Source organism: Jaculus jaculus, chromosome 14 (genome assembly GCF_020740685.1).
Source record: "Jaculus jaculus isolate mJacJac1 chromosome 14, mJacJac1.mat.Y.cur, whole genome shotgun sequence".
Classification (NCBI taxonomy): domain Eukaryota; kingdom Metazoa; phylum Chordata; class Mammalia; order Rodentia; family Dipodidae; genus Jaculus; species Jaculus jaculus.
In genome coordinates, this window is record NC_059115.1 from 20,689,477 (window position 1) to 20,805,836 (window position 116,360).

The following is a 116,360-nucleotide window of genomic DNA, read 5'->3' on the forward strand; positions in this document are numbered from 1 at the left end:
TCCTCACGAGGTATTTCTCCATTGGTCCCTGCCATCCTCCCTTAACATTTTTGCGAGGAGCTCGGGTGTGAGTGGAGAAGCCCCTCACCTGGTTCTTCCTGCGGCCCAGGCCATGCTTTGCGGCTGTGGCCACATGAACCTGGTTCTGCTGCTGCTGGAGCCACTTCTGCCTGGTTCTGTGGGCTCTAGATGCCCTGGATCTCTCCTACTTCTCTGCTGCAGTTGATAATTTCTTTTTTTTTTTTAATTTTTTTTTGATAATTTCTTATACACCTCACTTTTTAGTAGAAGAGTGTATTATGCTGGTTTTTTTAGGGGGAGGGGCTTTGTCTTCCCTACTCTGCTTTGGTGTGGTTCCTATGCCACCATCTTAACCAGAAGTCCTCCCTTTATTTTTTCAAAAAATATTTTAGGGCTGGGAAGAGATGGCTTAATGGTTAAGCCAAAGGACCCCAGTTTGAGGCTCGATTCCCCAGGACCCTCATTAGCCAGATGCACAAGGGGGCGCATGCGTCTGGAGTTCATTTGCAGTAGCTGAAGGCCCTGGTGTACCCATTCTCTTTCTCTCTCTCTCTCTCTCTCTCTCTCTCTCTGCCTTTCTCTCTGTCTGTCATTCTCAAATAAGTAAGTAAAAATAAACAAAAAATTTGAAAAACTATTTTATTTTTTCCGGGCATGATGGGCTGATGTAGGAGTATTGCTATGGGTTCAGGGCCAGCCTGAGACTACATAGTAAATTTCAGGTCAGCCTAGGCTACAGCCTCAAAAAAAAAAAAAAAAAAAGGAAGGGAAAGAAAAGAAAGAAAAATATTTTGTTTTATTTATTTACTTAGAGATAGAGAAAGAAAGAGAGAGAGAGGAAGGAAGGAAGGAAGGAAGGGAGGGAGGGAGGGAGGGAGGGAGGGAGGGAGGGAGGGAGGGAGGGAGGGAGGGAGGGAGGAAGGAAGGAAGGAAGGAAGGAAGGAAGGAAGGAAGGAAGGAACAGAGAAAGAGAGGGCAAAGGTGCACCTGGGCCTCTAGCCCTGTAAACGAACTCCAGACGCATGCACCACCTTGTACAGCTGACTTACATGCATCCTAGGAACTTGAACCTGGGTCCTTTGGCTATGCAGGCAAGTACCTTAACCACTAAGCCATCTCTCCATCCTTTTTTTTTTTTTTTTTTTTTGGTTTTTCAAGATAGAGTCTCACTGTAGCCCAGACTGACCTGGAATTCACTTGGAAGTCTCAGGGTGCCCTTAAATTCATGGCAATCTTCCTACCTCTGCCTCCCAAGAGGTGGGATCAACAGTGTGCACCACCATGCCCCGCTCCCCCTTTTCTCTCCACCCCTCTCCTGTCTCTCAGATAAATACATTCTTTTTAAAGCTAGGCATTGTGGCTCAAGACAAGGTAGGAGGATTGCCATGAGTTTGAGGCCAGCCTAGGCTACAGAATAAATTCTAGATCAGTTTCCAATAGAGTGAGACCTTACTTCCAAAATAAAATGAGGAAGCCAGGCATGGTGGCACATGCCTTTAGTCCCAGCACTTGGGAGGTAGAGGTAGGAGGATCGCTGTGAGTTCAAGGCCACGCTGAGAATACATAGTGAATTCCAGGTCACCCTGAGCTAGAGTGGGACCCTACTTCAAAAAAGCAAAAACAGCCAGGTGTGGTGGCGCACGCCTTTAATCTCAGCACTCAGGAGGCAGAGGTAGGATCGCTGTGAGTTCGAGGCCACCCTGAGACTACATAGTGAATTCCAGGTCAGCCTGAGCTAAAATAAGACCCTACCTCCCTACCTCAAAAAAAAAAAAAAAAAAAAAAAAAGCTAAAACAGGAAAAGAAAACAAGAGCTGGAGAGATGGTTTAGCAGTTAAGGCACTTGCCTGCAAAGCCTTAGGACCCAGGTTTGATTCTCTACATAAAGCCAGATGCACAGGTTGGTGCATGCATCTGGAGTCAACACTTTGGGAGGAAAGGTTGGAGGATAGCTTTGGGTTTGAGGCCAGCCCAGGGCTACAGAGTGAGACCCTTTCTTGAAAACAAAAAAAGTAAAAGGCAGGGGAAAGGAGATCACATAGAAACTAGACATTGTAGTTCATGTTTTTAATCCTAGCAATTAATAGGCTGAGGTAGGAGGATCACCATGAGTTCAAGGCCAGCCTGGGCTACAATGAGACCCTTCCTCAAAAAAATACACACACACACACACACACACACACACACAAACAGGGGGCCGGGCATGGTGGCACATGCCTTTAATCCCAGCACTTGAGAAGTGGCGGTCAGAGAACCGCTGTGAGTTCGAGGCCAGCCTGAGACTACATAGTGAATTCCAGGTCAGCCAGGACCAGACAGCCTACCTCAAAAAAAAAAAAAAAAAAGGAAAAAAGATCACATGGAATGTGTGATGTGTAGCAATCATGCCATGAGAAGCAAACAATAGAAAGACAGCATGTCAGTGGTGAGGGAGACAGTCCCCGAGCCAGACGTCCTCCTGTGCAGTGCATCCCAGGATGACCAGAGCCCTGCCTACAGAGCAGAAGACAACATGGATTATGGCCCAATGGTGACTCTCTGTTCTCGGACACAGTCCAAAGGTCACGAACAGACAGGTACCACCACAGTCCTATCACTCACCCATGTCCAAGAACCTCAGACAGAAGCTTCCTTCATCTCCAAATGTCACTTCTCATTCTCATTGTCCAAGCCCTCAAGGGCTTGTTTTGTTTTTTCCAAGGTAGAGTCTCACTCCAGCCCAGACTTACCCAGAATTCTCTTTGTACCTCCAGGCTGGCCTGGAACTCATGATAATCCTCTACCTCAGCCTCCCAAGTATACTGGAACTAAATCAAGTATACCATCATGCCTAGCGCTCACCAGAAGACCAGTGGCCTACAGCCACTGCAAACAAACTCCAGATGCATTCAACACTTTGAGCATATGGCTTTTTGTGGGTACTGAGGAATCAAACCCAAGTCCTTAGGGTTTGCAAACAAGAGCCTTACCTGCTGAGCAATCTCTCCAGGCCCCTACCAGATGATCTCTTGACCCTTCTTCCATTTTTCTTGCTCTTTACCTACCTAACACCTCCTTTCACAGCCCCATCAGAACAAGAGTGAGGATGAGTGTCTAGGACAATATCTGCATAAATAAAGGTATGCCAGTGCATACTCCAGAGTGACCAAAATGGCATTTTGTTTATTTATTTATTCTTATTTTATTTTATTTTTGGTTTTTCAAGGTAGGGTCTCACTCTAGCCCAGGCTGACCTGGAATTTACTATGGAGTCTCAGGGTATTCTCGGACTCACGGCAATCCTCCTACATCTGCCTCCCAAGTGCTGGGATTAAAGGCATGCTCCACCACACTCGGCTATTTATTTATTTTTATTTGAGACAGACAAAAAGGGAGAGAGTGAAAGAGAGAGAGAATGGGCTTGCCAGGCCCTCTAGCCACTGCAAACGAGTTCCAGACACATGTGCCACCTTGTGCTTCTGGCTTACGTGGGCCTGGAGAATCAAACCTCGGTCATTACGTTCACAGGCAGGCACCTTTATCATTAAGCCATCTCTCCAGCTGCCCCCCCCCAAATTTGACAACTTCCATAATTACAGACAATAATCCATGATAATTCCCTCTCCCCTCTTTCCCCTTCACAACACCACTCTCCATCATATACCCTCCCCCTCTCAATTAGTCTCTTATTTATTTATTTATTTATTTATTTATTTATTTATTGTTTTTTGAGGTAGAGTTTCACTCTAGCTCAGGCTGACTTGGAATTTACTATGTAGGCTCAGGGTGGCCTCAAACTGATGGTAATCCTCCTACCTCTGCCTCTTGAGTGCTGGGATTAAAGGTGTGCATCACCATGTTGGGCAAGTCTCTTTTCTTTTGATGTCATCATCTTTTCCTCTTATTATGATGGTCTTGTGTAGGTAGTGTCAGGCACTGTGAGGTGATAGATATCCAGGCCATTTTGTACCTGGAAGAGTGCATTATAAGGAGCTCTACCCTTTCTTTGGCTCTTAAATTCTTTCCTCCACCTCTTCAATGGACCCTGAGCCTGGGAAGGTGTGATAGAGATATTTCAGTGCTGAGCACTCCTCTGTCACTTCTTCTGAGCACCATGGTACCTTCTGAATCATCCTAAGGTCACTGACATCTGAAAAAGAGAAGTTTCTCTAACCAAAAGTGAGAATAGCATTGATACATGGGTATGAACATTAAGAGAAGTACTTACTGGGCAGTTTGATGAGGATAATATGTGCATTTAGCCAGACACCAGAATGCATTACACCCACAGGGCTCATGACTACCCTGTTATAAGTTTCCAGTGTTGGGCATGTATTCCCTCCAGTGGAGTGGACTTCCAGTCCAGAGCCATTGGTTTCTCCCATAACCGACATGCCACTATTGTACCCATTGGCTTATTTGGCCAAGCTGGCCAAACTTAAGGCTTGCAGGGTCCATTGCTGTTTATCTCCACTGATGACTTTTCTCTCCCATGGAGTTGCATCGAGCCATAGCTTTTTCCAACTTTCTGTTAGCTGGTCTACAAGGAGTAGGTTTAGATTTTGATTAACCCTATCCTGACCCTTCCTTTACTCAATCTCTTCCTCTGACCTCACTTAGACCTTTCCACCCCCAGTAATCTGTTCTTCTACTTACATATATACAATACCATTCCCTCTCCTCTATCTCTCATAGCCCCTTTCTAGCTTACTGGCCTCTGCTACCAAGTTTTATTCCAACTCACATACAAGTTCAAACATTTGTAGATAGTATCCACATATAAGAGAGAACATGTGGTATTTGGCTTTCTGGGCCTGGGTTACCTCACTAAGTATAATCCTTTCCAGGTCCACCCATTTCCCTGCAAATTTCATAATTTCATTTTTCTTTACCACTGAGTAGAACTCCATTGTGTAAATGTGCCACATCTTCATATCCCACTCATCAAGTTGAGGGACATCTAGGCTGGTTCCACTTCCTAGCTATTGTGAATAGAGCAGCAATAAACATAGATGTGCAAGTATCTGCCTCCTGAGTGCTGGAATTAAAGGTGTGTACCACCATGCTCAGCTAAAAACAATCCTAAAATTCATTTAAAATCACACACACACACACACACACACACACAAAAAAAAAAAAAAAAAAACCCTCAAAGAGCCAAAACAATTTGCAGCAACAAAATAAGGCTGGTGGCATTACCATACCTGATTTTAACCTATATTACAAAGTCATAGTAAAAAAAACAGCATGGTACTGGCACAAAGACAAACCAATGTAAATCAATGGAACAGAATAGAGGACCCAGATATAAGTCACCTGATCTTTGACAAAAATGCCAAAAATATTCAATGGAGAAAAGAGAGCCTCTTCAACAAATGGTGCTGGTAAAACTGGGTATGTATTTGTAGGATGAAAACAGATCCTTAACTCTCTGAATGCACAAGAATTAAATCCAAATAGATCAAAGACCTTAATATCAAACCCAAAACTAAAAACTACTAGGGGAAAAAGTAGGGGAAACTCTTCAACATATTGGTATTGGCAAAGACTTTCTCTGAATATAATTCCAGTTGCTCTGAAAATAAAACCACTGATCAACTGCTGGGACCTCATGAAATTACAAAGCTTTTGTACAGCAAAGGACACTGTAAATAGAGCAAAGAGGCAACCTAAAGAATGGGAGAAAATCTTTGCCAGCTATACATCTGATAGAGGATTAATATCCAGGATATACAAAGAACTCAAAAAACTAAATAATAAGAAATCAAACAACCCAATTTTAAAAAATGGGCTATGGGGGCTGGAGAGATGGCTTAGCAGTTAAGTGCTTGCCTGTGAAGCCTAAGGATCCCAGTTCAAGGCTTGATTCCCCAGGACCCACGTTAGCCAAATGCACAAGGGGTGCATGTGTATGGAGTTCATTTGCAGTGGCTGGAAGCCCTGGCACACACATTTTCTCTCGGTCTCTCTCTCTCTGCCTCTTTCTCCCTGTTTGTCACTCTCAAATAAATAAATAAAAATAAACAAAATTTAAAAGAAAACTTAAAAAATGGGCTATGGGGCTGGAGGGATGGCTTAGCAGTTAAGACATTTGCCTGCAAAGCCAAAGGACCCATGTTCTATTCCCCAGGACCCATACTGGCCAGATGCACAAAGGGTCGCACATGTCTGGAGTTTGTTTGCAGTGGCTAAAGGCCCTGGCATGCCCATTCTCTCCCTCTCCCTCTCTCTCTCCTTCTCTGTCAAATAAATAAATAAAAATAAAATATTTTTTAAAATTTAAAAAAATGGGCTAAAGCCGGGCAAGGTGGTGCATGCCTTTAATGTCAGAACTAGGAGGCAAAGGTAGGAGGATTGCCGAGAGTTCAAGGCCACCCTGAGACTATATAGTGAATTCCAAGTCAGCCTGAGCTAGTGTGAGACCCTACCTCGAAAAACTGGAAAAAAGGGGGGGCTTATAGTGGATGTGGTGGCCATTGGTATTTTCATGAGGATTGCATTAAATGTATGGATTGCTTTGGGCAAAATTGCCATGTTCACAATATTGATTCTTGCAATCTTAGAACATGGGATGTCTTTCTATTTCCTACTGCAAGTTTTCTCTTGAATCTTTTAAAGTTTTCATTGTAGAGATCCTTCACTTCCTTGGTTAGGTTTATTCCAAGGTATTTTATTTATTTTTGATGCAATTGTGAATAGGAGTGATTCTCTGCATTCTCAGCATGTTTGTTGTTAGCATACAGGAAGGCTATTGATTTGAGTTTATTTTATATCCTGCTACATTGCTAAAAGTACTTATCAGCTCTAACAGTTTTCTGGTAGAGTTTTTAGAGTCCTTTCTGTATAGAATCATATCATCTGCAAATAATGATTATTTGATTCCTTCCTTTCCAATTTGTATCCCTTTTATGTGTGTCTCTTGCCTTACTGCTATAGCTAAGACTTCCAGTACTATATTAAACAACCACAGGGACAGTGAACATCTTTGTCTTGTTCCTGATTTTAGTGGAAAAGCTTCAAGTTTTCCCCCATTTAGTATTATGTTGGCTGTAGGTTTATCATAAATAGACTTTATTATGTTGAGATATGTTCCTTTTATTCCCAGTTTCTATAGGACTTTTATTACAAAGGGATGTTGGATTTTGTCAAATGCTTTTTCTGCATCTATTGAGACAATCATGTAATTTTTGTGCTTCAGTCCATTTATATAGTATATTACATTTATCAATTTGCATATATGGAACCATCCCTACATCTCTGGAATAAAGCCTAATTGGTTGAGGTGAATGATCTTTTTGATCATATGGCTTATGTGGGTCCTGGTAAATCAAACATGGGTCCTTTGGCTTTGCAGGAAAGTGTCTTAACTGCTAAGCCATCTCTCCAACCCATTTTTTAATTTTTTAAAAAATATTTTATTTGCAAGCAGAGAGAAACAGTAGCAAAGAGAGAGAGAGAGAATGGGTGCACCACCAGGGCCTCTAGCCACTATAAACAACTCCAGTTGCAAGCATCACTTTGTGCATCTGACTTTATGTGCATACTGGGGAATCGAACCCTGGTCGTTAAGCTTTGCAGGTAAGCACCTTAACCACTGAGCCATCTCTCCAGCCTTTGAATTTTTAAAATTTTTAAAAATTTATTTCTTGCTTGAGAAAGAGGGAGAGAGAGAGAGAACGGGCACACCAGGGCCTCCAGCTGCTGCAAATGATCTCCAGATGTATTTGCCACCTTGTGCATCTGGCTTTGCATAGGTCCTGGGGACTCAAACCTGGGTCTTCTGGCTTTGCAGGCAAGCAAGCACCTTAATCTCTAAGCCATCTCTCCAGCACTAGATTTTTTTTTTTAATCTTTTGTTTAAACACATTTATTTTTATTTTTATTTATTTATTAAAGAGAGAGAAACAGGGAGAGAGAGAACAGGTGCACCAGGGCCTCCAGCCCCACATTAAATGAACTCCAGATGCATGTGACACCTTATGCATTTGGTTTATGTGGGTCCTGGGGAATTGAATCTGAGTCCTTTGGCTTTGTAGGCAGAGGTAGGAAGATTACCCTGAATTCGAGGCCACCCTGAGATTACAGAGTGAACTCCAGGTCAGCCTGGGCTAGAGTAAGACCCTACCTTGAAAAACAAAACACAAAAAAAGTGTGTCTGTAGTTCATTTGCAGCAGCTGGAGGCCCTGGTGCACCCATTCTCTCTGTGTGCCTCTCTGATTGCAAATAAATAAATACAATAAAAGTGACTGCTAATATGTTTCTAACCATATGCATGTTAATTCAAGCATCAAAATAAGATGTGTGGGGAATGACCTTATTTTTTTTTAATTTTTATTTATTTATTTGAGAGTGACAGGCACAGAGAGAAAGACAGATAGAGGGAGAGAGAGAGAATGGGCGCGCCAGGGCTTCCAGTCTCTGCAAACGAACTCCAGACGCGTGTGCCCCCTTGTGCATCTGGCTAACGTGGGACCTGGGGAACCGAGCCTCGAACCGGGGTCCTTAGGCTTCACAGGCAAGCGCTTAACCGCTAAGCCATCTCTCCAGCCCGGGAATGACCTTTTACAGTGCTAAGAATGGAACCCACTGTCACATGCTAAGCAGGTGCTTTGCTCCCATTTTATGCCCACAGCTTGAGGACTGTGTTTATGATAGTAGGGACAATGAAGTGAAGTGTGAAAAGACTTTCTTTCTTTCTTTTTTTTTTTTTTTGCCTTTCCAGGTAGGATTTTGCTGAAGCCCAGGTTGACCTGGAATTCACTATGTAGTCTCAGGATGGCTTCGACCTCATGGCAATCCTCCTACCTCTGCCTCTTAAGTGCTGGGATTAAAGGAGTGTGCTACCATGCCCAGCTTTTGTTATTTTTTGATATAGGGTCTCACTCTAGCCCAGTGCTGACCTGAAATTCACTGTCGTCTTACAGCGGCCTTGAACTCAGGACCATCCACTTACCTCTGCCTCCTGAGTGCTGGAATTAAAGGCGTGCACAACCACACCTAGCTTGACTTTCACTTGTTTATTTATTTGAGTGAGAGAGAGAGACAGAGACAGGGAGAGGGAGTGAATGGACAGGCCAGGGCCTCTAGCTACTGCAAACGAACTCCAGATGCATGTGCCACCATGTGAATCTGGCTTACGTGGGTTCTAGGGAATCAAACCTGGGTCCTTAGGTTTTGCAGGCAAGCACCTTAACCACTAAGCCATCTCTCCAGCCCTATATATATATATTTTTATCTTATTTAATTTTGTTTTGTTTTGTTTTTCAAGGCAGGGTCTCACTGTAGCTCAGGCTGACCTGGAATTCACTATGCAGTCTCAGGGTGGCCTAAACTCATGGCAATCCTCCTACCTCTGTCTCCAGAATGATGGGATTAAAGGCATGCGCCACCACACCCGGCTACTTTTAATTTTATTTATTTATTTGAGAGAGAAAGGGGAGAGAGAGAAAGAGAGAGAGAGAGGGAGGGAGGGAGGGAGGGACATTGTGCAGACTTATGTGGGTCCTGGGGAATTGAACCTGAGTTCTTTGGCTTTGTAGGTAAATGCCTTAATTGCATCTTTTCAGACCAACTTTCACTTTTTGTTATTATTTTTATTATTATTATTAATTTATTTATTTTTTGCTCTAGCTCAGGCTGACCTAGAATTCACTATATAGTCTCAGGGTAGTCTTGAACTCACAGCAGTCCTTACACCCCTGCCTCCTGAGTGCTGGGATTAAAGGCAAGTGCCTTAACCATCACCATGAATTATCTCCCAGCCCACTTTTTTTTGTAACTGAGATGGCTTCACCTGTACCTGAAGTTGGCCTTTAGCTCAGTCCACCTGCCTTAGCCTCCAAAGTGCTGTGATGACAGCTTTGTGCTACTATGCCTGGTTGAGACTCTTACTTTCCCTCCCATCCTTTAGTGCTTTTTTTTTCTTTAAATTGTATTTGTCTATTAGAGACAGACAGAGGGAGAGAAAGAGAGAGAATGAACATGCTAGGATCTCTAGCTACTGCAAACGAACTCCAGACACATGTACCACCTTGTGTGTCTGGTTTATGTGGGACCTGGAAAATTGAACATGGGTCCTTTAAGCTTCACAGGCATTAACCGCTAAGCCATCACCCCCATCCTTTAGTACTTTCTTCTTGAAACCCTCATCAATAGTGCAGCTCAGCATTATAATGGAAAACACATGATAGTACTAACAATACATACCCTAGCATCCCTACTGAGGTGTCATTGTTCTTGGGAAAAAGGGTTTCTTGTAGCCAAAGTTGGCCTTGAACTTACTATGTAGCTGAGAGACTTTTTAAAAAATTTTATTTTCAAGGTAGGGTCACAATGTAGCCCAGGCTAACCTGGAATTTACTATGTAGTCTCAGGGTGGCCTCAAACTCAAGGCAATCGTCATAGCTTTGCCTCCCAAGGGATTAAAGGTGTGTGCCACCAGTCCTGGCCCTAGATGAGAGACTTTGAACTTTCGTGTTTTTTGTTTGTTTGTTTTGTTTTGTTGCTTTTTGAGGTAGGGTCTCATTCTAGCTCAGGCTGACCTGGAATTCACTATGTAGTGTCAGGGTGGCCTTAAACTCATAGTGATCCTCCTAATTCTACTTCTCAAGTGCTGGGATTAAAGGCATACACCACAATGCCCAACTTCACTTTTGTTTAAAAACAATAGCAAACAAAACAAAACAAAACAAAAACTGGGTCTTGCTATGGAGCCACGTCTAGGCAGGAACTATAAAGAATAGGCTGGCCTTGAACTTGTGTTGATAACTCCTGTTTCAGTCACTCGGCTGTTTTCCATTTTTGCCTCACAAACCTGTCTTTCTGTCCTGCCACTCTGGCCTGACCTGCTCCGTTGGCGAGTTCATGAATTCCTGCTCCCTCCAACAACAGGTGCATGGTCCAGAAAAAAAAAAAAAAAAATTGGTCAAAGTGAAAAATCCCCTTCATGGACTTCTGGTAATGCTTACAGGCTGATCTGTGTCATAGATAAGGCCTGGCCCAAGTTTTTATTATTATTATTTTTATTTACTATGTTTGTTTTATCAAGGTAGGTCACGATGTAGCTCAGGCTGACCTGGAATTCACTATGTAGTATCAGGGTGGCCTTGAACTCATGGCTATCCTCCTACCTGTCTCCCAAGTGCTGAGATTAAAGGAGTGTGTCACTATGCCTCCCCCACCCCAAGCATAGAGGGAGGTAGAGAGAAGACAGACACAGACAGAATGGGCATGCCAAGGACTCCAGTTGCTGCAAATGAACTCCAGATGAATGTGCCACTGTGCATGTGGCTTTATGTGGATACTGGGGAATCAAGCTCAGATTGTTAGGCTTTGCACGCAAGCACCTTAACTGCTGAGCAATCTCTCCAGCCCCCTGGCTCATGTTTTAAGTGTCTCAGACAGTAACTAGTCACCAGCTCTCCTGTTTGTGGGACTGCTCTGGGCCAATTGGCTTATTCCTCATGGCAAACTTAAGAGTGGTCACTACTGGACACTTGGGTCAAATGGAACTGGGGGGCAGTACTTGTTGGAGTCCAAGCAAGGAGCCTAGTTAAGCCCACTATTTCTTAGCTTCACTGTGTTCAGAGGACCTCCCTCAAGTGTGTGCTTGTTGCTGTTGGCTAGATCTCAGAGACAAGGGATACTCCCAAGGCCTTTCTGTCAGCTACACGGACATGTGTTCAAATCTGCCTTCTCTGCCCAGACCAAGCACACAGTGATCCAGCCAGGGCAGTTCCCTCACTGGGTACCAAGCTGGTGGTTGGAAACCTGTTCCACGATCTCTAGACCCTCCCTCCCCAGCAGTTCTGGAAATGGATCCAAGGGCCTTAAACCTTCTAGGCAAGTCTCTACTGCTGAGCCATGCCCCCAGAGCTCTTTTCACTTCTGAAACCAGGACTCACTAAGTTGCCCAGGCTAGCCTTGACCTTTCAATCTTCCTGCCTCGGTTTCCTGGGTGGCTGGGGTGACAGGTCTGTGCCAGTCATTTCTTTCTTTTTTGGGTTTTCAAGGTAAGGTCTCACTCTAGCCAGACTGACCCAGAATTCACTACGTAATCTCAGGCTGGTCTTGAACTCAGTGATCCTCCTACCTCAGGCCTGAGTCATTTCTTTTTGACCAATTTGTTTTTGATACAAAGCTAGGTTTCCACGCAGGGACTCCACCCCGTGGGAACACCCCAGGCTTCCTCCAGCCCCGCCTTGTCTCCCTTCAGTGGCTCGTGACCTTGCCCTCAGCCCCCACCACATACTTGCCTGGCTCTCCTCTCAGCTTGTTCCCTGCCCACCCCACACATGGGTTTTTCTTAGGGCTGTCCTGGTTCTGCAATCTTCTCCTTCCAGAGGTCGCAAAATGGCAGCTCAATGGCCTTATGAGACCCACAAGCAGATTTTGTTTGGTCCTCACAATGTTTCTGTTTATAATTTGAAGGCCATTGGGCAGGGCAAGAACTCTCCAGATTCGCCACAGTAGCCAGCAGTCCATGTCTCACACCCATCCTGTCACCTGCCTGGTCCCTAGGTTGTGAATTTTCAAGAACCCTACCACAAGGGCTGCCTGGCTATCACCACCTTCGTGTCTTCAGCTGCCACTTGGGTCCCCTGATCCTTTCATTTGCAGAACAGGCGATTCCCAGCCCCTCCTATCCCGGACTCCAGGGCAGGGATGGAATCTCACATGACTACAGGGCCAGGTGGGTCACAGACATGGGTGAACTACCCAGGTAGAAGGAAAGCCCAAGGCCAGAGATGTAATCAAATCGGATCTTTACTGAACTCTGGTGAACGCATGGAACATAAATACAGACATGTAGGATACTGGCGTTTATATTTTAAATTCAAAATTGAAAAAATACAAATTCAAAAATAGAAATATTTAACTATTAAAATTTTCTCTCTCTTAACTCTCTTGCCCCTTTGAGTGGAGGCTGGGAGGTTGCCATCTGCCCTTCCACGCTGGGATGTCTGGATGGCACAGTGGGATGGGTGGTTGAGAATTCAACCTTCAAGTGGAGTTTGATTCAGGTGTGTAACGGAAAACAGCTGACTGTTCACAGGTGTGGGTACCCCAAACATGGACACTCAACAGCCACTTGACAGAGGTCACAGAATCCTGCCATCATCCAGAACGGCACTGAGGGACTGGCATCCTGTAGCCTGTAGCATGGTGGCTGAGACCACAGTCTGCATTCAGCCAACCAGCAAGGGCAAAGTGGACAGTGTGAGCTCAAGGTCAAGTTGGGCATGGGGCCCCTCAGGGAACTTAGTCTCAGGTCCCACAGTGTGGGCAAATGATCCTGGCCATCTGTCCCATTTCTGGAAGCCAACTGAAGCAAAGGAATGCAGTCCAGTTAGTCCTCGCCAGTAGTGGCTTCCTCATTTGCCAGGACGGCCACATGGTCATACATTCAGGAGCTGTTTGCGATAGTCCCTGCGGGATGCTTAGTGTTCAGAAGGGGAGCCGACCTCTAGGGAACTGAGGTGTAGCTCTCTATGGCCAACCAGTCGGGGCTAAACCACTGTCAATACCCTGTGGCTCAAGCCCAGGAGCAGAAGTGTTGAAGGCGAAGGCGTTGTGGTGTTTCTTAGAGCTACTGGATTCCTGGTGACTGAGGCTGGAATTTGTGTCCTTGCTAAATGCTGCCACTTCACATGTAAGTATGGGGACACAACCATGACAGATCATTAAGGTCACAATGACTACGGTCTGGAGTTGTGCTTAGGAATTGACTGGTGTGCTTATACACAGAGAGCAAGCCACCTTCCAGCGCTGGGCTTGGCCTGATGCCACCTCAGACTTCAGTCACATCGACTTTCTCAGTCACAAATAAATAAAACTAGCTGGGTGGGAAGAGTTGATGAGCAACAATCGGAGGGCCACAACTGACCCAGGCAGCTGGACTCTGACTCATCTTCCATTCACTGTGTGATGCACGTGCCCGTCACTCAAAAAGTGGTCCACGCAGATGTTTCTGCTCAGGACACATCTGTCTGCTCCTTTCTTAACTCACGGTCTGTGGTCTGTTGTGGGGTATAATGCCCAGGTAATTCTTTGCACATCATTCCAGACCTACATCTGGCAGGCAGCCCTCTGCTCCTACTCTTTGCCTTCCAGAGCCTTGCTGGCTTTGAGGGCCTTTTTCAGTTCGTTGAGGACTGCATCCCGGGTCTGCTCTGTGTACTGGTCGTAGCTCTTACTGTGCTGGGACTCATAGTGACGCTTCAGGTTGTACTCTTTCAACACAGACACGTTTTTTTTGCATATTAAACACGTAGGCATGCTCTTCACTTCCACAAAGAAATAGTCTCGCTCCCATTTTTCTCGAAACACGCGGCCCTCTCCTTCTCTCTTTCGCTTGGCCACTTGTGAAGGAGACATGGGTACAAGAAAGATTTCACTTTTCTCTGACCGCTACCACGGAACCGCCACAGCGCTAGCCCGGTGACAAAGGCAGTACCCCTGCCTTGCAATGGGGGAGCAAGAGGGAGTGGTGGGGACTGTGGCGAACTGGAGAGCACATGCCCACGGAAAGGGGCAGCTCCAGCCCACTACTGCCAGGCAGAAGGGTAGCCAGGGGGTGTGCCAGGTCTTCTGACTTGTTAAGAGGAACAAGACTGCAGATCGTGTGTGTGAGTGTCTGTGTGTGTACACGCATGCACGCATTTACCCAGTTTTACAACTAACTGGTTAAGAAAAAAAGTACCACATATGCTAACACAGGGAAGCCCAAACAAAACTCATCTGCAGACTGGCACACGGGCCACCAGATTGCAACCTCTGTCCTGGCATGGGCAGGAGACCCGACATGTTAACCAGCATACCAGCCCTGGACAGTGGTGGTCCAGATGTGGACCACACTCGGAACAACACTTGCCTGTAACAACAAGTTACTCTCCACCTCCAGGGGAGACTATCTGGTCCTCTCCCCAGAGCCATCTGAGCCAACTGTCCCAGATATCTCTGAGTATATCCTCTAGGACCCTCACTTCATACCTACAACTGTTCCCTACTCGGTCTGGTCTCAGGACGGCCCAGTCCACTTTGTCTACAGCTGGAATAGAACCTAGGGCTGCCCTCTTCATGTACAGACTCCTGTGCCTTCCACCATAGCACACACTATTCCCTGTGGACATCCTGAGCTAACATAGCATGTGCCAGCTGCTGCCACCTACACTTGGCCCTGGGTGTGGACTTTTGCACCCCTATATCCTGACCTCTTGGTCCCCCAGCTGAAGGGGGTCTTCCTGACACTAAGCTGGTCTAGCCTGCCCTGGCTGCCAGTCTCCTTGGTCCTTGTGTCCCTAGGACAAGTCTTAAGCTGCCCAGTTTGGAGCTAAGCCTTTCCCAGCTGACTCTAGCTCCTCCCCTTAAGGCCTATGTTCCAGAAGCACTGACTCTTGGACTCAAGAGTCCCTCTGCTCTCTACACCTAGATCTCCAGGGGCTCCTGACTGCTCCGGCTTCTTTCCAGGCTCTGTGGAGCCCTAGTGAGGTCAGACAACACCTTCGACTCCCATGGGCCTCTGCAACCCCATGAGTGCACGTGCTCTGCGAGCTGCCTGCCTGCCTGTCTCCACTCGTCCCCAGAACCAAGCCACAGCACACTGCCTTGGGGGGCCTGCAAGGCAAGAGCAAGGACAGGTATCTCCCCATCTCCTGCCCAGTCCTGGGGGATGTCAGTGACGGGAGCCGGGCGTGTGTTAAAAGGAACTTTATTGGGTGTTGGGGTTCAGATGAGATCCATGAGGATGTCGTCCTCCATGACGCTGGGCTGCAGGCCCGGCTGGGGGACCGGGCCCCGGGGACCCCCGCTCAGCAGCATCTGACCTGGGGGGCAGTGGGGAAGGGACTGCATCTCCCAGTGGTCCCTGGGCCAAGGAAGGCCCTGGGCCTTTCCTCCCTCCTCTGGCACCCAAAGTACTGTTCTCTAGAATGCTCCAAGTCAGTCAGAGGACTTCTGACCCCTCCCAAATGCGTCTGAGAGCCCAGCCCCCACACTGCTTCTCTGACCTTGAGACCACATCTTCCAGTACCCCAGGACACATGGGGGAGGATCATGCGAGGTTCTCACTCCCACTGGGGCCTTGTTCCTCTAAGCCCTCAAGAGTACAGGAGACTACTTGGTCTTGGGGCCCTTGCCCAAGGGCTTGCAGGGACCTCAGTCCAAACCTCTGCCCTCCCATGGAGCCCCCTTACCTGGCAATGGGGCCCGCTGTGGAAGCTGGGCTGGCCAGGACTGGGCAGGTGGTGGGTGCAGGAGTGGTGGTCCCAGTTGAGGCTGCCCCAGGGTTTGGTGTGGTGGGGGCAGCAGCGCAGGAGCCCCTGGAGGCTGCAGGTGGTGGAGGGAGGCCTGGGGTGGTGGCACCCCGGTTTGGGGCTACAAAGCATAAAGGATGGCTCAGAGGACCCTGGTGATAACCCCACCATTACCCAGCCTCTAGCCAGAGGCAAGCCTGCTAGGAATACGATCCCAGCCTAGCTCATCTCCCAGAGGCAGAACCAAGCTGTAGGGGCCAGGACCCAAGGCTGACCCACCCCTAAGTCTCACCGGTGGTGGGTTTAGGAGGAGGCTTCGCAGCTGGGGGTTAGCCCCAGGGTTCTGGGGTCGAAGGATGGGTCCAGGAGGAGGTGGCCCAGGGGCTGCTCCAGGAGGGCCTTGGGGTGCACCTGGGGGTGCCTGGGTGGTACCTGGGGGCTGGGGCTGTGCTGCAGCCCCAGAAGCCCCCACAGTGCCCTGAGGCTGGGGCTGGGGTGCACGGAGCTGGAGCTAGGGGGAGAGACAGGATGAAGGAGAAGTGGTGGTAACAATGGGCATCCCGTCCCCTGTCCTGGACCCTGAACCCATCCTCACCAGATTCTGTGGGGGCCTCGCTGGGTCCTCCAGAATGGGGCCCAGACCTGGGGGAGCCTGCTGTGCCCCCATCTGCAGAGGGACGGAGAAGACAGGTCAGTGACAGGGAGGGGCCAGCTAAACCCAAGTTCCAAAGGCCTGAGCCTGCAAGGGGCTAGAAACATTTTCTTTGCGGGGGGGGGGGGGTGATGCTATATATGAAGTCACACCCTCTGGGTCCCAAGGTGGGCAATGTGTGGGGATTTGATGTGGACTGAAAAGGGGAGAAAGGCTGCACTGCTAGGAAACTTGGAGGTGCATGGAACAGCGTAGGGGCTGTCTTGGGAGAAGACTGCTGGAAGTGAAGATGAGATATGGAGACTGGCTGTCCAATTCTGGGGTGCCACAGGGAGGGGCACCTTGCTCTGGGGTGATGTGAGAGAAGGGGCATCTGACTCAGAGTGCCATTAGGGGCCTGGCCAGTGTGTGCTCACCCCCCGCTGCTGCTGCTCCAGTTTCTGCTGCTGGACCTGCTTGTGGTTGGTGATGACCTGCCGGATACCATTGACGAAGCCACTCTGGTCATAGGGGATGAGGCCCATGAAGATCTTCTTCTTGGACGAGTACAGGAGCATGAGCACGCGCACCTCGCACGGGGCAGTGTGGGGGAAGTGCACGCAGCCCGCCTGCAGACAGAGGCTCTTCAGAATCAGCCTGTCCCAGGCAGCATGCCATGCCACCTGACAGGATGTTTGCCTCCCCACAGGACAATGGGAGGGATAGCAGGAAGACAACGCACCCAAAAGACCCTGAGGGGTGGCCACAAAACTCTGTCTCAATGTCTGCCAGCATACACCAGGGGACGAAGAAGGATTACAAGGTGGCTGTGACCACAGACTCACAAGCTCTGCCCCACCCAAAGGACACACCGATGTCATCAAGAAGCAGTCATGTACTGTGATTCTCGGGAAGCTGGCTTTGCCCACCTAGGCTCCCTAGGTCACCCAACTGTGCATTCCTCCCCTAAACATAGCCCAGTATGTTGTAGGCCTAGTGACCCAGCTCTGACCTAGGAAACAGAAAGGAGGCCTGGCTAGGGGTCTTGCAAATGAAGACTGCATGGCTAAATCTCCCTTTCTTCACTTTCCTCTGTCCAACCATAGAGGGCGCCTGGAGCTCAAGCCCACGAGAGGCTCAGACAGCTCAGAGCTCCCACCACTGGAATCCCCATCCTGGTTCAAGAAGGCCAGCTCTAGGAATGCTCCCAGCCACGATGAAGGAAGCCCAAACCAGGCACATGGCCACGCAGTTGCTCTTACTGAAAACCTCCCAGTTCAGCTTCCTGGTGACAGTCCCCATTCCATGTGATAGCACACACCCATGCCCATATACTTTGGCCCTCAGAATTGTAGAATTGCTGGCTGGGAGTGGTGGTGCATGCCTTTAATCCCAGCATTTGGGAGACAGAGATAGGAGGACTGCTGAGAGTTTGAGGCCACCCTGAGACTACAGGTCAGCCTGGACCAGAATAAGACCCTACCTTGAAAAACAAAACAAAAACAACAATAAAAACTGCTGTCTGGGGGCTTCCCCCCCTCCCCTGCCCAATGACCTACTTCTTCAGAAAGGTGCAGTTGGTGCACAACTAACGCTCATCGGTGCTGGGAGGGCTGAGGCCAGGCACAGGAAGCAACCAGAACCACTCCCAATACAGAGGGCTCCCACTACTCTATGCACAAGGAAGGTGGCCTGACTTGGAAATAAGCTCTTCTGCTATAGGGACATAGAGAGCAAGGCCCAGTGGAGCTTGCAAAGCCAGCATTTGGGAAAAGGCAAGGAGGATCTTGAATTCAAGGCCAGCTTGAGCTAGAGAGTAAGGTTCTTTCTCAAAAAAAAAGAGCAACACTCTGGGCTTGGTGGCACACGCCTTTAGTCTTCAGCACTTGGGAGGCAGAGGTAAGAGGATCACCATGAGTTTAAGGCTACACAGTGAAGGTCAACCTGGGCTAGAACAAAACCCTACCCCCCCCCAAAAAAAAAAGGGCTGGAGAGATGGCTTAGTGGTTAAAGCACTTGTCTGCGAAGCCCCCATGTTCAACTCTCCAAGTCCCGTGTAAACCAGACACACAAATTGGCGCAAGTATGCAAGGTCACACACGCACAGAGTGGTGCACTTGTCTGGGGTTCAAATGCAGTGGCCGGAGACCCTGGTGTGCCAATTCTCTCTTTCTTGCTCTCATTGTCTCTTGCATAAAAAGGAAAAAAATAAAAGAATAAAAAAGGCTAGTCTGTTGGGCTGGCCTCAAAAAAACCCAAAAAAGCCAGGCGTGGTGGTACACACCTTTAATCCAGCACTTGGGAGGCAGAGGTAGGAGGATCGCATGAGTTTAAGGTCTGGGCTAGAGAGAGACCCTACCTCGAAAAAAAAAAGGGGGGGGGGTTGGGGAAGGGCTAAGGTGCTTGCCTGCAAAGCCAAAGGACACAGGTTTGATTATCCGACCCATGTAGGCCAGAGGCACAAGGTGGCACATGCATCTGAAGTTTGTTTGCAGCAGCTGGAGGCCCCTGTGCACTCATTCATTCTCCCTCTGCTTCTTTCTCTCCCATGCAAATAAATAAAAATACAATATTTAAAAAATAAAGCCTGGCATGGTGGCACATGCCTTTAATCCCAGCACTTGGGAGGCAGAGAAAGGAGGATTACTGTGAGATTGAGCCAGAGACTACCTGGGCTACACTAAAACTCTACCTTGAAAAAAAACAATTAAAGATAAGAACTGAAAAAAAAAAGAAGAAGAAGAAGCTGGGCGTGGTAGCACACACCTTTAATCCCAGCTCTTGGGAGGCAGAGGTAGGAGGATTGCCTTGAGTTTGAGGCCACTCCAAGACTCCATAGTGAATTCCAGGTCAGCGTGGGCTAAAGTGAGATCCCACCTCGAAAAACCAAAAAAGATAGAAGGAGTGACAGAACTGACAGAAAGATAGAGTCCCACCCCATGGCCGCCACTCACAAAGCCGTTGCCCATGATGCGGTAGAGGCCTTTCAGGGACTCCAGGTCCTTGTTGGTGAAGTGGAACTGGACCATCCTCGAGTTCCGGAACAGGGGGCCCAGGGTGGTCTGGGAAAGACAGGTGGGTGTCACATAGAGGCAAGGGGCAGGAAGGGCAGGGTGGACTGGGAGTGGGGGTGGGCTCACCAGCAGCTGCTGTGGGATGAGCTGCATGATCAGTTTCTGTGGCCACTGCTCCGTTTTCCTGTAACAACAGAGAGGTATAGCCAGGAGCACAATGCCAGTCTGCCCACCCCAACCCCAACAACCACCTACAGGTTTTCTCCATGGTTCACATAGACTTGGCAGGGCAGGGACCGTGTCAGCTTGGTGTTGGCATCCACAGAGGCAGGTTTTGGTTTCTAAGGGAGGGAGGAGGAAGGGCAAGTGATCATAAGGGCCTCCAACCCCTTTCACCCCAACTCAGTAGCCAGAAGTAGCTGCGGACATTCCCATTCGAAGGTTCACCAGTGCTGGCGTGTCACCACCCCTACCCTCTGACACTCTGGCTCCCAATTCTAAAATCCACCACCCAGAGGCCACAATGTCTGGGGCCCTATTGGGACTTCAAAACATTGGCTTTTTTTTTTTTTTTTAATGGCATCTCGATCTAACCCAGGCTGACCTTGACCTGGAATTCACTATGTAGTCTTAGGGTGGCCTCAAACTCATGGCAATCCTCCTACCTCTGCCTTCTGAGTGCTGGGAAAACCTAGGTTTTATTTGCATGTAGGTGTGTATGTGTACATGTGTGCGGGTACTAGGATGTCTTGCCACTATGAGCAAATGCCCATCTGGGGGGCTCAAGAGATGGCTTAAAGCCAAGCGTAATCGTAGCACTTGGGAGGCAGAGGCAGGAGGATTGCTGTGAGTTCAAAGCCACCCCGAGACTACACAGTGAATTCCAGGTCAGCCTGGGCTACAGCGAAACTCTGCCTTGGAAAAAAAAAAAACAAGACAGATGGGCTGGAGAGATGACTTAGCAGTTAAGTACTTGCCTGTGAAGCCTAAGGACCCTGGTTTGAGGTTCAGTTCCCCAGTACCCATGTAAGCCAGATGCACAAGTTAGCCCATGCATCTGGAGTTCATTTGCAATGGCTGGAGGCCCTGGTGTGGCCATTCTCTTTCTCTCTATTTGCCTTTTTCTCTGTCTCCTTCTCTCTCAAATAAATAAAAAATATTTCAGAGAGAGTGCAAGCGAGTGAGTGCATAGTGGTTAAAAGGCACTTGCTTAGTAAGCCTACTGACCCAAGTTAAGATTCCCTGGTACCCACATGAAACTAGATGCACAAAGTGGTACATATTGTCTGGAATTAATTTGCCAGGGCAAAAGACCCTGGTATGCCTACACTCATTCTCTCTCAAATACATAAAAATAAGAATAAAAAAATATCCAGCTTTACATGGGTGGCTGGGGAACTAAATCTAGGCCAGCAGACATGGCAAGCAAATTCTTTTAACTGTGGAGCCATCTCCTCAGCCTTATTTATTTTATTTTGCTTATGTAATTATTATTATTTTTTATTATATTTTTTGTTTTTTTGAGGAAGGGTCTCACTCTAGCGCAGGCTGACCTGGAATTTACTATGTAGTCTGAGGGTGGTCTCGAATTCATGGCGATCCCTCACCTCTGCCTCCCAAGTGCTAGGATTAAAGGTGTGTGCCACTATGCCCAGCAATTATTAATTTTATTTATTTATTTGAGAGAGAGAATGAGCTTGCCAGGGCCTATAGCCACTGCAAACTAACTCCAGATGCATGCACCACCTTGTATATCTGGCTTACATCTCTCCTGGGGAATTGCACCTGGGTCCTTTGGCTTTGCAGGCAAGTGCCTTAACCACTAAGCCATCTCTCCAGCCCTGCTTATGTAATTTTAAAAAATTAATTAATTTGCAAGCAGAGAGAGATAGAGAGAGAAGAGAAACAGAATAGGCTGCCAACGAACTCCAGATACATGCACCACTTTGTGCATATAGCTTTATGTGGGTACTGGGGAATTGAACCCAGGTCATTAGGCTTTGCAAGCTAGTGTCTTAATAACTGAGCCATCTCTCAAGCCCCCATTTTGTTTTTCTGAGACAGGATCTCATATAGCACAAGTTGGCCTCCAACTTGCTATATGGCTGAGGATTTCCTTGAACTCCTGATCCTTCTGCCTCCATCTCCCCAGTGCTGGCATTAGAGGGGTGCACTATAACACCTCGTTTATTCAGTGCTGGGGATGGAACCCAGAGCTTCCTGCATGCCTGGCAAGCACTCATCAACGACCTACATCCCCAAACCTTTCCCAAGTTTTTGTTTGTTTGTTTTTGTTTCTTTGAGGTAGGATCTTGCTCTAGCTCAGGCTGACCTAAAATTCATCATGTAGTCTCTGGCTGGCCTCATACTCATAGCAATCCTCTTACCTCTGTCTCCTCAAGTGCTTGGTTTAAAGGTGTGCACCACCATGTTTGCAACAAGTTGGTTTTTTGTTTTTATTGGTTTTTCAAGGTAGGGTCTCTAGCCCAGGCTGACCTGGAATTCACTATGTAGTCTCAGGGTGGCCTTGAACTCATGGCGATCCTCCTACCTCTGCTTCCCAAGTGCTGGGATTAAAGGCGTGCGCCACCACGCCCGGCTTCCAAGTGTTTTTTGTTGTTTTGGGCATGTGTAGATACACATATGTGCTTGCACTTGTGTGTGGAGGTCAGAGATCAATATCAAGTATCTTCTTCTATTGCTCTCCAACCTTTTTTGTTTTATTTTTAAAAATATTTTGCTTTTTAAGTTTTTGTTTATTTATTTGACGGAGAAAGAGGGAAAGGGAGAGAGAGAGAAATGGGTGTGCCAGGGCCTCTAGCCACTACAAATGAACTTCAGGTGCTTGTGTCCCCTTGTGCAGCTGACTAACCTGGGCCCTGGGGAATCAAACCTGGGTCCTTTGGCTTTGCAGGAAAATGCCTTAATCACTAAGGCATCCCTCCAGCCCTGTGTTTTGCTTTGTTTTGTTTGTTTTTTTTTTTTTTTTTTTTTTTTTTTCAAGGTAGGGTCTCACTCTAGCCCAGGCTGACCTGGAATTCACTATGCAGTCTCAAGGTGGCCTTGAACTCATGGGGATCCTTCTACCTTTGCCTCCCAAGTGCTGCGATGGCATGTGCCACCACGCCTGGCATGCGCCACCACATCCGGCTTTGTTTTATGCTTTTTCAAAGTAGGTTCTCACTCTAGCCCAGTCTGACCCGGAGCTCACTCTGTAGCCCCAAGCTGGCCTTTGATCTCAGGGTAATCCTACCTTAGCCTCCCAAGTACAGAGATTACAGGCATGAGCCATAATGCTGGGCTCTTCTCCACCCTATTTTCTAAATTAGTTAATTGGTATGTGTGTCTTTATGTGTATATGGACATTCCAGGACCTCCTGCTGCTGCAAATGAACACTTGATGCCTGTAGCATTGTTTTTTTTCAATATCTGCTAATTTATTGAACATATTTATGTAATACAGAACAACTAAAGTTAACCAAATGAAACAGATAAAATCAATCTGATAATTACACACATAGGCTTGTGGTGCTTTTTCACCCAGCTTACGTGGGTGGCTTGGGAATTGAACCCAGGACAGCAGGCTTTGCTAGCAAGTGCCTTTCACTGCGGAGTCATCTCCCCAGCCTTCTACCTTACTTTTTTAGACAGACCTCTCACTAAATTTGAATGTCACAGATTCAACTAGACTAGCTAGTCAGTGAGCCTTAGGGATCCTCCTGTCTCCGCCTCCCCAGTGCTGCACAGACATTACCACTCAGCTTTCTACGTGGGTGCTAGGGGTTCAAAACTCAGTGCTGCATGCTTGTGTGGCAAGCGCTTTGCCCACTGAGCTGCCTCCACAAGTCCCTCTTTCCCAAATTCCTCATCTTTTTTTTTTATTTTTATTTTTTAATTTTTTGAGGTAGGGTCTCACTCTAGTCCAGGCTGATATGGAATTCACTATGTAGTCTCAGGGTGACCTTGAACGCACAATATGATCTTCCTACCTCTGCCTCCCAAGTGCCGGGATTAAAGGCATGTACCGCACCCAGCACTCTATCTATTTTGAAAATTTATTTACTTGAGACACAGAGAGAATGGGCACACCAACAACTGTAAACAAACTCCAGACGCATGTGCCACCACGTGCATCTGGCTATGTGGGTCTCGGGGAATCAAAACTGAGTCCTTAGGCTTCACAGGCAAGCACCTTCACCGCTAAGCCATCTCTCCAGCTCCCCGATTTTTTTTATCTTAACACAACTCTTAAAACTCTGCTAGTTCTGACACCCAAGCCACAATTCCAGAGGCTCCTTGAGACTCACCTACAACTCAGTCTCCCCCATACTCCCAATAAAACCTCAAACCAGCTCACCTCCTGCCACTCCAGGACCCCACTCCAGGCCAGGAGCTTGTTGGACACTGACTGCTGCCCACCAAGTGCAGGAGCCCCAAGTTGGGCTGGTGAAGGGCCACTTACCCCACCTGGAGCCACAGTTCCCGCCTGTGGAAGAGGAAGAAGGGCAATGAGGGGAGCCATGCCACCTCAGTGAGATGAGAGGGACAGACCTCAGGCAAGGAGGGCGGAACACAGGTCCTTTGATCCACAGAACACCTGGTCAGCTCCATCAGGGACCATCTGTGTTCTGACCATACAGGAACTGAGGACTCCAAGACCTGCAGATGCCTGGGCTCCTCCACACAGCCCTGAGCCCTGGACTTGCCCCACAGCTGCAGAGCATGGGCACAAGGAGCTTCAAAGCCTGGGCCGATCACCTTCTCCAGAAGGCTCACACTGTCCTCCCACTGCCCACGCCCCCAGGGGAGAAGGGGCAGAGTGTGGACAAGAGCACATACCATGGATGGAGCCCCAGGCTGTGCAGGGGGTGCCAGGCCTGGGCCAGGGGCCACAGTGGAGACCAGGCTAGGCTGTGTGGCAGGAGGTGGCTTGGGGGCTCCAGTGGGTCCAGGGGCCAGCGACGGTGCCGGGCCCTGGCTGAAGGGAGGGCCTACTCCTGAAGCAGCTGGCTGGAGAGGGTTAATGGGCGAGACTGCGGGAGAGACGGGATAAGTGGGGAATGGGTGCAGAGAACCTGTCAAGCCACCCCTTGGCCTCCTTATGCAAGACTCACAGCGCGGGCCCAGCCCAGCCTTCTGATTCTTGGCAGCCTCCACAGCGTTCTGTGCAGCCACCTGAGCAGCACTCAGGTTCCCAGGGACCTAGCACAGTGGGGGGGGGGGGGCTGATGAGGACCACATACCCCCAGACTTATGCACCCCCAGTCTCAGGCAAACCACACAGTTCCCATGCCTTGGGATCCCAGCACTCCATCAGTAGAGGGGCCAGTACACAACTTGAGGGGCCCCTTCATCCTTCAGCCTGTGTTCCCTTAGGTCCTCACATAAGGTTATAGCTTCCCACAGGCCCCAGTGCCATTTCTTGCCTGGCACTGCTCGTACCTGGTACTGTGGCGGGACGGGGGGCAGCGCCTGCTGGGGAGCTGCGGAGAGTGTGGCTGCCGAGTTTGAAGCAGGAGGCAGGGGGACTGGCTGCTTGGACTGCAGGGGACCTGGGGCTGAGCCACCCCCAACTGAGAGCAGGAAGGAAGAGAGGGGGTTGAAGATGGAAAAGAGACCCCCAGAGAAATACCAGACCCCACCCCTGCACCCTGCCTCACCAGGCAGCACGAGGCCCCGCACCAGCACCATGTCCCGTGGGTCCTGGCTCACATCACTGGGTGGCGGCAGTGGATCTAGTAGGGCAGGGGGAGCTGCCTTCTCAAACAGAAGTCGAAGGGCAGGCAGCTTCCTCGGGGACACAATGGAGAAGTGGATACCTCGCTACAGGAGAGGAGATGAGGTTCTTCTAAAGGTGCTGGAGCCAGTCCCCAGCCTGCCACACTGGTTATCAGGAGGCAGCCTGAGGCTGCAGGCAATAACTGATTGTGGTTTCTGCAACAGACCCTTCATATAAAAGAACTCTCTAGTTCTTTTAACAAGCCTAAATAAACAGAGGTAGCCACAGAGTCCCTGAATATTCTGTGACCCAGAGGTTTAGACCCTGGCTCTTCTTCCTCACACCCAGAGATCCAGGTAACAGCCCTCCCCCGTCACTTGCTCAGGTCCCAACCCTCCTCCCTCAGACCAGCCCTCACCTCTCCAATCTTCTGCACAAGGCTCTCAGTCGTGCACCCCGAGTATGTGGTGCTCTCAACGGCAGGGAGCAGGTAAGGGGGTGAGTTGCAGATAAGGAGACAGACTCGGTGTGTCTGGCCACTGACGGACAGAAACAATACTTGGATCAGGCACTGACAGGGGCCCTAAAAGTGACCACAACCTAGCAGCAACTGGAGGGTCACTCCTCTACTGAAGTGGAACCAAGAACAATGCTGGTTAAAACCGACATACTTAGGCCAGGTGTGGTGGCGCACACCTTTAATCTCAGGCAGAGGTAGGAGGATCACTGTGAGTTCGAGGCCACCCTGAAAATACAGAGTGAATTCCAGGCCAGCCTGGGCTAGAGTGAGACCCTACCTCAAAAAAAAAAAAAAATAAATAAATAAATAAAATAAATAAATCCTGACACACTTGGGCTCTCAGTGGTTAGTGACAGGATCCATGTCACTCAGCAAGCAAGGGGTGCAGGAGAAAGTCCCTGAGCTGGCACATGATGAAAGGACACTGGCTTTGCCTGCACACAGACATCTTTTCTGTTTCCCAGTCCAAGGTGGGTGAGGGGTGGAGTCACAGACAGGCTGTACAGTTCACCTGCCAGCACACTCACATTTGTTCGCGCATCTTCTTGAAGTCGTCGAATAGCTGCAGTGCTGTACTGAGGCCTTCCGCAATGAGGCTGCAGCTCTCACCACCACCTCCCATAAACCTGCGGGGGCGGACAGGGATCCCTGGCAGTCAGACCTGGAGACCCTGAAGCCAGGCTGCAGGCATCCCAGTCCTAGGTCTGCTCCCTTCCTGTGCTCCATCCACACCAGCCTGTACCTTTCAGTGTGATACTGTTGATCTCTGCTTCCTTGTGCTTGGTGACAGACAATCAACAGACTGAGAGTGAGGTCAGGGGATAGTTGCCATCTCACCCAGGAGACCTGGAAGGGAGGGCCTCAGAACAGAGAATGGGAGAGCCAGGACACCAAGCCTGGGCCCTGTGCTGTGTGGCTGAGTCATGCCCTGTTGTCCCTTCCTGCATCTGCTCCATTGTTTTTGTCTGTTGGCTAGTTAGTTTGAAAGCAAGGTCTTACTATGTACCACTGGACTGGACTTGTAACTTGCTATATAGCCCAGGATGGCCTTACACTTTAAACAATCCTCCTGCCTCAGCACCTCCTAAGTGCTAGAATTACAGGTGTGTGCCACCAAATCTGATTATCTGCTCCATCTTTGAATCAGTGTCTTGGGAGCTAGAGAAACAGCTCAGTGGATGACGGGCTTCCTGCTCAAGCGGGACAAGCACTAGACTCCATGTAAAACGCCAGAAACCTGGTGGCACATGTCTTTAATCCAGGCAGTTGGGAGTCACAGGTAGGAGGACCACTGTGAGTCCAAAGCCACCTGGACTACAGAGTGAGTTCCAGGTCAGCCTTGTCTACAGTGAGACACTACCTCAAATAAACAACAACAAAAAAGCCAGAAATCGTGGCAAGAAAGCCCTGCTTCAAATGAGGTGGAAGGACTGACCCAAAAGTTGTCCTCTGACACGTCACATGCATGTCCACACTCATATCCTCAAACATGCATGTGTGCACATACAAAATAAAGTAATTTTCAAAATAAATAAGTAGGGGATAAAGAGATGGCTCAGTTAAGGTGCTTGCTGGCAAAGCCTAAGGACCCAGGTTCAATTCACCCATACCCATGTAAGCTAGATGCACAAAGTGGTACAAGTGTTTGAAGTTCCTTTGCAGTGGCTGGAAGCCTTGGTGCACCCATATGTGCTCGCTCTCTCTCCCAAATAAATAAAATATTAAAAAATAATTTTCCATCAGCCTATAGAAGTGGCGACACCAGTGAACTTTTGCCATGAAGAGACCCACAGCACACACCACTGACACTGCCCGCTGGCTGTGTAGCACACAGCTCTGGACCTGGACCTCAGCTGCCAGCAGATCTCCATCAGTGCGCTCTACAAAGAGCATCAGTCAGGTTTCATGGCAGACCTAGGTGCAAGGAACTCTCCCACTGGAGAAAAGCAGATATGGACAGCAGACGCACAGGATAAGCAGGAAAGTGTGACCTACAGTCAGGAAGACCTGAACACCAGACTTCTCCCTCCTCCACCATGGCCTGGTGGAATTACAAGGAGACGGTGGGATGGAATCCCGAGCTCTGCCTGCATGCAAAGGCATTCAGGTGGAAGGGTTTGCCACGTCCTTCAGAATTGGAATCTTAGAAAGCACTGACTGGAAAGTTTGATCCCAAATTCCCAGGGGAACTGATTGTATCTTGCTGAAGAAAACCCAGGCAGGAAGACCCAGCTTACCGAATCTTCTCATGGGAAAGACATCGTCTGTCTGAACTTCCTCTACTTGTAGAGACCATACAAAGACAATCCAAGAGTGGGGTGGGAGAGGAGAAATCACATCATCCCACTGAGAGAAAATATTCAAGTGTACCTTCTACTTCAAGTTAGCAGACTTTCTATTACATATATATTTTTGAATTAAATTTTTTTATTGAAAAAAAAATTTTCAAGTTGGGTGTGGTGGCACATGCCTTTAATCCCAGCATTTGGGAGGCAAAGGTAGGAGGTTCACTGTGAGTTAAAGGCCACCCTGAGACTATGTAGTAAATTCCAAGTCAGCCTGGGCTACAGTAAGACTGTGCCTCAAAAAACAAACAAATAACAACAACAAAAAAAAACCCTCAGCACCCGGGAGGCAGAGGTAGGAGGACTGCCAAGATTTCAAGGCCACCCTGAGACTACACAGTGAATTCCAGGTCAGCCTGAACTACAGTGAGACCCTACCTCGAAAAACCAAAAACCAAAAGAAAAAAATTCAAAACAGATAAAGTAGTCCCTCATGTTCTTTCACAGTGCTATAAACTGTGTCCCCATGACAACAATGTGACTCTCAACCCAGCACTGGAAACGTAATTTTTACTCAAGTAATGTAGCAAGCGAAGGTTTCTCAGTGACCCTAATGCAGCACAACTGTTATCTCTGAAACAGAGGAAGGGAGACGCAGTGGCACACACTCAGAGGGAAGAGGGCGTGCAGGCAGGGAGGCCTCCTGAGGAGCTGGCCCACTACCACAAGCCACAAAGTGCCTGGGGTCATCAGCTGCTGGAAGAGGCCAGGAAGGACCCTTCCCCCAAGAGTTTCAGGGGTCCTGGTTGTGCCAGGACTATCACCTCAGACACACAGCTTCCACAGCTTCAGCTCTTCCACCTGGGTTCTTGCACTCTGCTGTGGCAGCCTAGGAGCCACACTTCCCATGCTTCCCTTAAAGCTGATCTGCAGCCATGACTTGTCTCATGTCTCTATTGTCTATTCCTAGGAAAAGCCTCTAGTTCAGCACAGCCACTGCTGCCTGCCACCATTCTTTCTTTTCTTTTCTTTTTTTCTTTTTGGCTTTTCAAGCTTGGGTCTCGCTCTAGCCCAGGCTGACCTGGAATTCACTAATTCACTATGTAGTCTCAGGCTGGCCTTGAACTCACAACGATCCGCCTACCTCTGCCTCCCAAGTACTGGGATTAAAGGCATGAGCCACCATTCTTAATGGCCACAGGGGTCCTGGGTAGACACTGTAGGCCCTGCTCACCCCCCAACTGTGCTCTCAGCCTCCATGTCTGTTCCCATGTGCCCCACAGAGCCTGAGCCCTGTCCTGTCTTGTACCTAGCCCTGTCTTGGGTGGAAATGGCTGGCTGTTAAATAAACAAAGGGCCCACAGCCAGCCACTTCCATCAAGGCAAGAGCCACTCAAGCCTCAGCTTGGCATCTGGGGCCAAAGGCCCTGCTTCCCCGACTCTACAACCTCTGCCTGTCAGACCTGCATAATACCTTCTGGCCCCAAGTCCCTGGCCTACCTTTAAGGCCACATCCCCATTTTGGCTTAGAAGGAAATTCTTTCTGGTAGGCCCACAATGGGGGCAAGGGCAATTTTTAAGTCACAGAGGTAAGGTGGAGGCCAGAGCCAGAGCAATCCTAGATCCAACTTGTTGACCAGCTTCCTGCTATGGAAGAAGTAAAACCACAATTTTCTCAGGCCTGAGATTCAATCAAGCCAGCACCTACCTGGCCTGGACAAGAGGGAGCACCAGTCCCCAGTGACAGTGTGATGTCTCTCTGACTCGGCACTGTGACAGAGATGGGGCTTGCAAAGTATTGAGTGTATGAAGGCTGGCCAACTGTCCACTAAAGGAACACTCATGTGCTATTACGTACACTTCAGTTAAGAAAGAATTCAAAAGTGTGTGGGGGGGGGAGGGAATTACCATGGTTTTTTTTTTTATAATCATGGAAAATGCTAATAAAAAAAAAATTTTTTTTTAAAGAAAGAATTCAGCAACTAGGCGTGATGACACACACCTTTAATCCCAGCACTCAGGAGGCAGAGGTAGGAAGACTTCTTTGAGTTGGAGGCCACCCTGAGAATACAGAATGAATTCCAGGTCAGCCTGGGCTAGAGTGAAACCCTACCTCGAAAAATAAAACAAAAAAATAAATAAAGAAAGAAAGAATGAATGAATGAGTTCAGCGGCCATGGTGGCACACGCCTTTGATCCCAGCGCTCAGCAGGCAGAGGTAGAAAGATCACTGCACACAGTGAATTCCAGGTCAGCCTGAGCTAGAGACCCTACCTTAAAAATAAAAAAATAAAATAAAATAAAATAAAAGAGCCAGGTGTGGCACATGCCTTTAATCCCAGCAAGCACTTGGGAGGCTGAGGTAGGAGGATCATATTGTGAGTTCAAGGCCACCCTGAGACTACATAGTAAATTCCAGGTCAGCCTGGGCTAGACTGAGACTCTACCTTGAAAAACAAAAACAAACAAATAAATAAACACTCAGCCCCCCCAAAAAAGCAGAGTGTGGGAGCACATGCCTTTAATGTGAGCACTCAAGAGGCAGAAGAGGTAGGATAGCTGTGAGTTTGAGGACAGCCTGCGACTACACAGTGAATTCCAAGTCAGCCTGGGCTAGAGTGAGAACAAAATACAAACAAAACCCCCAAAAGATCAGAAAGAAAGAAAAAGAAAACTTAGCTAGGCATGGTGTTTCATCTTTATAATCCTAGTACTTGGGAGACTAAGGCAGGTAGACTGCTATGAATTTAATGTCAGCCTGGGCTACAGAGTGAGACTGTCTCAAAAAAAGGAAAGAAAGAAACTTGAAAGCAAACATGATGGTACACACCTGACATCTCAGTAGTTGGGAAGCAGAGGCAAGAAGATCAGGAGTTCAGGCTTCAGCTACACAGCAAGTTATAAGGCCAGTCTGAGATTTAGAGACCCTATCTCAATAAAAAGAAAAAAAAAAAAGCTGGACATGGTGGCACACCTCTCTCTCTCAAATAAATAAAGTATTAAAAATAAATAAATAAAATAAAATAAGCCAGGCATGGTGGCACACACCTTTAATCCCAGCACTTGGGAGGCAGAGGTAGGAGGATCACTGGGAGTTCAAGGTCACACTGAGACTACATAGTGAATTCCATGTCAGCCTGGGCTAGAGTAAGACTCTACCTCAAAAATAAATAAATAAATAAATAATTATAAAATAAGTCTGGGTATGGTGCACACAACTTTAATCTCAGCACTTGGGAGGCAGAGGTAGGAGGACTGCCGTGAGTCCAAAGCCACCCTGAGACTCCATAGTAAAATTCCAGGTCAGCCTGGGCTAGAATGAGACCCTACCTTAAAAAACCAAAAAGGAAAAAAAAAAAAAATAAGTGAGTATGATGGAAGATGCCTGCAATCCCCAGCACTTGGGAGGTAGAGGCAGGAAGATCATTCAAGGTCATCCTCAGCTACACAGTGAGTTGGAAGGCAGCCTGGGCTACATGAGAGCCTGTCAAGAAACAAAAATAAATAGGGCTAGAGAAGATGGCTAGCAGTTAAGGCGTTTGCCTGCAAAGTCAAAGAACCCTGGTTCGATTCCCTAGAACCCACATAAACTAGATGCACAAGGAGGCACATGCATCTGGAGTCTGTTTGCAGTGGCTGGAGACCCTGGTGTGCCCATTCTCGTTCTCACTCTCTCTCAAATAAACAAAATATATTTTAAAAAATAAATAGACACATTTAAAGTGTTCTGGGTGATACAGGTGCCACTGTTAGGGCTTCTGTTTCTACTAGCCTGGTGTCCCCATCCATTCCACCCCATTCATAATCTGGAGGCCTGCGGACCACAGAGGCACTGGTCACAATGAATAGCTGATACAGCCCACTGGGCCAGGACTCTGTCTGCCTGGGCCCTGATGACTGATGACTCCTCAGGTCATTGGTGTCATAAACTTTTTTTTTTTTTTTTTTGGCTTTTTCAAGGTAGGGTCTCACTCTAGCCCAGGTTGACCAGGAACTCATTTTATGGATACAGGTTGGCCTTAAACTCATGATGATCCTCCTACTTCTGCTGGGATAAAGGCATGTGCCACCACATCCAGCCTGTCAAACTTTTGTGAATAAATAAATGAACAAAGGAATAAATAAATAAACAAATGAATGAGCAAACTGGCATAATCTATGGGGCTGACGCTCTACTCTTTCTGATTCTAGGCCACTAGCCGTGAGAAAGGCAGAAAGAACACCCCTTGCCAGAAAGGAAATGTAACATCAGAAGTAAGTCTTCCCAAAGCAAGGCCATTTCAATTAGCACATTGTGTTCCCTAAGCACCAATGTACCCAGCAGAAGATATTTCTTCCAAGTGGGAACAAAATCTGTTCTCTTGAGATTGCTATGGCCCTGGAATGTCACAGACGCTGAATTATGTTCCTGGTAAATCAGTGACCGCTGGAAATGGTAAACAATAACTGCAAAAGCTTAGCAGCAGGTTGGCAGGGCCTCATAATGAGGACACGGTGTTTTCAGGGGTTCTGGGTACAGCACATTCTGAGTTAGTGAGGACACAAGAGCTCACTGTCCAGATAGTGGCTCCCTCTTATCTTCCCAGTGCCCCTGGAATGTTCCTGAGGGAGTATGCCTGCTGTTCCTAACATCCACCACTCCCAAAGGTTTTTCTTTCTCTCTGAGGGTCCTGCAGCCATCACTCACACACACAGCCAGTCTCCCAAAACCTTCTGCATGCCAATCCCTACTTAGAAGCAATTCACAGGAGAAATAACCAGGGACCTGGTCATTCACAGAGGTCCAGAGGTGGGGGGCAATGACAGGGAACACAGGAAGGTCACAGGGACAGGAAGGACAGCTGGCTGCTTACAAACATCATTCCCAGTAGGAGCACACCTGGGGTGGGGTCTTGTAGTGAAGCAGAAGCACCCAGGGTGATGAGTATGCAACATGTCACACTTGCTCCTGGAGTCGCTTAGCCAACGAAGTATAGAGGCCTCCCCTGTGCCAGCCTGGGCTAGGGCTTGACTTGACATATGTCACCCAAGGAGCCCCCACTGAGTGTTATTCCAATCTCACCATAATCTAACGTATTGGTTCTCAACTGGGGTGGATTTTGCCTCCCAGAGAACATCTAACAATGTCTAAAGACATTTCTGATTCTTACAACCTGGAGAGGGGATGCTGTTGAATTCCAGTGAATAACAAGGTGGTACATGTGTCTGGAGTTTACTTGCAGTGGCAAGAGGCCCTGGTGCATGTCCATTTTCTATCTACATTTTCTCTCTCTCTCATAAATGAAATATTTAAAAAAGAAATCCAGTGAGTAAAACTAGCCTACAAGACCTGGGGTGTGACTTGGTGGCATAGCACTTGCTAAGCACAGACAAAGCCCTGAATCCCATCCCCAGCAGCACAAAAAAAATCCCAACATCCTCCTACACTCAGAACAAAGAAATTAAGAGTAGAAGCTGGAAATGGTGCCTCATCTCTGCAATTCTAGCACTCACAGGGCTGAGACTGAAGGATGAAAAGTTCAAGGCCATGCTATGGAGTATTAAGGAGTTTGGACCAGCCTGGACAACCTGATAAGACATCATTGTTCCAATTAAAAATAAATAACTAAGGGAGCCAGACATGGTGGCACACACCTTTAGTCCCAGCACTCAGAGGCAGAGGTAGGAGGATTGCTGAGAGTTCAAGGCCACCCTAAGACTTTGTAGTGAATTCTAAGTAAGCCTAAGATAAGGAGGGTGGATTGACAATTAAAGGAGCTTGCTTGCAAAGTCTGCTGGCCTGGGTTCAATTTTTCAGTACCCATGAAAAATGCACAAAGTGGTGCATATGACTGGAGTTTATCTGCAGCAGCAAGAGGCCATTCTTAAAAAAAAAAAAAAAAGATGAAAAATGGATCTACCACATGAAACAGCAATAGCACTCCTAGGCATATATCCTAAGGACTCATCTCATTACCTTAGAGATATTTGCTCAACCATGTTTATTGCCGCTCTATTCACAATAGCTACGAAATGGAACCAGCCTAAATGTCCCTCAACTGCTGAGTGGATAATGAAGATGTGGCACATTTACGCAATGGAGTTCTACTCTTATGCAGTAAAGAAAAATGAAGTTATGAAATTTGCAGGAAAATGGATCTGGAAAGGATTATACTAAGTGAGGTAACCCAGGCCCAGAAACCAAGCATCACATGTTTTCTCTCATATGTGGATCCTAAGCTACAAATAATTGGACTTCTGTGTGAGTAGGAAGAAAACTCAGTAGCAGAGGCCAGTAAGCTAGAAAGGAGATATAAAGGGAACAAAAAGGGAGGGAAGGACTTAATAGGATGGTATTATATATATGTAAGTAAAAGAACAGATTAATGGGGGTGAAAAGGCCTAAGTGAAATCAGGGAAAGAGATTGAGTAAAGGAAAGGTGGAGGGAGGGCTAATCAAAATCTAAGAGGATATAAATAAATCATATGGAATCCTACTTTTTTTGGACAATGGAACACTCAGGAGTCATAGATTGTTGCTAGAAAATTTTCAGTGCCAGGGATGGGATATCTTCCAGTGAGTTGTTGGCCAGGGACGTCCCTGATGACCCCAAAAACATTACATGCCCTTGCCGAGGCTCTTGGTTTCCCACCAGGAATAGATGGTAAGACCCTATTGCTGAAGACTCCACATACTTGGGCTGCAAAGTCACTGAGAAATCCTGCTGGAACTGAGTTTGATAACCTCCTTCATGTAGAGCAGCTGACAGAAAGATGAAAAAGCTACACTGCATGCAGTTCAATGGGAGAGAGAGAAATCACCAGTGAAGGCACTCAATAGTGGACACTGCAAGCTTTATATTTGACCAGCCAGTCCAAATAAGCCAACAGGTGCAATAGTGACACGTCTGTTATGGAGGAAACCAACTGCTCTGTGACTGGACTGGAGGCCCACTCCATGGGAAGGAATGCAACCCTGATACTGAAAACCTACAACAGAGGTTTTCATGAGCCCTAGGGGTATAACACCTGCTGCTGTCTGGCTAAATGTATATACTATGCTCACCAAGCTGCCCAGTAAGCACTTCTCTTAATGTTCATGATCAAATACACTACTCTCACTTTTGGTTAGAAAAGCTTCTCTTTTCAGATGGCAGTGACCTTGGGATGACTCAGAAGGCACCATGGTGCTGAGAAGTGACAGAGGAGTGCTCAGCAGTGAAATATCTCTATCACCTTCCAAGACTCAGGGTCCATTGTGGAAGAGGTGGCAGAAAGAATTTAAGAGGCAAAGGAAGGGTGGGAGTCCTTACAACGTGCTCCCTCCAGACATAAAATGGCCTGGATATCCATGACCTCACAGTGTCTGATACTACCTACACAAGACCATTATAAGAGGAAGATGATGACATCTAAATAAGAAGAGAGACTAATTGAAAGGGGGAGGGGATATGATGGAGAGTGGAGTTTCAAAGGGGAAAGTGGAGGGAGGGAGAGAATTACTATAGTATACCGTTTACAATCATGGAAGTTGTCAATAAAAAAAAAATTTTTAAATGAGGGGCTGGGGAGAGTGCTCAGTGGCTAAAGGTACTTACTTGCATGTAAAGCATACCAAACCAAGTACATGTGTTTGGTATCTTGGCAGCAGCAAGAAATCCTGGTGTGCCCATACATGTACACAAACATGCAAATAAAAAAGTTCTTAAAACTTGGGCTGCCAGGCATGGTGGCACACACCTTTAATCCCAGCACCTGGAAGGCAGAGGTCGGAGGATCGCTGTGAGTTTGAGGCCACCCTAAGAATGCAGAGTGAATTCCAGGTCAGCCTGAGCTAGAGTGAGAAACTACTTCAAAAAAAAAAAAAAAAAGTTGGGGTTGGAGAGATGGCTTAGCAGTTAAGGCACTTGCCTGCGAAGCCTAAGGACTCAGGTTCAATTCTCCAGGTCCCACACAAGCCAGATGCACATGGAGGCGTATGTGTCTAGAGTTTGTTTTCAGTAGCTAGTGGGCCTAGCGTGCCCATTCTTTCTCTTTAATAAGCAAAAATAATCTTTAAGGGCTGGAGAGATGGCTTAGCGGTTAAGCGCTTGCCTGTGAAGCCTAAGGACCCCGGTTCGAGGCTCGGTTCCCCAGGTCCCACATTAGCCAGATGCACAAGGGGGCACACGCGTCTGGAGTTCATTTGCAGTGGCCGGAAGCCCTGGCGCGCCCATTCTCTCTCTCCCTCTATCTGTCTTTCTCTCTGTGCCTGTCGCTCTCAAGTAAATAAATAAATAAATAAATAAATAAATAAATAAATAAATAATAATCTTTAAAAAACTTTTTTAAAAATTACAAAAAAAAATCTGGGTGTAGTGGCATATGCCTTTAATCCTAGCACTAGGGAGACAGAGGTAGGAGGATCATTGTGAGTTCCAGGCCAGCCTGGGACAACAGCTTGGGCTAGAGTGAGACTCTGCCTCAAATAAATAAATAAATAAATAAATAAGGCAGCAATGGTAGCTTAACAGTAGAGCTCCTGTCTAGAATCTACAGTGAGGGCTAGGGGCATGGATTCAGAGGTAGAGCTCTTGCCTAGAATCCACAGTGAGGGTTTGGGAGTGTCACCCACTGTAGAGAACTGGCTAGTATAAAGCTCAAGGTTCAAGCCCGAGTACAGCAGGAGGAAGTTAATGAGTGCAAAGTGCCAACAACAGTGGTAGGAATGGAAACTTGCTTCCCTTCTAGGGCACATTTAAACACAGCATGCCCACGGGAGACCAAGGTAGGAAGCGAGTTTGAGACTACAGTTTCAGGTAAGCCTGAGTTTGGCGAGGGGGGGGGGGGGAAGGCTGGAGAAATTGCTCAGTGATTATGGCACTTGCTTGCAAAGCCTGACAGCCCTGGTTTAATTCCCCAGTACACATAAAGCCAGATGCACTATGTGGCACATGCATCTGGAATTCATTTACAGTAGCAAGAGGCCCCAGAGCACCCACACTCACTCTGGTCTGCCTGTCTCTTTTTCTCTCACAGAAACAAATAAAAATATAAAAATTGGGCTATAGAGATGGCTTAGCAGTTAAGGCACTTGCCTGCAAAGCCAAACGATCCTGGTTTGATTCTTCAGGACCCATGTAAGCCAGATGCACAAGGGGACACATGCATCTGAAGTTTGTTTGCAGTGGCTGGAAGCCCTGGCACACCCATTGTCTCTCTTACTCTCTACCTCTTTTTCTCTCAAATAAATAAATAAAATATATTTAAAAATCATAAAAATCAATGAGCTGCAAGGTCACTGAGAAATCTTGCTAGAGCTGAGCTGAAAATCTGCTCCCTACATCCCATTACAGTAAGTGGGGAAAAGTTACACTGTATGCAGCTCCATGGGACAGAGAAATCATCAGCAGAGAGAAACAACAGTGGACACTACAAGCCTTAAGTGTGGCCAGCCAAGCATAATGAGCCAACAGGTGTAATAGTGGCATGTCTGTTATGGGGGAGACCAACTGCTCTCTAATTGGACTGGAGGCTCTCTCCAAGGGATGGAGTATGTGCCTGATACTGAAAACCTATGACAGGAGGTCATGAGCCCTAGGGGTGTAACGGCAGATGGGGCCTGGCTAACTGCGTATACTGTGCTTACCAAACTGCCCAGTAAGCACGCCTCTTAATGTTCATACCCCTGTACTAATGTTACTCTCATTTTTGGTTAGAGAAGCTTCTCTTTTCAGATGGCAGTGACCTCTGGAATGACTCAAAAGGCACCATAGAGTGGAGAAGTGACAGAGGAGTGCTCAGCACTGAAACATCTCTATCACAACTTCCAAGGCTCAGAGTGCATTGCAGAAGAGGTAGTGGGAAGAATGTAAGAACCAAAGGAAGGGTAGGGCTCCTTATAATGCCCTCTTCCAGATACAAAATACCCTGGATATTCATGACCTCACAGTGCCTGGCACAACCTGTTTAAGACCTTCATAATGGAAGAAAAAGATGATGACATCAAAATTAAAGAGGCTGTTAATAAAAACTAAAAAGCCTGGCACAGTGGCACATGCCTTTAATCCCAGCACTGGGGAGGCTGAGGTAGGAGGATCACCATGACTTCAAGGCCAGCCAGAGACCACATAATGAATTCCAGGTCAGCCTGGGCTAAAGTAAGACTCTATCTTGAAAACCCCTCTCAAAAAAAAAAAAAAAAAATCACTTACCTGCATTTACGATGTGTTGATATAGTCTGAAACCCACTCCTGAACTTACTTCAGAGTGAAGGCCTGCCCTTAGTGTTCCCAACTCCTGGTAAATGTTCCCTTGTGCAGGCCCCGCCTACTCACAATAGGATAGACTCACCAACCAAATAGGTGGTGACCAAAGTGATGGTGTGTGACTCAATCATCTAGAAGCCTGGTAGCTTCCTCTTTGCTGTATCAGCTCACCAACTGGGAGGAAAGCCAGATGTTATGGTGGGTGTCAAGTGGCTGCGTAGCATGGCTGGCTGGCAAATATCCAGCAAGGAACTAAGGTCTCTGCCAACAGCCACAGATGAGCTGCCTTGGATGTGGATCTTCCAGCCCAGGCATGGGTGAGTGCAGCCTTGGCTGAGACCCTGACAGCACCACAGCTGAGTTTTACTCTCCTGAGTTCCTGACTTGCATCGCAAAAAGGCAGCAAGCTGGGGGAAACCAGCTATACAGCAACAGATAACCAGTACAATAAAAGCAAACATGGAGCCAGGCATGGTGGCGAACACCTTTAATCCCAGCACTGGGGAGACAGAGGTAGGAGGATTGACGTGAGTTCAAGGCCACCCTGAGAATACAGAGTGAATTCTAGGTCAGCCTGGGCTATAGTGAGACCCTACCTTGAAAAACAAACAAACAAACAAAAAGTAAACACGAGGCTGGAGAGATGGCTCAGCAGTTACAGGTGCTTGCCTGCAAAGATTGATGATGGCCCAGGTTCAATTCCCCAGCATCCACATAATAACAGATGCACAAAGATGGAGTTAGTTTGCAGTAACAAAACCCTGGTTTGCCCATTTGTTTTCCTATCTCATTAATACATAAAATATATATTTATATTTTTAAAAATGAACAAGGGAAGCTGAGCATGGTGGCACACGCCTTTAGTCCCAGCACTCCAGAGGCAGAGGTAGGAGGATCACCATGAGTTCAAGGCCACCCTGAGACTACACAGTGAATTCCAGGTCAGCCTGAGCTATAGTGAGACCCTACCTAGAAAAACAAAACAAAACAAAACAAAAAGAACGAGGGAAAGAAAGCCAGACATGGTGGCACATGCCTTTAATCCTAGCACTCAGGAGGCAGAGGTAGGAGGATTATTGTGAGCTTGAGGCCACCCTGAGACTACAGAGTGAATTCCAGGTCAGCATGAACTAGAGTAAGACCCCACCTGGGGGGGGGGGCAGGGCTAGAGAGATGGCTTAGTGGTGAAGGCACTTGCCTATGAAGCCTAAGGACCCATGTTCAACTCTCCAGATCCCATGTTAGCCAGATGCACAAAGGTGAGGCAAGCCCAAGTGGCACATCCCCACTAGGTGGTACAAGCATCTGGAGTCTGATTCAGTGGCTGACGCCCTGGTGCACCAATTCTCTCTTTCTGTTTTTCTGAAATAAAAAACTTTTAAAAAAGCTAAGCATGGTGGTACATGCCAGCACTCAGAGGCTTAGGTAAGGAGGATTGCTGGGAGTTCAAGGCCAGCCTGAGACTACATAGTGAATTCCAGGTCAGCCTGAGCTAGAGTAAGACCTTACCTCGAAAAACAAAAAAGAGAAAAGATGGGCTGGAGAGATGGCTTAGCAGTTAAAGTGCATGCCTGTGAAGCCTAAGTACCCTGGTTCGATTCTCCAGGTCCCACATAAGCCAGATGCATATGGTAATGCACGCATCTGGAGTTCGTTTGCAGTGGCTGGAGGCCCTGGCATGCCCAATCTCACTCTCTCTCTCTCTCTCCCTCCCTCTGTCTCTAATAAATAAGCAAATAAAAAACAAATTTTTTTTAAAAAGAACAAAAAAGAGAAAAGAAAAAAGAAAGAACATGAGTGCTATAGAACCTAGATACCCCTGCTTCACAAACAATGGGAAGCACTAGAGCCTGACAAAAACTGAGACTTGAGCCCAAGGTGCCATGCTCCAGGTCCACAGCATAAACTAACAAAATCTGACCCAAGCCACAGAAGGGACTGGGGTGGTACAGCCCCATCCTTTGTGCTCAATCTTCAGGGCGCAGGGAAAGGAGGATAGGGGTAAACAGCACAGACCAGAGGCACTTCGAGCTCAAAGGACACACAATCCCAATGGCGACTGGAACATCTCCTGCAGCTCAAGTATAAGCACCATTCCCAAAGTCCTTCCCGGGGTTACCGAGCCTGCCCCCACTGGAAGGAAAGCTCACTTGATGCCATCGAGCCAGGTGACAAACTCATAGGCGCTGCTGGTGGGAGCGTGACACTGGACATAGGACTCTGGAGCACAATCCACTGTGTTGAACACCACGAGGCTGTACTGGGTTCCACCATACTGGGAATAACAGGGCAGAAAACCTTTAGCTGGGGCCCAAGCTCCTTTTCCTCTCAGACAAAAATGGGCCTCCTACTTCAGAAGCAAACATTCCTCATCCTTCTTCCCTCAGACCACTCATCTAGACTCCACCCTCCTCCCTCACACCCAGGGATGCTCCCCTGGCCCTCCTCCCTTAGGTCAGAAGTCCTCTTCAGCCCTCTTTCCTCACATGCAGGGGTGCTCCTCTGGACCTCCTCCCTTATATCAGGGTCTTCTTTGGCCCTCCTCCCTCACACCCAGGGGTGCTCCCCTGGTCCTCCTCCCTTAGGTCAGGATCTTCTTCGGCTCTCCTCCCTCATGCCCAGGGGTGCTCCCCTTGCCCTCCTCCCTTAGGTCAGGGTCCTCTTCGGCCCTTCTTCCTCACATGCAGGGGTGCTCCTCTGGACCTCCTCCCTTATATCAGGGTCCTCTTCGGCCCTCCTCCCTCACACTCAGGGGTGCTCCCCTGGCCCTCCTCCATCACACCCAGGAATCCTCCCCGGCCCTCTTCGCTCAGATGCAGGCTGCAGGCCCTATCTCCCCTCTGGGACCGGACCCACACTCACGTCTCCCCCGAAGTCTGTCTCTGCAGGAGGGCCTCCGTTGAAATACCTACACAAGATGGAGGAAGCAGGTGAGGCGGGCTGCGGAAATGACAGCGGGCAGGGCTGCCGCGGACGCACACTCACTCGATAGCCGGGAGCAGGTAGTGCTCGCGGAGTTCCTCGAAGTAGGGACCGAGGTTGGCCGTGCCCTCGATCACAAACACCACGTCGGCCACAAGGCCCCCGGCCCGGGCCGGGCCCTCGGACCCGGGGACCATGCCCCGCGCCACAGCCACCGCCGTCGTCGCCGCCGCCGCCGCCGCCGCCTGAGCGGAAGTGCGCCTGCGCCGCCCGCACACCCGAGCCGGATGTTTGGCAGGCGCCGCCGACGCCGACTCGGCCATCTTTATGCGGGGCATCCGGGACCTGTTCTTTCTGTCTTTATTCTGGTGCATAGTAGAAGTCTCAATGAACCCTCTTGGAAGCCTTTAGTGACCTACCTAACGTGTGCGGAGCATGAGAGCGTGAAATAAGTTGCACAAATGCACATCCGGCCGCCATCTTTGAGTGGGTCGGCCGTTTCTGACTGTAGACTGAAGGGGAGGGCCCGTGGAACCTGGTTGCTATGCAACGCGTACACTGGTTCTGTGTTCTCACAGAGAACTGAAGTTAAGCTCTTGTTCTTTCCCCTCACCATGGGGACTGAGGAGTGATTGGGCGAAACGAGATTACTGAGCAACGCTTTGAGGGTGCAGCCAACTTGGAAGTGACAGCAGCTGTTTTCCCTAGAAAAGGTGAATTCCAAATTAAATGAAAGTTGCTAGGCAACACCTGATAATTGTTTTCGGGGAAAGAAGCCAGAAAGTGACCCAAAACATAAATACATTACAGGTAGATTTAGTAAAAGAAAAAAGGCTGGGAGTGCTGCGCACGCCTTTAATCACAACACTTGGGATGCTGAGGCAGGAGGATCACTGTGAGCTCAAGGCCAGCCTGGGACTGTAGAGTGAATTCCAGGTCAGCCTGGTCTAGTGCCAGACTGGGGGTGGGGGGGTTCCCTTCGTAGTCTCAGGTGGTCTTGAACTCATGGCTATCCTTCTACCTGTGCCTCCCAAGTGCTGGGATTCAAAGCATGCACCACCACGCCTGGCCAAAGACTACCAGGTCAGACTGGACTACGGTAAGACCCTACCTCAAAAAAACAAAAAAAAAATTCACACACACACACACACACACACACACACACTATGGTCTCTTGCCTCTGCAAACAAGTGCCTATCCACTTTCCTGTGGGTGGCTGAGAAATTGAACTCAGGTTGGCAGGCTGTGCAGGTGAGTTTGCCTTTAACTGCTAAGCTGTCTCTCCAGCCCTTTAAATTTTTAAGAAAAATTTTTAAGTTTTTTTTTTTTTGGTTTTGCGAGGTAGGGTCTCACTCTGGTCCAGGCTGACCTGGAATTAACTCTGTAGTCTTAGGGTGGCCTCGAACTCATGGCGATCCTCCTACCTCTGCCTCCCGAGTGCTGGGATTAAAGGCGTGCGCCACCACGCCCGGCTTTAAGTTTTTTTTTTTTTTTTTTGGTTGTTTTGTTTTGTTTTTTTTGAGGTAGGGTCTCATTCTAGCCCAGGATGTCCTGGAATTATTTTTTATTTTTAGAGAGAGCCAGAGTGTGCTCAAGAGAGACAGAGAGAGAGAATTGGCTCCAGGGTCTTAGCCCCTGCAATCAAACTCTAGACACTTGTGCCACCTAGTGGGCACATGCCACTTTGTCCTTGCCTCACCTTTGTGCGTCTGCATAACGTGGGATCTGGAGAGTTGAACATGGGTCCTTAGACTTCACAGGCAAGTGCCTTAACTGCTAAGCCATCTCTCCAGCCATTAAGAAAATTTTTAGGGCTGGAGAGACATCTTACAGGTTAAGGCACTTACCTGCAAAGCCTAAGGACCCAGGTTCGATTCCCAGGCCCCATGTAAGCCAGATGTACAAGATGTACACATGTGTCTGGAGTTCTTTTGCAGTGGCTACAGGCCCTGGAGTACCTATTCTTTCTCTGTCTGTCTCTTTTCTCTCTATCACTCTCTGCTTGCAAATAAATAAATAAAAATCAAAAAATTATTTGTACTATAGGGATGGTTTAGTGGTTAAGCTGTTTGCCTGCAAAGCCAAAAGAACCCCAGTTTGATTCCCCAGGACCTATGTTAGCCAGATGCACAAAGGGGTGCACACATCTGGAGTTCGTTTGCAGTGGCTGGAGGCATACCCATTTTTTCTCTCTCTCCCCCTCTTCCTCTTTCTCTGTCAAATAAATAAATAAAATATTTTAAAATAAAAATGAAATTAAAAAATATGTTCTTATTTATTTATTTGCAAGGAGAAAGAGACAGAACAAGAGAATTCATGTGCAGAGCCTCTTGCCACTGCAATGAACTCCAAGTGCGTACACAACTTTGTGCATCTGACTTTATGTGGGTACTGGGGAATCAAACCTATACTTGTAGACTTTAAAAACAAATGCCTTCGCCAGGCATGATGGCACACGCCTTTAATCCTAGCACTTGGGAGGCAGAGGTAGAAGGACTGCCGAGAGTTTGAGGCCACCCTGAGAATACAGAATGAACTCTAGATCAGCCTGTGCTAGAAAAACCTTGAAAAACCAAAACAAACAAATGACAACAACAAAAACAAATGCCTTTAACTGCTGTCCCATCTCCCCAGTTCAAAAGTTATTTTATTTGATTTTTTTGGTTTTTGAGTTGGTGTCTCACTCAGCTTCAGATTGACCTGGACCTCACTCTGTAGCCCATGCTAGCCTTGAACTCATGGCAATCCTACTTTTGCCTTCTGAGTGCTGGGGTTAAAGGTGAAAGCTGCCATGTCTGGCTATTTTTTAAATTGAATCCCTTTAAATAAATAGAGAAGGGCTGGAGAGATGGCTTAGTGGTTAAGCACTTGCCTGTGAAGCCTAAGGACCCTGGTTCAAGGCTCGATTCCCCAGGACCCACATTACCCAGATGCACAAAGGGGCACACTCCTCTGGAGTTCCTTTGCAGTAGCTGGAGGCCCTGGCAAGCCCATTCTCTCTCTCTCTCTATATATATATATCTGCCTTTCTGTGTCCGTCGCTCTCAAATAAATAAATAAAAAATGAACAAAAAATATTTAAAAAAAATAGAGAAGAAACCTATAATTTGTCAATGCAAGATTGTTCAATTAGGGCTGGAGAGATGGCTTAGTGGTTAAGCACTTGCCTGTGAAACCTAAGGACCCCGGTTCGAGGCTTGATTCCCCAGGACCCACGTTAGCCAGATGCACAAAGGGGCGCACACATCTGGAGTTCGTTTGCAGTGGCTAGAGTCCCTGATGCAGCCATTCTCCCTCTCTCTCTCTCTCTCTCTGCTTTTCTCTCTGTCTCTCTCAAATAGATAAATAAAAAATGAACAAAAAAAATTTTAAAAAAAGATTGTTCAATTAGTTACAGCCTAAAATTATAAACATAGAGGGGTAGGTGTGGTTCTGTTTACCTGTCATTCCAGCACTTAGGAGTTGGAAACAAGCATCAGGAGTTCAAGGCCATCCTGTTACAATAGTAAGTTTGAGAATAAGCTTTGGGTTACATGAGACCCTGGTGTGTGTGTGTAGGGGGGGGTAGGGGACTGGGGAAGTAGCTTAGTGGTTACGGCATTTGCTTGCAAAACCTAAGGACCCAGGTTCGATTCTCCAGGACCCACATAAGCCAGATGCACAAGGGGGCACATGTGTCTGGAGTTGTATGCAGTGGCTAGAGGCCCTGGCATGCCCATTCTCTCTTTCTCTCTGTCTCTTTCTCTCTCATAAATAAATAAATAAAGTATTTTTTAAAAGGAGTGGTAGCACATGCCTTTAATCCCAGAACTCGGGAGGCAAAGGTAGGAGGATCACCATGAGTTCGAGGCCACATAGTGGATTCCAGGTCAGCCTGAGCTACAGTGAGACCCTACCTCAAAAAACCAAAAAAGTAAAAAATAAAAAAAGAAAGAAAAAGAAAGAAGGAAAGAAAGAAAGAAAGAAAGAAAGAAAGAAAGAAAGAAAGAAAGAAAGAAAGAGATATGCCTTTAATCCCAGCATTTGGGAGGTAGAGGTAGGAGGATGGCTGTAAATTCAAGGCCAGCCTGAGACTACATAGTGAATTCCAGATCAGCTTGGGCTAGAGCGGAGACCCTACATTAAAAAAAAAAAAGAGAGAGAGAAAGAGAGAGAGAATGAGAGCGAGCACGAGAGCCAGTTGTCTCAGGCAGGAGGATTCTGTCAGGTCCAGACCAGCCTGGGTTACAGATTGAGGCCTTGTTTCAGGGGGGGAAAAAAAGACAAATATTAGCACGCATAATTTTTATTTATTTTTTCCTGAGGTAGGGTCTCACTTTAGCCCAGGCTGACCTGGAATTCACTATTTAGTCTCAGGGTGGCCTCCAATTCACTTCGATCCTCCTACCTCCACCTCCCGGGTGCTGGGATTAAAAGTGTGCACCAGCTAAGTAGACATAATTTTAATGAGGAAAAGAATGTTAGCACAATGATCATATTTGTAAGAACATGTTCTTATATTATTTTTTAAAAAATATTTTTTATATTTATTATTTGAGAGAGAGAGAGAATGGGTGCACTAAGGCCTCCAGCCAGTGTAAACAAACTCCAGATGCATGCACCATTTTATGCAGCTGGCTTACGTGGGTCCTAGGGAATCGAACCAAAGTCCTTTGGCTTTGCAGGCAAGGGCCTTAACCGCTAAACCATCTCTCCAGCCCATGTTCTTATATTCTGTGATAAGTTACATTCGTATTTCATGGAAAGAATTTAGAAGCAGTTTTTTCACATTATATATGATACCCTATCATATATAAATTAACTACAGAAATGTTTTTTATCATTCTAGAAAATAAGGTGTTTCCTTTTTTCTAAAAACAAAGCAGCCATGTATTTTATAGTTTCTAGGCAACGCTCGCTGGATCAAACCACTCTGTAAAAGAGAAGGGGAGATGCTCGAGGTTGCCAGCATTTCGACTCGCGGCCATCTTTGCTTAGGGCAGAACTACTGCCCACTTTAGCAGAGACAGTAGTTGCTAGGCAACACCCTAGCCGGCTGCCATCTTTGAGTGGGACACTAGAACGAAAATTCCCCAGAATATGGTTGCTTGGCAACGTCTTGGTTCCACCGCCATCTTCAAATTAAATTTAAAATGAAAAGTTTTACATCCTACAGGAAGGTTTCTAGGCAACCCTTTAGCATCATCATCTTCAAACACACCAGTCTCTTAGGCATTGTCTTTCTCAAGTAAATGAAGTCAAACGAGGTGCGGGAGAAACTACACGACGCTTTTCAAGCACGAGCGGCTGCCATTTTTGTTAGGGGCACAGTAACTTCCGGCAGGGCCGGAAGGACGCCGGAAGCCGGCTCGCAGGCCCGAGTTGCACTTAGGCGGGAATTTGATCTCTCCTCTCGCACTCTTGTGGCTCCAGCCTGCAGGCCGGCTCGGTGTGACTTCCCGCCCGCTCCCAGGCCTGGAGCCCTGGGCTTGAGGGAGTCCGCCGAAGTGACAGCGCGCCGTTCCAGATGGGCGAGGAGGGCTCGGGGGACACCGTTCATCTGCTATGTCTCGCAGCCTCCAGTGGAATCCCCCTGTTCTGCAGGAGCAGCCGCGGCGGTGCGCCCACCCGTCAGCAGGTGGGCTTTGCACCCCTCATTCTAAACAAGGCGGAGTTTGGGGTCAGGGAGTACAGGTTGGGGCGTTTGAGTGACAGGGAGACCAACGAGCCTGCTTCCCCGATGATGAGCTTTGTAGAGCTGTGAGAAGCAAAGGGCTGGGAACTTCAGTACTGGGGTCTCCGTGGGATGGTGTGGGGTTCTGTTGTGTAACGCCCCAACCCCTCCTCAGCTCCCTTTCTCTGTCATCGGCTCCCTCAATGGAGTCCACATGTTCGGGCAGAATCTGGACGTGCAACTGAACTCGGCGAGGACGGAGGACACTACGGTGGTGTGGAAAAGCTTCCATGACAGGTCTCTTTGTGGGAACAAGGGACAAGACCTGGGCAGTAGCCCCGTTAAAGATTACTGCAGCTGTTCATTTGGTTGTAGTATCTTTGACAAGCTAGTTACCCTACTTGATCTATGATTTTCTCTGAAATAGGCAGAATGTAGCTAGCTGACCGGAATTAAAGAGCAGGCCTGGCTACACCTGGCCTTCTTTCCCAGGCCTGGCTTTATCATCCATCTCACCTTTCGTCCCTACAGCATCACCCTCATTGCTCTGTCATCTGAGAAGGGCACCTCAGAGCTCAGGCTTGAGAGAATGCTCCACATGGTGTTTGGAGCCATGGTAAGACTCTGGACCTCTTCTCCCAAACCCTGAGATCTGAGCCCTCAGCCCATCTTCCCTCAGTTCAGGCCCAGGCCCTCCTCCCTCAGACCTGGGTATGGTACTCTAGCTTTCCTCCCTAGATCCACATGTTTGCACACCTGTCCCTCTTCTCCAATCTCCTGTGTGGTTCTTTCAGGTTCTTATCGTGGGACTGGAAGAGTTGACCAATATCCGGAATGTAGAGAGACTGAAGAAAGAGTTGAGGGTGAGAGTGGGGGGACAATTTAGGATCCCTAGGCCTTGCCATTTATTCTGGAACCTCACCTCTCAGCAGTCCCTGGGCCATTGTGGCCCATTAGGTTCTTGGGACAACTTGATTGTGGGATCCTGGAGCTTGGCCCAGTTTTTTTCTGCAGGAGCCTGGATCCTAGGCCTTCCCCTTTGCCTTTGCTAGGCCAGTTACCGTCTCATCGACAGCTTCCTGGGGGACTCAGAGCTCATCGGGGACCTCACTCAATGTGTGGACTGTGTCATACCTCCAGAGGGGTCTCTACTGCAGGTATTGGTGATAGCTGTGGATATATGTGTGTGGCTCTGCCACAGTCCTCATTTTATTTCCCCTTGGACATTATCCTACCATCCTCCACTCCTACCTGGAGTTTGGCCCAGAAGATCCTGTGCACCAGAGCTAGCCTGCACCTTCCCTAGCTTCTATGGCTTCCACTTCCCTCAGGACAAGCTCCTAGGCTTTCAGTCTAGTGCCTGTCACACTGTTTTTACACCCATAAACTAGGAGGATTACAAATTTGGGGCTAGTTTGAACTACACAGGAAGAACCTGTCTCAAAACAAACAAAAACAGGCTAGGGGCATGGTTTAGCACTCAAATTCTTGTCTAGAATGAGAAACTGGGGGCGTGGCTCAGAAGAGGAGCCTCTGCTTAGATTCCACAGTGAGGGGCTGGGGACATGGCTACGAAGTAGAGCTCCTGTCTAGAATCCACAGTGAGGGGCTGAGGTGTGGCTCAGAGGTAGAGAATGAGGGGCTGGGGGCGTGGCTCAGAGGTAGAGCTCCTGCGTAGGATCCACAGTGAGGGGCTTGGGGGGGGGGATTGTTACTTAGGGACGGGATGCTGGGTTAGCAGGTGTAAGGCCCTGGAAAAAAATAATCCCTGAGTTTCACCCCAGGTGAACAGGTCGGGAACAGCAACTGCAGGTGAAGATGACGGCACAAAGCCTGCGGGTGTGTTTGTGGGTCTCGTTGGTGTCCTCTTCCTTGCCCATGTGGGGAGTCACTGCTCCTGACTCCCAGTCTGACCTCTCCCCAGGAAACCCTGTCCGGGTTCGCTGAGGCCACAGGCACTGCTTTTGTCAGTCTGCTGGTTTCAGGCCGGGTGGTGGCAGCTACAGAGGGCTGGTGGCGGCTGGGCATGCCTGAAGCTGTGCTGCTTCCCTGGCTGGTGGGGTCCCTGCCTCCACAGGCCGCTCGCGACTATCCAGTTTACCTGCCACATGGGAGCCCCACGGTGAGTAAGAGGCTGGGGCGCGAGGGGTGGATCCCCGAGGGGGCGGACATGCGATGGGGGGGGCGCGGTGAGCCCCACCCCGCTCTGGCTTCAGGTCCCGCATCGGCTCCTGACTCTGACGCTGCTGCCGAGCCTGGAGCTGTGTCTGCTCTGCGGACCGCGTCCGTCCCTAAGCCAGTTGAATCCTCAGGTGAAAACTGCAGCTTCTCCCCTAGGACACCCCTACCTCTAGCCATGCCCAGTCACGGTGACCCCTCCCCCGAGCCAATGCCTTAGTACGACCCGCCCAGGTCCTTGCAGGCCCCGCCCCGACGTGACCACGCTCCTCCCGCAGCTCTTGGAGCGCTGGTGGCTGCCGCTGCTGGACCCCCTGCGGGGCTGCCTGGCGCTGGGCCCGCGCGCGCTCCCTGACGGCTTTCCCTTGCACGCCGACATCCTCGGGTAGGGCTTGTTGGGGAACAGGCTGGAGGGCCTGTCCCCTCTCCTCTGGCCTAACACTGTCTTCCCTCCAGCTTACTGCTTCTCCATCTGGAGTTGAAGCGCTGTGTCTTCACCGTGGAGCCCTTGCGGGATAAAGGTGCGACATCGCGGTCCGGTGGCAGTGGAGGGGTTTGGGCCGGCGATGGTGTTTGTCACTTTGTTCTCTCCAGAGCCTTCCCCGGAACAGCGCCGGCGTCTCCTCCGCAACTTCTACACGCTGGTGGCCACCACACACTTCCCATCAGGTCAGCATCGAGTGTTGCAGCGCTTTGAGCATTATGGCAGGTGTACAGAGAAGGTCGTCACGTAACCCCCGCCCCCTTTTTTTTCGAGGTAGGGTCTTACCCTAGCTCAGGCTGACCTGGAATTCACTGCAATCCTCCTACCTCTGCCTCCCGAGTGCTGGGATTAAAGGCGTGCGCCACCACGCCCGGCTGGTAACCCCCTTCAGCTTACTAACAGCCTATCACCAGGCCCGTCCTGTAGCTCGTGCTTTTATAACTAAGTAAGGATGAACTCTGGACCTGGCATGCTGGCCCATACATATAATTCCAACACTCAGAAGACTGAGGTAGGAGAGTCACTGAGTTCAAGGCTAGCCTGGGTTACATAATGAGTGCCAGACCAATATATTGACATAGTCCTTATCTAACACAAAACGAAAAAGGACTTACTCTGTCCTCAGTCCTCTTCCCTGAGGACTGTCAGCGATGTCATTTCTTATGCACAGAGCAGGGGACAGAGGCAAACTAGTAAGTGGCAGAGCCCCTTCAAACCTGGTTCCACTCCTCTGTACCCCTTGATATTGCAGAGAGCAGAGCTTTGCCCAGAGTTGAGGGGGTGAGGCTCCTGTACATCCAAGTTAGGAAGGAGTTGTCCTAGATCTGTAAGGACCAAAGGCAGGGACCTGATGGTGTCCAGCCAGATGAAAACCCCATGAGTAGGCACACTGGAGTCTTACCCCCAGGACAGTGGGTGTGGTTGTCAGGAGGGTGTCTGACATATAGTGTCACCTGCATGGTAGGGTCTGTGTTAAGACAGTTCCCTGGGTGGCACCCCCCCCCCCCCAGGCCGCCTTCTCCAGAGGACACAAGTATGCACACACATCCCAGAGAAACAAGCTGGGGGGTAGAGGGTAGGAAGAGACTGTCCAGGATGGATGTGGCTTCTGGGCTAGCCTCAGTCTTCCCATCATTTCCCCAAATCCAGGCCCCACAGAGAAGACAGAGGATGGAGTCCGTCCGGCCCAGATGCCCAGAGCCTGCTACCTCGTGCTGGGGCCAGGCACTGGGTGGCAGCTGGTGGCTTTACAGCTAGGGCTCCGGCTGCTGCTGCTGCTGCTGTCCCCTCAGAGTCCCACCCATGGGCTGCGAAGCCTGGCCACCCACACTCTACACTCCCTCACCCCACTCCTTTGACCACCTAGGGATGTGTGGTGGACACAGGGCATTAGTAGTGTCTCTGTTTATTCGCTCACAATAATACACGACCCCTGACGGGGAGGGGTGGGAGGAGCTACGACGGGTGGGGTGGGAGGGGAGGAGGCACCCGCTTCCCTGATCCCTCTCCCCTCTGTGCTTCAGGGGGAAGGGAGGGAGGGGGCTCCCCCTGGCCCCCAAGAATGTAAACAGCAGCAGATGAACAAAAATAAAAATACAAAAGGCCGGAGGAAGGTTCCAGGCATGCCCCCACTCCTGGGGTCTTCGCTGTCACCACTTGAGGTCCCCTTGCTGCTCAGTCTACCACAGCTGCCTCAGTCCCAGGGTTGCTTTGCTGGGTACCGGTCACATCCGGGCAGGTCTAGGGCTCAGAACTGCTGGGCCAGCAGTTCACACAAGTGACGGGAGACAGGCTCCTTGCTGGTGCGCAGGGTCAGGCGGTACATCTATGTAGGGTGTTGAGTGGACTCAGTGAGGCAGGGCAGAGCCCAAGGAGAGGGTACGGGGTCAGAGGTGATAGAGGAGTCCGAGGTAAAATTTGGCAGAAGAGGACAAGAGGTGGGAGACATGGGAGGACACAGAAGTGACCCAGCGGTAGCGGTGGAGCGATGAAAATGATAGGTAGCTGAGGTGCAGAGAACACCCTGTCACAGGGAGATGGCAGGGCAGGAAGCCATCCTCCCAAGGGCTTTGCTCACAACTCACCTGGGCCTGGGCATTGGGCTCCAGCCGGAGCAGACAGCCCACCTGCAAGGCTTTCGTCTGAATGATTCCAGCACCCACGAAGTTCTCAGGGTTGGGGTCCACATTGTCCAGGAGGGCAGAGCCAAAACCCAGGAGCTGGGGGTACGAGTACACATCAGTGTGGCAGAGCTATGGAGCTGCCCCAGGGTGCACCTAAATCCCTGAGGGTGGGAACTGACTCCCTTCACTGAGTGTAACCGAGTTCAGCTGTCAGGACCCCACAAATGCCCCAGCCTCTTACCTTGGCCTTGGTAACCTCAGCATCCATAGGGTGATTGGCTTTGAAAATTTTCTGTGCCTCCTGCAGAGGGCTGGGGGCGGGGGAAGGTCATGTCAGGTCATGGAGGCCCCACCCCGCGGCAGAAGCCCCACCCGGCCCCGCCTGCTCACAGGCTCAGCTGCTTCCAGCGCTGGAAGAAGTCCTGGGCCGCCATCTCCGTGGGCTGGAAGAACTTGTTGAGGGTCACCGGGAGCTTCAGGGTGAGGGACTGGGGGGTGCCTCCGTACCTGGGGAAGGGTGAGCATGAGCTCCGCCTAGCCCACCCCCAAAGACACCACCCCGACGCAGCGTCCCGGACTCACCGGAAGCGCACTGACAGCAGCGGCGGCGTCAGGAAATCTCGCAGGCACTCGATGTTCAGCACCTGCTGCACCTGCGCGCCGCCATCCACCTGCGCGGCCACGCGCTTGGTCTGCACAGCCAGCTGTGGCTTCGTGGTTAAGAAAGCCAGGGACAGCGGCAGGGCGCCCAGAATGGAACTTGGGGAACCCTCGATTTTGCCCCGCAGCCCCAGTCCAGTCAGCGAAGGAGCCTGCCGGGCAATACGGACCCTAGCTCCCACATCTCAGGGGCAACACCCCAGGCCTCCTTCTCCAGAAGACACAAGTATGTACCTTTTGAGTGGCATGTGACCCGTGTACCCAGATGGGAGCGATTGCCATTGCCATCTGCACCTGAACCTGATTTCATGTCTAGACATATTGAGGGCTGGCTCTAAGTCGTCCAGTACCCCCTCTGCTCCCTGCTGGATGAAGGAAGGAAGCAGGGGGTGAGATCTAAATCGCTCTGGCTTTACAGATGTAGAAGGCCTAAAGAAAGGGAAAGGACAGCGGCGCCTACTGGCACACACCTTTAACCACAGCACTCAGGAGGCAGAAGTAGGAGGATCACCATGAGTTCGAGGCCACCCTAAAACTAGAGTGAATAAAAAAATAATAAAAGGGTCTTGGCTGACACCCACCTTTCAGGGCATTCTAACCTTTCTGACCTTCAACACGACCCTAGCTTGGTGTGGTGGTGCACACCTGTCATCTCTGCACTTGGGAGGTAGAGGCAGGAGGATCAGGAGTTCAAGATCAGGGCTGGAGAGATGGCTTAGCGGTTAAGCGCTTGCCTGTGAAGCCTAAGGACCCCGGTTCGAGGCTCGGTTCCCCAGGTCCCACGTTAGCCAGATGCACAAGGGGGCGCACGCGTCTGGAGTTCGTTTGCAGAGGCTGGAAGCCCTGGCGCGCCCATTCTCTCTCTCTCCCTCTATCCGTCTTTCTCTCTGTGTCTGTCGCTCTCAAATAAATAAATAAAAAATTAAAAAAAAAAAAAGGAGTTCAAGATCAACCTCAGATACACAACAAGCCTAAGGCCAGTCTGGGCAATTTATACATCTCAAAAAGCAACAAGCCCAGCATGGTGGCACACACCTTTAATCCAGCACTCAGGAGGCAGAGGTAGGACCGCCTGAGTTTGAGGCCACCCTGAAACTATATAGTGAATTCCAGGTCAGCCTGTGCTACAGCGAGGCCCTACCTAGAAAAACCAACCAACCAATCTACTAATCAGCCAACCAACAACAACAAAAAAAAAAAAGGCCTCAAGAAGCCCCATGCAGGACCGGGAAGATGCTTGGTGGGGCAGGTGAGGTGCTGGAAGTCAGCCTCCTGTCTATTGGGTTACTGTTATCCATCTCCCTGCCCTGGCAAGAGGCCCACCCACCCTCCGGTGAAGACAGTTTCAGAAGTGACTGTGCCTAAACTCTCACAAAAAGAACTGGATGGGGGTGGTCCTGAGCCTTCTTGCTGCCCAGGGGCTGCAGGGGTGGGTTGGGGCTTGGCACAGGCCGGACCAGGCCACAGAGGATATGAGTCTGGAGGTCTCCTGGGTGAACCACAGTGGGTGAGAAGTTCTGGAACTGCACGGAGGTCTTGTTGCCATAGAAGAGGTACATGCGACCTGTGGTGGTGGGCAGCAAGGATCGAGCCACGCTCCTCCGACCCCACTTCCCAGCTCCCCATTCCCCAAAGGCCTCCAGGACAAACCCAGGTTCTGCCGGAACTCGGACTTCACTCCAATCTGCAGCAGCTGGTTCTCAAACAAGACCCCACTGTTCTTGCAAACAAACCTGGGTGGAGTGACAAGGGTCAGGATGGCAGGTCGCCTGTCTGCTGGGATCCCGCTCTCCACCTGTCTCTGCCCTCACCCGGAACTCACTTATTCAGCAGTTCATCGGCTTCGGGAATGGGAGGGCCAATGTTCTCAGGGCCTGGGCTGGGGAAAGAATGAGATGGAAGGATACTGAAGAGCGGAAATGGGTGCGAGGCGACAGGGACTCTCCCTGGAAGAACAGAACCCCAGAGAACCTCCGGGGTCAGACAGCCAAACCAGCATTAGTTACCCCTAATGGGAAGGGGACCTTGACAGAAGCCCTCCCCCATCAGAAGACCGAGTTTCAGGCCTTTGCCAGTTATCAGGAACCCCTTAAGACAACCCTCCCCCCAACACACACCAGTCAGTGCCCCACCCCAAGGCCACCCCTTACTCGGCAGCTGGCGCTGGGTCAGCCAGTAAAGCCATGGGGCTCTCGGGGGCAGGGGGCTCCAGCTCGCTGGGCCATCCAATCCCAGAGCAGGTAAGAGAAGACAGGCGAGGCAGGCAGCCAATCCCAGACAGGCAGCAAGAGGAGCAGGGAGGAGGGAGGAGAGAGAAGGAGAAGGAAGAGTGGGCTGAGAACCACTGATGGGAGCAGACACAGGGGGCCCAGTCCAGAGTGGCCAGAGGCGGCGGCAGCCAGGACGTGGTACCTGAGGAAAGTCTCTTCAGGAGTGGGCCCTGCGCTAGGCTGCACGGGGCCATCCGAAAACACGTCCACCAACAGGTTGGCCGCAGGAGCTGCAGGCGTGGCAGGGGGCGGGGCTGCCCGCAGCCCCAGGAGGTCAGCAGAGGGCGAGGGCGTGGACTGCAGGAGTGAGGGTACAGGTGAGCTAGGGTGCTGCAGCGCAACGACCCAGCACACTGCCCACTCACCCGCGGGGCTCACCACAGTGCTGGGGGTGGGATCCATGCCCCCATTGATGTCATTGCTGCTGGGGTCCCTCCGGCCTTCATCCAGGGCGCTGGCGGCCCCCGGGCCCTTTTTGCGCTTCAGCTTAGCCAAGATGGAAGACTCGCGCTCAGGAAATGGGGGCATTTCCTCCAGCACAGTGGCCTGAGGGAGGGGCAGGTGGTCAGGGCAGGTCCAGCAGCAGGAAGGGCAGGTCCGCGGTGGGGGGCATGGCACTGACCAGGACGTCAGTGCTGGCCACCGAGCTGAGGGTGAGGTACTCCACGGCCCGCTGCTGCAGCTCCACGTCAGCATTGCGCAGCTGGGAGCCGGCCCGCAGCACGCCCTGGATGGTGGCCTTGGTCTCAGGGAAGAGGTTGATGAACTTGATATAGGTGGACAGCAGCAGGGCACGTGTGGCCACGCTGCACAGGTGGAACTTGGAGTGCAGCAGGGAGAACTGCACCGGGGGGCTGTGAGGCATGGGGTCAGCAGCAGTCAGTGGCTCCAACACCTCCCCACAGCCCCTCTGGGGACACACTCAAGGGCTGGGGCACTGGCTGCCCTGTGGGTGCTTACCAGACTGGGTAGTTGAGGCAATATGCTAAAGGGAATTCAAGGAACCCCTGTCATCCCCAGCCCTGAGATTCCTTGGGGTCCCCCCAAAGCCCTCAGTTTTTGTTTTGTTTACCAGGTAAGGTCTCACTCTAGCCCAGGCTGACCTGGAATTTACTATATAGCCCTAGGTTGGCCTTAAACTCACAGAGATCCTCCTATCTCTGCTGGGATTAAAAGGAATGCTACTATGCCTGCCCCCAGAAGTCCTCAGGAAGATGACCCCCCAGAATGAGGCTTCATCACCTGGAACGGGGGTCCCCAGCAATCAGGTTTCCAAACTCTCCGAGGATGTAGCCTCCAACTTTCACCATGTTCTCATGACAGGCAGGGGCCTGGAGGGCCTGGGCACAGGAAAAAGAATGAGGGTGGGTGGCTCTGCACTGTAGATACTCTGCATGTGCCAGGCACAAGACTTTGCCAAGCAACATATTCACTGGTGGAACATATTCACTGCAGAGCACCTGGGGCCACACATAGGAGGCACAGAGGGTTGATTAAGTAACTGATCTGAACTCACACAGCATGACAGTTAGAATCTGAAAGGTACCCATAAACATGCTTTGGATGCTTGGTCCCTAGCTGGATGTACTGTTTTGGGAAGTCGTCGGAACTCTGGGAAGTGGGGCCTATCAGGAGGAAATGGAGAACTGGGGTTATATTATCTAAGGCCACTTTCTATTGTTGTTTCCTGGTCACTATGATGTGAACAGCCTCCACCATGGGCTCAAACCACCATGAACTGAGTTGCTCCACCAGGCCTTCCTCATCATGATGGATTGAACCCTCTGAACCTCGGAGCCCAGCTTAATCTTTCCTCTCTAAAGTTGCTTTTTGTGACAGAGCCATTCCTGGACATCTCTCCTGGGATACAGGAAGCAGTAATCTCCAAGACCCAGAAATGGATCACCACATGTGGGTCCACGCCTCACATAAGCCTAGAGGCTACAGTTCCCATGTCCTTTGGCTGGCCAGAGAGGCAAAGGCATGGAACTGAGGTTATTCGGGCACAGAGGAGAAAGTAAGATCGTGTCCAAGGCTGGCTGGCCACACATGCTGCTGTCCTCGCTCAGCAGCTGTGTCCCATCATGAAGTCAAAGTGAAAGATGCTGACCTCAAAGACGGTCTTGGCAGCATAACCCTGGACGTCGTCACGGTTGGTGACAATCTGCAGCACACGGTACCACACCTCCTCACTCACGTAGTCTCCCGCAATGCGAATGAGGTTGAGGATGGTGTCCACGTACCAGCTATAGTCCACCGCATACTTCTCAGCAAGGATGGCCACCTTCAGCACCTATGATGAGAGGAAGGAAAGCATGTGAGGGAGAGGAGGAGTGTTCCACAGGGGATGTGAGTACTCGGATTCACCTGGAGCTATGCTTCCCAATGATGTCATCTGAACACCTAGCGGTCCAGTTGTCTCTCACGCCTCCTCCCACACACCATGGAGTTCAGACCCCAACTTTCCACCTTCATATCCAGGGATCCAGATCCCAGCCCTCCTCCCTCAGACTTGGAGAGGGTCCAAGCCCAGCCCTTCAACTCACAATCTCTTCCCGGATAGCATAGTCAGCTGTCTCCAGGTACCGTAACATCTCTGACACGATCTGCTTAGCATTGCTCCGGTCGCACATGGCATAGAGGAGGTCAGCTGCCCGCTGCCTCACACTGACATCCCGCTCGGTCTGTGAGATGGAAGCAGGATGAAGCTGGGGTCTAGAGTCCACTGAGACACCCTAGGCCTGCTAGGAGGGGGAGCAGAAGCCTGTACCTTGAGGGCATTGATGACAGTGTCGATGTGGGTCTTGACAGCCTCATGAGAGAACTCGGAACTGGCCAGTGTGCACATGCTCTCCAATGCCAGGTAGCGCAGGTTGGTCTCCCTGTGCTGCAGGAACTGGCCAAGCTGGTTGCAGGCCCGCACCAGGAGGTTGGGCTCACTGCCCAACACAGGTGAGGCAGCAGTGGGCAAATGGAGACAGGAGCATGAGTGGATCCATAGCCACAGCCGAAGGACCCAGAACTTCTCTTGTGCCTACCCTGAACCCCTGGTTCTCACCTTCCTGGGACCTGGACATCTGGGCAGAGAAGCCCAAATAAAGATATGCAGCAGCAGGCTGAGATTTAACTCAGTAGGAGAGCACTTGCCTACCATGTACAAAGCCCTGGGTTCAATTCCCAGTACAAAAACAAAATAAATCGGTAAGAGATGCATAAATGACTTTTTTTTTTCTTTCTGGTTTTCCAAGGTAGGGTCTCACTCTGGCCCAGGCTGACCTAGAATTCATTATAGAGTCTCAGGGTGGCCTCCAACTCACGCAATCCTCCTACCTCTGCCTACCGAGTGCTGGGATTAAAGGCCAGTTTTTTTTTTGTTTTTTTTTTTTTTGAGGTAGGGTCTCACTCTAGCCCAGGCTGAGCTGGAATTCACTCTGTAGTCTCAGAGTGGCCTCAAATTCACTGTGATCCTCACATCTCTTCTGGGATTAAAGGTGTGGGCCACCACATCTGGCTAATTCTAACTTTTAGAGGGTCCTAGCACCATCCTCATGGGGTTATATTTCATATTCCACCCTCTATTCCCTTGAAGCTAAGACACAGTCCTCCTCTTTCAGACCCAGGGACCCAGACCCTGGCCTTCCCTCAGATTCAGAGATCCAGACCCCAGCCCCGCCACCCACAGCCTATCTACCCACAGGTACCTGTCATAGTGGATAACAAGGCTGATGGTCTCAAAAAGGACAGCATTCTTGGCATTGGAGTGCTGCACCTTCTTGGACTTGGGTGGCTCCTGGGCCTTGTTGAGCACAGTCTCCAGACACTCCACCAGCCGCCCCTTCACGGCTGCATCCTCTGGGGAGAGTGAGAATGCCTGGGCTGAGCTCTGCCCATCAGTCCCCAGAGAATCTGCACCCCTTTTCTGGTTTGTGTGCCCGTGTGCCTCCAAGCCCTGCAGTCTCAGGCGAGGCCAATGCACCCTTACCATTCCCAGGTCCCCAGGCCAGCATGGGAGGGAAGGAAGGACCTCTGATACAGAGCACTGTCTCCAGAATTGGCAAGACTCTCATCCTTCTCTACAATGATCCTACTGGCTAAGAGGCTGGACCCTCGTGAGCCTCAGTTTTCCCTTATACATCACTGGTACTCATTAGGTTTCTCATAGACCTAAGAAAATCCTAAGAAAAGAAAATCCCTAAGAACCTTCTGAAGAACCAACTATCAGTGCCATCAGTGCAGAGGAGGGAGTTGGTCCTTAGCTGCCTGCCCAGAAGTCTACCACATCCTGAGTGCCAGAAGCTATGAAGTCAAGAAAGCTGATCAGGGGCTGGAGAGATGGCTCAGTGGTATTAAGGCACTTGCCTGAAGAGTTTAATGACTGAGTTCGATTCCCCAGTACCCACATAAAGGCAGATGCACAAAGTGGCACAGGCATGTGGATTTCATTTGCAGTGGCTGAAAGCCCTGGCATGCCCATTCTGTCTCTCTTCCATCTTTCTGCTTACAAATAAATAAATAAATAACAGTAGTTAGCCTGGGCTAGAGTAAAATCCTATCTAAGAAACCCAACCCAGCCAAAGGGCCTCAGTTCAATTCCCCAGGACCCACGTAAGCCAGATGCACAAGGTGGAACATGTGTCTGCAGTTCATTTGGAGTAGCTGGAAGCCCTGGTGTACCCATTCTCTCTGTCTCTCTCTCTCTTCTCTCTATCTCTCTCACTAATTGCAAATAAATAAATATAAAAAAGAGAAAAAAAAAAGAAACCCAACCCCCCAAAAAATCTGATCAACACCCTAGAATGTCCCCAATGCTGAGAAAGAAGGATGCAAGCTGAAGCCCACAGAAATACTTGCCACTGGCATTTCCTACAATTCAATGTGCAAGCAAGTGCACAGAACAGCTGTCAGGCATTGTACCAAAAATGCTGCCCTCCCTCCCCCCCACCCCGTACCTATGCAGAAATACATGAGATAGAGGAATGTGCTAAACAGAACTCCAAGGCAAAAGCTATCACCCAAATCTAGAATATGAGGCACATCCCAAGAGAAAAAGTCTCCTCATTTCTCCAAACACACGTTTGTCTCTGTATGTGTGGGACCAGTAAGAGTAATGGGGGGAGGGGCTGGAGAGATGGCTTAGAGGTTATGGCAGTTGCCTGCAAAGCCAAAGGATCCAGGTTCCATTCCCTAGGATCCACATAAACCAGATGCACAAGGTGGTTCATGCACCTGGAGTTGGTTTATAGCAGGTGAAGGCCCTGGTGTGCTTGCTCTTGCTCTCTTTCTTTCTCTCTCAAATAATATATAAAGAGTAAATGAAAATATTGAGGGTTTGTACATAACACAGCGGCTCCCTTGCTGAGATCTTCTGAAAGTCTGCCTTGACACAAGGTTTGTACAGAATGAAATAAGAAAATTAATAATAAATACAAGTAAATCAAAACAAAGATAATAACAGCCGGGCATGGTGGCACACACCTTTAATCCCAGCACTTGGGAGGCAGAGGTAGGAGGATTGCCATGAGTTTGAGGCCATCCTGAGACTCCATAGTGAATTCCAGGTCAGCCTGGGCCAGAGTGAGACCCTAACTCGAAAAAACAAACAAAAACAAAGATAAAAGCTGGGTGTGGTAGCACACGCCTTTAATCCCAGCACTCGGGAGGCAGAGGTAGGAGGATCGCCTTGAGTTCAAGGCCACCCCCCTTCCCCAGACTACAGAGTTAATTCCAGGTCAGCCTGGACCAGAATGAGACCCTACCTCGAAAAACAAAAACAAAAAAAAAAAAAAAAGATAATGAAATAAAAACAGAAAAGGAGCTGGAAAGATGGCTCAGAGGTTAAGATGCTTGCCTGCAAAACCTTATGACCCAGGTTCGATTCCCCAATACCCATGTAAGGACAGATGCACAAGGTAGCACATGCAGCTGGAGGGTCTGGTGTGCCCATTCTCTCTCTCTCCATTTCTCTCTGCTTGCAAATAAATAAGTAGAAAATATATTTTTTTAAATATTTTTATTTTTTATTTTTATTTATTTATTTGAGAGTGACAGACACAGAGGGAGAGAGAGAGAGTGAGAATGGGCGTGCCAGGGCTTCTGGCCACTGCAAATGAACTCCAGCTGCGTGCGCCCCCTTGTGCATCTGGCTAACGTGGGTCCTGGGGAATCGAGCCTCAAACCAGGGTCCTTAGGTTTCACAGGCAATCGCTTAACTGCTAAGCCATCTCTCCAGCCCCTAGAAAATATATTTTTAAAAAAGTTTTTTAAAAGGCTGGAGAGATGGCTGAGCAGTTGAGTGCTTGCCTGTGAAGCCTTAAGACCTGGTTTGAGGCTTGATTCCCTAGTACCCACATAAGCCAGACAGATGCACAAAGTGGCGCATGCATCTGGAATTCATTTATAGTGGATAGAGGCCCTGGTGCACCCATTCTCTCTATCTGACTCTTTCTCTTTCAAATAAATAAAGAAAAAGAAAAGGAAAAAAAATGAAAATAGTAAAAGGCATGGTTAGAACACATGAGGCCCTTCATTCACTTCCTAGCACTGAAAAAAAAAAAAGTAGCTGGGAATGGGGTCATGAACCTGTACTCAGAGCACTTGAAAGGCAGAGCAAAGAAGAACAAGAGTTTAAGGCCAACCTTGGCTACATAGGGAATTCAAGGCCAGCCTGGGCTATACAAGATAGTGTCTGGGGAAAAAAAGTAGAAGAAATGGCAAAGACAATCTAATTTTTTAATATTTTTATTTATTTATTTGACAGAGAAAGAGGGAGAGTGGGAGTGGGAGAGAGAGAAAGAGAGAGAATGGGCACACCAGGGCCTCCAGCCACTGCAATTGAATTCTAGACTTGTGTGCTCCCTTGTGCATCTGGCTAACATGGGTCCTGGGGAATCGAACCAGGGTCCTTTGGCTTTGCAGGCAAGCACCTTAACTGCTAAGTCATCCCTCTATCAAAAAGACAATCTAATTTAATGTGTGGTCCTACAATGTACTGTGATATGTGTGTTACTATATATGTATGTTACTATGTAACCTAGGATTGCTTGGAACTTGTGCTCTTTCTGACTCAGCTTCTCCAGTAACTAGATGAAAAGTATGTACCACCACACCCAATAGTGATCAGTTACAAGTATGATGGTACGTTTTCTGCTGTGAATTAAAATGCTCACAGGGGGCCAGGTATGGTGGCACATGCCTTTAATCCCAGCACTCTGGAGGCAGAGGTAGGAGGATCATGGTGAGTTCGAGGCTACCCTGAGACTACATAGTGAATTCCAGGTCAGTCTGGACTAGAGTGAGACCCTACCTCGAAATCCAAAATAAATAAATAAATAAAATGCTCATAGGGGTTGGAGAGGTGGCTTAGCGGTTAAGGTGCTTGCCTGCAAAGTCAAAGGACACAGATTTGATTATCCAGGACCCATGTAAGCCAGATGAGCAAGGTGGTGCATGCATCTGGAGTTCGTGTGCAGTGCCTAGAGGCCCTATCATGCCCATTTTCTCTCTCTACCTGCCTCTTTCTCTCTCTCTTAAAAAAAAAAAAAATAATGGGGCTGAACAGATGGCTTAGTGGTTAATGCATTTGCCTGTGAAGCCAAAGGACCCTGGTTTGATTCCCCAGTACCCACGTAAGCCAGATGCACAAGGGGGCGCATGTGTCTGGAATTTGTTTGCAGTGGCTGGAGGCCCTGGTATGCCCATTCTCTGTCTGTCTGTCTCTTCTCTCTCTCTGATTGCAAATAAATAAATAAGTAAACAATATTTTAAAAATAAAATAAAATGCTCATAGTTTTTAAGAATGTGTGGCAAATATTTAAAGATAAATCATGATGTCTGTAATTGTTTTGTTGTTGTTGTTTTGTTTTTCCAGGTAGGGTCTCACTCTAGCACAGGCTGATCTGAAATTCACTATGTAGAGTCAGAGTGGCCTCAAACTCAGGCAATCCTCCTACCTCTGCCTCCCAAGTGCTGGGATTAAAGGCGTGTGGCAGCATGTCTGGCTCTATAATTAGCTTTTAAATATTCCAGGGCATGTGTATACAGTAAAATGTGAAGTCTGAGCAATGGGATCACTCCACCTGCCTCTTGGGAATTCTTCACAAATGTGTTAAAAAGACTAGAAATGGGAAGTCAGCCCATCATCTGCAGAAAGGGGACAACACAGAATTGGGACTCCTTTGGTCAACCCCAAAGCAGGGTATATGTGTGACTCCCATGATGCAGAGTATGAGAAAAGGCAAGAGACTACCCCCCAGCCACACAAGATGATTAATCACTGGCTTCCCAAACTGGGCATGGCCTTTGGCATCACCCATGTCATATGCTCAATTATAGTGACATGCACAGGCATAGAGGGATCTACACAGACACATACATACACACTGACAAACAGGTAGACACAGACACATAGGCCAACATGTGCACACATGGACACATGCACACATCCAGTCATGCATACAGACATGTGCATACATGGATACACACACACCTGGCTGTGAAGTCCCAGTGGTACACAGCTTTGGCCCTTAGCAGGAACTTGGCAGCATCACTGAGAACTGGCTCAGTGTCACACACCAAACCCCACAACACAATGAGGTCATATAGCCAAAGGCAAAGGCTGGGACTGTGGACAAGGGGCAGACTCTGGCCCAGCAGAAAAGGGAGTGTGTGGAGGACAAGCTGGGGTCAGGCTCTGTCACTCCTTGTGGCTGCACCTGTGGCAGCCACATGTCACTTCCAGGCTTCAGTTTCCCTGCCTGCCTCTCACAGACCTTTACTTCTTGCCAGCTCTGTTGGTAGCAAATAGGTGAGCAGTGCCCAGGGCCTGTTCCGTACGTGCTGGTGGTGGTAGTGACTGAAAGGTGCTCTAGCTGATGTAAAACTCCCAACATAAGATTGGAGGAATCAACCCTGGACCAATAGCTCCCAGCTCTCAGCCTTGGGCCTCCTCAGCAAAGCAGGTATGTTAACCAGTCCTTATGTGAGGGCTGCAGAGAGGCCTGAGCAGGGACCTGGCCCACAGTGAGTGACAGCTGTGTGATCCCAAGTTGTGCAAGCCCGGGGGCCAGAACTGGCCCTCCCTCTACACATCGCACACAGGCTGGTGATCCTACCTGGCGGGGGATAGCACTGTAGAAGGCGCAGGAGCTTCACAGAGAGCCAGGGTGCGGGCACGAAGTAATACGTGTAGTCCTGGAGGTCTGTGGAGGCCGAGGAGACAATCTGCAGGGAGAAGGCAAGGATGGGTGGACAAGGTGGGGAGGGCCTGCCCTGCAGCACAGCACACGGTGTTGGCCACAGGGTTAGAGAGGAGACCCTTAGGCCTGGGATGATGCTGTCTGTAAGGTGGGATGGGAACAAAGCCTACAGTTGATGGGTTTTCTTTTCCACTTTCCTTCTTTCCCTCTCTTTCTTATCTTCCTCTTTTCTTTTCCCTTTTCCTTTCCCTTCCTTCCTTTTCTCTCCTCTTTTCCTTTCTTTTCTTTTCTTTTCTTTTCTTTTTTTTTTTCAAGGTAGGGTCTCACTCTAGCCCAGGCTGACCTGGAATTCACTATGTAGTCTCAGGCTGTCCTCAAGCTCACAGTGATCCTCCTGCCTGTGCCTTCTGAGTGCTAGGATTAAAGGCAGGCACCACCAAGCCAGGACTTTCTTTCTTTCCTTTTTAATACTTTTAAACTTTTATTTATTTATTTATATTTGAGAGAGAGAAAAAGAGGCAGATGCAGGGAGAGAATGGGCATGCTAAGGCCTCTAACACCTGCAACTGAACTCCAGACACATGTTCCACTTTGCGCATTTGGCTTATGTGGGGACTGGGGAATTGAACTGGGTCCTTAGGCTGTGTAGGGAAGTACTTTAACCACTAAGCCATCTCTCCAGCCCTTTAATTTATTTTTATTTTATTTTTTTTTTAAATTTTTTAATTTATTTGTTTGAGAGCGACAGACACAGAGAGAAAGACAGATAGAGGGAGAGAGAGAGAATGGGCGCGCCAGGGCTTCCAGCCTCTGCAAACGAACTCCAGACGTGTGCGCCCCCTTGTGCATCTGGCTAACGTGGGACCTGGGGAACCGAGCCTCGAACCGGGGTCCTTAGGCTTCATAGGCAAGCGCTTAACCGCTAAGCCATCTCTCCAGCCCTAGCCCTTTAATTTAATTAGTTAATTTTTAAAAAAGATTTATTTATTAGAGACAGAAAGGGAGACAGAGAGGGTGAAGACTGGGTGCACTAGGGCCTCTAGCCACTGCAAACAAACTCCAGACGCATGCACCACCATGTGTATCTGGCTTGCGTGGGACCTGAAGAATTGAACCTGGGTTCTTAGGCTTCACAGCCATGCGCCTTAATTGCTAAGCCATCCCTCCAGCCCCCCTAATTTACTTTTTAAAAATATTTCAAGCTGGGCGTGGTGGTGCACGCCTTTAATCCCAGCACTCGGGAGGCAGAAGTAGGAGGATTGCCATGAGTTCAAGGCCACCCTGAGATGACAGAGTTAATTCCAGGTCAGCCTGGACCAGAGTGAGACCCTACCTCAAAAAACAAAAAAAGTTAAAAAAATTTTAAAAAATTTCATTTTGGGGGGCTGGAGGAATGGCCTAGTGGTTAAGGTGTTTGCCTGCAAAGCCAAAGGGCCCAGGTTTGAGTCCCCAAGACCTACATTAACCAGATGCAAAAGGGGGCACATGTGTCTGGAGTTCATTTGCAGTGGCTGGAGGCCCTGGTGTGCCCATTCTCTCACTCTCTCTCCCTCTTTCTCTGTCAAGTAAATAAATAAATAAAAATAAAGATATTTTTTAAAAATTTCATTTTTGAGTTGGAGAGATGGCTTAGCAGTTAAGGCACTTGCCTGCAAAGCCAAGGACCCAGGTTCAACTCCCCAGGACCCACATAAGCCAAATGCACAAGGTGGCGCACGCATCTGGAGTTCGTTTGCAGTGGCTGGAGGCCCTGGCATATCATTCTCTCTCTCTCTAACTGCCTATTTCTATATCTCGCTTTCTCTTTCTCAAATAAATAAATAAAAATAAAATATTTTAAAATGTTTCATTTTTTTCTCTGGGTGTGGTAGTGCACACTTTTAATCCCAGCATTTGGGAGGCAGAAATAGGAAGATTGGTATGAGTTTAAGGCCAGTCTGAGAGTACATAGTGAATTCCAGGTCAGCCTAAGCTATAGTGTGACCCTACCTTGAAAAACAAGAACAATTTTTTCTTTTTTTATTTATTTATGAGAGAGAGTGGGGAGGGGGAGAGAAAATGGGTACACCAGAGCCTCTAGCCACTGCAAACAAACTCCAGATACAAGCACCACCATGTGAATTTGACTTAGGTGGGTTCTGGGGAATCAAACATGGGTCTTTAGACTTTGCAGGCAAGTACCTTAACCACTAAGCAATATCTCCAGCCTATCTTTTAAAAAAAAATATTTTATTTATTTGAGAGAGAGAAAGAGAGGCAGATAGAGAATGGATATGCCAAGGCCTCTCTGTGATGCCACCCTGTGCATCTGGCTTATGTGGGTCCTAGGGAATGAAACTGGGTCTTTAGGATTCACAGGCAAGTGCTTTAACTGCTACGCTATCACTCCAACCCTTGACTTTCTTTTATTATTATTATTTATTTGCAAGCAGAGAGAAGTAGAAGGAGCAAGCAAGGGCCTCCTGCCACTGCAAACTCCAGACACATGTGCCACTCTATGTATCTGGCTTTACATGGGTACTGGGGAACTGAACTCTGGCCTTCAGGCACTGCAAGCAAGTGCCTAAACAGTTGAGCCATTTCTTCAGCCCTGACTTTCTTTCTGACACAGGGTTTTGTCAAGTAACTCAGGATGATCTCCCACTCACAATCCTTCTGCCTCAGTCTCAATCTAGGATTCCCTGCTCAGCACTAAAGTCCCCAAGTAATGTAGTACCAACAGGGAAGAAAGCCTCCAGACCCCAGACAGTGCCTCACTCAACTCTGAGCCCCACTCACACACGCCCCTTACTATGGCAGTCTGTGACTGAGTCACCTCACCTGCCAGCAGGACAGGGACTTGGGTCTAAATCATGTCCCCCCATATGAGCCAGGCACACAGGAGGCTCAGGGTGTTTGGAGAACAGAAGCAAGGGTGGAGCGATACACAAAAGGAGGGAAATGAAGATAGAGAAAAGGATGTGCAGGCAAAGCAAGAGAAGGGAGAGAAGGGCCCGGATGGGCAGAGTCAAGGCAGCTAGCAGGCCCTGCTCTCAGAGCTTCATTCACAGCAGCTGCAGTGAGGTGGGATTGGTGTCAGTCCACTCAACACTTCCTAGAGAAGTGAAGTCACTTGCCCCATGGCCACACAGTCGTGAAGTACTGAGTCCAAATTCTGCTGGGTTTGAAACCCAGGGCTGGTGCGTCTTTGAGAAAGGGAACCGGGGCTAGAAAGATGGTTAGTGGCCAAGGTGCATGCTTGCGAAGCCTAAAGATCCAGGTTTGATTCCCCAGGTCCCATGTAAACCAGATGCACATGGTGGCACATGCATCGGGAGTTCGTTTGTGGTGGCTGGAGGCCCTGGCCTGCTCATTCTCCCTCTCTCTCTCCCTCTCTCTGTATCTAATAAATAATAATAATAATAATAATAAATGAAAAAGGGAATGGGAACAAGATGTCTCAGGCCCAGAGAGACAAGGGCTCCTCCTGCAGCCAGTACAACTACACTTACCCGACTGAGGCGAGACACCGCCAAGGAGATGCAGGTCTTGAAGTCATCTGGGTTCTTCTTACAGAGACAAGTGATGAGGCTGACTGCAGCTGTGACCACGCCCTGCAGGGTCAGGTGGGGCTCAGGCTCAGGAGCAGGGAGGGGTGCACACCCTGAGGATGGTGTGGGCAGAGGAGGATGGGTGTGCACAGAGGCTGTGTTCCAGAGGTGGGGTCAAAAAGACCCCAGGGAATGACCATGGGCAGCACAGACCTAGTGTCCAGGGTGTCCCTGAAGGACCGCTACCAGCTGGGTAAGGGGCCTCAAAGGGAGGCAGAAGGGGAGGTCCTAGGCTTGGGCAGGGGTCAGGGTGTGATGACTTGGCAGGGAGGATCGCTGGAGTCAGAAACAGGTGCACATCCAGAAGTGCCAGGATCACTGGATAGGATTCATGGCAGTCACAGTGACAAGATGAAGGTGGAAGAGTGTTGGGACAGCTCGGCAAGTAATAACAACCAGCAAGCTAGGGTCAGGGCAGAGATGGGATCCTGGGCACCTAGGTGGAGGGCTGGGGCTGGGGCAGGGTAGGGTGGGGCACTGGCGGTCTCACCATGTGCTGGTCATTAAGCAGATGCACTACACGCGCTGTCCACTCGCCCATGGGCACCAGGTCAGGTGAGGCCTTATAGAGCCGTAGCAGACACAGGGCCGCACTCTGTTTTACACTGTCCATGCTGTCTCTGTTGGGACATCACAGGCGGTCAGGACTGTCTGGGCTCTGGACAGGACCATGGAAGAAGGCTGCTGGGTTGCTGGCTTACAACACAAGCAGCCTGGCAGATCCCGGTTCCCTGGACATTGCCCTCCCCATCCCAGGATTGTCTGTTCATCTGTAAAGGAAGCTGAGGCACAAGGATCAACATGAATTCCAGGCCAACCTAGGCTACAGAGTAAGACTGCATCTCAAAAACACTACAAGAGCCAGGCATGGCGGCACACAGCTTTAATCCCAGCACTTGGGAGGCAGAGGTAGGAGGATCGCCGTGAGTTCAAGGCCACCCTGAGACTATCAAGTGAATTCCAGGTCAGCCTGGGCTAGAGTGAGACCCTACCTCGAAAACAAAACAAAACAAATAAAAAAAAACTACAAGATGGCTCAGCCATTCAAGGTGCTTGCTTGCAAAGTCTGCCAGACAAGGTTCAATTCCCAAGCCACCCAAGGAAGCCAATGCAAAAAAAGTGGCACAAGCACTTGTGGTGGCAAGAGGCCCTGGTGTGCCCCCACATGTGCAAATTAAAAACAAAAAAAAATTAAAAGCCGGGCATAGTGGCGCACACCTTTAATCCCAGAACTCGGGAGGCAGAGGTTGGAGGATCACCGTGAGTTCGAGGCCACCCTGAGACTACAGAGTGAATTCCAGGTCAGCCTAAGCTAGAGTGAGACACTATCTCAAAAAAAAAAAAAAAAAAAAAAAATTAAAAATTAGCTGGGTGTGGTGGTACATGCCTTTAATTCCAGCACTCAGGAGGCAGAGGTAGAAGGATCACCACAAGTTCGAGGCCACCTTTAAATTACATGCTGAATGGCAGGTCAGTCTGGGCTAGAATGAGACCCTACCTCAAAATACCAAAAGAGAAAAAAAAATTAAAATAAAAAACATTACAAAAAAGAAAAGTCGGGGTGGGGAGGCAAGGATGTAGCCAAATGCAAGAGCAATGTACAAAGCCCTGGGCTCTATGCACAGTGCTGCCAGGAAATAAAAAAGGGTGTGACACTGGCCTGGTGGGGTACTGCAGGACTATCCTCCCCGCTAGGTGGAAGGCTAAGGCACAGGGAAGACTTGAGCCATGGATTTCAGGCAGGCCTCGGCCACATATTAATACCCTGTCTTTCTAGGCATGATGGTGTACTCTTGTCATCTCAGCACTAAGGAGGTAGAGGCAGGAGGATTAGAGTTCAAGGATAGCCTGGACTAAATAGAGTTGGAGGCCAGCCATGCCTATATAGGATCCTGTCTCAAAAATAATAGTAGCTGGGCTAGAGAGATGGCTTAGCAGCTAAGGCAAACTTGCCTGCAAAGCCAAAGGACCCAGGTTCAACACCCCAGGACCCACATAAGCCAGATGCACAAGGGGGCGCACACATCTGGGTCGTTTGCAGTGGCTACAGGCCCTGGACCGCCCATTCTCTCTCTCTCTGCCTATTTCTGTATATCTTTCTCTCAAATTAATAAATAAAATATAGAACTTTAAAAAATTCTTATAAAAAATAATAGCAGCCCATGGGCTGGATAGATGGCTTAGTGGTGAAGGCACGGGCATGCAAAGACTAATAACCCAGGTTTGATTCCCTAGTACCCACAAGAAGCCAGATTCACAGAGAGGTGCATGCAACTGGAGTTTGCAGTAGCTGGAAGCTCTGGCGAGCCCATCCTCTCTATCACTCTCTGCTTGCAAATAAATAAATAAATAAATAAAAGTATATAAAATAGCAACCTCTCTGGGCATGGTGACACATGCCTTTAATCCCAGCACTTGGGAGGCAGAGGTACAAGGATCACCGTAAGTTCGAGGACACCTGAGATTATATAGTGAATTCCAGGTCATCCTGGGCTAAAGTGAGACCCTACCTTGAAAAACTAAAATAAATAAATAAAGCAACCCAGTAATTCCATCTTCCATCTTGTCTTAAGGTACACTGGGATTGAAGACACTTGCAATACTCATCCAGCTTTAAATGGGTGCTGGGGATCCGAACTCAGGTCCTCATGCTTGCACAACAAGCACTTTATACACTGAGCCATCTCCCCAGCCCCTTTTTGTTTTTGAGACAGGGTTTTGCTATGCAGTTTAAGATAGCCTACATTTTTTTTTTCTTTCTTTCTTTTTTTTTTTGAGGTATGGTTTTACTCTATCCCTGGCTGATCTAGAATTCACTATGTAGTCTCAAGCTGGCCTCGAACTCATGGCAATCCTATTTCTGCCTCCAGAGTACTGGGATTAAAGGCATGTGCCACCATGCCTGGCTCTTTCTTTCTTTTTAAATACTTTATTTATTTGAGACAGGAGGAGGAAGAGAGATCAAGAAAGGGAGAGAATAGGTTCAACCAGGGGCTCTAGCTATTGCAAACGAACTCCAGATGCATGAACCACTTTATGCATCTGGCTTTACATAGGAAGTGGGAAACCAAACCTGGGTCCTCAGGCTTTGTAGGCAAGTGCCTTAACCACTGAACCATCACTCTAGCCCCTGGCCTCCAATTTCCAATCCTCCTGCCTCAGCCTCTCCAGTGATGGGACACATGTGCTACCATACCCAGTAACTCACTCCTATCTTTAAATCATTTTCTTCTTTCTTGAAAACTATGAAATATCCTTATTTTCTAGTCTGTATAATAAAACTTTAAAATGACTATTTTTGATCTGTTGGTAGAAATCCATAGATGCTGTGGGTCTGGGTACCAACAGTTACTTCTTTTCTTTTTTTTTGGCTTTTTCAAGGTGGGGTCTCACTGTAGCCCAGGCTGACCTGGAATTCACTATGGAGTCTCAGAGTGGCCTCGAACTCACGGTGATCATCCTACCTCTGCCTCCTGAGTGCTGGGATTAAAGGTGTGCGCCACCGTGCCTGGCTGTGTTGTTTTTTGAGGTAGGGTCTCACTCTAGCTCAGGCTGACCTAGAGTTCACTATGTAGTCTCAGGGTGGCCTCAAACTCTCAGCGATCCTCCTACCTCTGCCTCCCAAGTACTAGAACTAAAGGCATGCACCATCACACCTGGCAGTTACTTCTTTTTAAAATTTTTTTTTTTAATTTATTTTCAAGGAGAGAGAGAGGGTGAGCACGAGAGAGAGAATGGGTGCACCAGGGCTTCTAAGCCACTGCAAATGAATTCCAGATTCATGCATCACTTTGTGCATCTGGCTTTACATGGGAACTGGAGAATCAAGTGTGTTGTTAGGTTTTGCAGACAAGCACCTTAACCACTGAGCAATTCTTCCAGCTCTTTTTTTTTTTTTTTTTTTTTTTTTTGGTTTTTCGAGGTAGGGTCTCACTCTAGCCCAGGCTGACCTGGAATTAACTCTGTCATCTCAGAGTGGCCTTGAACTCATGGCAATCCTCCTACCTCTGCCTCCCGAGTGCTGGGATTAAAGGCGTGCACCACCACACCGGGCTTCTTATTTTAATTAATTAATTTTTTTTTTTTTTTTTTGGTTTTTCGAAGTAGGGTCTCTGGCTCAGGCTGACTTGGAATTCACTATGAAGTCTCAGGGTGCCTCAAACTCAGCGATCCTCCTATCTCTGCCTCCCGAATGCTGGGATTAAAGGTATGTGCCACCATGCCCGGCCTAAAAAAACATTTTATAGTATGTGTGTATGAGTGAAGGCGTATACATGCCATGGTCCATGTGTTTGGATCTGTTCTTGCTGTCCACCTCTTTTGAGGCATGGTTTCTTGTTGTTCATGCTCCCTTTGAGAGCCTCTGGGAAATTCTCCTGTCTCTGCCTCTCTTCTCACTATAGGTGCACTGGGATTACAGAAGCCCACCACAGCTTCTGGATTTAACTTGGGGCCCAGAGATCCCAACTCAGGTACCCAGAAGTTGTGAGTTAGGCACTGTATCCACTGAGCCATGTCCTGAGCGCACCCAGGTGAGAACTCTAATTTTGGCATTGTTTTCAGTGATGTCTGCTGGTTCTCCTTCATGGTGTCATGGATCTTATTTTTAGTGTTCCCTCCATCTCTTTCTGGGTCTCATGTACACAGCCTGGCTTTCAACTCATGGTGATCCTCCTGCCTCTGGCAACTGAGTGCTGGAATTACAGACATGCACCACTTCTTTCATATATATATGTATGTATGAGATCTCAATGTATTGCCCAGGATGTCCTTTCCTGGGATCAAATGACCTTCTTGTGTCAGTCTCCCAAGTGCTAGGACAGCAGGTAGGGACCACACCAAGCCTGCATTATGTCAAAGGTGAGCTTGGGGTTTTGGACCCAAGCAGAATAAGAGCAGGCTAAACAGCCAGGTGTAGTGGCACAAACCTGCAATCCCAGCATTCAGGAGATGGAGGCAGGAAACTGAGGAGGTCAGAGTCATCCCATCCTCAATTACAATACAAACCAAGTCTGAGGTCAGCCTGGGATACAGGAGACCCTATATCCAAAAAAAAAAAAAAAAAAAAAATAGGCAGGAGGGGGACTGGAAAGATAGCTTAGCTCAGCAGTTAAGGCAACTGCCTATTAAGCCAAAGGACCCAGATTCAATTCCCCAGGACCACGTAAAATTAGATGCACAAGGTGGCACATGTATCTGGAGTTCATCTGCAATGGCCATTCTCTCTCTTTCGTGCTCTCTCTTTCTCTCCTACCCTCTTTCTCTCTCGTGTGTATGAATAAAAATAAAATTTTTTAAGTCATTAAAAAAGCAGGCTGGCAGCTGCTAGGGGCTGCTCTGTGCAAATCAAGGTTGATACAGGTAATTTTGTATATATCCCCAAGGTTGTTTGTTTCTAGGTCATCCACACTTGGATGTGGCCTTCCAGAGTGTCTGCTTAAACAAGGTTCTCTCTGTACTTGGGGCTGGAAGACTCTGAAATGAAGACCTAGGTCTTCCATGCCTCAGAAGCTTGATCGATCTCTGCAGCCTCTCTCTCCATGGAGGCTGCTCCTGGCCTGGCCTCTGTGCTCCTCACTTGCTGACTATTTCATGGAACCATGAAACAATATATATATATTTGTTGTTTTGTCCAACATTGATTGAAATCCTGTTTTAATCCCCATCCCCTTTTTCTTTTCTAGGGGAGGGAGGTCTCAATGACCTAGAACTCACTCTGTAGCATAGGTTGTCCTGGAACTCACCTCAGAAAGAGGGAGAGAGAAAGAATTGGCACTCCAGGGCCTCTAGTCACGGCAATCAAACTCCACATGCCTGTGCCACCTTGTGCGGACGTGTGTGACCTTTTGCACATGTGTAACCTTGTGCCTCTGGCCTTCGTGAATTCTGGGGAGTCGAACCTGGGTCCTTAGGCTTTGCAGGCAAGCACCTTGATGGCTAAGCCATCTCTTCAGCCCGTTTGTTTTTCTGAAAGAGTATCACTACATAGTCCAGACTGGCCTCTAGCTTGTGACAATCCTCCTGCCTCAATCTCCTAAGTTCTGGGATGACAGGCACACACCGCCTCCCCCAGCTTATTCAACATTGATAATTGGGTTCCAGCAAGAACACCTGTCAGGTATGTCATCTACCATACTGCCAGAAATACAAGGCCTTTCCACAAATCTACTCAATCGTTGTCTGCTTCAAACACAAACCATCTCTCATTTCCAATAGAAGCAGATCCAAGTTTCCCAGTCTTTCTTATGGACATCATACCAGGCCAAGAGAATCCTATGTGGAAGACACATGCCTACCCCAGGACCTTTGTGCTTGCTGGTCCTTTTGCTTGGGACACTCCTTCACCAAAACTGCCAACTGTCCCTGGCAGTACTGTTTTTATTACATTGCACCTCCCAGGACAGACCCACCCTGACTAGCTTAGGCAGTGGCCCACGCTGACCTGGAATTTAGTCTTGGTCTGGCCTCAAACTCACAGCGATGCTCCTACCTCTGCCTCCCAAGTGCTGGGATTCAAAGTGTGCATCAACACACCCTGCTTTCTTTTCTTTCCTCCCTTCCTCCCTTCCTTTCTTCCCCACTATATGAGGTAGGATCTCACTCTAGCCCAGGCTGACTTGGGAGTCTAGAGTCCTAGGCTGGCCATGAACTCAGAGACATACTCCTACCTCTGCCTCCCCAGTGCTGGGGTCAAAGGTGTGTGCCATTATCCTTTTATGGGTTCCTGTTGTGTCTTTTTACACACACACGTGAGTGTGGACACAGTGGTCTCCCTGTTTTGCTGCCTAGAGAAGCATCTACCATGCTGTCGAGGCTCAGGAAGTAACTGCTGAGCAACTTCCTGCCATGTTGCTGACCCCACTGTTTCCAAAATTTCCTTTTATTTTATCCAGGTCTCAGCTCAATGCTGCTTCCTCTGGGAAACCCTCCCCCACCTAAAAACACTGATCACAGCCACCTATGATCACAGTGATGTTACCACCCCACAGTGTGGCACCAATCACATGGCCAATGTTCAATTGTTTTTTTTTTTCACAAGGTAGGGTTTCACTCTAGCCCAGGCTGACCTGGAATTCACTATGTAGTCTCAGGGTGGCCTCGAACTCTCAGCGATCCTCCTACCCCTGCCTCCCAAGTGCTGGGATTAAAGGGGTGTGCCACCACGCCCAGCTTGTTCAATGTTTCTTGATGGAGAAGATGCAAGAGGAAGGCTGCCATCCCCAACCCGCCACACCCTCCTGTGCAAGACACCAAAGGTCTGTGTATCAAATAGGCATGTCACACCTGGGTGAGAAGTGGCCACACACCCTCTAGTTGGTCTGGCGACTCATTTCCCACTCTTCCCTTCCACTGGACCCCAGTGCCTCACCCAGCCACCAGGATGCGGGGAATGTCAGCAGCAAAGGCCTCGCCCATCTCTCGGCTGCCCACATTGGCAATGCAGTGTAGGGCCAGGCACATGAAGGTAGGGTTGCGGCTGGCCAGGTCATTCTTGATGGCATTGTTAATGAGCCGGATAAGCTCTGAGTTCGAGTTCACCAGGACTGAGATAAAGAGGTATCCCTGAGTGGTGGGGAGAAGAGAGTTGGGAACCTTGTGGCTAAGAGGCCCTAGAACAATCTTCAAACCCATGAGTCCAGACCCCAGCCCTCCTCCCTTAGACCCAAAGTTCAGTCCCAGCCTCCTCCTCCCTCAGACCCAGGAATCTAGGCCTTGGTCCTCCTGCCTCAGATCCAAAGGTACAGTACAGGCCCATCTACCCACCTCCTCCCTCAGACCCTTGGGTCTAAGCCCATCCCTCCTCCCTCAGATCCGGCCTAAGCTGGCCTGCCCTCCTCAGACTCACAATCTGCTTCTCTGTGTACTTGTTGGAGCTCAGCAGGTTAACAGCCTCCATGTGTCCAAAGTCAATGTCATGGCCAAGCAGGAAAATGAAGAGCAGCTTACATACGTACTTTTTTTTACTATAGCCATCTAAGGCCTTGTCCCCTGTGGCATAGCAAAAGGAAAGAGAGGCCACATAAAGAAGGCTCTCACAAGTCTCTAGAGTGCCAGCCCACACGCCAGGCTCTGGGGGGGCATCCTACCTTTGAACTTGGAGCGGATATTGGCCAGTTCCTTGTTAATCCTCTTGATCTCAGCCTCCTTGCTCTTACCTGGGGAGGGGAAAGGACAGGCCAGGGCAGTGTGAATGCCGAGTTTGGTCATCTGCCCTAACTTCCTACAAGGCCACAGCTTCAGGGACCCCTTCTCCATGTCACAAAGGGTTCCTGCTACTGATCTCCAAGGAGAGGCGGGCTCAGCTCTGTGCCAGCCTTGACTTCCTCCTCCCAGGAGCCTTTGAAGCGGTCTCAGGATTCTGGATGCATGCCATGGGGGCCTTGGTCTTGCTGCCATCCTGGCCTGTCCCTAAGTGACCACAGTAAATCTGTGACCAAGGAATGACCAATGAGCCGGATGCCTTTCAGCCACTCCACTGAGCTCTGGTGGCTTCCCTAGTTGCAGCCCCATGATGGTGATCTTCCAACATCCACTCCCCTGCCTTGTCTCCTGCCCACCCAGCTCTCATTGACTATGTCTGTACCTTCCTGACATCTGTGATACACAATGCCTGCCGAGGTCCCAGGCAAGGATGCCCGGTGACCCACACACTCAGGTCTGCTCATGGACTGCATACTTCCTGGCTCCTGGCCACCCTCACAGCCCCTGTGCCCTCCAGAACCACAGCTCACTTGGTTCCTCCAAACAGAATGTGGGGCCTTGCCCTCTCCCCACAAGGTGCCAATACTGCCCTCACCCAGACAGAATTGGACACAGGCTCAGGTCCCTGCAACAGCCTCTCTGCCTGCCTGCCTCCTGCTGGTTCCCGTACTCTAGGATCTGGAACTGGCTGTGTCCTCTGCCTGGAGCCATCTCTTGTGTGACCTTCCCATCACTTGCATCTTGGCTCCTGCCACCACCTTGTAGAGAGGACTTTCCCACTCACTCTGTAGAGTCAACCCATTATCATTATCATTGAGAGTCTCACTATGCAGCTCAGATTGGCCTTGAACTCAGTGTTCTGCTTGCTGGGACGACAAGCCTACACCTCCACATCCAGTTGTTATTTGTCCTCCAGCATTTAAACACTCAGCCCTTCCTAGAACATCTCTCAGGGCACCACTTTCCCTAAACGTTCTAACCTGGGCTTCCGCATCACACCACAAACACTGGCGGGAGCTCCCAGACCAGTGTGTGGCACACAGCAGATACTGTATGAATGTCTGGCTAGCTGATGGGCACAGATCTGCTTAGACCTGCATCTATGCCACTTGCACCCCTTGCCATGTGGCCTGGTTCTCAAGTGCATTCAATGAATCAATAAGTAAACGAGTAAGCAAACGGGCAAGCATATATACCACTCTCCTCCACAAACCCCACCCTCCATCCCTGACTCTCAAGAAAGTTCCAACAACCCAACTTCAGGCAGTGCCTCCTCTGGGAAGCCCCTTGGATTAGCACCGGGCCCAGAGGACCTAGAGCTGCAATGTGAGGTGTGATAGTGGCAGGCGGGTGGCTCCGAAGCATCTGAAACACAACTGTTCCAACAAGGCAGGCTGTGGGGAGCCAGGACACATGGGGTAGAAAGACACTGCAGGGGACAGGGAACTGAGCCTGGCAATGCTTATCCGTGACCCCAGCACTCAGGAGGTAGAGGCAGCAGGATCTTAATCATGAGGCCAACCTAGACTACAGTCAGTGAGACCTTGACCCTACCTCAAAAAAAAAAACAAGCAAACAGGACTGAAGGGATGGTTTAGCAGTTTAGGCATTTGCCTGCAAAGCCAAAGGACCCAGGTTCAATTCCTCAGGGCCCACGTTAGCCAGATGCACAAGGGGCCTCATGTGTCTGGAGTTTGTTTGCAGTGGCTGGAGGCCCTGGCGGGCCCATTCTCTCATTCTCTCTCTCTCTCTTTCTCTGTCAAATAAATAAATAAAATATTAAAAACAAACAAAAAAGGCTGGGACGTAGCTTGCTGTTGGCAAACTAGCCCAACTTGTACAGGTTCCTGGGTTCTGTCATGAAGAGACAATGCTAAGACACTGGTTACTTCTTGAAATGGCAGCACTGGTGCACTGGGTGACATAACCACATCACTAACATTAATTTCACTCGCCTTTTCCACTTAAAACATACTAGCTGCAGGGTATGTCACAAATGTGGTCATTGCCCTATTTGCCTGTCTCCCAGCCTGGGCAGAAACTTCCACATGAGCTACAGCAAGGCATCAGAATGGGCAGGAATGGGCCTGATGGAGTGGGCCTGTAGCCCCAGCTTTCTGAGAGACTGAGGGAGGAGAATCTAGATTTATGGCCAGCTAGGGCTACAGAGCAGGTTCAAGACCAGATTGGGCAACTTAGTAAAACTGTTTCAAAATAAAAAGTGAAAAGAGGGCTGGGTCGTGCCTCATCTGTACAGTGTTTGCCCAGCATGCACAAGGCCCCAGGTTCCATCCAAAGGAATGCTAAATAAATACACTGATGGGCTTTAGGCAGGACAGTAGTCACACAAGAAGGGATGGAGGACAGGATTGGTGAGTGGGCTCTAGGCTCAGGCTGGAAGTTATTGCTTAGCAGGAGCTTGTTATAGCCTATATGGGCTTAAAGGCCACCTGATCCTTATAATTTATTAATTACATGTTTCCTGAGACCCTTGGGCCAGCCTAAGCAGGGAGACCCAGGAAGCCCTGACTGACTCAAAGGCGCTTCTCATCTGCCTCCAGGAATACTGGTCTGGTGAGAGTGCAAGGTGTGGGGGTGCGGCTTCCTCAACCACACCTGATAAAAATCTGTGCTGGGGTCACTGTAGAGGCACCCAGAGACAGGGATACTGGAGAAGGACCTAGAGAGATGGGGAGGGTGCAGCCACAGTTCACCAACCAGGAATGGGCCTGAGCTGGAGCAGGATTGCAAGACAGGGGAATACTTCCCTCAGGGGAGGGCAAGCGGGTGAGCCAAGAGGGGCCAGTATGAACTGCATGCTCTGGCTACCCTGAGACTACATAGTAGATTCCAGCTCAGCCCGGCTAGAGCTACAGGTAGGGCCTCAAGAAAAACAAAAAACAAAAAACAAAACAAAACAAAAAAAACTACCTCAGCATGAGGTCTGGGACTAGGATTCAGTAGTTAACAGTACCTACAGCGCAAGCCTGAGGGTCTCTTAAGCCGGAGAATTGTTGGGGTTTGAGGGTGAGAGAAAGACCCCATTTTTAAAAAATTTGTTTTTGTTCATTTTTATTTATTTACTTGAGAGTGACAGAGAGAGAAAGAGGCAGATAGAGAGACACAGAGAGAATGGGCGCGCCAGGGCTTCCAGCCACTGCAAACGAACTCCAGACGTGTGTGCCCCCTTGTGCATCTGGCTAATGTGGGTCCTGGGGAATCGAGCCTTGAACCAGGGTCCTTAGACTTCACAGGCAAGCGCTTAACTGCTAAACCATCTCTCCAGCCCGAAAGACCCCATTTTAAGGATCTACACAGATGAGATAAGAGAATGACACCCACAATCTCCTCTGGCCTCTACATATATGCACATGGGTACACACATCTGTATATAACAAACATCACATAACCCCCTTTCCCCCCAGAAAAGCTAGTTTGGGTTTGTAATTTCAGGACTCAAGAGGCTAAGGCAGAAGGATCCTCATGAATTCAGGGCCAGCCTAGGCTACATAGGGAATTCCAAGTTAGCCAGAGCTAGGTGTGAGACCTCATCTCAAAAGAGTAGAACAGGGCTGGAGAGACGGCTCAGCAGTTACGGCATTTGCTTGCAAAGCCTAACAACCAGAGTTGGATTCCCTAGTACCCACGTAAAGCCAAATGCACAAGGTGGTGCATGAGTCTAGAGTTCATTTGCAGTGGCTGGTGGCCCTGACATGCCCATTTTCTATCTGCCTCCTCTCTCTCTCTCTTCCTCCAACTCTGAAGTATATAAACAAATAAATTCATAAATAAAGTTTTAAAAAGTACTTTTATTTATTTGCAGGGGAGTAGGGAGGAAGAAAAGGGAGAGAGAAAGAAAGGGACAGAGAGAGTCAGGCATGGTAGCGCATGCCTTTAATCACAGCACTCAGGAGGCAGAGGTAGAAGGATTGCTGTGAGTTCAAGGCCACCCTGAGACTACATAGTGAATTCTAGGAAAGTTGTGACTACAACGAGACCCTACCTTGAAAAAGGAGAGAGTGACAGAGAGAAAGAGAGAGAGAGAGAGAGAGAGAGAGAGAGAGAGAGAGGAATGGGTTCACCAGGGCCTCTTGCTCTGCAAAGAAACCACATGCATGTACCACTTTGTGCATCTGTCTTTACATGGGTACTGAGAAAATGAACCCAGGCAAGCAATCACCTCTAACCACTGAACAATCTCCCCAGACCCTAAAGAAATCCGTGTGTGTATGTGTGTGCGAGAGAGAGAGACAGACAGAGAGAGAGAGACAGAGACAGACAGAGAGAGGGAGGGAGGGAGACTAAGGATGGAAGTTAGGGCCTTACACATACTAGGCACATGCTTTACTGTCAAGCCAACCCCTTAGTGGTGGACTCTAGGCAAGCACACACTAAGCTTATCCTTAGAATACACTGGAGGGATATTTTTGGTCTGAAGCTGGTTGAATCCACAGATAAAGTCAATGAATACCAAGAGCCATCTCTGTGTACACGTGTCTGTTTCTTTGATCTTTTAAAAAATATTTTATTTTTATTTCTTTCCTTATTTGACAGAGAAAGAGGGAGAGAGAGAGTGCCAGGGCCTCCAGCCACTGCAAACAAACTCCAGACACATGTGCCCTTTGTGCATCTGGCTAATGTGGGTCCTGGGGAATTGAACCTGGGTCCTTTGGCTTTACAGGCAAACGCCTTAACCACTAAGCCATCCCTCCAGCCTGATTATTTTTTTTTTAATCTTTTCTTTATTTATTTGCAAGCAGGGAGAGAGGTGGGGGAGAGGGAAAGAGAATATGAATGGGCATGCCAGGGCCTCCAGCCACTGCAAACAAACTCCAGATGCATGTGTCATTTTGTGCATCTGGCATTATGTAGGTACTGGAGAACTAAACCGGGGCAGTTAGGCTTTGCAGGCAAGTGCCTTAACCACTGAGCCATCTCCAGCCCTGTTTCTTTAATCTTGAAACTGTCCACATGTAGTTTATACGGCTTCCTACATTACTAATTACTGTGTAATAAAGAATTCAGCAGCACTGCATCTCCAAACGAGAAGCCAGTCAGGCCTGTTGTGGCACACTTGTCATTCCAAGTACTCAGCATTTTGAAGCAGGAGTATCATAATTTCAAAGCTAGCCCGGGCTACAGAGTGAATTCAAGGTCAGTGAGGGCAACTCAGTGAAACCTAATCTTGACATAAAAATTACAAAAAAAAAAAAAAAAAAAAAAAACCTTAAGAGGGGCATAATGGCTCAAGCCTGTAATTTTTTTTTTCGAGGTAGGGTCTCACTCTGGCTCAGGCTGACCTGGAATTCACTCTGTAGTCTCAGGGTGGCCTCCGACTCTTTGTGATCCTCCTATTTCTGCCTCCCAAGTGCTGGGATTAAAGGCGTGCGTCACCACACCCAGCTTTCTATTTTTTTTTTAAATATTTTTTAATATTTTTATTTATTTTTATTTTTTTATTTTTTTTAAATTTATTTGAGAGCGACAGACACAGAGAGAAAGACAGATAGAGGGAGAGAGAGAGAATGGACACGCCAGGCTTCCAGCCTGTGCAAACGAACTCCAGATGCGTGCGCCCCCTTGTGCATCTGGCTAACGTGGGACCTGGGGAACCGAGCCTCGAACCGGGGTCCTTAGGCTTCACAGGCAAGCGCTTAACCGCTAAGCCATCTCTCCAGCCCCAGCTTTCTATTTTTATTTTTTTTTTTTTTTTTTTTTTTTTGGTTTTTCGAGGTAGGGTCTCACTCTGGCTCAGGCTGACCTGGAATTCACTATGTAGTCTCAGGGTGGCCTCGAACTCTCGGAGATCCTCCTACCTCTGCCTCCCGGGTGCTGGGATTAAAGGCGTGCGCCACCACGCCCGGCTCTCTATTTTTATTTTTAATGCCCCCACACACCCCAGGTAGGGTCTCTAGCCCAGGTTGACCTTGTTTGTTTTCTGAGGTAGGGTCTCATTGTAGCCCAGGCTGACCTGGAATTCACTATGTCATCTCAGGCTAACCTCAAACTCACAGTGATCCTTCTACCTTAGCCTCTGGAATGCTGGGATTAAAGATCAAATGTCCTAAAATTAATTTACCTAGGCATGCTGGCACATGCCTGTAATCCCAGCACTCAGGTAGAAGCAGCAGGATCATAAATTCAAGGTTGAGCCGGGCGTGGTGGCGCACGTCTTTAATCCCAGCACTGGGAGGCAGAGGTAGGAGGATTGCCGTGAGTTCAAGGCCACCCTGAGATTCCATAATGAATTCCAGGTCAGCCTGGGCTAGAGTGAGACCCTACCTTGAAAAACAAAACAAAACAAAAAATTCAAGGTCATCCTTGGCTACAAAGTGAATTTGAGACCAGTATGGGCTATTTGAGACCATGCTCCCCCCCCCCAAAAAAAAAATTGTAGCTGAGTGTGGTGGCACATGCTTTTAATTCCAGCACTTGGGAAGCAGAGATAGGAGGATCACAGAGAGTTGGAGGTCACCCTGAGACTACAGAGTGAATTCCAGGTCAGCCTGAGCTAGAGTGAGACCCTACCTCGGAAAACAAAAAATAAATAAATAAATTATTAATAATAATAATAACCACCACTGGGATTTTTTGCTGGTTAAATGTGGTGAGGAGGGGCTGGGAATATGGCTCAGCAGTTAAAGGCACTTGCATGCAAAGCCTGCCAGACCAGGTTCAATTCCCAAACCATCTATGTATGCAAGCGTTGAGTATTTGTTTATAACAGCAAGAGGCCCTAGTGTGTCCACAGACACACACAAATAAATAAAAATTGTAAATAAAAAAATTTAAACATAAGGAAACAGACATATATATCTATATCATATATATGATACATATATTGGTCTGTGTTACAGTGCTGGATTGGATACTGCTCATAGCTGTTTTGCTGCCATACCTGGGGAATAAAAATGTGTACTCCTGCTGGGTGTGGTTGTGCAAAATTTTAATCTGAGCACTCAGGAGGAACAGGTAGGAGGATTGCAGTGAATTCGCGGCCACCCTGAGACTACATAGTGAATCCAAGGTCAGCCTGGACTAGAGTGAGACCCTACCTCAGAAAACAAACAAAAAAAGGTAGGGGGGAGAAAGAGAGAGAAAGAAGGAAAGAAAAAAGAGAGAGAAAGAAGGATAGAAGGAAGGAAGGAAGAGAGGAGGGAAAGAAGGAAGGAAAGAAAAGATGTACTCCTTAAATAGGTAGGTATTCCACCCATTGTTCCCCAGAGCCACTGAGACCCTGCTTAAGTGGAAGGCTGACGGGAAGGGTCAGGTGCATCATCACTTCAGTCTGGTCCATGGAAATATGCTGCATGGCCCTGTAGGTTAAGACCACAACATACACCCAGCTGGAAGAGGCAGGGCTGGGGCTGAGGTCCAGATGGTCGATTTGGTCTCTTCTAATTTGGGCCTGCGCCAGGGGTATCCTCCAGGCAAGGTGCTGGAGCACTCCCCTTTCCTGAGACAGGGTCCACTTAGCTCTGCTCCCTCCACAACCGCCAGGGTGTCCCATGAGACTTCAGTCAGCTCCATTTCTCCTCTATGCCACCCCCACCCAGGCTCTCAGCTGCCTCAAATCTTAAGTCAAGTTGTTTGAGAGGCCCACAAGGGCCAGTGCCACCAACCCTGACCCCTTCTGTGTTCTGTCTTCTTTCCCCAAGGCTATAGCTGGCACCATACCTCCACCTCCACTCAAAACACAGTCCATCCTATCTATGGCCTTTGCAAAGACCACTCCTTCAAGGTTTCTGCAAGTCTAACTCACTCACCAGATTTCACCCTTGCTCCAACCCTTTTCTGATCTCCAGTACTGCAAAAGGAAAAAAGCCTAGGGCTGGGAAAATGGCTTAGCAGTTAAAGGTCACTTACTTGCAAACCCTAACCACTTGTGTTTGATTCCCCAGTACGCACATAAAACCAGAGTAACAAAGTGGCACATGCGTCTAGAATTTGTTTACAGAGGCAAGAAGCCCTGGTGTTCTCTTAATTTCCTTCTTTCTGTCTTTCCTTGCAAATAAACAACAGAAATAAAATAAAACATTGTTTTTTGGGTTTTCTTTCAAGGTAAGGTCTCACTCTAGCCCAGGCTGACCTGGCATTCACTCTATAGTCTCAGGCTGACCCCGAACTCAGTGATCTTCCTACCTCAGCCGTGGACTGCTGGAATTAAAGGTGCACACCACCATGCTCAGCCAAAAAAAAAAAAAGACATTTCAAAAAGAAAAGAATGCTGGTGCATCCATCCTCAAACCATTCATCATTCCTTCAATCTATCTATCCACTCATTTATCCTCACTAATCTCAACACTCAGGAGGTTGAAGCAGAAGGATTTCTGTGAGTTTGAGGCCGGCCTGAGACTACAGAGTGAATGCCAGGTCAGCCTAGGCTAGAATGAGACCCTACCTTGAAAGAAAAAGTCGGGGGGGGGGCCACTGGAGAGGTGGCTTAGTGGTTAAGTGCTTGCCTGTGAAGCCCAAGGATCCTAGTTTGAGGCTCAATTCTCCAAACCCACGTAAGCCAGATGCACAGGGTGGCACATGCGTATGGAGGTCGTTTGCAGTAGCTGGAGACCCTGATGCACCCATTCTTTCTCTCTCTCTACCTCTTTCACTCTGTCACTCTCAAATAAATAAATAAATAAATAAATTTAAAAGGGGGGGACTGGAAAGATGGTTCAGTGGTTAAGGCACTTGCCTGCAAAGCCTAAGGACCCAATTTTGATTCCCCAGTAACTATATAAAGCCAAATGCACAAGGTGGCACACGCGTCTGGAGTTTGTTTGCAGTTGCTGGAGGCTCTGGCATGCCCACTCTCTCTATCTGCCTCTTTCTCTCTCTCTCTCTCTCTCAAACAAACAAACAAACAAACAAACAAACAAACAAACAAACAAACCTCCAGAGGACTGGGGAGATGACTAAGAGGTCAAAGGCCCTTACTTGCAAAGCCTGACAGCTGGGGCTTGATTCCCCTGTACCCACATTAAGCCAGATGCGCAAAGTAGCACATGCATCTACAGTTCCATTTGTGGTTGGCAAGAGGCTCTGGTGCACCCATTCCCCCTTCTACTTGCAAACAAAATTTAAATTTGAAAAACACCCTTTGAGATCTCCCAAGGGCCAGGACCATTGGAAAAAAGGAGCCCTATGGCCTTAGCTTGCAGGTTTGGGCAGACCTCTAGATTTGGGACAAGATGCACCCCAAAGGGGAGCTTGGGGCACTGAGGCCTCTTCTGCAAACCTGCCTTGAGGGAACTGGTGTCTGAGATAGGAGGAAGGCCCAGCCCAGGCAGAAGCAGCTCCCACAGATAAGACTTCAGCTTGATTCCTGCTCCAGGAGGGCAGGAGAATGCTTTTAGGCTAGCCCAGCCTCTCTATCCAGCTATCCTCAGAAACTCCCTGTCCTCAAAACCTGTTTCCAGAGCCCCACTGTATGGCTTCACCTCCTCCATCACCCCTATTCATCCCTTCTCTGCCCTCTGTCCTACCTACCGGCCAATTCTCTGAGAACAGACTCCAACCTGGCCTCAGACCCAGTTGAGACTGAACCAGCCTCACAGCCTCACGGCCTCTGCACTCACCACCATTCTGCCTCCACATGACTTTGCTGCTGCCGCTGGCATCTTCACATGTGCTACACATCTCCCAGTGTCTTGTGAAGCACAAGCTGAGCTCAGTGACTAGACAGGAGCCCCCTTCTCTCAACCCTGCAGCCCTCTCCCTTACTGGGCTTAAGACAAATGTTCCCTGCTTAAAAACAAAAACCAACAAAGATACAAGCCAGGTGTGATGGTGAATGCCTGTCAACCCAGCATACAGGAGGTGGAGGTAGGAGGGTCATGATCATTCTCAGCTATACAATGAGTTCAACAAGGGCTAGGGAGATGGCTCAGTGGATAAAGGCTTGATGGCTGGTTTGATTCACCAGTAACCAGCCACATAATGCCAGATGCACAAAGTGGTATGTGCAACTGGAGTTCATTTGTGGTGCCAGAAGAGCATGGCACACCCATTCTTCCTCTCCTCTCTCTGTGTTCATTTCTCTCTTTCAAATAAATAAATTATCTTTTAAAAATGCAAAACCCATAAAACCTCAGCTACAAGTCACACCGCATGGCCCTCACCCTTTTATTTTAATTTTTACTTATTTATGTGCAAGCAGAGAGGGGGGAGAGAAAGAGTGGGTGTGCCAGGCCCTTCTGCCACTGTAAACTCTAGGTGCATGCATCACTTTGTATGGGCACTGGGGATCAAGGCCAGGAAAACACCTTTGTTATTTTGTTGTGTTCTGTCTTGACTTTTTGAGGTAGGGTTTCCACTCTAGCCCAGGCTGACCTGGAATTCACTATGTAGTCTCAGGGTGGCCTTGAACTCACAGTGATCCTCCTACTTCTGTTTACTAAGTGCTGGGATCAAAGGCGTGCACCACCATGCCTGGCCTTTTTTTGTTATTTTAAAAATAATCTTATTTATTTATTTCTAAACAAAGAGAAAGAATAAACACACACCAGGGCCTCCTGGGACTGCATGCACCATTCTGTGCATTTGGCTTTACATGGCACTGGGAAATTGAACCCAGGCCTTTAGGCTTTGTAAGCAAACACCTAAACTGATAAGCCAACTCTTCAGCCTGTCACCCCTTTAAATTGTCATAGCATGGGGATCAGCAATAGCCAAACAATCCCAGAACATTTTTCAAAATATTTTATTTACTTATTTGCAAGCAGAGATAGAAGACAGACAGAGAGAACAGGGAGGCTGGGGTCTCCAGCCACTGCAAATGAACTCTGATGCATGTGCCACTTTGTGCATGTGGCTTTATGTGGATACTAGGGAACTGAACCAGGGTTTTTAGGCTTTGCATGTAGGTGCCTTAACTGTTGAGCCACCTCTCCAGCCCAACCCCAAACATTTTGTTCACCCCACATGGAAAGCCTATATTCACAAGCCATCATTCCCCCTTCCCACAGTCCTGACTCTGGACAATCAGCAGCTGGCTTCTGGCCTCCGTGGCCAGTTTCTTCTGGACATTCCATCCTCATGGAATCATACATGAGCCCTTTTGGGTCTGGCTTCCTTCACTTGATAAAATGCCATCAAGGTCCATCAATGTGGCAGTATTTTATTCCTTAAAAAAAAATTTTTTTTTTTGCTTTTGTGTAATGTGTGGTGCATGCACATGTGTGCAGATGCACATGCTCCATGCACATGTCGGGTGGGGGGCAGAGGCGCATGTGGAATGTCTTCCTCCTATGGCTTATCTGTTTTGTTTTGTTTTTTGTTTTTTGTTTTTGAGATGGGGTCTCTCCTTCAACCTGAAGCTGCTGTTCTTTAAAGAGCCCCGATGATTCTGTATGCCTGGGTTACAGATGGGCATGGCACACCCAGCTTTTTGTTTTTGTTTTTGTTTTTCAAGGTAGGGTCTCATTCTAGATCAAACTGACCCAGAATTCACTATGTAGTCTCAGGGTGGCCTCAAACTCACCCTGATCTTCCTTCCTCTGCTTTCCGAGTGCTGGGATTAAAGGCATGCACCACCATGCCTGGCTCCCCACCCCCTGCTTTTTTTTTTTTTTTTTGATAGAGAGAAAGAAAGAGGCAGAGAGAGAGACAAAGAAAGAGATGAACGAATTTCAGACATGTGCCCCGTTATGCGCATGTGCAACATCGTGTGTTTGCATCACTACATGCCTGGCTTATGTGGGACCTGGAGATTCAAACATGAGTTCTTAGGCTTCACAGGCAAGTGCCTTAACCACTAAGCCATCTCTCCATCCTTTTTTTTTTTAATATAGGTAATGGGGTGAGGGGACTCAACAGTTAAGGTACTTGCCTGCAAAGACTAACAACCCAGATCTGACTCCCCAGTACCTACTTAAAGAGATGTACAGAACGGCACATACATCTGGAGTTTGTTTGCAGTGGCTACAAGAAGTCCTGGCATGCCCATTATCTCTCTCAAATAAACAAACATATTAAAAAATATGTATAGATTCTGAGTAATCGAACTCAGTAGTCTCCAGCCTTAGAGGCCCTCATTCTCTATCTTCAAGTGCTCTTAACCTCTGAGCCATTTCACCAACCCTGGCTTGTTTAACTTGAGATAGGGTATCACAAAGTACCCCAGGCTGGCCTTGAACTCAAGATCATCCTGTCTCAGCCTCCTGAATGCTGGGATGACATGTATGTACCACCACACTCAGCTATTCAGACAGACAGACATAGTTGCGGGGGGGGGTGCTAAAGACTGAACCCAGGGTATGATGTATATGCTAGGTAAGGGCTCCAACTGCTAAACCACATCTCCAGTCCCTCACTGTGGATATCAGGCAGGTTCTTAACTGCTGAGTCATACCCTTAGCCTCTCACTGTGGATTCTACCACTGAGTCATGCCCCCGGCTCTCACTCTCTCTTTTATTTTTTAATATTTTTTAAAATTTATTTGCAAACACAGCAATAGAGAGAAGAGACATAGACAGAATGGATCTGCAAATCAATTCTAGATACATGTGCTCTTTGTGCATCTGGCTTTACATGAGTACTAGGGAACCAAACCTGGGCCATCAGGCCCTGCAAGCAAGTGCCTTTGACCACTGAGCCATCTCTCCAGTCTGTTTATTTTCTTTCCTTTCCTTCCCTTCTCTTTTTCCCTCCCTCCCTTCTTTCCTTCTGTCTTTCTTTTTTGAGGGAGAGTTTCACTCTAGTCCAGGCTGACCTGGAATTTATTATGTGGTCTCAGGGTGGCCTCAAACTCATGGTGATCCTCCTACCTTTGCCTCCAGAGTGCTGGGATTAAAGGCGTGCACCAACATGATCGGCAGCCCTTTTGTTTTTGTTTTTTTTTTTTTTTTTTGGTTTTTCGAGGTAAGGTTTCACTCTATCCCAGGCTGACCTGGAATTCACTATGGAGTCTCAGGGTGGCCTCGAACTCACGGCGATCCTCCTACCTCTGCCTCCCAAGTGCTGGGATTAAAGGCATGAGCCACCACGCCCGGCTGTTTTTGTTTTTTAATTGAAGAAGAGCCTCAGTCTCATAGGCTGACCTGCAATTCACTCTGTAAGCCAGGCTGGTCTCAGACTTGTTTATCCTCCTGCCTTCAGCTTCCCAGGTAGCTGGGATGACACCAGACGTAGCTCTGCTTCCTTTCTCGTCTATCCTGTGTCCCATCACAAACACTGGTGCATGTCTGTGAGGACAGCTGTGAGCTGCACGTAGCACCTTTTCCCTAAGGGGATGGCTGCTCCACAGAATGTGAACACATCTGTCCGGTTTGCCACTGTGTCCCTAGTGCTGTCACAGGCTTGAAGCACACCAGCTGCTCAACACTTGCTGAGAAAAGGACGAGAGCTACCTCGATGTTCCAGCCAAAACCTGGGCCAAACCAGTCCCAGGGCCCTTGACTCTGTCTCCTAGCTGCACTCTGAGGTCCCACAGTGACCCCTATCCATTTTCTCTTTCCTACTGTAAACCCCATCAGCTCCTTCACAATGGATTCCAAGCCTGACCACATGTTTTCTTTTGTTTGTTTGTTTTGTTTTGTTTAGGACAGGTCTTGCTCTTACCCAGCCTAGGATAGCCTGAAACTTTCAACCCTTTTGCCTTGGATTACAAAGTAGGATGACAGGTGTGTAAATCCAGTGCTTAGCTTCTGACTTTTTTTTTTTTTTTTGTCATGGTAGGATTTCATTCTAGCCCAGACTGACCTGGAATTCACTATGTAGTCTCTGGCTGGCCTCAAACTCAGGGCAAGCCTCCTACCTCTCCTCCCAAGTGCTCAGATTAAAGGCATGCACTACCATGCCCAGCTTCTGACCACTTTTTTAAAAAATTATTTTATTTATTTGAGAGAGACAGACACAGAAAGAGAGAGAATGGGTGTACCAGGGCCTTCAGCTGCTACAAATGAACTCCAGATGCATGTGCCACCTTGTACACCTAGCTTACGTGGGTCCTAGGGAATCAAACCTGGGTTCTTTGGCTTTACAGGCAAACGCCTTAACTGCTAAGCCATCTCTCCAGCCCCATTTTATTTTTTTTAACATACATGTGTGTGCATGTGAGTAGGTATACTTGTGCGTGGAGGACAGAGGCCAATATTGAGGGTCTTCCTCAACTGTTCTCCACCTTTATAAAAAAAAAATTTAATAATTTATTTGAGAGAGAAAGAGGCAGAGACAGAATGGGCATGCCAGGGTCTCTAGCCACTGCAAACAAACTCCAGGCACATGAGACACTGTGCATCCAGTTTTATGTGTGTCTTGGGGAATCAAACCTGGGTCCCTTGACCTTGCTGGAAATCGCCTTAACAGTTAAGCCATCTCTCCAGCCTCCACTTGGTTTTTTGGGACAGGGTCACTCATTGGCCTAGAGCTCAATGATTTGGCTAGTCTAGCTAGCCAGTGAACCCAAGGAATCCTCTTGTCTCTACCTCCCCAGTGCTACAATTAGGTGTATTTCACCATGCATGTATGTAGGGCATTTATGTAGGTGCTGGAGATCTGACTTAGGTCTGCTAGGCTTTGGTGGTGGGCACTTTACCCACTGAGCCATTGCTCCAGCTCGCCAACAATTTCTTAGTCCCCTCTCATCCCCATCTAGCCAACTCTTGCACCCAGAGGTCTGTGAGATTTGATTTGGGTCCCTACTGACTTCTCATGTGTGTTCTCGCAACAGCCAGAAGAATCATTTTAGTTTTTTTTTCTGTATTTATTATTATTTTGTTGTTGTTGTTGTTGTTGTTTTCAAGGTAGGGTCTCACTCTAGCCCATTGCGAACCTGGCATTCAGTATGGAGTCTCAGACTGGTCTTGAACTCATGGTAATCCTCCTACCTCTGCCTCCTGAGTGCTGGGATTAAAGGCGTGTGGCATGGCTGGCATTTTTTTTAATTTATTTTTTTCCTTTTTTTAAAAGTATTTTATTTATTTGAGAGAGAAAAAGAGGCAGAGAGAGAGAGAGAACGGACACTTCAGGGCCTCCAGCCACTGCAAACGAATTCCAGATGCACGTGCCCCCTTGTACATCTGGTTTATGTGGGTCCTGGAGAATCGAACTGGGATCCTTTGGCTTTGCAGGCAAACACCTTAACTGCTAAGCCATTTCTCTAGACCAATGAGGGCCTTTCTGTGGTGAGCTAACGACTTGGGGTGATTGTGAGCAGAGGAGGCCCCACACAGCTCTCCCACTCCCTCCCTCCTGTGTGAACACACAACAAGACCAATACAACTTCTGGACCTTTGAACATCCTGTCTGCCTGCCTCCCCCAGATGGTTTATTTTGTTCATTTCCACTCAGATGTCACAACTACCATGAGACCTCTAGTGCCCTGGGCGCTTTCTCAGTCCTGGTCCTACTCTCCTTTTCTTTTTCTTTGTAGCCTCAGCCCGGATTGCCTTCTCTGTTTACTTTCTATCTTCCTCAGGGAATGGAAGCTCCAAAGAACATGGATTTTGCTGCTTTTTTTTTTTTATGGTGCTTGGGATGGGAACCAGGGCCTTGCACATGCACTACTGCTAAGCCATACTTCTACAGCCTCTCAACTGGTAAATTCTATGCAGGCACTCTACCACTGAGCCACACCCCCAAGACAAGTGCTCACCACAAGTACATTCTCAGCCCCAAGACCAGGAATTCCCTCTTTTTTTCCCCCAAGATAGGGCCTCACTCTAGCTCAGGCTGACCTGGAATGCACTCAAGTCTCAAACTGGCCTAGAACTCACAGCAATCCTCCTTCCTCTACTTCCTGTGTGCTGGGATTAAAGGTGTGTGCCACCACACCCAGTAAGATCAGAAATTCTTTACAGTTGTAACCCCAGAACCTAGGACAGAGCCTGACACATGTGAGCAATAGAATGAATGAACAAACCTGTGTGTTACAGAACACTGAGCTCCACAGAAGTAAATGAATTGAAGAAGGTCACATCACTTAAACTTATCAGAGACAAAGCATGCCTACTTTTACCAGCTGCCCCTGCCCAGTCCATAGTCACTCATTGCTGTGTTCCCTCCTCATAGGAAGGGCATCAATTACCCACCTAGTTGAATGTCTACTATGTGAGATCCTCCCATAAGTACTAAATTCTTTTTTTTTTTTTTTTTTATTTTTCGAGGTAGGATCTCACTCTACTCCAGGCTGACCTAGAATTCACTATGTAGTCTCAGGGTGGCCTCAAATTCATGAGGATCCTCCTACCTCTGCCTCCCCAGTGCTGGGATAAAAGGCGTGTGGCACCATGCCCGGCTATAACTACTAAATTCTAAAGTAAGGTGTGGATTCTTGAAGACTCACTCCTCAGATCTCACCCTATGCCAACAAGCTCTCTGGACCACACCAAAGGCTCCTCTGTCATCCCAGCCCCCTTCAGGAAGGTGCCATCAACAGTCCTTCCTGTAGATGAGGGATCTGAGAAGTAAAGTTCCTTGCTCAAGGTCACATGCTGATGGAGTGGCAGTCTTAAACACAAAGCCATGTCTGGCTGACCCCATGTCTGCCAATGGAACCTCTGAAGGCTCTAGGCAGCTCTGGCCACCAATAGCTGCTCCCAGGAGTCAGCTGCCAGACCCTCCCATATCACTACAACCCTTCCTAGAGGAGAGAGATTAGGGTCCTCACATACTGGGGTCAGAGAGGGAAGAACCCATACTTAGGCTTGTGCTGTTCCCTGACCCCTTAACACCCCACCCCCAACCCAGGGCGCATGCTTCCCAGGCCCCAGCTTGTCAGACTCTCTCATCCACAAAGCCCTCAGAGCCTTGTTCCTCTCCTGCAGGTCTGGGCTCCCCCACAAATATCCACACTACAAAGCCACCTCCTTCCCATACCCTTGCTGGAGTCTCCAGTTCCCCCTAAGTCTCCATAACTGTAACTCTTTTCCTGTTGGCGACCCACTGAAACTTCTTTCCTCAAGGGCCCATATCTTCTATCTCCCAATTGATCCACTATCCTTGAGCACCAGCCTCCCGCACCACAATGTCCCACTTTCCACCTCGGGTTCCTCTGTCATCTCCCCATTTCCCATGACCCCACTTCCCATTTCTGGTCCTTCAGTACATCACTTCCCATCTCTGGTCCATCTCTTCCCCTCACTTCCCATCTTTCATCTCTGTCCCAACTTCCCATTATCTCTGACGCCCTGTACCCCACTTCCCATCATATCTGATCCCTCTGAAACCCGCTTCTCATCATCTGTTACATCTGTTCCCCCATTTCCCTGCAGATCTCAACGTCCTCCACTTCCCATGACCTCTGGCCTCTGTCCCCTCACCATCTCTGGTCCCTCTCTTCGACACTTCCCACACATCTCCTGAGCCACTGACGTCCCTCCCCGCGCAGGCCTTCCGGATGACACGGTGCCCTGCTGGCCTCTGTCCCTGTGACACTCCTGTCCCTGACAGCCTGCCCCTCCAGGTTTCCTCCGTTCCTGTCGTGTCCCCTCCACTGCTACCCACGCAGGCCCTGACTGCGATTGTCCATCTGTGCGACCCCCTCTCCTCGGCCTTCCAGCCCGGATCTGGACTCTCAATCACCGCCTGGGGCCGACCTCTGCGCGGGCCAGGCCGCGGCCCTGCTCCCCGGCGCCCCGCGACCCCGCCACTCCGCTCGCTCCCCTCCCCCGCGCCCCCGCCGCCGCTCACAATTCCGGATGTCCGAGATGAACACCGCAAGCCCTCGCATGCCATCGCCCTTGGACACGGCCGGCATGATGGCGAAGGCGTCGGCTCCCGCCGGGCCGGACGCGGCTCAGGGGAGGCGGGCAGGACAGCTCCGAGAAGACCCCGGGCAGCGCCTAGAGCCAAGCCGGCCGGGGGAGGGCGGGTTAGCAGCGGGCGGGCGGGCGGGCTGGCAGGCTCAGTCTCCGCCTTTTCCCCGCCCTCCGAGCTGTCATCCGGAAATGTCACCCTCTCGTTGGCTGAGAGACCTGCCGCTCAGATTAGGCCTCGCCTCTCATTCTTTCTTTCATTGGCTGAGAGGTAATGACACGCCGCTACAATTGGCTCGAAACGATGCTATTTCCGTTCTGCGGGAGGGAGGGGGGCGTTGCCCGAGAGACAGGCGGAGTTCGAATCCTTATTGTAGGGCCGCCCCCTTCGCGGCCGAATCTAACGCTGATTGGATGGAATGCCCGCTCCAAGACAGGGGCGGGACATGGGGGAGGGCGGGGGAATTGGTCCCAAGAAGGCGGGACTTGGGGGTGAATAAACCAATGAATGTGGAGACCGCCCAGAAAGGTTCCATGGATTCGCTGGGCCTGTCCTACTTCCGCCCTCGATGGGGCGGTTGTGGGGCGGGCAGAGGGTGACGACCCATAGGGAAGGAAGGAGAAAGGGGTTGTCACTCAGCTGCGCTGGGATAGGTGGAGCGACTCCTGCAATTCCCTGCTGCAGAAAGGGATCTGGGCGGGGCAAGAGAGCCGGAGATATTTAGTGCGCAGGCGTCTCTTTGATTTCTTTCTCCCTCCTTTCCTCCACCAGGGATATCTTAAATCCTCTACCTGGAAACTTTTCCTTTCCACTCCCTGTTGCCTGCAGCTGAACCTCAGAGGTTTGGCTTGTCAGGAGCCCTAGAATTCACGAGGGGAGAAGCTGCAATTCAAAGTTCGCCCCCTTCAGCAGAGGTTATCACACAAGGCTCACAAGTGGAAAAACTGGAGTTACTATTTTTGTATTCAAGCATATTTCAATATGCATTGTCCTATTTTTAATTTTTTGTTTTTTCGAGGTAGGGTCTCACTCTAGCCCAGGCTGACCTGGAATTCACTATTGTAATCTCAGGGTTGCCAAGAACTCACAGCAATCCTACCTCTGCCTCCCAAGTGCTGGGATTAAAGGTGTGCACCACCACGCCCGGCTGCGTTGTCCTTTTATTTACTCCCTGTGATGGACTGAAAGACAGGGTGACTCCAATTTGTATACTCTGCTCCTTCTTACAAATCAAGGGATTTCCAGAATAACAGTTTGACCTAGGGAAACTTGCAGATGTTAAATTTCTAGGAACTTATTAACCACAAATGGGCTGAATGTTCTAATTTTTGCATATTTTGGCTTCTGTAAACTGGCTTCGCAAAAAAAAAAAAAAAAAAAAAAAAAAGTATGTCACTACGTCAACCAGGATGTGTTTTTTGTGTTTAAATTGCTACAAAGCTCAAAAGTTGGCACTCAGGAGCCATTCTTAGCACAGTCGCTGGCCACCTAATAAAGACTCCTATATTCGGACATTGACTCTTGGGTGGTCTCTGTGCCCTTTTGAGCATAACATTTGGGGGCTTGTCCGGGATCTGTGGAGACCCTCCCCCGCCCCCACCCCAGAACTTGGCTCCCTCCGAGGTGCCTAGGGAGACCAGGACCACCTCTCCGAGTCAGGCCTTGAGGAAGTTTCAGGGTCCCAAGAGAGCCTGTCCCCACAGATGCCCAGGGAGGTTGACTGACTTCAATCAATATTCAAGTTGGGGTTGCCTGTCTAAAAATTGTCCAGAGGTAAGTCTGCAGTCTGAGAACTATTGGAGTGTTTGGAATGCAGGACGTGGCATAAACTCCATACCCCAGGAGCCCAGGTGAGCTGTCCTTTGGCTCCTCTGGACCAGTCTGGTTTTGTCTGGTGCCCCGTTTTCTGTTTGTCCTTTTGTGCCATGCTTCTAATTTTGTTTGTCCTAGCCTCTGTCTTGACACTGTAGCAATTCTCTTTCCTCCAGGATCAAATGTTTTGCCTTCCAGTTTTCTTAATAGGTGGAGCCCTAGTTATCTTCCTGCTACCTATTGGTCATATTTCATTGGCCCCTTGTACCTGGGCACCCCTTGAACGTGCTTCTCTCGTGCTTTTCTTTCTGGCTTTACTCCTTGGTAGTGATCCTTCTCAGTTGTCACCCTTATTTCAACCCATCTTGTAAGAACCTCACCTGTCTACCCTAACTCCATCATGGGTTCCTCTTGCTCCACAACCTCAGCCCTTTTATCCTGTGTGTTAGATGACTTCCATGAGGCTTTTTAGACACCACTGGAAGGATATGGAGTTCATCTAAACAAGGGTAGACTCCGGACCTTCTGTGAGATGGCCTGGACAGATTTTGCCATAGATTAGCCCTAGGAAGGCTCTGTAGACTCCACTGTTGTTCAGGTGATCTGGAACATGGTGGCTGGGAAACCTGGGCATCCTAGCCAATTCCCGTACATTGACCAGTGGCTATTTCTAGTTATGAACCCCCTACCCTGGTTAAAAGCCTGTTGCCATCAGATGGGAAGTCACATTCTGGTCACCAATGTCCTGAGAAGTCCCAGAGCACTGGTCCTCCCAGATTCTAATCAGCAGAAACAAGACATTTCCCCACCTCATCAGCCTGCTCACCAGTCAGGACCCCCAAATTTTTCCCCAGGTTCATCAAGTCCCATTAACAGCCCTCCTCACTCCTCCAGACACCCCCAGCCATTCACCCTGGACCACCTGCCTCTCAAAAAGGCCACCCCATGGGCTACTTTGGGAGAAGATGCCCCTTTATGGTTTATGTCCCCTTCTCCACAAGTGATTGGTACAACTGGAAACTTCAGAATCCCCCCTTTCTAGAGATGGCCTTCATGGCCCAGATATCAAAACTTGTTAGACAGACTCTTAACAAAGACAGACTGGACTCCACTGTGCTTATAGGCCTCAAAGTTCAGGACAGGTAGGCAGGATGACTAGAACCCTAAAGGAAACTTTAACCAAATTAAAAGCTGGAAGCCAGTGCTAATTGGACAGAACTCCTACCCTTTGCACTCCTTCGAGTAAGATGTACTCCTTAAAATGAAGGATTTACTCCCTATGAAATTATGTTTGGCAGACCACCCCCACCTTGCCTAAGGTGGGGTCTGATCAAATAACTGAGATGACAAATCATAATCTTTTTAAAAATATTTTTATTTCTATTTACTTGAGAGAGAGAAAGAGTCAGAGGAAGGGAGAGAGAGAAGTGAGAGAGAATGTGTGTGCCAGGGCATTGAGCCACTGCAAAAAAATTCCAGACACATACACCACCTTGTGTATCTAGCTTATGTGGGTCCTGGGGAATCAAACCTGGGTCCTTTGGCTTTGCAAGAAAATGCCTTAACCACCTTAACCACTAAGCCATCTCTACAGTCCTTTTTTTTTTTTTTTTTTTCTAGGTAGGGTCTCACTTTACCCAGGTCACTGGAATTCACTATGTAGTCTCAGGGCAAACTTCCTACATCTGTCTCCCGAGTGCTGGGATTAAAGACCTGTACACTACACCTGGCAAAAGTCTTTACAGGCTATCCAGCAGGTCCAGAAGGATATCCACCATTTGATCCAAGCTGACATGCCCCAGCAGGATGACAAGAGCCCTCAACACCCATTCCTATCTGGGTAAAACAACATACAACAAAGGGGCTCAACACAGCCCGGAAGGGACCCTATCCCAACAGCAGTCAAAGTCACAGGACAAGCCCCCTGGTTTCATCACTCCCAGCTGAAGCAAGCTAACCCAGACAACTGGACCACTGATGGACAATCCAACACTTTCAAACCAATCCTCTAAAGATAAGACACGGGTTACCTGATGTTCTTTCTCTGTGTGTTAACTCTTCTCCATACCCCTTTTAGCTTGAAGCCTCAACCTCACCTCCCACAAAAAATGGGTTTGAGAACTTCACCTTATAGGAAACGAACAAATAATTCAGAGTATAGAAATGGGGTCAACCTATCTTTACCCCCAACCTCTGTTATATTATAGAGCTGCCAACATTTAGACCCAGGGTAAAAATATCATGGAGCTGTGGATCTCTACAAGCAGAGAAACTATTAACCACAACCCAATATTATGCTTGCCCAGCAGTTGGGCCCTCTGTGTGTCAAGGCTCCAGACATTATCATTGTGCATCGTGGCTATGAAACCTAGGCTTCTTGGACTCACAGGGATCCCTTCCTGACCCTCTCTTGAGGAAACATTCCAAATTCCTGCAGTCAAGGAAATTGTAATCCAATGTCAATCATCATCAAATTATAGTCCTCTCTGCCCACATCTGACTGGAACATGGGAAAAAACTTGGAGACTCTGCTTGTACTGTTCAGAATCTGACTCAGATTCTAGGTTTACTATCCAGAGGAGGCCAATACCCAAGCTACCATCCCCTCATTGGCCCTTACCTAGTGCTTGTCCAAATACTAAGGCCCCAACATCCCAAACCCTTAGCTATTACTGTCAAGCCAGAGTCTTTAAATATCACCCGAGGATCAAACTGTGATTCTGGCCCCTTAATTTCAGGAGTTCTCACTGCCCCGAAGTTGAACCTGTTTCCTGATTCCCTGGAGTCCCAGATCCATTACTGTCCCTCCTTAGGGATGTCCATATTTTCATAAATTTATCAAATCCTTCATTGGCTAAAGATTGTTGGCTCTGCCTAGAACCCTGCCCTCCTTACTACATTGGACTAGGGATAAAATGTCACCCTTAACATACACCACCATAGCTCAGGGTCCCATTCAGAAGTGATAATTGTGGAGAATAGCTCTGAATATGACCAGAGTCCAACCAGGTTAACGCTAGGGGATGTCCAAGGGGCTGGGTTATGCATTTCATCTCCTACCTTTGACCTTGAAGGATCTCCTTATGCTGATCAATATGCCTCTGTAAAGTGGGGAAATGTGATGGAAGATAAATCTCAAAAATTCTTTAAGGCCCCTGAAACCACCTGCTTTGCTTACACTTTTGGTTTAATGAAATACATTAACACTGTGGCCTTCCAAATGAAGAAACCTGCCCTCTGCATCCTTGTACATATTATGCCTCGGGTATTCCTGTATGAGGGAGAAGGGTGCCTGTACTTCCGCTCTGGATGCCCAACTCTCCCATTCCAGAAGGGAAGCTCCTATCTTGATTCCCCTCTTGGTAGGAGCAGGGCTAGTGGGTTCTACTTCACTAGCTACCACCTCATTGGTCACCTAAGATGTTAACTTCAAGGAATTTAGCTGATGGGTTGACCAAGGCACCATCATCAGACTGGAGGACCAGGTTGAGTCCCTAGCCAAGGTTGTGTTACAGAACAGTCGGGGGCTAGATCTCCTTTTCCTGAAAAGGGGGACTGCAGCACTGGGAGAGACATGCACTTTTATACGAATCAGGGTATTAGAGATACCCCAGAGGAACTCAAGAATCTCTATTCTCCCGGTCCCCCTGGTTTACAACCTTATTCTCACTCGGCCTTGGTTGAATCCATAGCTTTACTACTTCTAGCTTGCATGACAAACCCTTGTATCTTAAATCGCATTAGTAAACATATCAGGAAACCGATAGGAAGTGTCAACTTGATGATTCTTAGAGGACAATATAATCCCTTTCCCGTAGATAAGTCCATGATTTGACTCATGTCCCAAAAACCAATGGGGAGTGATGGACTGAAAGCCAAAGTGACTCCATTTTGAGCACTCTGCTCCATCTTACAAACCAGGGGATTTTCAGACCAAACAAGCTTGATCTAGGGAAACTTGCAGATGTTAAATGGTTCCAGGAACTTATTAACCATAAAAGGGCTGAATGTTCTAACCTTTGTATATTTTAGCTTCTGTAAACTGGCTTCGCAGAAAAATGTATGTCACTATGTCAACCATTTTTGCATTTAAATTGCTGCAAAGCTCAAAAGTTGGCACCCAGGAGCCATTCTGTGCTTAATACAGTTGTTGGCCAGCTAGTAAAGACTCCTAATTAGGATCTTGACTGTCTTGGGTGGGCTCTGCACCCTTTTGAGCATAACACCTAGACCTCAACGTCTCACACATCTTCATAGCTATAAGGTCAAAATTCATGTGCCTATTGTCTCTCTCTAATAAGTAAAAAAAAAAAAAAACAACAACAACAACAAAAAAACAAACAAACAAAATAAAACGTGGTTTCTTGGGCTGCAGAGATGGCTTAATGGTTAAGGTGCTTGCCTGTGAAGCCTAAGGACCCATGTTCTACTCTCCAGATCCCAGGTACAAAGGTGAGGCAAGCATAAGGTCGAACATGCCCACTACGTAGTGCAAGCATGTGGAGTTTGATTGCAGTGGTTGAGGACCTGGCACATCAATTCTCTCTGTCTGTCTGTCTGTCTGTCTCTCTCTGTCTCTCAAAATAAAATTAGAAAAAAAAATTAAAAGAATGTCTTTTTTTTTAAAAAAAAAAAAAGTGTGCTAGAGAGATGGCTTAGTGGTTAAGCGCTTGCCTGGGAAGCCTAAGGACCTGGGTTTGAGGCTCAATTCCCCAGGACCCACGTTAGCCAGATGCACAAGGGGGTGCACGCGTCTGGAGTTCGTTCTCAGTGGTTGGAAGCCCTCGCACACCCATTTTCTCTCTCTCTCTATCTGCCTCTTTCTCTCTCTGTCACTCTCAAATAAATAAATAAAAATCTTTTAAAAAATTTATTAAAAAAAAAAGAAAAAAGTGGTTTCTCCACTTGATCTGGAAACCCGCCAAGGCAGGATGCGGTAAAAGATGAACACCCGGACTTGTTTCAGAAAGCCCTGGGTGACTTGTCCTGACTCCGGGCTGTGGACATCCCCAGAGGCTCTTTGCTTGACTGGGTTTTGGGGAGGCAGAGCCGCCAAACCTCCAAATCCCCAGACTGTGGAAAAAATTGGGGCAAAGAGAACTGGAAGAGTCCATTTCTGCCACATCCAGAAATATAATGATACTCTAACCACCCTTTCCTAATCTCGCTTAGCCATCCTGGGATCATGGAAGGAGTTGTGCTGCCCCCACTGCTGCAAACCTGGAAAAGATCCACACTGAAACCTGGAAAGATTGGAGGTTCAGAAACTCTCCACCTTCCATACGCAATAGACCCTTCCAATTGAGTTCTAAAAATGGAACTTGGGAAGGTCCATGCTGCATTCTAGAGGGACAGCTATCACTCAGCTAAAGGAAGAGGAGACATCATTTCTAACAGACCAATTAAAAACAAACCAAGCAAGGCTGGAGAGGTGGCTCAGAAGATAAAAGCACTTGCTTGCAAGGCCTGTCGATTGGGTTCAATTCCCCAGTACCCAGGTAAAGCCAGATGTTAGCCACATGTGTCTGGAGTTTATTTCCAGGGGCAAAACACCATGGCCCACCATACACTCACTCTCTTTCTCTCTCTCTCTCAATCTATCACTGCAAATAAATTAAATTAAAAAAATAAAAGTAGGGCTGGAGAGAGCATTTAGCAGTTAAGGCATTTGCCTGAGAAGTATAATGACCCAGGTTCAATTCGCCAGTACCCATGTAAACCAGATACATAAGGTAGCACAAGTGTCTGGTGTTTGCTTTCAGTAGTTAGAGGTCCTAGAATGTGCTCTCTCTCTCTCCTGCTCCCTCAAATAAATAAATAAGATCTTTTTCAAATTTTTATTAACAACTTCCATGATTATAAAAAATATCCCATGGTAATACCCTCCCTCCCCCCACTTTCCCCTTTGAAACTCCATTCTCCATTATATCCCCTCCCCATCTCAATCATTCTCTCTTTTATTTTGATGTCATGATCTTTTCCTCCTCTTATGATGGTCTTGTGTAGGTAGTGTCAGGTACTGTGAGGTCATGGATATCCAGGCCATTTTGTGTCTGGAGGGAGCACATTGTATGGAGTCCTATCCTTCCTTTGGCTCTTACATTCTTTCCACCACCTCTTCCGCATTAGACCCTGAGCCTTGGAAGGTGTGATAGAGATATTACAGTACTGAGCACTGTGGTCACTTCTTTCCAGCACCATGATACCTTCTGAATCGTCCCAAGGTCATTGCCATCTGAAAAGAGAAGATTCTCAACCAAAAGTGAGAGTAGCATTAATATAAGGGTATGAACATTAAGAGAAGTGCTTATGGGCAGTTTGATAAGCATAGTATATACAATTAGCCAGACAACAGCAGACGTTACAGCCCTAGGGCTCATGACTACCCCTGTTTTAAGTTTTCAGTATCAGGGATGTATTCTTTCCCATGGAGCGAGCCTCCAGTCCAATTAGAGGGCAGTTGCTTTTCACCATGATAGACATGCCAATATTGCACCCCTTGGCTCATTTGGCCTGGCTGGCCAAATATAAGGCTTACAGTGTCCACTGTTGAGTATCTTCACTGGTGATTTCTCTTTCTCCCATTGAACTGCATGAAGAATGGCTTCTTCCAGCTTTCTATTAGCTGGTCTACATGGAGGAGGTAATCCAGCAGGATTTCTCAGTGGCCTTGTAGCTCAAGTATGTGGAATCTTCAGCAATAGGGTCTTATCGTCTATTCCTGGTGGGAAACCAAGGGCCTTGGCAATGGCCTATAATGTTTTGGGGGCATCAGGGACCTCCCTGGCCAACAATTCACTGGAAGGTATCCCACCCCTGGCACTGAAAATTGTCTAGCAACAATCTACAGCTAAGATTTTTTTTTTTTAATAAACTAAAAGTACTGAAGAGGGCTGAAAATGCAACTCACCTGCACTGATCTTGCAAAGAGCTGGGGGTGTAGCTCAATAGTATATCTGCTTAGAATCCACAGTGAGGGCTGGGGGCGTGGCTCAGAGGTAGAGCTCCTGTCTAGAATCCACAGTGAGGGCTGGGGGCGTGGCTCAGAGGTAGTGCTCCTGCCTAGAGTCCAGTAAGGGACTGGGGTCATAACTCAGCTTCTATCTTGCATGCTCAAGATCCTAGAATAACAATAACAAAAACAAATAACTCGTGTGTGTGTGTGTGTGTGTGTGTGGTTTCGTCGAGGTAGGGTCTCACTCTAGCACTCTAGCCCAGGCTGACATGGAATTCACTACGTAGTCTCAGAGTGGCCTCAAGCTCCCGGCAATCCTCCTATCTTTGCCTCCCAAGTGCTAGGATTAAAGGCGTGTGTCACCATGCCCGGCAACAAATAACTCTCTCTATATATATATATATATATATATATATATATATATATATATATATATATATATATATATATGTTTTTTCAAGCAAAAAGAGAGAGAATGGGTGTGCCAGGGCCTCCAGCCACTGCAAACAAACTCCAGATGCATGTCCCACTGTGCATCTGGTTTTATGTGGGTACTGGGGAATTGAACCCAGGTTGTTAGGCTTTGTAAGCAAGCACCTTAATGGCTGGGCCATTTCTTCAGTCCCCCTCCACACAATTTTTTTAAAGTAGATTCTTTTTTAATTAATTAATTAATTAGAGAGAGAGAGAGAGAGAGAGAGAGAGAGGATGGGAATGCCAGGACCTCTAGTCACTGCAAACAAAGTCCAGATGCATGCGTCACCTTGTGCATCCGGCCTACATGGACACTGGAGAATCAAACCTGGGTCCTTAGGCTTCACAGGCAAGCGCCTTAAGTCACTAAGCCACTAAGTCATATCTCTAGCCTCTGAAAAAAAGTAGGTTCTTATGGAGAGATCTCAGAAGTGCTCCTAAGTACTGCAGGAGTCCATATGACCGAAAAGAGACATTAGCAGTTGGGTTTGAGGGCTGGGAAGAAGGGACATAGACTGCTTCTGACCAGGGAAGAAGAGCATCTCCGTTCACTGTCCACCCTTGTCCAGGTGGTAGAGGTAGAGGTACTCTGTCTCCAGGTGTGGGGAAAGGATTTCCTTTTTGTGTTTTTAGCTTTTCACTGACAGCTCCCATAAGTATAGACAATAAAACCATGATACTTCCCTCCTTCCATTCCCATTCCTCCTCTCAAATCCACCCTCCATTGAATCCCCTCCCCCTTCCAGTTGGTCTCTTTTATTTTGATGTCATGATCTTTTCCTTCTATTGTGAAGATCTTGTGTAGGTAATGGTAGGCACTGCGTGGTCATAGATATCCAGACCATTTTGTGTCTGAAAGATTTTTTATTTATTTATTTATTTATTTATTTATTTATTTATTTATTTGAGAGTGACAGAGAGAGAGAAAGAAGCAGAGAGAAAGGGAGAGAGAGAATGGGGGCGACAGGGCTCCCAGCCACTGCAAACGAACTCCAGATGCATGCTCCCCCTTGTGCATCTGGCTAACGAGGGTCCTGGGGAATCGAGCCTCAAACCGGGGTCCTTAGGCTTCACAGGCAAGCGCTTAACCACTAAACCATCTCTCCAGCCCTGGAAGATTTTATTATAAGCAATCCTACCCTTCCTTTGGCTCTTACATTCTTTCTTCCACCTCTTCCACAATGGATCTGAACCTTTGAGGGTGTGCTCAGTGCTGAACACTCCACTGTCACTTTTCAGCACTACAGTGAGTTTTGAGTCAACCTAGTGGTCACCGCCATCTGACAAGAGAAGCATCTCTAACCAAAGGTGAGAGTAGCATTAAGATATGGTTATAAACAAACAAACAAAAAAGTTGGTCTGGAGAGATGGCTTAGTGGTTAAGGTGCTTGCCTGTAATGCCTAAGGACCCAGGTTTGGTTCCCCAGTCCCCACGTAAGCCAGATGCACAGGGCAGTGTATATATCGGGAGTTTGCTTACAGTGGCTACAGGCCCTGGTATGCCCATTCTCACTTTCTCTCTTTGACAGAAAACAGCAGATGTTACTCTCCTAGGACTCATGGCCACCTCAGCCATAGACTTTTATTTTGTTTTGTTTTTGTTTTTTGAGGTAGGGTCTCACTGTAGCTCAGGCTGACCTGGAATTCACTATGTAGTCTCAAGGTGGCCTCAAACTCATGGCTATCCTCCTAACCTCTGCCTCCCGAGTGCTGAGATTAAAGGTATGTGGCATCATGCTTGGCTTTTTTTTTTTTTGAGAGATAGAGAGAGAATGCGCATATCAGGGTCTTTAGCAACTGCAAATGAAGCTGACATGTGCACCCCTTGTGCACATGTGTGACATTGCACACTTGCAACACTGAGTCTGGCTAACTGTGGACCTGGAGATTACAATATGAGTTCTTAGATTTCAAAGGCAAGAGCCTTAACCATTAAACTGTCTCTCTAGCCCAGCCATAGACATTTTTTTTTTTTTTTTTTTTTTTGGGTTTTTGATGTAGGGTCTCACTCTAGCCCAGGCTGACCTGGAATTCACTCTGTTTTCTCAGGGTGGCCTCGATATCACAACAATCCACCTACCTCTGCCTCCTGAGTGCCTGGATTAAAGGCATGCGCCACCACGCCTGGGTTTTTGTTTTTCCTTTTTATTGACAGCTCCTATATTTACAGACAATAAACCATTCTCTCCCCTCCCGACTTTCTCCCTCACAAATACACACCCCATCATATCCCCTCCCTCTCTCCATTAGTCTCTCTTTTATTTTGATGTCATCATCTTTTCCTCCTATTATGAGGGTCTCATGAAGATAGTGCTAGGCACTGTTAGGTCACGGATATCAAGGCCAATTTCTGTCTGGTTGACTGCATTGTAAGCAGTCCTACCCTTCCTTCAGCTCTTACATTCTTTCCGCCACATCTTCTGCAGTGGACCCTGAGCATTGGAAGGTGTGATAGAGATAGTTCAGTGCTGTCAACATTCCTCCATCATGTCTTCTCAGCACTAGGTACCTTTTAGGTCATCACCATCTGAAAAGAGAAGCTTATCTAACCAAAAGTGAGAGTAGCGTTAATATATGGGGATGAACATTAAGTAAAGTGCTTACAGGACAGTTTGGTGAGCATAATATGTGCATTTATCCAGACAAGAGCAGGCACACTCCTAATACTCATGACCTCCCCCACCATAGGCTTTTGATTAGGTTTTCAGTACCAGCCATGTATTCCCTCCCATAAAGTGGGTCTCCAGTCCAATTAGAGAGCAATTGGTTTTCCCCATAACAGACATGACACTATTGCACCCATTGGCTCATTTGGCCTGGCTGGCCAAACTTGAGGCTTGCAGTATCCACTGTTTTCACCGCTGATAACTTCTGTCTCCCATAAGGCTGCATGCAGTGCAGCTTTTTCCAGCTTTCTGTCAGCTGGTGTACAGGGAGGTTTTCAGCTCAGCCCCAGTTTAATTTTTTGGTGGTCTTGTAGCCCAGGCATGTGGAATCTTCAGCAACAGCGTCTTATTACCTATTCCTGGTGGGAAACCAAGAGCCTTGGCAATAGCCTGTAATATTTTGGGGGCAATAGGGACCTCGCTGGGCAAGAACTCACTGGAAAGTATTCCATCCCTGACACTGAAATTTTTCTAGTAACAATATATGACTTTCCAGAAAAGTAAGCTATCATGTGGCTTATTCACAATATCCTGATTTTTTTTTGTTGTTGTTGTTTGTTTGTTTTTCGAGGTAGGGTCTCACTCTGGCTCAGGCTGACCTGGAATTTACTATGTAGTCTCAGGGTGGCCTCGAACTCTCGGTGATCCTCCTACCTCTGCCTCCCGAGTGCTGGGATTAAAGGCGTGCGCCACACGCCCGGCTAATATCCTGAATTTTGATTATACCTCCCCCACACTCCTTTTACTCAATCTCTTCCCCTGACCTCGCTAAGGCCATTCCACCCTCAGTAACCTGTCCATCTACTTACATCTATGCAGTTCCACCCTCTTCAGTCCTCCTTTCTTCCTACCTTATAGTCCTTTTCTAGCTTACTGGCCTCTGATACTGATTTTTACTTACACACAAGTCTTAACATTTGTAACTAGGATATAAGAGAAAACATGTGACATTTGGCTTTCTTGGCCTGAGTTACCTCACTTAGTATAATCCTTTCAAATCAATCCATTTCCCTGAAAATTTTATAATTTCATTTTTCTTTACTGCTGAATAGAACTCCATTGTGTAACTGTACCACATCTTTATTATCCATTCATATGTTGAGGGACATCTCGCTGGTTCCATTTCCTAGCTATTGTAAATAGAGCAGCAGTAAACATGGTTGTGCAAGTGTCTTTAAGGTAGTGAGAAGAGTCCTTAGCATATATGCCTAGGAGTGAAATAGCTGGGTCATATGGTAACTCTATTTTTAGCTGTCTCAGGAACCTCCACACTGATTTCCACAATGGCTATACCAGATTGCATTCCCCCCACCAACAGTGTAGAAGAGTTCACCTTTTTCTGCATCCTTGTCAACATTTATTGTCATTTGTTTTCTTGATGATGGCCATTCTGACAGGAATGAGATGAAATCTCAAAGTAGGTTTTTGTTTTGTTTTATGAAGTAGGGTCTTGCTCTAGCCTAGCCCAGGCTGACCTCAAATTCACTATGTAGTCTCAGGGTGGCCTCAAAGTCATAGCGATCCTCCTATCTCTGCCTCCTGAGTGCTGGGATTAAAGGAGTGTGCCACCACACCCAGCTCAAAGTAGCTTTAATAGCTTTAATTTGCATTTCCTTGATGGCAAAGGATGTAGAACACTTTTTTTTTAGATGGTTGTATGCCATCTGTATATCTTCTTTTGAGAACTCTCTATTTAGTTTCATAGCCCATTTTTTATTGGGCTTGTTGGAGTTCTTATTGTTTAGTTTTTTGAGTTCTTTGTATATTCTGGATATTAATCCTCTGTCAGATGTATGGTTGTCAAAGATTTTCTCCCATTTTGTAGGTTGCCTCTTTGCTCTATTCACAGTGTCCTTTGCTGTACAAAAGCTTTGTAGTTTCATGAGATCCCACTGGTTGATTAGTGGTTTTATTTCCTGAGCAACTGGGGTTATATTCAGAAAGTCATGTTGAAGGGTTTCCCCGACTTTTTCCTTTAGTAGTTGCAGAGTTTCAGGTCTGATATTAAGGGCCCTGATCCATTTGGACTTGATTCTGGTGCATGGAGAGAAACAAGGATCTATTTTCATCCTTCTACATATAGATATCCAGTTTTCCCAGCACCACTTGTTGAAGAGGCTGTCTTTTCTCCAGTGATTTTTTTTTTTTTTTTTGGTGCTTTTATCACAAATCAGATGGCTATAGCTGCCTGGATTAACAGCTGGGTCCTCTATTCTGGTCCATTGATCTACGTGTCTGTTTTTGTGCCGGTAACATGCTGTTTTTGTTACTATGGCTTTGTAATATAGCCTAAAATTGGATATAGTGATACCACCAATGTTATTTTTGTTGCTCAAAATTGTTTGGGCTATTTGAGGGTTTTTTGTTGTTTTCTGTTTTTATTTGTTTTGTTTTTCGAGGTAGGGTTTCACTCTGGTCCAGGCTGACCCGGAATTAACTATGTTGTCTCAGGGTGGCCTCAAACTCTCAGCGATCCTCCTACCTCTGCCTCCCGAGTGCTGGGATTAAAGGCATGCGCCACCACGCCCGGCTATTTGAGGATTTTTTTTTAAATTCATTTATTTTTATTTATTTATTTGACAGAGAAAGAGGGAGAAAGAGAATGGGCATGCCAGGGCCTCCAGCCACTGCGGACGAACTCCAGATGCATGTGTCCCCTTGTGCATCTGGCTAACATGGATCCTGGGTAATCAAACCTGGGTCCTTTGGCTTTGCAGGCAAATGCTTTAATCACTAAACTGTCCCTCCAACCCTATTCGAGGTTTTTTCTGCGTCCAAATGAATTTTAGGATTGTTTTATCTATTTCTGTGAAGAATGCCTTTGGAATTTCAATGGGGATTGCATTAAATGTGTAGATTGCTTTTGGTAAAATTGCATTTTCACAATATCGATTCTTCCAATCCAAGAAGATGGGATGTCTTTCCATTTCCTAGTGTCTTCTGCAATTTCTGTCTTGAGTGTTTTAAAGTTTTCATTGTAGAGATCCTTCACTTCCCTGGCTAGGTTTATTCCAAGATTTTGAGGCAATTGTGAATGGGAGTGAGTCCCGGATTTCATCCTCCACATGTTTGTTATTAGTAAATAGAAAAGCTACTGATTTCTATGTATTTGTTTTGTATCCTGCTACATTGGTAAAATTGTTTACCAGCTCTAACAGTTTGCTGGTAAAGTCTTTAGGGTCCTTTATATATAGAATCATGTCATCTGCAAATAATAATTTGATCTCTTCCCTTCCAGTTTGCATCCCTTTTATGAGTATCTCTTGCCTTATTGCTATAGCTAAGACTTCCAGTACTATATTAAATAACAGTGGAGACAGTGGAAACCCTTATCTTGTTCCTGATTTTAATCTAAAAGCTTCAAGTTTTCCCCCACTTATTATTATTGGCTGTAGGTTTGTTATAAATAGCCTTTATTATGTTGAGATATGTTCCTTCTATTCCCAGTTTCTGTAGGACTTTTACTATGAAGGGATGTTGGATTTTGTCAAATGCCTTTTTTTGCATCTATTGAGATAATCATGTGATTTTTTTTATTCTTCAGCCCATTTATGTAGTGTATTACATTTATCGGTTTGCATATGTTGAACCATCTTTGTATATCTGGGATGAAGCCTACTTGATTGGGGTGAATGATCTTTTTGATATATTCTTGTATTCTGTTTGCCAGTATTTTCTTGAGAATTTCTATGTTCATGAGGGAGATTGGTCTATAATTTTCTTTTATTTTTTAAATTTTTTTGTTTATTTTTACTTATTTATTTGAAAGTGACAGACAAAGAGAAAGAAGCAGATAGAGATAGATAGAGAATGGGCGTGCCAGGGCCTCCAGCCACTGCAAATGAACTCCAGACATGTGCGCCCCCTTGTACATGTGGCTAACGTGGGTCCTGGGGAATTGAGCCTCAAACCCGGGTCCTTAGGCCTCACAGGCAAGCGCTTAACCGCTAAGCCATCTCTCCAGCCCTATAATTTTCTTTTTTTGTTCTGTCTTTGTCTGGTTTTGGCATCAGGGTGATGCCGGCTTCACAGAAGGAGTTCGGTAGAATTCTTTCTTTTTTTTTTTTTTTTTTAAATTTTTTTGTTCATTTTTTATTTATTTATTTGAGAGCGACAGACATAGAGAGAAAGACAGGTAGAGGGAGAGAGAGAGAGAATGGGCGCGCCAGGGCTTCCAGCCTCTGCAAACGAACTCCAGACGCGTGCGCCCCTTGTGCATCTGGCTAACGTGGGACCTGGGGAACCGAGCCTCGAACCGGGGTCCATAGGCTTCACAGGCAAGCGCTTAACCGCTAAGCCATCTCTCCAGCCCGAATTCTTTCTTTTTATATTTTATGGAAAAGTTTGAGAAGCAGTGGTGTTAGTTCTTCCATGAAGGTCTGATAAAAATTCACCAGTTAATCCACCTGGGCCTGGAATTTTTTTTTTTTTCAAGTTGGGAACCCTTTTATAACTGCTTGGATCTCTGTACTTGTTATAGGTCTATTTAAATGGCTTAGCTCATCTTGATTTAATTTTGGTAGGTCATATAAATCAAGGAAATCATCCCTTTCTTTCAGATTTTCAAACTAAGAGACAACCATAGACTTTTGATGAGGTTTTCAATACCAGGCATGTATTTCCTCCCATGGAGTGGGCCTCTAGCCCAATTAGATAGCAGTTAGTTTCCCCCATAATAGACATGCCGGTATTGCAACAATTGGCACGTTTAGCCTGGCTGGCCAATCTTCAGGCATGCAATGTCTGATGTCGTTTAACACCGTTGATGACTTCTCTCTCCCAAAGGGCTGCATGCAGCATAGCTCTTTCCAGCTTTCTGACAGCTAATCAACAGGGAGGAGGTTTCCAGCTCAGCTCCAGGTTGATTTCTCAGTGACCTGCAGCCCAAGCATGTAGAATGTTCAGCAATAGGGTCTTCCCATCTAGTTCTGGTGCCCAAGAGCCTTGGCAAAGGCCTGAACTGTTTTGGGGGCATCTTGGACCTCCCTGGCCAAAAACTCACTAGAACGTATCCCACCTCTGGCACTGAGAGTTTTCTGCTAGCAATCTATGGCTTCTGGGCACGCCATTAGGATTTCCTAATTTATGTCCCTCTAAAGGAAGGTGAGGGACTCTCGGTGCTCCAGAAATCCTCGGACTCTATGAATAAGCCACAGTTTTAAAAAACATTTTATTTTTATTTATTTGACAGAGAGAAAGAGGAAGAAAGAGAGAGAGAGAGAGAGGAAGAGAGAGAGGGGGAGGAAGTGAATGGGTGCACCAGGTCCTCCAGCCACTGAAAACAAACTCCAGATGCATGTACCACCTTGTGTATCTGGCTAATGTGGGCCCTGGGGAATCAAACCTGGGTCCTTTGGCTTTGCAGGCAAATGCCTTAACCACTAAGCCATCTCTGTAGCCCCCACAAGTTTATTTTTAAGCCTACTCCTAAAACTGCAGCCTTGAATCCTAATGGGTCAGGTTGGGAACCCTTCCAGCTTCTGCCAAACCTGGGTAATGTGTGAGCCTTGAACTTGAGGTCACCATGCCACCCACAGGGACTCATTGGCTGACCCCTGTTGAGTGACAGCAGTGCTGTCCAATGGAAGCATAGGGTCATCTATGTAATTTAAAAGCATATATTTTCATTCTTATTTACTTATTTGAGAGAGAGGGAGAGAGAGGAAAAAAAAAAGACAGAGACAGAAAGAAAGAATGGTCATGCCAGGCCCTCCAGCCACTGCAAGCGAACTCCAGATGCTTGCACCGTCTTGTGCATCTGACTTTACATGGGTCCTGGGGAATCAAACTCAATCCTTAGTCTTTGCAGCTAAGTGCCTTAACCGCTGAACCATCTCTCTAACCCTCCTATGTAATTTTTACATAACTCTAGGTATGTTTGCAACAAAATAAACAGGTGAATTAATTAATTTTAGTAAAACAAGTGCCCCAATGGTCAATAGGGTGATGTTTCAATTATTGAACATTCCTTTTTGTTTTTATTTTCTGTGGGTACATGTCTATATATTAGTTTGTATGTGTGCGGGTATACTTGCAGTGTGTGTGTGTGTGTGTGTGTGTGCGCGCGCGCGCGCATGTGTGTATAACCTCAGGTGTCTTCCTTAGGAACACCATCTACTTCCTTTGAAACAGGATCTCTCACTGGCCTGGAATTCTCTAAGTAGGCTGAACTAGCTTACCAGAGGCCCTAGAATTTCCTCCTCTCTCCACCACCTCAGCACTGGGATTATGGGCATGCATCACCCAGCTCCAAGCACAAGTTTTGCGTGTTCTGGGAAATCTGAATTTGGGTTCTTAGGCTACCGCACTGAGCTATCTCCCCAACTATGTATGTGGTATGATGGGTGTGGTATATGCACATGTCTGTGCCCTTCCATCAGGCCATGTGTTTACCTGAGGTGGGGGGGCACTTGCCTGTGCTGCAGAACATTGGGTGAACTGCTCCAGAGACCTTCCAACCATTCTTTTTATTTTAAAAAATATTTTATTTTTATTTATTTGACAGAGAGAAAGAGGGTGGGGGAGAGAGAGAGAATGCACACTGGGGCCTCTGGCCACTGCAAATGAACTCCAGACACATGTGCCCCCTTGTGCATCTGGCTAATGTGGGTCCTGGAGAATCGAACCTTGGTCCTTTGGCTTTGCAGCAAACGCCTTAACTGCTAAGCCATCCCTCCAGCCTTTTATTTTTTTGAGGTAGAGTCTTGGTCTAGCCCAGGCTGATCTGGAATTCAGTCTGTAGTCTCAGACTGGCCTCGAACTCATGGCGATCTTCCTACCTCTGCCTCCTGAGTGCTGGGATTAAAGGCGTTAACCGCCACACCCAGCTCTTGAATATTTTATTTACTTATCTGAGACAGACAGAAAGAGAGAGAGAGAGAGAGAATGAGTGTGCCAGGGCCTTCACCAAAGAGAAACACCAGATGCATGGGCCACCTTGTGCATCTGGCTTACATGGGTATTGGGGAATTGAACTTGGGTCCGTAGGCTTTGCAGTTAAGTGCCTTAACCATTAAGCTATCTCTCCAGCTCCCTCCCTCCCTCTCTCTCTCTTCGAGGTAGGGTTTCACTGTAATCTAGGCTGACCTGAAATGTGTTCTCTAGTCCCAGGCTGGCCTCACAGCAATCCTTCCACCTCTGAGTGCTGGGATTAAAGGTGTGCGCCACCGTGCCTGGCTCCAGTCTTATTCTGAGCCAGTCTCTTACTGATTCTGGAGCTTGCTGTTTATTTGTTTTGTGAAGTTGGGGGATTCCCTAATCTCTGCTCCCCTTTGAGGGAGTGGATTACAGGCATGCCCAACTATTTTATGTGAATCTGAAGTTTCTAATGCAGAATTCTCAAGGCCCCCTCAGACCCTCATGCGTGAGCAGGCATACTTAACTGCTAAACCATCTCTTCAGAGCATAGATTCGTTGTTTTAATTTTTCTTTTAAATTTCTAAAACTTTATTTGCGTGTGTGTATGTATGGGCCCCCACCAGGGTTTCCTGCTGCTGCAAAGTCATTTGTATTTATGTAGGTGGCTGAGTAATTGAACCCCAGGTGGTCAGGCTTTACAAGCAAGCACTTTTAACCACTGAGCCATGTCCCAGACTCTTGCATTTTTTCTTAAATATTTATTTATTAGAGAGAGAGGTAAAGAGAGAGAGAGACGGAAAGAGAGAAAGCCACTGCAAACATACTCCAGACACATGTGCCACCTTGTGCGTCTGTCTTTACATGGGTACTGGGGAGTTGAACCCAGGTTGTTAGGTTTTGCAGGCAAGTGACTTAATCACTGAGCCATTTCTCCAGCCCTGCTTTTTATTTTATTTTATTTTATTTTATTTTATTTTATTTTATTTTATTTTATTTTATTTTATTTTATTTTATTTTATTTTAGTTAGTTAGTTTTGTTTTTCGAGGTAGGGCCTTACTCTAGCCCAGACTGACCTGGAATTCACCATGTAGTCTCAGGCTGGCCTCAAATTCACGGCAATCCTCCTACCTCTGCTCCTGAGTGCTGGAATTAAAGATGTGTGCCTGCTTTTTGTTTGTTTGTTTGTTTTTGTTTTTGTTTTTCGAGGTAGGGTCCCACTCTAGCTCAGGCTGACCTGGAATTCACTCTGTAGTCTCAGGCTGGCCTTGAACTCATGGGGATCCTCCTACCTCTGCCTCCCAAGTACTGGGATTAAAGACGTGTGCCATCACACCGGGCTCTGCTCTTTATTTTTTGAGGCAGGGTCTCACTCTAACCCATATAACCTGGCAAATTTGTTCTTCTATTTTCTTTTTTCAATTAATTATTATTATTAATTATTTTCAAAGAGAAAGAGAGAGAAAATGGGCACACCAGGGCCTCTCTGCCACTGCAAATGAACTCCAGATTAATGTGCCACTTTCTGCAACTGGCTTTATTTGGGTACTGGGGAATCAAACCCAGGCCTTCAGGCTTTGTCAGTAAGTGCTTTAGCCACTGAACTATCTACCCAACCCCTTTTTTCAAATTAAAAAAAAAAAATTTATTTAGCTGCCAGGCGTGGTGGTGCAACCCCTTTAATCCCAGCACTCAGGAGGTAGAAGTAGGAGGAGCTCTGTGAGCTGGAAACCACCCTGAGACTACAGAGTGAATTCCAGGTTCCAGGTCTGCGTCAAAAATGGAGGGGGGGGGGGTGGGGGGAGCTGGAGAGATGGCTTAGTGGTTAAGGCATGTGCCTGCGAAGCCAAAGAATCCAGGTTCAATTCCCCAGGAATTGAAGCCAGATGCACATGAGTCTGGAGTTCCTCGGCAGTGGCTACAGGCCCTGGCGTGCCCATTCTCTCTCTGTCGGTCTCTCTTCTATCTCACTCTGCTTGAAAATAATACATAAATAAATAAAGGCAGGAGCGGCGCCACACGAGCGGGGATCGGGAGAGGGCAGGCGGGGTCTCCGTCCCGGCGCGGTGCAAACCGACGCGCTCGGGAGCCCGGAAGCACGCTGTGGGTTTTTAAAGGCAAGCTGAAGCCTTCGCGGGATGTCCAGTAGTCTCCGGAGCGCCTGGGCCTCCCTGGGCCTCTGAGATCCGGGATGGGCAGAGGAAAGGAGCCGCGGCGCAAGGCCAGGTAGCACTGGCTGGAGCGGCACCTCCGAGGGAGCCCGATGGTGAGGCCAGCTCGTCCCGCTCCGCTCCGGTCGTAGCTGTGCGCGGCGTTCACGAGGCACCAGCAGCTCCAGGCGGCCTGCAAGACCGCCAGGAGGAGGACGAGGTGACGGCCCGCAAGCCCAAGTCTCCCGGGAGCTCATCCCTCATCCTCTTCTTCCCACTGGTCGGCCGGGTGCGGGCGGGGCTGCTTCCCAAGGCTGTCTGATTCAGATCGCCAGCAGCTCCCCTCTGCGCCTTGCTCGCCTTTACCTACGAGAAACGGCTTCTTTCGGGCTGGAGAGATGGCTTAGCAGTTAAGGTGGTTGCCTGCAAAGCCAAAGGACTGAGGTTCAATTCCCCAGGACCCACGTAAGCCAGATGCACAAGGGGACGCTCGCATGTGGAGTTTGTTTGCAGTGGCTGGATACCCTAGCGCACCCATTCTCTGTCTCTTTCTCTCTCTCTCATGTATGTATGTATGTATGTATGTATGTATGTATGTATGTATGTATGTATGTATAGGTTTTTCGATGTAGCCCTAGTCCAGGCTGACCTGGAATTCACTATGTAGTCTCAGGCTGGCCTCAAAATCAGCGATCCTCCTACTTCTGCCTCCCAAGTGCTGAGATTAAAGGCGCGCACCACCACGCCCAGCTCCTGTTTTGATTTTTTTGAGGCAGCGTTTCACTGTAAACCATGCTGTCCTGAACTCACTCTGTAGAACAAGCTGGCCTTGAACTCATGAAGATCGGCCTGGCTCAGCCTCCCAAGATCATAGGTGTTCCTTACAACATGCTCCCCCCAGAAACAAAATGGCCTGGATATCCATGACCTCACAGTGCCCAACACTACCTACACAAGACCATCATAACAGGAGGAAAAGATGACATCAAAATAAAAGAGATTGATTGAGATGGGAGGAGACATGATGAAGACTGGAATTTCAAAGGGGAAAGTGGGGGGAGGGAGGGTATTACCATGGGATATTTTTTATAATCATGGAAGTTGTTAATAAAAATTTGAAAAAAAATTTTAAAAAAAGATCATAGGTGTGACCTTCCAAGGCTCAGGGCCCATTGCCGAAGAGGTGGTGGAAAGAATGTAAGAGCCAAAGGAAGGGTAGGACTCCTTACAACGTGCTCCTCCAGACACAAAATGGCCTGGATATCCATGACCTCACAGTGCCAGACACTACCTACACAAGACCATTATAATAGGAGGAAAAGATCATGACATCAAAATAAAAGAGAGACTGATTGAGAGGTGGAGGAGATATAATGGAGAATGGAATTTCAAAGGGGCAAGTGGGGGGAGGGAGGGCATTACCATGGATGGATATATATATATATACACACACACACATACATACATATACATACATACATACATACATACATATATATATTTTTTTTTTTTCTTTTTCGAGGTAGGGTCTCACTCTAGCTCAGGCTGACCTGGAATTTACTATGTAATCTCAGGGTGGCCTTGAACTCACAGTGATCCTCCAACTTCCGCCTCCCTAGTGCTGGGATTAAAAGCATGCGCCACCACACCTGGCTCACATGGGATATAATCATGGAAGTTGTTAATAAAAAAAAAAGATTATAGGTGTGAGCCATCATGATTTGCTTAGATTATTTAAGACAGGAAGAGGCAAATAGAATGGGCACCCCAGGGAGGGCCTGCAGCCACTGCAAACAAACTCCAGACGCATGTGCCACCTTGTGCATC

At 48.1% G+C, this 116,360-nt stretch overlaps 3 protein-coding genes across 7 annotated transcripts; 1 reads left to right on the plus strand and 2 right to left on the minus strand.

The window, feature by feature from the left end:
* Positions 1 to 12,748: 12,748 nt before the first annotated feature.
* Med25 (mediator complex subunit 25) lies at positions 12,749 to 41,792 on the minus strand. Of its 3 annotated transcripts, none has more exons than XM_045133803.1 (18): positions 41,635 to 41,792; positions 41,512 to 41,557; positions 40,800 to 40,924; positions 26,666 to 26,764; positions 26,037 to 26,157; positions 25,560 to 25,722; positions 25,342 to 25,472; positions 25,014 to 25,101; positions 24,739 to 24,932; positions 24,257 to 24,385; positions 20,155 to 20,240; positions 20,026 to 20,083; positions 19,840 to 19,947; positions 17,323 to 17,514; positions 16,850 to 16,921; positions 16,547 to 16,765; positions 16,195 to 16,375; positions 12,749 to 14,361 (listed from the first exon to the last, which is right to left on the minus strand). In XM_045133803.1, exons 1-18 carry the CDS (start codon positions 41,766 to 41,768, stop codon positions 14,096 to 14,098), a joined length of 2,412 nt encoding a protein of 803 aa, XP_044989738.1. In that variant the 5' UTR covers positions 41,769 to 41,792; the 3' UTR covers positions 12,749 to 14,095. The 3 variants fall into 3 exon arrangements, with proteins under 3 accessions (XP_044989738.1, XP_044989739.1, XP_004672275.1); XM_004672218.2 differs by lacking the exon at positions 12,749 to 14,361 and adding an exon at positions 15,695 to 15,825; XM_045133804.1 differs by lacking the exons at positions 40,800 to 40,924; positions 41,512 to 41,557; positions 41,635 to 41,792 and adding an exon at positions 26,881 to 26,977.
* A 5,108-nt stretch (positions 41,793 to 46,900) lies between these two features.
* Positions 46,901 to 51,354, plus strand: Fuz (fuzzy planar cell polarity protein). 2 transcript variants are annotated; one of them, XM_045133488.1, is made up of 11 exons: positions 46,901 to 47,188; positions 47,400 to 47,521; positions 47,756 to 47,840; positions 48,019 to 48,087; positions 48,277 to 48,381; positions 49,149 to 49,346; positions 49,441 to 49,536; positions 49,681 to 49,787; positions 49,859 to 49,923; positions 49,997 to 50,071; positions 51,036 to 51,354. In XM_045133488.1, the coding sequence occupies exons 1-11, from the start codon at positions 47,078 to 47,080 to the stop codon at positions 51,242 to 51,244; spliced, it is 1,242 nt and encodes a 413-aa protein (XP_044989423.1). In that variant the 5' UTR covers positions 46,901 to 47,077; the 3' UTR covers positions 51,245 to 51,354. The 2 variants fall into 2 exon arrangements, with proteins under 2 accessions (XP_044989423.1, XP_044989424.1); XM_045133489.1 differs by having other exon boundaries at positions 49,302 to 49,346.
* Positions 51,322 to 93,719, minus strand: Ap2a1 (adaptor related protein complex 2 subunit alpha 1). 2 transcript variants are annotated; one of them, XM_004672222.3, is made up of 24 exons: positions 93,555 to 93,719; positions 75,811 to 75,879; positions 75,570 to 75,712; positions 75,093 to 75,286; positions 68,214 to 68,343; positions 67,625 to 67,726; positions 64,050 to 64,158; positions 58,641 to 58,791; positions 57,710 to 57,878; positions 57,486 to 57,623; positions 57,050 to 57,232; positions 56,182 to 56,279; positions 55,562 to 55,793; positions 55,318 to 55,485; positions 55,082 to 55,236; positions 54,820 to 54,885; positions 54,492 to 54,548; positions 54,320 to 54,402; positions 54,144 to 54,233; positions 52,592 to 52,715; positions 52,400 to 52,516; positions 52,251 to 52,320; positions 51,971 to 52,105; positions 51,322 to 51,711 (listed from the first exon to the last, which is right to left on the minus strand). In XM_004672222.3, the coding sequence occupies exons 1-24, from the start codon at positions 93,619 to 93,621 to the stop codon at positions 51,634 to 51,636; spliced, it is 2,928 nt and encodes a 975-aa protein (XP_004672279.1). In that variant the 5' UTR covers positions 93,622 to 93,719; the 3' UTR covers positions 51,322 to 51,633. The 2 variants fall into 2 exon arrangements, with proteins under 2 accessions (XP_004672279.1, XP_004672280.1); XM_004672223.2 differs by lacking the exon at positions 54,820 to 54,885.
* Positions 93,720 to 116,360: the final 22,641 nt, after the last annotated feature.

Coding starts and splice junctions, on each gene's coding strand:
- Fuz (XM_045133488.1), top strand. CDS start 47,078: ATGGGCGAGGAGGGCTCGGGGGACACCGTTCATCTGCTATGTCTCGCA. Junction 49,537..49,680: donor TAAGCCAGTTGAATCCTCAG/GTGAAAACTGCA, acceptor CTCCTCCCGCAG/CTCTTGGAGCGCTGGTGGCT. Junction 49,924..49,996: donor GGAGCCCTTGCGGGATAAAG/GTGCGACATCGC, acceptor TGTTCTCTCCAG/AGCCTTCCCCGGAACAGCGC.
- Ap2a1 (XM_004672222.3), bottom strand. CDS start 93,621: ATGCCGGCCGTGTCCAAGGGCGATGGCATGCGAGGGCTTGCGGTGTTC. Junction 57,879..58,640: donor CTTGTTATCCACTATGACAG/GTACCTGTGGGT, acceptor TGTGTTGGGCAG/TGAGCCCAACCTCCTGGTGC. Junction 52,517..52,591: donor CTGCTGTCAGTGCGCTTCCG/GTGAGTCCGGGA, acceptor ACCCTTCCCCAG/GTACGGAGGCACCCCCCAGT.
- Med25 (XM_045133803.1), bottom strand. CDS start 41,768: ATGGTCCCCGGGTCCGAGGGCCCGGCCCGGGCCGGGGGCCTTGTGGCC. Junction 25,473..25,559: donor GCGGGGCCTCGTGCTGCCTG/GTGAGGCAGGGT, acceptor TCCTGCTCTCAG/TTGGGGGTGGCTCAGCCCCA. Junction 16,922..17,322: donor TGGAGCAGCAGCAGCGGGGG/GTGAGCACACAC, acceptor GTCCCTCTGCAG/ATGGGGGCACAGCAGGCTCC.